The sequence below is a fragment of the Manacus vitellinus genome, unplaced genomic scaffold, assembly GCF_001715985.3.
Source record: "Manacus vitellinus isolate BGI_N305 unplaced genomic scaffold, ASM171598v3 scaffold_37_pilon, whole genome shotgun sequence".
Taxonomy (NCBI): Eukaryota; Metazoa; Chordata; class Aves; order Passeriformes; family Pipridae; genus Manacus; species Manacus vitellinus.
Window position 1 is genome coordinate 4,339,555 of NW_021940517.1, and position 125,445 is coordinate 4,464,999.

The 125,445-nt window shown below is 37.4% G+C and overlaps 1 protein-coding gene and 1 long non-coding RNA gene across 2 annotated transcripts; one reads left to right on the plus strand and one right to left on the minus strand.

Annotated features, from left to right (window-relative positions):
• The first annotated feature begins 1,797 nt into the window (after window positions 1-1,797).
• LOC108640548 lies at window positions 1,798-7,491 on the plus strand. Its single transcript, XR_001921249.1, has 3 exons — window positions 1,798-1,824; window positions 4,993-5,031; window positions 7,431-7,491. It is a non-coding gene; the product is annotated as an uncharacterized LOC108640548 (long non-coding RNA).
• A 19,440-nt stretch (window positions 7,492-26,931) lies between these two features.
• On the minus strand, window positions 26,932-121,460 carry WDR27 (WD repeat domain 27). Its single transcript, XM_018077463.2, is given in 25 exon segments — window positions 26,932-27,235; window positions 65,957-66,009; window positions 66,011-66,055; window positions 78,783-78,885; window positions 91,350-91,447; window positions 95,311-95,432; window positions 95,725-95,822; window positions 97,010-97,143; window positions 97,717-97,838; window positions 99,920-100,009; window positions 102,722-102,825; window positions 104,008-104,079; window positions 104,604-104,682; window positions 106,231-106,307; window positions 108,785-108,918; window positions 109,838-109,905; window positions 110,340-110,443; window positions 112,930-113,062; window positions 114,858-114,972; window positions 115,721-115,791; window positions 116,883-116,934; window positions 117,997-118,110; window positions 118,579-118,703; window positions 120,116-120,257; window positions 121,150-121,460. Coding segments are annotated over 25 exon segments (2,583 nt in total). The 5' UTR covers window positions 121,333-121,460; the 3' UTR covers window positions 26,932-27,090.
• Between the last annotated feature and the right edge of the window lie 3,985 nt (window positions 121,461-125,445).

Here is a 125,445-nt window from a genome sequence, read left to right on the forward strand (position 1 = left end):
TGTGCTTACAACATACTTTTTCACTTCCTGTGGTGAATCTGAAGATCTGCAGAGGCAGTAATCACGCCATAAGGACACATACATCCATCCGCCCTATATAAGTAATTCCCAAATTCAGATGCATCTCCTGACTGTAGGATCTTTGTTCTGAGTTCGGCTCTATTTCCGCGTCCACAGAACATTTTGTGGTAAAGGAAAGTCTGGAGTAAAGTTATCACCCCAGACCCACTGGATTTATTTTTATTACAGCTTATACAGAGCCACTGATCTGTCAGGCATCCCTCTTCTGAGAAGAGGAGAGAATAGGGATGGCACATGTCCACAGCTCTTACAAACATGAAAGTTGAATGATCAGTTTCCATTTTTCATGGTGTCTCTACAGCAAGAAGGAAAGCAGAAACCTTCATCGCACACATGTATGCAATGAGAGCAGAGGTCAGCTCTGGCAAACAATATATTTTTCCTGCATGAAATAAAACCAGATACAAAGATGGGACTTGTAGTTGCTGCACAAGAGAAACAGTGCTTTCATTATTTGTGGTTGATCAAGATCCACTCACCTGGAGTTCTGACTAACCTTCAGACAGGTTTTCCCCATCTTGACTAGCAAAACAAAACATCACTCCTGAAATGGTCTTCTCACAAGATTCCCAATTCATTTGTGCAAACTCTAGTAGTTTGGATGATTCAAATAAAGGTCATCTGAGCATTCAACTCAAATCAAGGAGTCTTGCCCCACCACACTGTCATCCAGCATTGACCAATCAATGATCACATCAAATTAATTACACTACAGTAGTGGTATTTGCAGGTAGAGCAGTAAAAATCAGGGTTCAAGGGGAGACAATAGGAACTTTCACTCTGAGCAACATGCACGTAAAACCTGACTATTTTGGACAAATTTTCTTGGAGGTTTTGTGACTGGTTTGAATTATTTTTTATTTTTTATTTTAGAAAATACTTTCTCAACTTACTGAAACATAAAATATTTTTAATTCATTTTTCAGTAAACTCTAGATTCAAGTGTGTTATTAAAATGGAATTAGGCAATACAAAAAAAAAATCTGTACTGTGCTCGTTTCAGAAATGTAAAGTGATAAAGATTAAAAAAGCGCAATGCTTTTTAAGTGAAGCACTTGGATGATTACCAAAAAGGAACCACTACATCACTGCAGTTGACAGAAGACACTAAACCTCTGTGCAGCTTCTAGATGTTCAGGTGCTTTCTTCAGTTGCAGAACAGTCTTCGAATATGGATTAAAAATGTTCATTCCAAATTAACTAAGAAGGGGATTATGAACAACCCATTCCTCTTCAGATTGCCTCAACCTGTTCAGCAATATGTAGCACAGAAAGAATCTCATGCAGATCTCTGAGCTTTGGCATGTTCCCTAGTAGCTGTCTGTACCAGGTTCTCTCACATCACCCAAGGCAGAAGAGGTTCAAGGGGCAGAAACTCTCAGCTTTTCTATTTTCCAGGAAAACACAAACTTCTATTTGCACTGTTACCAAAGGTGAACAGACAAAAGAAATTTCATCCCACACTGAACTGAAAACAACCCATGATTTCTGCCTGAATTTCTTTAGCTCCATCTGATTTGTGTCTTGATAATATTATGAAGTCTTTTTGGTTTTAGATGTCCATGGTATCTTTCATCCCAGAATCTGTTGTTGTGTGCTCTGAAGGATCAGCCAACAGTGATAGCCATAATGCTATAATGCATAATTCTTCAAAGAATAGCACACACATACCCCTCCAGGATTTTCCTTGAAGAAGTTGCAGCTGGACATTCCTGGTGCATATGATTCGTCAAGTAGACAGAGGTATCTAGAGAAATAAACAAAAGTGTGGATAGTTCACAAATATTTAAAAAAAAAATCTCTTTTGACATTGTTTTGACAGATTTCATTCTGTTTTTCAAATAGGAGATTTGAGGTTGGGGGAAACTTGAAATTTGCCTTTTGTTCTTCCAGCTCTTACAGAACCAAAGAAAACAAATGTAGGGAGGGCTCTGTGATCCAGGAAGGGCTAAGATGTAAACATCCACAGGTTCTGAAAGGGAAATATATTCTAGCTTGTCCATGGCCTGGAAAATAAACATATTTGACTACAGTAGTGCTCAGCAGCTGGTTGTTGGATTAGAGCTGCACAGCTGGAAGCCTACAGTTAAAAAAAGTGTTACCTAGAACACAGCGGTAAACAGAAGGGTTTGCTATTAATGTCTGAGTAGCTGAAAGGTCAAGAAGGAAATACAGGAACAATGAGAGACAACACAAATGTTAACTTGATTATTTACTTTATTAAGTCAGGTAGGAAAGTTTGAACCAGACCTTTGGGTTATTCCTTGCTATAAAGCACATCCACAGTGAATGAAGGAGTTCTCAGCCTTGGAAGCACAATGTGTATGAGAAAAATGCCTTCTGAGACGCTGAGAAAAAGCAATACTCTTCTATATAGAGTTCCTCCTGAGGAATCCTCCAGAATTGGTCCAGTGCATTTGTCTCTGCTTAGGGTTGGATTCAGCCCACCTAGCTTTCACAGAATCATAGAATCAGCCGGGTTGGAAGGGACCTCCGAGATAATCAAGTCCAACCCTTGATCCACTACCACCGTGGTTACTAGACCATGGCACTAAGTGCCACATCCAGTCTTGCCTTAAAAACCTCCACGGACGGAGAATCCACCACTTCCCTGGGCAGCCCATTCCAATGCCTGATTACCCATTCTGTAAAGAAATTCTTTCTAATATCAAACCTAAACCTCCCCTGGTAGAGCTTAAGACCATGCCCTCTTGTCTTACTGATAGTCACCTGGGAGAAGAGACCAACCTCCACCTGGCTACAACCTCCTTTCAGGAAGTTGTAGAGAGTGATGAGGTCTGCCCTGACCTCCTCTTCTCCAGGCTGAACAGCCCCAGCTCCCTCAGCCTCTCCTCATAGGACTTGTGTTCAAGTCCCTTCACCAGCCTCATTGCTCTTCTCTGGACCTGCTCCAGCACCTCAATATCCTTCCTGAACTGAGGGGCCCAGAACTGGACACAGTACTCCAGGTGTGGCCTCTCCAGCACTGAGTACAAGGGAATAATCACTTCCCTGGTCCTGTTTGCCACACTGTTCCTGATCCAGGCCAGGATGCCATTGGCCTTCTTGGCCACCTGGGCACACTGCTGGCTCATGTTCAGCTTCCTGTCAGTCCAATCTCCCAGGTCCCTTTCTGCCTGGCTGCTCTCCAGCCACTCTGTCCCCAGCCTGTAGTGCTGCAGGGGGTTGTTGTGGCCAAAGTGCAGGACCCAGCACTTGGCCTTGTTGAACCTCATCCCGTTGGAATCAGCCCAACTCTCCAACCTATCCAGGTCCCTCTGCAGAGCCCTCTTGCCTTCCATGTGATTGACTCGCCCTCCCAGCTCAGTGCCATCTGCAAATGTGAGTCTCAAAACCATAGCTAAATTATTTAGTTATCTGTACAACTACTGCAGACAATGAAGACTGCTAGACATATTCCCAGAATAGTTAATTTCACTGGTCTTAGCCATCTATCTCTGTCCAAAAAACTCACAAGATGATTTTGCGAGCCATCAGTATCATCAAGTGCTCGATATCTATTTGAGGGCATGGGAATGTTAAATATTCCCTAGGCCATGCCTGGATGCCCAGCACACTTCGTGTGAGCAGGCTGGAGGGAAACAGCAGAAGGTTTGCTGCAGAGTGAGCATGAAGTCTAAGAAAACTGCTATGACAGGTATTCAGAGCTGTGTATAAGTGTTTACAGCGATTTTTCTGTAAGCCTAAATACCATTTCTTGTACAAAGTACAAGTGGCAACCTATACAAACAGATCAGGTTGTTTGTGTTGTCTCCAAAAGAGAGTTAAAAACACTAACTACCTCTCTCTTCCAATACAAAACCAGAAAAAGCACAGATTTTTTCTTTTATTTGTTGATTTGTTTGGCTTTTTCAAATGAAAAGATCATTAAAATTTACTATAAGAAAACTATACAAGAACTAACACATCAACATTCTGGAAATATACAAAAGTGAAGGCACATTGTAGTAACTGCATCCTTTTAAAGACTCTCTGCATTTGTAAAGCCCATTCAGTTATTTTGGTAAGTAAACTGTAGAAGCATCCAGTACACTATATTCAGCTTTATTCACTTGTGGAAAAATCCTTTGGAATGTTATAAGAGTGAAGCCCAAATAGTGCAATAGAAATTTTATCCAACATCCTTCCTATACAATTATATAAATTGATTTTTGAATTCTGTAGGAATACTGTCACTCTATTAAAATCTATCATATTTTTTCCATAAGGGCTATGTTCCAAAGTGCTTATAGCAAATATTCCCGCTTTCTTCTGCAGCAAAAAACCCTCCAGTAAAATATGTGATCTTCTATACATCCATTTGCTAATAACTGATCGATACTAGAGAAGAGAGAAGTTTCCTTTTCTTTGGATTTAATGGTATTTGGAAAGACACCCCCTGCAATCCATCCAACAGTGTTCAGTGATGTGAAAAAGGAGACTAACACATCAGTATTCTGTAATATTGGAAGGGAGACCCCCTTTTGCACTGAATTAATGCCTGGAAAATCTGCTTCCCTCATGCTTTTTCCATGTGATTTGCTGGAGCTCATTCTTGCTCCATTGCTGGGAAGGCCAGGACATATCCCCTGGCAGTTTTTAAAACTTTTATAAACTGGAAAGTATTTTGCTGGCTTGAACTTAGCTTGCCTAGAACCTGTGAAAGATGCCGCTGTTATTGTTGGGGTGTTAGTTGAGTTTAGTCATGTCATTCATTCCTGTTAAATGAACTGGTTTGATTTCATTTTAAAGCTTTACTGTTTATCTCAGGATGTCAATTAATTAATTTCCCAATTACTTACTTGTGTTTCATCCCTTTGGTTCATTCCTGTATGTGGAGAAACTTACTGGGGAGGAAAGGGGAAAAATGTATTGTTCCACCTTGGTTTCCAATTTGTTATTTTTGTCTAGGTGAGAAGGCAAATCTACAGTGATTCAAATACCTTCAAGGTGAGAGAGAGAGATGAGTGTTCTGGTGCCAAGAAAGCAAGACGTTTTGCTGAGCAGAGTCTAGTGTGTGTCTTAACAGCTGAATTTTCAGCATCCTTGAAATCTGAGGAAGCCATGTATGGGGATCTTCAATGTTTCAGGTGAAAAAATACCACCCGGTTTTCTGATTGGAAATTGCACATATTAAATGTTATTCCAGTGGCACATCATGGTTATTTTTCTAAGGTGATGAGCTGGGCCTCCCTGATGTCCTATTGGCCAAAATATTTACTTGAAATCCTAGAAATGTGTGTTTGTTTGTGTGTATGTGTGTGTGTGTCTACAGAAAGTACAGTTGAAGATGAGGCATATTTAACTATCCTTCCATTTCGTGTAAAAATCATGTAAAGATATGAAAATGGGAATCAAGTTGAGATTTAAAGTCATTTACCATTCAGTGCACTGAAACATTTGCCAACAATTCATTCACTTACTTACTTGGCTCTTTGGCTACAAAATTCACTGTGGAAGGACCTAAACAAAGAATGTCACGGAAATGGGAGACCGAGTAAAGACTATATTCCTGTGCTTCTAAGGAAATATATCTTAAGTAAAGTGAACGTAATATTTAGTGTGCCTGGAATGGAGTTTTAAGCTACAGTTTTAAGCTGGTGATTTGTGTACTTTGAACTCTATACTGGAAATAATACCAATTGCTGGTTTGGGTAAGACTAAATCCTGGGATGGCTTTTGTCTCAATGGTTCACTCTTTTAATTAAGAGAAAGTTGTCACATCTGAAAACAATCACAGTGGAAAACTATTTGGGAAGTATAAGTAAGTCTCCTTAAATCAGACCTAAAGTTTACTGGAAGTCATAAAGGACTAGGACAGCATCAGTTTGGGTGTTCCTATCTATCTACCTGCTTATATGGTTACATATATGCAACATTTCACTGCAGATACACAGAACGTGCTATGAAATACCATGGCTAGTTCCTACCATCAGCATGAATAAAGACTTGAATGTAGAAAAAAGCAATCAAACATGTAACACACATTTATCTGTGCTGCAAATTAACTTAAAACTCAGCTAAGGAAGCACCCCTGGGACCTCATCAGGTCATTACACAGAAGAGCAAACAGGTCAGTGCAATCCTGATCCCAAGGCATACCTTGGTCCACGTCAGACTGGAAATACGAATCTGCTCATGAGCAACTCCAATCTGATTGTCAGCTACTCCATGGTTTTCTGCTGTCTCTTCAAAGCATGCAGCAAGTTGTTCCCAAGGCTCCATATTGATGAAGTGCTCTCCCACTGTGCTCCATCAGCTGTTGTCCAACATGAGGGTGCAATATGTGCTCGGTACCTGAGACAACAAAGTACCTCAGGAATGATACATATAAGAAGAACCTTTAGAAAGGTCATTTTAATCTGTGTCAAAACAAAATGCCTGAAAGGGCCATGGCTTGGTGAAGAGAGACTTCAACCGTATTCTTCAAATGTGGCATTTTAAAGAGTCCTGGACCTGAGTTACATGATTCTGATCTCATAAAAACATAGAAAAAGTAGAGTGAATCATGGTGAAATATTTTCAGGCCTGGCCTGAAATAGCCCAGATGAGGGCCAGTGTAGCTGGAATGCATCTCAACAGGGTTTTTTTTCCTCCTCGAAGTGAGCGTATGTGCTCAGCTCTGTATAAGCACATGGATGGCAAACCCACAATGCATGGTCAGATAGGCAAGAATACTGGGATGTCTGTGAGGAGAGAAGGGACTCATTGAATTGGCTGAATTTCTGTAGGTGTAAACAGACCTTGCTAAGCAACATAAAGTAACTAATGAGCCATAGTTCAGCGAGAATCACTGGCAAGATGGCATTAGTCTGACTTCATTTTTGTTATGAGATTATAGAAAATAAATAAACTTGTGTACTTCAATTTCAGTACCTTTGATCTGGGCAGAAATTAACCCTTTTGCTGCTTTATGGGCTTTGCTCCCACACAATGCCCACTCATTTTTTATCCTGTCTAAACAGTGCTCCTGGACAACTTTCTCATATCGTTGAAAGGAGAGCAGAAATTCAGGTGGACAGGGAGAACAGAGTTCAATATTTCCCCCAAAATATGTTGCAAAGTTAGTACCATAGTTTTTTTTACTCTTGGTTTTTGACACACAGTGAAGAATAGAGGATAAGTCTTGAACTTTTCCTTTCATTAGGAACAACCCTGTGAGTGGGAGGTACAGCATACTGTCTTAAAATGGTGCATGTGTGCTCATTGGCAGTAAAATGATCTGTGCTTCAAAATAAATCTATTTATTTCTTGCATGGAAAACTGCACAATATGCAACACTCCCTGATGTTGGCACATGGGCTCTGGCAGACCACCCACACATGTTCTCTGTGATATGTCATCCACAGGACAGAAGTAAAGCCCTGCTGAGATCTGAGGCTATTGATGCACTTCTCAGAGATCACTTTGTGGAGAACGACTAGATTGTCAGCCAGAAAAAGGGTAAATCATGTCTTCACTAGCATAATTCTGAATAACAGAACAAATTCCGCAAGGACAAGTTTCATTTTTCACAGAAATAAGTAAACCCAGCAGTATGTACCTAGTATTTAGCAATTCCTTAAAATAACCCTGTCATTAGAAGGTGGCAAATACAGTCTGGTTCTCAGTATTTTTTCCTAGTTCTGACCAAAAATGTCCCTGTGGGCACACCGCACAGAGACCAAAATCCATGAAGTCCCTGTAAATTGTTAAAACAGTAGAAAAAGTGCCAGCTAACACAGCAAAATTTTTAAAATAACAGTACTTCATGAAAATATGTTGTAAGTAGCTTTAAAAACTCTGTTCCTCTTCTGTTGTCAAGAAAGCTGTAAAAATGAAATTTACTTTTCAGATACCCAACATAAGAAAAGAGTAACACAGATGACATTAGTGTCTCGTCTGTGCTAGAAAAAAAGAGCAGACACCACGAGCAGAGGTCTGGTATCCCACCGTAACCCAATTAAATCCCAATCCGAGGGGTATTAAAAACTTACCATTCTCCTATGGAGGGCACTGCACAAAAAATGAGCCCAAAGCAGATATGATATCAGCTTATACTGTACCCATGGCATCACGGATTGCAATACCCAATTTAAATTTGCATTTCTTCGACACTAGAGGAATGTGTTCTGCAGGAACTCCAAAACACACTCTTGAATACTCAACAGTGCTTTACACTAAGGCAAAACTAACCCAGACTCAAAGCTTCATAGCAAGTCTAATGCCTCCCAGGCTCTCAGAACACTCACCTTCAAATCTGTGCACAACCTCCTCTGAAGGGCTTGAAGCACTGGCCATACCAAAATCACATCTTTTCTACCTCCCCCTGAGATTCTGCATCCCTTTCTTCTGACTTTGCCCTTACAAGTAACCACAACCTCAGGTATTAGAACGGACTCCTATTACCATTCACTTCCCAAATCCAATTAGCAAAGCTTATCCATGTGAAAAACCCAGGCCTGCAATTTCCTCATAAGTCTAAATTAGCTGTCAGGCACAACTTTGGCATCTGATTCTCTGTTTAAAAGAAACTAATAGCACTGATTCAGCAATTACCCAACACTCAATAAATACTCTACTGCTTGATGTACCTTTAAGAATAAATTGAGTCTAGTTATGAGGCAATTGACCTGCAAAATGTCTATGCTAAGGGAACCTTCTGAGTTTGAAACATTAGCTAACACTCGATTCAAGCAAAATTTTTGGATATCTCTGAACATCTAACTGACTCCCACCACTCCGTCACTTTAAGAAATTACCACCTGTATAACTGAATCAACATTTTCAGACCCACCAGCCTAGATAGGAATGTTTAATGGCGGCAAGAAAGGACCTTTGGGACTTTTTCTGCTCTCATGCAGAATTTCAGAAGATGCAATTACAAGTGGCCTTGTAACTTCTCCTGTATGACAAAAAAATTAAAATGAATACAGGTGGCTCACAACTCCATTTTCTGTCTCACCCACTGTGTTGGAATATTCTGCAGACATGGATTTAAATGTTGGTGATGAATGTCACCAGCATACAGATCCTTGTCTTCTCAAATATAACTGCATTCTGTTAATGAAAACCAACAGCTGAGGAGCCAAGGATGTGGGAGTAGACATAGGTCCTCTTGCTTGAAATTTTGTTACTAATCTACCACTTCTACTATAATTTACAGAAGAATGAAAAACAAATTTGAGATGATCGTTTAAGGTTTTTCCAGAGTTCACTCACTACCTCCTAGAAAGGATCTGTGTGAAGGGATATGGTCAAGCACCTTCCCCATCAACGTAGGATTAGGTTGGATTTAAAGGCACTCAGGTCCCGCGGCTCTGTTGAGCAGGAGGTCCTTTTCCTCCATTCTTGATACTTTATTCATTCTCAGTACTGTGAAAGGCACCTCTATTTGGGGAAATCATGAGCAGAAGAATTCACAAATTCCCTTGATATTTTTATTTGTGTAGAGCTAAACCACATAACTACAGATTCTTGTTATCTTTTCTTTTATGGATTAAATAAAAATTTAGTATTTGCTTTGCCCCAGACTTGAAGGTATTCAAATAGAGCAATCAAGAGCCATCTTCTTTTTGATAAGCTAAACAGTCAAAGCAGTTTAAATACTGCAATATGAATCATTTCTCCACCTCTTCAACTGTTTCTGGTGTTCTTTTTTACAGTCACTCTCTATTTTTTTCATCTTTCATGATGACTGGTTGACAGTAGCATTGATCTTCAGTGTCTGATGAGTTCAAAATAAAATCTGCTACTCTCCTAAGTCTCCTCAGTTGTATTCCAGTTTCATGTTGCAGATTAATCAGTAGCTATAAGTCTACTATGACTCCTTTTCCAACTGCTGTGTTCTCACTTTGGTATAGGACTTCCACTGGCAAATTTTATCTATTTTATATTTTCTCCTCCATCTTATAGATACATTGAAGATTGCCAGCACAACAATGGCTGTGAGATGATTAATTTGATAATAATTCTTCAGTGATGATTACTTGCCGCGGTCCAAAAAGGGGGGGGGAACCATGGCACTGCATGAGTCCGGGACACAGAGGTGGGATGCAGGTAGAATGCTTTATTCATGCGTGCACCCGGTCTTTTATCAGCTCGGGAGGGGAAAGGGCCAGAACATAGGGCGGAGCATGAGACAGACAAGCGGGGGGACAAACCAGGATAGGGACACGGGCAAAAGAGGGAGGAACGTGGGAGGAACCGGGGAGAGAAGGGGTGAATGGAGGCTGTCCCCTCTCTGCAGCTTCTCCAGCCAATCCGCAGGAAAGCGGACAAGCCTGAACATGCCCGGGAAATACAAATTCTGGGGAAGCATACAATGTGTATATACATAATAACTATAAAGTCTGTATCATAAAGTCCTTTCAATCACTGTATATTTTTCCACTTCTGAGATTTTCCCCATTCTGATTCCTGGTCCTTCACAATTACTCTTTCATTATGTTATGAGATTCATCTCACACAAAACCCTTAGTCCATTTAAAATGTGTTGCTACTATGCAGTGCTAATTTCAAATACCATGCCATACTAAGCAAATAGCTTTACGAAGACTAAATACACTCCATTATACAGTACATCAAAGATGTTATAACTTTTGTTTCACCATAATTTTTCATGTATTATGCTGTCAGAACTTATAGCCTTGGTTTTAAACCATCATGTGACTTCTGTATCAATTTAACTATTATTTTACCCAAGACCTAATCCATAGAAAGTACTTTTTTTATCTGAACACAGTGTAGCACTTTTCTTGAATATTGGCAGAGCATTAGCATACTCCAGTTTTCTGGCACATTCTCAGTTTTCAAGGACTTATTTAAAATTAGCATCAGAATGCCAAAGATATTCTCATCTTTAGAATTTCTGGACTTAAGTTACCTGTGTCTGATGACATTAGAATACAATAAAAATATATTGACTTCTGTCTATTTTCTCCTTTTACAGTTTCTGTTGGTTGCATTTTTCCTTTTTAATCCATTCTCTGAGTTTGCCACTGTATCATGGGTGTGGGCCAGAGACATCCTTCTTTTTCTGATGGTGCAAGTAAGTCATGTAGTCAACACAAATCCCTTCAGGGACTAGAAGCACCTCATTTCTAAAAGTACCCTCCTACTCAGCATCCCATAGGGGAGCTGCGTATAGGACACAACAGAGAGCATGTTCCATTGTTTTAATGATGTTAAGGGTACATTTACCTGTCCAAAGTTAAGGTGTGTTAGGATGGAAAAGTTCCATTTTTATTTCTTGCCCTGTTAACACTGAAGCTTTTTGTACATAACTATTAGTACAATTTTTTCAGTGTGGTCCACCTGATATACATGTATTAAATGAGTGGTGTACTCACTGCAGGTCTTATATTTGCCTGGTTGAACTGGTTTTTGTTGAGAACTTCATAGAAAGGAGGATCATTTCTTTTCAGCTCTGAAATTGTAAGTCTAATATTGAGAGGAAACAATGACTCTGAGGATCAGAGTCCCAGTCAACTTATGTTATTTATGTTTTTCTTTATTATTTTTAAATGCAACATAATATTTGAAGTAACATCTGCCTGTTTTTTGAGCCTAATTTGTTTTGATTTATGTAGTATGGCTCATCCAAGAGCATCCATTAAATAGAACTTGATTCATACTTCAGATCCTTAAAAATAATAATTTTCATCAATATTATTTTTATTATTTGATTATTCTGATTATTTTGATTATTCTGATTAAAAGATGCTGCGCCATATAGGACTCAGCTTGTGAGATCAGCATATGCCTTCAGTCACAAAAGGAAAACAGTAAAACCCAACCTCCTTGTGAAGGCAAACATGCATTTTCAAGTGACTGTCAGCATAAGGAGAAAGAGCAAGGATGCCTCAGAATGGAAAGAAACTTTCCAAAGAGAAGGGAATCATCTCAGATGTGAGTTATAGAGAAATCCACTAATGAAAACCAACTGTGTCCCTGTAAAGAAACAGCTAGCTGCTCCAAGGGAATACAACAGCACATATGCTGGGGGAGCTGAGTAACAAGGTTGTCTGGAAGCGCTTAAAAAATCCAAGAAGGAAACCAACAATGATGAAAAAGTGATAAAAGATGGGGGGAAATTGTTCACAATGTAAACTGCTGTATTTCAGAACATCATTTGCAAAGCATAATGGTGAGGGTGGTGATGACCACAGTAAAGGACACGTGTCATACTGAAGGGGTCTCTGGTGCCCTTTTCCTTGAGTATCTCCATTTGAGCCTGGAATGGTCCCTCTCAGCCACGAAGAAAATTAATGCCATCTTCTTCTAACCCCAAAACTAGTTGTCCTCGATGCATATGCATGTGTTTACAGCTAACATGGGCTTGACCAATGACCTGCAAAATTTGCCCTCTGTATTAAGTAACCAGTGGGAGCAGGTTTGCTTTGTTTAATATGTTGGCCAAACGCAGCCCAAAGCATGGCTTCAGGCACAGGGTGTGACTCTTGGGGATGGTCCTGTGCAGGGCTAAGGGTTGGACTCAATGATCCTTGTGGTTCCCTTCCAGCTCAGCATATTGTGAGATTCTGTGATTCTATGATTCCGTGATTCTGTGATTCTGTGATTCACAGATCTTATTTAGCTCTCTTGTAAATCATATGGCCTCACAAAACCTCCATGCATGGCTGCCTGCTCTATGCTTTGAAAAAGACCAATGTTACTCTTTCTCTCTTGACACTTTTGTCCCTCTTTGGAACCGTTTGGATTTGTGCTCTCAATTCCCATTCCTGTTCTTGCATCCCCCAAGCAGAATTGGCCTTTCTTCTGAGAAATCAGCACCTAGAGACCAGTGTGGCCAACACCTTCACCCTCTCTATTACCTCTGGTAGCACTGCATGCCAGTGGCCCCTTCCTTTTGCTTATGCTTGTCCTGGTTCTGAGCCTGTGCCAGAAGCGTGGTTCTGGGAAGGACCTGGTAGCCACACAGTGCCTGATAGCTTGACAGGGCAATGTCCCCTCTAGCTTTTGGCAGTAGATGCCATGCTCTGCGTGAGCAAAGACAGAGTTTCTTTGTTTCAGGAGCTAAAGACTTGGCAGACAAGATAAAATATCTCAGATAAAGAAGTCTCCATTTGGCTGTTTATGAGATTTCTGAAAGTTTTGGCAAACATAAACCCTCCTCTCAGGACCTGGAAAGCAGTTCCTTCACTTTGTAGTACAACCTGCTTTGTTTCCACAGGTTGCCAGTGACCTAATCACTGTGCAGGCTAGTATAAATCTCTGACCTGGCCTGCACATTACTGCAGCCTGCCAGTTAGTTGTCTGCACTTCATACTCAGCTTTCTGCCTTAGCAGTTGAATATTTTACACTGAAATGAGATTTTACTCGGTGAGCTGGAAAGTTCTCTGCAAATTGATCTGCTACCTTACCTGTAACCTTACTGTGAGAGCCAAAAGTCAGAGCTGGATTTCTGTCCATCTGATAGCTTTTAATTCAGATGATAGCCCAGAAGACATATTGCAATGCTCCTGTGGGTCAGCATGGCTGATTGCAACTGAAAGCAAAGCAGACCTTTCAGTATTTTTTAGACAATCAAATGTTTGCAGATACTCAGTTTGATTAACAGATTAACAGATTAACAGATGCAGCCACGTTCAGTCCAGCTCAGTTTAGAAAAATTACACAACATGTCCTGTTTACAGCTTTAGCTGAATGGAGGCAGGAAAGATAAAAGATTTGCTTTATAAACTGCTGATATGTTGCCTAAACCTGGCTCAGGAAGCAAAATATCAACTGCTGTGGAGCATAGGATTTTTAATTCCTGGACAAACCATCACGGTTGTTTTCCCAGTGACATGGCCAACTCACAGCTGAGATAGCACTGAAGTGAGGCAGCTTGTGAGTCAGCTGGAGAGAGAATAATGAATCTGAGATTCTCCCCAACCATCTACTACAGGTTTGCTGTGTAAATGAAACAGCTCTGCACCTCCACTTCCACCTCTGTGGAGGAACTAAACTGCCACAGTGAGGACAAGTAAAGGACTTTATTGATTCTCCAGGGCATTCTGAAGGCAGGTAACTGAAAGCATCAGAGCAGGCAGATTAACAGGAACATACTTAGAGAATAAGAACAAAATTTGAAAATTATAATACCTTAATCAGAAACAGTTGAGCATTTCGAAAATATTTTCATAAACTTTAGGATTTTTGTTTATAACACCCATGTTTCCTCCTGGACAGTCAGCAACAGACTAACACAAATGCAGAACTTCATCTAGTACTTATATATTCCTGCTAAAATCCATCTGTAAATTAGACAGGAAGACCCCTAAGTCAGAATAAGTATTCACTGCTTGTGCTGGAAGATGTACAATTTACTGAAATTTAATTTTTCATTCAATCTAAGGACTGAAATAGCTGCAGGTAACTCAGTTTATAAGTCACCTGTGCAATTCACATACTCAAACACACTGGTTTTTTTACACACACAAGTAATGGAAAAAAAAGAAAAAAAACTTTTACAATACCTATATTTAGATAGAAACACTTCAGAATGAATAATAATAATAGAACTGGGACAAAACTTGTGAACAAATTATTGGGTAAATCCTGCTAATCCAATTTTCATTTGAAAATATGCGGCAATGCTTCCACACTGTGCTTCAGGTGTTAAATACACCTGAAGAGGTGGAAATCTGCTGTAAGAAGGACAAAGGTGACTCCAGCTTTTGGGCATAGTGAGATGCAGAGCAGTGCTCTGCAGTCAGGACTCTGGTATAGCCATCCAGACAATAACTCCCACCTCAAAGAAGGAAGCTTGGCACACTACTCCTTCTTAGTAGGAGCTTTCAGCACCTTTTTGAACTTACTAATAGCATGTTTGTCAGACCCTGGTTGTCATTGCTCCCATCCAGGAGGGATATTTGCTCATTCTCTGCCCCCAAGGATCTCAGAGTCCTGCCTGGACCCCTGTACTGATCATATCACTCCTGCCTCTGTGCACCTCCACTCTGGTGGAAAGCAGCAGAGGTCACACATCTGCACTAGGGTCCAGATCCCAGTAAGGGCTGCCTAGGCAGAGGAAACACATAAACAGAACTGTGGAGACCACCCCCATCCTTCCATATCTCAAAAAATAAAAGGTTAGCTAGTTGTCAATCAGGGCTAATTAGAATTATAAAAAAAGATGCAAGACATGAAAAAAAGTTAGCACCAAAGAGGGGTGTCCAAGGAAAGAGAAATAAAAAAATTACTAAAGAAGAAGCCAAAATAGTAAGAGGACACAGGTTTGAAAAGACTGTGCCTAACACCAACAGTATTTCTTAGGATTTGTATGAACCAAAGCAAGCTATTCTCACCTCATTCTTTATTTATTTTCTCATGAAGGAATTAAAAGTCAGAAGAAAAGCATCATGCAAAATAGAATGAAAAAAATACATTTTCAAAGTTGCTGCAAAATGTCAATATCCTGTCCTTCAATCTGGCTTCTTAGATCATCAATGCAACCTGGAGTTCAAACTTACCAATATATTTATGTGTAATTTTCCTAGCAAAGATCCTAAAGACTGCTGGCAGTAATGCATTAAGCTGAGGGGAAAAAAAATCCCATTAGGGTCATATTTGTGTATATGTCTCACTGTTCTTGAAGAGATGTTGCCAGAGAACACAAACGGGGCATCATGAGTCAACAAGCTTTTATATTATCATAATATCCTTTGAGACTGTGTACTTTCTAGCACAAAGCCATATGTTATATGATCACGGAGAATAAGCATTTAATTGTTAGTTTTATATATGGCCATGATTTTGTTTTGATGGATCAACTGAGCATTGTTTGCATAGCAAGCACCATGGAGTCTACATTTCAAGCCAAGTGGCTAAACAAAGCAGTACTGTTTCCCATATGTTACGTGACCTTCATTATCACCCTTCACAACTGGAACTGGAAGTGACAATCTTTCTTTTGCATGCATCGCATTTTGGCATTTCATATTTAAATCTTCACAAAGAACATCATAGCAAAAAAATTCAGCCTTTGAGGACAGAGTCTGGAGAAACAGAGAGCAAAGCTCCTACAGAAGCAGTGAGAGCAGAGCCCCACTATCCCAGTAAGGAGCAACATAAGAATATCCAGATAGCAACACTGACCTATTGTGCTTTGCCTATACTTTGGGGTAAATCCTACATTACATATCAGCTCCAACTGTGCTGTGCAGAATGTTGCCTTTGAGTTTTGACACAGCATACCCAGCCAGCCTGACTACTCAGCGTTGGACTGATTTTCACTACCAAAGTAAAAACAAATCTTTGAATCATCTTGCTATCTGGAGTTCAGACACAAAAGGAATTTAAAGCAGCTAAAACTGTCTAGGAGAGAAATTTCAAACAATGGACAGTAAAACCTGAGGGTAACTCATGCCTCAGCAGGTTGAGTTCAACACACATGATAGGAACAGAACCCACAAGTGCTGGCCTCTAGTTGCCCTGGTTACCTTGAGGCCAGTGAGTTCAACAGACCCAAGAATTTTAACTCTTTGCACCTCTGCATTTGTACTAGTATGACAATTCGCATCACGTGAGTACCTCTTTGCTATGAATGTCCCTTACTTGAAAATCATTGAGAACCACAACCCTCACACTTACACGTACTCATCCTATAGATAATATTGGAAATAGAAAATCTATGTGGTAGGAAACTTAAAACACTATCAAGAATATTGTTTCATATTTCCTATTGCATTTGAAACTCATGTCAGTAGAGACCTAATGCTTTTATTTTCCTAACAAAGTAATATTGAAAGTTTTACTTCTTAATTTGGATTTCCAAAGGTTCTCCAGAGACCAAATGGAAGAGATTTAAGGCCGTAGGCTAGAGGGAGTTGAAATATGTTTTTTCTTCCTATTTAAAAAACATGGTAATGGCTATGAATAAATCACTTCTGAATTTCATTGTCAATTGCTAACAAATTTGACTTCTTTGTCCAAGAAGCACATACTAGTCACAAAAACAATTTAACCCAAAGAATTAATATTCAAACCTAACTTACTTCTTGTTTCTGGGATATAAAGAAATTCCTCTCAGCCACACACTGAGCTACCCCGAATAAGAAATGGCACTGAAATTTCTTTATTGAATTTGCAGAAACATGATATGTTTTTCTGCATACTGTATGTCTGTCAGAACTGCCACAACTCTACTCCTTAGGTGGCAGTAATTTTGCGTGTAGCTTTTCAGCTTAGCTGACAAAACCCTTAGGTAGCATTTAGGCCAGAGCAACAAAGTCAAGCTGGAGTCTGACATGCTTTCAAAAGGCTAAGGTTTCAAAAGGATAAGGTCCTCTTATCTTAGCATCACGAGTGTTTCCCAGCCTCCCTGTGACTGATTAATCATGTCAATGCAGCATATTTCATGCCTACCTAGCTCATTAGAGAACCACAGTATGACTGAGGTTGTAGATGACCTCAGGAAAGCATCTCATTCACCCCCCCATGCGCACGCAAGGTTCCCTAAAGCACATTGCCCAGTACCTTGACCCACAAGCTTTGGAATGGTTCCTGACTCCTCTCAAGGTAGAGTTCCACGCATTCCATATGCCCAGAATATTCTGAGTTGGAAGGGACCCACAAGGACCATCAAGTCTAACTCTTAAGCAAATATCCCATTCTAGGATAGAACCTGCAACCTTGGCATTATTAGCACCATGCTCTAACCAACTGAGTTAATCTCATCTGTAAAGCAGGACAATTTTCAGACCCTAATGCCTGAATTTTGTTTTCCAGCCCAAAGGAACAGCCTTTGGATTTGCATACAAGAGATTCCTGAGTTAGATCCGGGAGAATGTCCACAGGGCTAGTTCTCCTACCATATTGCCTGGAAACTATGTCTAAGTAGAACTGGGGGACTTGGGATATCTAGCAGACATCCAACAAATCTGTCATAGCCTTATCCCAACTAACACTGCAGGCAGAGACCCTGTGCTTGCACAGAGCATCAGGGCAATGTGTCAATGCTAGGACTGACTTTTCCCAAACACATGGGCTCTCCGGTGAATGAAGCATCACAATGGGCTGATCAAGCTCTGCAAATCCCCTGTGGTCTGCGACCTCCAGGTAGAAATGAGGGAGCAGATTACATAACATAAGTGACAGGTCTTGAATGGCAAGCAACTGATTTTAAAACTGCACTTTCTGCTTTGTTCAGTAAAACAAAGTTAATACAATTTGAAGCTGTGGTTCTGCTACTGAATTTAGGCCTCTTGAATGGAAAGTGATCTGCCGGGTCTAGCAGCTGTCCAGGGGGTTGCACTGAGAAAATATGTTTTTCTCATAGCCTGGAGATCCCATGTAGTTGCTGTGCATTAGGATGCATCCTCAGCTCACTACTTTCACTGGGATTTTGCCAGTTAGTCTAGTCGTAACCTCATCTTCTGATTGAAACCTTTATTAAAATGATAAATGGTTTAACAGACAATGATTTATGAGACAAAAATGTGAAAAATGTAATCTCTTGTTCTTCTGCAAATACACACTGGAAGTGAGATGAGATGAGCAGTGTAGTTTATTCCCAGACTGGAAATTCAGGATTTGAGACCATCTAAGAGAACACTAGTGGAAAGGAAAGCAATTAACTTTTTAAAACAGCATATGGACCAGCAGATTTTTTACTCTGAAAGGGCAGAGTAGCAAGACTTTTTTCTAGGCTAGATTTGCAGACATATCCTGTCAGAGCAAATGGGCACTCTAAGTCCTAGTCTTGAAAACCTGTACATTTCTGGAGTTTGCTGATACAGAACAGCTAACTAGCTGTATTGGAAATTTTTCCATGGAGAGAATTTTCCATGAGAAAAAGCAGAGGACTGGCTGCTTGTTTGTCAATTCAACCCAACTATACTTTGAACTTCTGGTTTCTCTGTACACATTCTGGTGAATGACCTGTTTGAGGTCTTCACCTCTCTGTTTTTTGCTCAGGCTCTCCAAGTGCATGCCAGGAACCTGAAGGCCTTTGGTTTATAGGTGTCAGAGGCCACTCCAAGGTGAGTAAGCAGCTCACCAGTTCTCCAAGTTTTTCTCCTTTACTGTATGGGTCAGCCCGGCAGTCAAGCAGTGAACTTCACGGCAAGCTCCCTGCCCATCCAGTAATTTTGATTCTCAGGCTTCCAGACTCTGCTGTTCCCTGCACTGCTTGGGAAAAACAGCAGTTATTCACTGTCTCCTAGAGCTCACCTAGGACTTTGGGGGTCTCCTTACCAGGTATCTGTCTTGTTGACTAACCACCTTCCCATGATCCATTCTATATTGAACAGCAAGAATGTGGAGACAGGCTGCTTACAAACAAGACAGGGGCAGCAAGGAGAGCAGAGCACTTAATTTTTTCTTTCATTAAGTAGAATTTCCTGGAAATCTCCCCGTGATGGGAAATAAACCCCAAAGTCTGCCCTTTGACATTTTGTCCTCATTTAGAACAAAGCCCTTTTAACAATACAGCAACATTTCCCAAGAAGAGGTTCTCATTTTGTCAGCACCACGGATGGGGCTATTTGTTAGTTCCATCCTTCAGATGGAAGCCAGAGACACATTCCCCCCCTCTCTGAAGTGTGCACACAAAGAAAGGGCGAGGGAAGCAAGAACTAAATGTGACTGGAGCTTTGAATTTCTGCAGAACTCTACTCCTTAAGGAAAAAATGCCAAGGATGAGTTCTGGAGTCTGAGGCATTTCATATGAGGCTTTTTTTACTCAAAATTAAGGCTAGAAGAGTCCTTTTTTAGTGAATGGCAAATTGCAAAAGCAGACGCAGAGGAGGGGTCAAGAGACCAAAGAAAGCTCAGAGTGTCTTTTTCTGACATTACTTTTGAATCCAGACTTCTACATTAAGAAGTTTTTCCAACTGAACATTAGTGAAGGGGGTAGGATTTGTCAGGAAGTGGCTGTAGCAACTAATTTCATTTTATTTATCCTTTTTAGAGAAATATCTCTTTTCTATCACACTGAAGGCCAATTTTATTGGGAAGACTCTTCACTGGGTTACCTGATGTGAGGGTCCCATGAACCTGGAGTCAGTATTATCAGCAAAAAATCCTTTCTATTTTGGCTATAGCTTTTGTTATCACATATGGCCTTGGTAACACCATAAGTCAAAATACATAAAATTAGTCAGTTAACCAGGCTCATTTTCTGGACATCACTTCTTCTGCTCCATTTAGAGAAAATACAAGGAGTATATGTTCCTAGGGAATCTCAGAGAAGGTTGGGAATTGAACACAAATTGGCAACCTACTGGAAAAGAGTTTGGAAAAAGCACTACAAGAGGAAACCTCACCCTTCTCCCAGGCTTCCCTTTGGGAGAAAGCTATTTCCCTTCCTAATTATATTTTATAGGTGTATTCTTAAGTAATGCATTAACTACACAATAAATATGAAATTCGCAGGGATAGTGCTGGGTGTTAGTTCCAGTTGTCATATGTTACTTTCAAATGTTTTTCCAGTCTGTTTGCCAAAGAACTATGAAGGATGATGATGGTGCGTGTGTATATTATGACATATATAATGGGTGTGCAACTTCATTATTCTTAGTGCATGTCTACACTTTGAAGAAAAATGCCTTAAATCTCCAGTTTCCACCACCTCAACTATGTTGCTTTTGCATCATCCTTACAGTCTTTATTTTAATCACTGGATATTAGATTATTCTGCCTTTTCTCAGCATGCAAATCATTTTAGTAGGTGCTTAAAAGTGAGATGATGAAAATGACTATTTCTATTCAGGTATCAACTGGGAATCTGGAAAGTGTAAAAGCATAAATGTTTCTAAAGAAGAATAATAAAAGCACATTGGTATGTCTTTTCAGTGGAACCCGAAATGATTTTTTTACCACTATCTTATTACACAACTTTGTTTTCTTTCAGTATATCTTGCTATCATGAAATAAAAAAATTAAGAAATATAATTTAGTGAATGAAAAAGCCTTTTGATGAGTGAACAAAAAAGGTAATTTTTTGCATTTACTGAATCCCATAGTTACACATCATGCTTCACTTGAATATATGCACTGTTATGACTTCATGGGTGGGAGCAAAGAGGAAGAATGGGTAAAATGAAACATACCAATCTGTCAGATCATCAAACAAAATGGTCTCAGCTAGAGAAGGGAAAAAAGCTCCTTCCAATTGTATTTTTCACACCCCAGGATCACACATGGTGGAAGGTATTTCATTCATTTTTTTCAAATTCTATTTCCTTTCCTCAAGATGTCTTTTTATCTATGATAGTGGAGGGTGTGTTTTATATTCATTAGGTCAAGTTCGCACCTGGTGTAACCCTAGCCAAGCCTGTGGCATTGGGCCAGGAACAATTTCAAACTCTGGTCTCCTTCTTGCTGGGATCATTACCACCTGAAACCGGCATCCTTCCCCAGGGCATGGCTTTCAGATCAGTTAGTCAGCGTGCACAGACATGAGGCAATGCTTTTTGCCCAGGGATTGGTAGCTGCCTGTGATTCCTGTCTATAAGTTGGTAAAACGAGACACCTCTGGGCATTGGTGGAAAGTAAACTATACACAGACATCTCTCTTCCAAAATGAGGGCTTAAATGGCAAATTTGGGACAGGTGCTGTCCTGAGAAAGAAAAGAGTGCCTCACACAGGCATTTTGGCAGAACCACAGCTACATTAGTATGGGCTGTTACTTTTCACAGCTCACATTAAAAGCTGGCTCTAGGGTAGGTTTGCCCTTACATACTCCACAAACGGCAAATACTCAAACAATATTCCAGTGAACCCTTAATTTGAGCCTGTATTTAAGCTATAGCTGCCATTTCTTATTTACTGTTTCATTTTTGTTTTACTGTGGCTTGAAACAATGGAATGTGTCATGAAGATCCGGCAGTGCATAAGCTTACTCCCTGTGCAGCCCAACTTCCCACATTGAAGTCCCCAAGCAAAAAGATGCTGGGTGATGCTTGTAGATGATTAGAAGTCCTCTTTCATGTAGAGACTAAAAATTTTTGAATTAATGGAGCTTCAAGTCTAATAAAGCTCAGAATTTTGAAAAACTGTCCTATTTTAAAATCAAAAAAAGTCATAGCAAAATCAGGTTAACTTTTATCCTTTGCTTTTTTTGCTATTAATTGCCACATGAAAAGCCTGAAACAATGGGGAAATTGTTTACTTCACATAGTTTTCATTTTTCCTCTGGCTTTAAAAAAATTTTATAGTTCTTTTCATCTGTTAATTGAACTGCTCAGAGAAATATTATGCAATAATATCCAAGCTCCCTGTACTTTACATAGCTAATGAGAGAAACAGCAGTCAGGAGCCTCCCGTAGGTCCAGTAGGTTCTTGAAGTGGTGCAATGTAGCCTTTACACGAAAGCTGCATAAAACATTAGAAAATGCTTTCTTGAAGATGAGAGTGGTAGCCTTTTTTTTTCCCCTGTCCCTTTCCAAAGGATGCAAATTCCCTGAGGCTGCATCAACACAGCCAAGCAGCAGCATTTAGTGCTACCTCAATACAAGGACTCTGCTGGGAAGTAAAATCAGAGATTTAACTGATCTTAATTCTATCAGTGCAAATGAGGAACAGCTCTTTGAAAATTAATGCAGAGATTAGGTGTAAAACAATCACGAAGTCATTGTGGCCAACAGAGCTGGTCCAAGTGCCAATTGCCTTTCTCATGGTAGGAACACTGGAACAGGTTACCCAGAGAGGTGGTGGATGCCCCATCCCTGGTAACATCCAAGGTCAGGCTGGATGGGACTCTGAGCGATCTGATCTATTTTAAGATGTTCCTGCTCATTGTAGGAGGGTTGGCCTAGGTTATCTTTAAAGGTCCCTTCCAACTCAAGCTATTCTATAATTCTGTGAACTTCCTTGAACAGTCAGACCCACATAGTGTTTCAAAGCCCACGCCTTCTGATAAGACTAAGATGTGTACATGACTGTTTGTTTTTTACAGCAGAGGAATAATGCACCTATGCAGAGTCCTTGTCCTTATGAAGGAAAAAGAAATCCGCACTGTGACGTAGTAAAGTAACAATAACACTTACAAAGTAACAATGACACTTACATGTTATTGACCTCAACAACATCAGCAAAAGCTGAAGTGTCCTGACTTCCATGAAAGCAGTAATTTCAGCTAATTGTCTCACTGAATGTTTTCTCACCCTGACCACATCTAGAGTAAGTGCAATAAAATGAACACCTTCTTTGGCAGTGAATATATAACCTAGGAACCAAATCAGCAGGGAATTCACTTCCACCACTCTCTCGAATTCTGTAAATTATCCAATTTACTAATAATGGAGGTACTGGAGGCACAGGATCAGAACTGGAAAAATGACCTGAAATGCAGGATCCAGTAAACACTGAGACAGAGTCCACTCCTAGCAGTACCATGTTCACAAAACCAAGCAGAATTACTCTTGCTTTACTGAAGTGCAGAATTCTGAAGAGCAGAATTTGTCTCAAGTAATCATGGGAATGCGGGTGGGTAGAAGTTCAATGTAGACAATTAGGTAAAAAGTAATATCTCCCAGAAAAATATCTTACTGTCCTTAAAAAAGATTGCACTTTTAAACCTGCAAGGATTTCAGGGAAAGCACTATTTTAGTCTTTAATTTCTGTTTGTCCGTATTTTTGAACTGCTGGTCCTGCATTGAAGAAAGGCATCCTAAATTACGTTCTAAGAGAAATTCCATACTACTTCATTTTTATTTATTAAGTATACTCCAAAATATTTTGAAATATTTTTAAGCATTTTGATTGATATTTTCTTTTTCTGCAATAAAATACCATGAGAAAAATAGATCTATCCATTGTTCAAAAGGGAAAAGAACAAGTGCCACTCACTACCTCCAGATATTCCAGGAGTATATAACTTTGCATTTAAATGCAACCATCCTTTATAATTGAAAGCAATATAGTCTTGAAGAATACATCCAAAGAGCACTTCTTTCATGGTGTAAAGCAGAGTTCATATGTGGGCTTACTCCTCCTCTCTTCTTGATAGTATAACCCAAACTCGCCCATAGCTCTCATTCTACAAAGAAAACTGAGTAGTACCTCATATTTTGCAAGCCACTTAATCCCAATGAGTTTTTAAAATCCACTTCAAAACAGTGATGGTCACCCTACTGTGCTTTCTGACCTTCAGAGCACCTGAAGGTGCAGTGTAAACTGCTGTGTAAATCCATTTTAAGAATTCTGTGGCATTTGGTAGAAGATGTTCAGCTGGGAAAATCCCTAGCATAACAGCACACAAAAAGTCACGTCAGTCCTCCTCCCAGCATATAGGACATTCAGGGACAGATGACACAGCAAATATTTAATGAAACTAGACTATTCTTCTGCCAATTGTTTTCTTCATGTATTGCTACATATTCCTTCAAAGCAAGACTTTTAATTTTCTAAAGATATTTGCGAGTTATTGTTTTTTTCAAAAGCAGTGTGAAAGCATACTCAAAATTCCTCACAATGACCTATTAAATATTTACACTTACAACTGTCTGTGTCAATTTTTTATTGCTGAGACATGCTATCCACCTTAGCTAACCAGGAACATTTCCTATCTGCTTTTGGGACTGTCTAATTTCTAATAGTCATGTATTTATGACAGAAACTGAACATATAAACAGTCAGATTTGCCTGTTAAAAAACAAAGGTATAGATAGTGCTTCTGTGGATACACTCTTCTGTTGAAGACTAATCTTTTATTACTGTACCTCTTTAGCAATTAAGTATAACCTCCTGTGTCTTTCTATCAAAGAGACCTCAGAAGAAAAACTTAGTGATGATAAAAATTCTAAATATAATATTACAAGATGGTAACACTATCCTCCTAGTTACCATTAGAAAACCTGCTTTCAAGCATTTAATTTTGCCAAACTTGAAGTGTGTCAGCTGAAGTTTTCCATCCTCAAAACCACAAGCATTCAAGCATTTATGAGGAATCCAGGGGGGAATTTTCCTTTTTTTTTTTTTGTGAATTTCCATTTGAAAAGCTTTAGTGCCTGTTTGGAAGGGCAAATTCTCTCTTTCCCCTGAGGGAAAAAGGGGTCAACAAATTCTTGGGTTGTGGAAGAGCTGCACATCTGCAAGGGCTGAACAGATGAAGGTCTCTATTCATCATGGATTGATAATGCTGTGGTCACGGTCAAAACACTTCAAAGGGCTTTTCTGTCCAGGAAAAGTCCTTGATGAAAGTAAACAGAAAGCACCATACAGCTGAGTCTCACTTAATGGAAAGATTCCATTAGATTTGGAAGAAGAGCTCCTCCTGCAGAGATCAAACTAGCCCAGGAATAAGAGGGGTTTGGGGTATATATACTGGCTGACGCGGGACTGAGAGCAGTTAGTCCTAGAAGGTAGGATCTCTAGAAAATGGAAGTCTTTCCCTTTTATTTCAGTCCCATGGAGATTGTGACAACCTCCATGCTTGCAGCAAGCAAGTTTTTCTACGTGTGTCCTCTGCCTTAAGCCTGAGAATGTTACTCTTCTGTTTAAAAAATGTGGTTCCTTAAAAAAACCAGTAATAATTACAGTTCACACCTCCTCAGCAGATGTTTCAACCTCTCTGAAGAGTCAGTCACTAGTAAGTTGCAACCCATGGCTTAGAAACACTTTACCTGCTAATACAGCTATGGACCATGCTGTTCTTCTGTATTTGAATACTGACTCTTTGATGTGGAGTCCAGAGCACACAGATGAGAAAGTAAGGTAACTGAAGGTTGAAAAAGACCATCCTGAGAATCCCTGTGGTGGAAATAAATATTTAAATCTTGCAGAAAATTTGTGAATGTAGTGTACCAGTATGAAGCTGCAGCATAGAAGGTAATGTCTTGGTTAATCTGATTTTGAACTGAACAAGTATTAGAAAGTATTGAAGTGGGTTATTCCACATTTTCTTTGATCATACCAAACCTGATTCTGATATTCAGAGTCCTGCAGGGTATGATCTGGCTGCACTACACTCCTTTAGTTATTTATGAGACCATTGTGTTCTGGAGAATATCTGGATACGATACATACTGATAGTATATGATTTTGCTCAACAAAAAACTGCTAAAGCCTTTACCAAAGAGCATTATGGAAACTAAACAACTTACAGAAATAACTTTATCTATTTATATTAAATATTTTATGCATAAATTAGAGGTGTCTATTAAATATAATATTCTTTCCAGTATTGAAAGTGATCTGACCATACTGATTGTTGTTAAAGTGGGAATGGTAATTTCAGTTTTTCCCTTTTTTTTAAAGAAAACTGATTAATAAATTCTCTTCTGGCAAATTTAACTGAAAAGGTAGCACAATTTTGTAAGCAAAAGAAAAAATCTGTGTTGTTTCACCAGTCACATACATGCTCTCTGTTTTTACCTAGAGTCAACGAACATTGAGAGTGTCTAGTTTTTTAAAAAAAAAAACAGTTGTCTAAAAAAATCTTTTCTAATATCGAGACAAATAAACTAGGAAAAATACAAGACATTAACATTTTTCCCATTATTTTATTCTCATATTACCTTAACATTTCTGAAAATATTTAACAATTATTTAAAAGACAGAAATAATTTCTTCTAAAAAGAAGATATTTGTCACATATTCCCTAATAAATTTACAGAATGTAGCGTAAATAGTAAGCCAGTAAAACTCTGCTTTCAAACAACAGCTATGCTGACTCCAGTAACCCCAAAGAAGTATAACAGAAGGACTCCCATGGCATTTCAGAAAGATATACAGTCCTTCTTTCTTTCAAATTAATTTAAAAATTTTGTCACAGACAGATCAAGCTTTAAAAATGTAACACTTGTTATTTTGCTTGCATTTTCAGTCTAAAGTAGTCTCAGTCTAGCAAAGCACTACAGAATACATCTAACTATAAACATTCAGTAAGTCCTTTGAAAGCCACTTCTGAGGTGATTTGCTAGAATGAAGTCAGAATGAGTAGACTCCTTCTTTTCTTGATCTTCTGTACTTATTATTGCAATAAAGGTAACAGACTGTACAACAGAAAAACTTTGGGAACAGCTTGAGGAACTTGCAGAAAATGAAATCAGAAGAAAATTGTAGTTTAGAGGGAACGTTATGCCACTTGCTTAAGGCCAATTAGCAGTCTTCTTTCTCTCAGCAAGTTGTTATTCTCAGAGTACCACGGCCAAAGCCCCACAGGTTGGCAAGTATCAGGGTAGAAACAACTGGAGTCTACCATCCAAGGTGGCTGTGGTGAGCTGCAGTTCAAAAGAAAAGAACATATGGCTTTAATAAAGATCTTTCCAGTGAGAACAGTTTGCTTTAGAGTAACAAACCAAATGAAGATCATTAAGATATTTCTTTTATGTTAAGATGTCCAGGATTCATTTCCAAAAAAAGGAGCAACTTAACCTATAGACTCTTCTCAACGAAGCTAATCTGAAAATTCCATTTTACTTAGATTTTTCTTTTCCAACTATTTTCAAATTTGTGTCAACATCCGCTAACACATCAACAGTCTGTAAAACTGAAGCATATGTTTAAACCACATAGAAAGTCAAACAGACTTCAATGTGTATGACTCAAGAAGAGAGTATGGAAGAAATAAGAAAGAGCTGGAATAAATGAAAATGGAAAATACTGTGAATTAAATCAGGCATACCAACAAATGCAGTTTTCTAATTTTTATTGGTGTTAAATGTAGAATAAGAATTTCCTTTGCAAGAAAGTATGTTGAAAAACTTCTGTGAAGACGCAAGTCTCGAATACATGCATAAAGAGCCTTCAACTGCATTTAGCTTTCTTTTACCAGTCTCAGATCTTGATTATAAAATAAGAGAAAATACTATTTTCTGCAATTACTTCTACCAACAAGCACTTGAAAACCTGCTGTACCTCAGAAAGGGATGATCTACAAACTGTACCACTTATTTTCCATGAAAATTTCAAGATGCTTAGTCCTTGCATATTAGAATTTACAGTTATTCATACCAGCGATAAAAGTCTGAATAGCAGGAACCAAACATGCATCTCATTCTCCAACCAGTTCATTTAGTTAACTTTGCACATCCTCATTTTTCTTGATTTGTTCTTTCTTTAATGCTTTTAATAATTTGTTTTATTCCTTTGGATGAAGAGCCTCTGTGGTCAATAAGTTATCTTCTTGGGTTTGTATTCCCTCCTTCAACATCTCCAATGATCAATTCTTCTAATCTCTCATAACTCTTATCTCCCAAGACCATGACTGTTGTTCTCTTATTTTCTTCTTTCTCACTCTCATTTATGTAACATAAAAGTATAGACTACCAAAACCTATCAGATTTAATTCCTCCAGCTCTATTTTTTACAGCTATCCAAGACTATTACATATCTCCAAAGACTTCTAGTATCTCCTTATCTACCTCTGTAACTTATTATTGTGTTGTTGTTTAACCCCAGATGGCATCTGAGCATTGTGCAGCTGCTTACCTCCTCCATCCACTCGCAGTGGGATGGGGGAATCAGAAAAGAACAAGTGAGAAAATTCATGGGTTGAGATAAAGATAGTTTAATGGGAAGGAAAAGGAAGAAAAGACATAATGATAAAATAATTATAAGATACAAGTGATTCACAATGCTCACCACTCACTGACCAATGCCTAGCTAGTTCTCAAGCAGATGCACCAGGTCAGCTTTCCCCCAGTTTATATACTGAGCATGACATCTTATGGTATGGAATATCCCTTTGGCCAGTTTGAGCCATCTGCTCTGGCTGTGTCCCCTCCCAACCTTCTCACTGGTGGGGCATGAGCAGCTGAAAAATTCTTGACTTGTTATAAACACTATTTAGCAACAACTAAAACAGTGTGCTATCAACACTATTCTCATACTAAATCTAAAGCACATCAGCTACTAGGAAGAAAAATAACTCTATCACAGCTAAAACCAGGACATATTGTAAAGATGACATATCTATAAAATATCTAAATAATGTATCCTTTCTAAATTTCTGTAGCCATTTATCTTGTGGAAGAAAAACAAAAAAATAAAATGCTTTTATTATTATTTCATGTTATCAAAAGAGAAATGATCTTACCTGAGAAATCAGAGATGAATTCTATTCTATACTGAGGATTCATTATTACAGGAGATAATACAGAAACCTTGTTTAGCTTTCAATTTAAAACAAAATAATTTTAAACAAACTGAAGTTTTACAAGACCCAAGGAGGTCATCTTGTCCATCTTCACGCTCTAGGTGCAACCACTGGAAACATTAGAAGAGTTTAGCTATGGCTTTGTTTGACTAAATGTTGAAAATTTTCAAGAAAATTTCACAACTCATTCCAGTTTTGCACTGCCCTTCCTTAATATCCAACCTGAACCTCAAAAACTGCAATGTGTGGTCAATCCTCCGATCATATTCTCTGACAGTACTGAAACACGGCTTGGCTGCCACCTGCTAAATGTATTTGCTACACTGCTATTACATTCTTCCAGAGTCCTTCTGTTTTCACTAATCAGAAAAAATTATCTTTCTACTCCATTTAACCACCTCCACAATTTTGGCAGCACCATATCAATAATTAGACTGTTAAAACAACACTCATAATCAAAAAATTGCCTAATTATTAAAGAAATATTTTATAAAAAAATAGAGTTTTCAATGGGCTTAATGAGTCATTAGCATTCTGAGTTCTTTAAATATTGGTGTGGATTTTTTTCCTTCTCAGACTCAGGTCCCCTTGGGTTACATCTAGACATTATATGGGTTAATGTAAACTAGCTCTGCTCTAGTCCAATGGATTGAAAGTCTGTGAGCACACTGAGTGCATCCCTGGAGTTCATTTTCTGGTTTGGTTTTATGAGAGACAAGCCCAAAATGCATTCTCACAAACCATACAGCAGTGAGAAGTGAAGGGGGATAAATAGGGATAACTTGTTGAATCACTTCAAAAGCACATTTCTGCTCTTGAATCTTGCATTGGTTTCACAACTAGCAACAATCAAGAGCAACAGTAAAAGGAGACACTGTGGAAATGGCTTTTATTATATTTTTCCTGTTCAGAAAGTGGTGCCTAAGGCAATGCTTTTATTTGGAGCAGAAGAATAGATAAACTGGAGCAAAGAGCTGGAGCTATGGTCTGTCTTGGTATCTTCAGAAGTGCTATAAACAAATACCTATGAAAGAGTGAGATAGTCTTTCCTAGGGAGTCTAACCTAGTGCTAGGTTAACGGTTATACTCCATGAATTTAAGGGTCTTTTCCAAACAAAATGACTCTATGGTTCTATGACTTTCTGAAACAAATACATTTTCTACATATTTACTGATGTAGTCAAGGGTTGACTCCGGTGACCACCCTCAGCATGAAACAGTCATTCCTAGCATCTAAAATCTGATCTCTTCATTCATCCTGATATGGAAGAGTAATGGACCTTCCTGCCCTCACTGATCTATCATAACACAGACAGTGTTGCCATCCTGGCCTTGTTTTTAGGGTATAAATTCACTGCTGTATTCTTCCTATACAGGACTGGAATTTCAGTCTCTACAGGACTCATTACTTGTTGAGGTTTATTAATTTGTCTCTCTTCTATGCTGTCATTAACATAAAGCATATCTCCACTGCTAGCAAGATGTGGTCTGTGTTCCCTGTACACTTTGCAATCATGTACTGGAGTGCCTCACTGATTACCCTTCTTCCATCAAATTTGTGATAAGCCTAACAGATCATCCAGGCTGCTTTTGCCCAGTGCTGACCACTCTGTTTTCCCATTTTATTTCTTATTATCTGTGCAAATGTATCAGTAGTTCTTTTTTTGGAAGCCTTTTTCTACCTGACTATTTTTAGCCTCTGACATACCTGTGATGCTACAGAAATTCTGCATCTTGATCTTTTCCAGAAGTGTCATCCCAAACTCGACCTTCAGTTTTAAAACCTTAGTTCCATTATGACTCAGATTGAATTAATCTTTTCTGGATATATGTTCCTGGAACGTCCTGGTGAGTTTCCCTAATGTATCATATTTTTAAATGCATTACCCACTTCAGCACCTGCATCTCTTTGTTGTCAGACTTCAGTAAATATTATTTATGTGCTCAATAAAAGCAAAATTCTCATCTGTATTTAACATGACGTTTTTATAGGCAACTAAAACTAGTAACTCCCAGCAACTCTTTTGATGTGTTAAAATTCCTTGACCAAAATATAATATATCAATCTTAAATCCATCTTAATGCTTCTATACTAATATTCCAAAATCTTTTTCACGTATATATGATATTGATGAAGAAAACCTGAAGGAATAAGCCACCCCAAATAAATGCAAACTCCTATAATGGATCTGATTTGTTTGACTTAGTCTTCTCAAACATAGGTAGAAATCTGTGTAAGTATATAATAATCTTCAAGCAGCAAGACAAAAAAAAAAAAACAAACAACAAATTAAAGACCCTAATCTAAAAGAATATAATCTACTTCATAGTCTTCTGCCACTAGAGCTAATGAAGAAACAAATACATGAGAGAAGGTAGTTATATCTTTATGCCACTCCCCATAGAAATGCAAATGCTTTGAGTATAAATGTGATGCAGGACAGGGTTTTAGGGAAAGCTCTGTATATTTTCCAGCTTTAAGATACAAGCCAATGCTTGTTAAGTCCAACAAATTTTGTTTTAAGTTTCCTCTAACTTCAAGGGGCTTTAAATAATATCTTAAAACTGGAACAACACACTAATTTAGCTACTCTTTACAACTCACAGCAATCCAAAGAATCTCTTTTCACTACTTGCTGCTATACTCTTAGTGACAACATAAACAGGCCCCCAAATGCTGTTTTTCTTTTAAAAGTCCATATTAAATATTTCCATTCCAGAAAGCATGCCAGTTTGGCAGTAGACTCTCATGTGTGAAGAACACTAGGACAAAGTGTTATTTGACAGGAGAACTACTGGGAAGGTGTCTCAAACAAAATTTATACCATGAACCTAAATAAATTATTTTCTCCTTTCTTTAGTGTGATCTTTGCTCACTACATATGTTGCCTTTCTCCAAACTTTTCAATTTTTAATGACATCATTATATTAGCTTGGGCTTTACAACATCATACCTGTTTTTATGTCAAAAACTATTATTAATTTTGTTGTTGATTTCACTAGAAGCAGAAAGATGAAGAGTAAAAGAATAGTCACTTTAAAACGTCCAGACACCTTTGCAGTAAAAAATGAACTTAGGAAAGGACTCAATAAACACAGTTGCATTCTTTTACCAATCTTACCTTAATTAGAGGTATCATGCTAATCACCTAACACTATTTCAATTTTATTTCTGTCACAAATAAAATACATTCTATTCCTATGCCTCATTACAATTGTTAATTCTTCTTTCAATTTTTTCTTTCAATTACATCATCAATAAGAAATTAAGAACATACCATGAACATTTCCTCTTCTATTATAACCTTGCTTTACTGCCCTATTGGTAAAATCATGCCATACATTAACAATGCATGTTTATATGGGCATTTATGTTCATATCCATACATACACAGACTTTATGTTTACTTTCTTCAAACTTTAAAAGTAGTTTTATGTACTGATTGTGTTTCAGATAAAGAATACCTCAGAGCCTTTCTTACTGAACCCACAAAGGTTCAGGAAGCTGCATTTAAACAAGAGTGCTATGTTAGTATTACCATGTCTTTATAAATACACATCAATTAACATATACAAACACACAACACAATTTAAAATACAGCTGGCTTGCCTCAGGATATTACACTGAAGAAATCTAAAATGTCTTACTTTGCTGGTTCATGTACATAAAAATAGTATAAGGAATAAACTTATCCATTGTTAGAGTAACTCAACCTAAACCTACAATTGGTTCTAAATCTACAGTATCTAAACAGCCTGTAAGATGTTTATCCCCACATTTGGGATTCCCTTGGAGAGTTCATACTCAGAGTCAGCGTTTCTTTGCTTTCTGACAAAAAAGCTGAAAAATTTCCATATTCCTGCATGAAGCCCTGCTCCCACTGGAGTTGAGAGGAAAGTCACCAGCAACTACAAAGAGCTGGAAATAACCTCTAGGAGTTTGTGGTTTATACCACCAACAATGATTACCACTTCTGCTTTAGGTATTCATATTGACTGCTACATCTGTTTTGTAGTCACAAAAAGAGACTTACAGAACTTAAAAATCCTGAGGAGATTGAGATGTGGAATAGGAATGCTACAAAAATATTTTGAATTGTAAGAACAATGAAAGTCTTAGGAACAGATTCTCTTTGCTGACCAGATTTTAAACTGGATAATTCTACTGGCTTGCATGTTTTAACTTCACTTTTCCATTGTTTTGACTGACATATTTGTCAGTTACATCTCAGTTGCAAATAGTCCTTCTACCACAAAATTTGACCATGCAACTAATTCTTTAGATGGTGTAGTGGGTTGACCCTGGCCAGATGCCAGGTACCCACTAAAGCCACTCTCTCGCTCTCCCTCTGCAGCTGGACAGAGGAGAGAAAAAAACCAGTTAAGGATTCATGAGTTGAGAGAAAACTGGGAGAGGTCACTTACTGATCACCTTCACAGGCAAAATGGACTCAAAGTGGGGATAGTACTTAAATTTATTACTAACAGGATAAGAGCAAAGGAGTGAGAAATAAAATAATCTTAAAAGCACCTTCCCACCACCCCTCCTTCCTTCCATGTTTTCCTCCTCCCTCCCAGTGGTGCAGGGGGATAGGGAATGGAAGTTATGGTCAGTTGTTGCTTCTGCTGCTGCTGCTCAGGGAGAGGAGTCCTTCCCCTGCTCTCTTGGGGTCCCTCCCACGGGAGACAGTCCTTGTTGGACCTCTCCGGCATGAGTCCATCCCTCGGATGGAAGCAGTTTTCTTCCCAAACTGCTGTCCTGTGGGTCACTCCTCCATGGGGTGCAGTCCTTCATGAATGAGCTGTACCAACATGGATCCCCCACAGCGGCCACAAGTCCCACCCAGGAAAACCTGCTCCAGCGTGGGCTCCCCTCTCCATGGGCTGCAGGTCTCCGGCAGGACCCTGCTCCATCTTGGGTTTCCCACGGGGTCACAGACTCCTTCGTGCATCCACCTGCTCCGGCATGGGCTCCTCCATGGGTTGCAGGTGGGTCTCTGCACCCCGATGGTCCTCCATGGGCTGCAGGGGCACAGCTGCTCCACCATGGTCTGCATCACAGGCTGCAGGAGCCACAGCTCTGGCGCCTGGAGCACCTCCTGCCCCTCCTTCTGCACTGACCTTGGTGCTTTGTTGTTCACATGTTCTCGCTCCGCTCTTCCCTGGCTGGAATTCTTTCTGTGCAACAACCTTCTATTCTTAAATATGTTATCACAGAGGCATTACTATCACTCCTGATTGGCTTGGTCTTGGTCAGTGGCAGGAAGCCCGTCCTGGAGCTGGCTGGCATTGGCTCCATCAGACATGGGAAGCTTCTTGCAGCTTCTAACAGAAGCCATCTGTGTAGCTGTCTCCTCATTACCAAAACCTAGCCACAGAAACCCACTACAGCTCTCCATAAAACACCACAAGGAAAGGTACACACCTCAGAATGGAATCCATAAGAGCAGCATGCTGAGTAGGGAGCTATTTGCCAACACATCCAACAAAGAAATGATGAAATCAGAGGTATGCCTTCCATCCTTTCCCAGGATTTGGCTCCTTACCATGAACTAGGCAGTGGGAAGCTACCTCCACTCAGGATTCACAGTCTAGAACACTTTCCTTAAAATGGTTGTTTATGGCCTGCATTGTTGTAACTATTGGCTGAATACTGCAATTCACAAGGGATTTTTTTTTTAGTTTCTGAATATTTTATTCAATATTCACTTCAGAGATACAGAGATATAGAGATATAGATATACAAAGGTACTCCAAACAGCAAACTCTTTTAGACAAGGACCTCCACAATTTTGGGTACTATCAAAAAATTGATACCATGTAAGAGAAACTCATGCTAGGAAGGGAAACTCCAGTATGTGTTATGGCATGTGGCTGCAGTTATGGGCAGGAGTTGGCAGAGTCGTTCATCTCCAGATGAACTAAATAATAACCTGCACTGACATTTCCCCACAAAGTGAGTATAGGACATGGAATGAAAAGAACATTCTAGATGAAGAAATGTTGATCTGTTTCATGTATCATCAAGATCCATTCTGCAATTAAAAGTTTCTCTGTCCCTGCTCTTCCAATTAGAAATTGTTCCAGGTCCCCACTCATTTGACTATTAGGCAGGAAAATAGAAAAGAGGTTTTCAGTTTTTCCATGATTGTAGTTTCTAAGGAATACTTTTTGAAAGTTTCATGGATGGAATAAGGATTCTACTAAGAATTCCACATTCTACAATATTTCACTATTTCATGATTTCAGGCAATTCTCCCTTCCGTATAGTTCCGTAGCTCAAGTTCTGTACAGCAGACACAAATTAGCACAGATCAGAGGACAGTTGCTTATCTGGTTGCTCATTTTTTCAGCCACATATCCAGACATATCTCTCACCTATTCCACTTTAAATGTGTGGCACTGTAATAAAGCAGTTGTCATAATTACAGCATATTGAAGGCCATCTTGGAGCAGTCAGGTTATTGTCAGTTTGCCCAGAGAGATTGTGGAGTCTCCATTCTTGAAGATATCCAAAAGCTGACTGGTCATGGGCCTGACCAACCTGCTGAGCAGGTCCTGCTTGAGCAAGGGTGTTGGACTGGATGACCTCCACCAATCTCTTCCAACCTCAACCATTCTGTAATTCTGTGATACTAGACTGGTGAAGCAGGGATCTGAAGATACTGCATGATGAACAACAACAAAGAGTGCAATGCAGTACAGTACATTATTTGCCTCAATCATTATTATATAAGAAAGAAGGTGCCAAGATTAGTCAAACATCAGTAGAATTAAGTGAAATCCATTTAAATTTTCAAAAATTAAAATATATAATTGGTGGTATTTTTAATACATTTTTAATGCAGAAAACACTTTTACTATATTCTTACAATAGTAATTTTTGATAGTCTGCAAAATACACTTGGAACTCACATGGCTGGACAAATGATCAGGAATGTTTTCCAGATCATTTGCTTTAATGATGGGTTTGAAACAACTTAAATGTAATCTCAGACATTCTTCAAAAGCCTGCCACAATCTCTGAGGCTACTAATGTTTGCATGACATCATTTTCCTTACAATCCTGTGTCTTCACTCAGTAACTAAAAAACTGAGGGAAACATGAAAAAGAGTTTTACTAGGGTCCTACTCAGGTGTATAATTTCAAATTCCACTTCAAAATCTGGACATTAGCTCACAGCAAAATACACTAAAAAAACAAAATTCTTTCATGCAAACCTAGCCACACAAGCATAGTTAGGCAGTCCCTTTCAAAGTAGTAGTTTTATACCCCTAATTATCCTTGAACCACCAGAGAAATGGATTTTCCTTCCTAAAACTGAAGTTCGTATCAGAATTTAACAGGCCCACGTTTCTTCTTTTATTAGTCCACACTCACATTTACTTAGAGTATAATGCTTTTTTTTCCCCAAAAAGCCAGATATTCTCATGCAATTTCCATATTTAAAATAGTCAATTCATCATGTATCACAAAAGACAGACAACTATCCAAAGAGTAAACCTTCTGTATGAAGGTACTTCTATTACTTCTTGCATTCAACATTCTCAAAGCAAAAAGCAAGAGTAAAAGGAAATTTTCAACATGTTTCATCTTGAAAACTTCATTTCTATCCCCATATGGTATTTACAAAATTTCTCCAAGTGGCATAAAGTCTGTACAAAAGCTTTAAGAAAGAGCAACATTTTTTTTTTCCAAGTAGTGTTAAGTGCTGACCACATATGCAAAAAGCAGCATTATGAAGTCATTTGTGCCTGGCAGATCTAGACCCAATAGCAAATAACTGCAAATGGATGTATTTCTTCAGGGTACCTAAATATACAGTTCAAATCGTCACAATAATTTAAAAGATCTTAAAATATAAAAAGACCTCTTATTCATAGAAAATCTCTCAGATTGGTTGTTTAAAAGAAAGGGGTATAAAAGCGGACAGATCATAAAAAAATTTAGCAATTACCACAGTGGCTGGAGAAAACCTAAATTCTGCTGCATTTTAGTTTAATTCTGGGTTAACAATTTAAATAAAGAAAAGAAACAATTATTAGTTACTGATCTTCTTATATGTTTATACCAAAAAAATTGCTGAGACATAGTAAGTCTGTTTAAATATATATTGTTTTTCTAAAAATACAATAAATGTAATTTTTAAAATACATTAAATTAATGGAAATGTTAAAAAAAATCAGTTCTGCTCTACTCTACAAAATGCAGTATGATCTTTTTATGTGAGTTAAATTTTCTAAAGCCTCTCTATATTTACTAATGACTTTTAGGCAGACTAATACCCATATATTTTGAAATTTATTAAAGTTAATGTACATAGATTAAATAAAAATAATTTCAGATGTCTGTGGATCTGGCCTAAAATGGTTGAAAATAAGGAAATTTATATTTACATCTTCCATAATATTTGTATGTAACAAAGTTTAACTTGAAATTAAAATATAACCTTATACATGAACTGCAGAATTGTACCTTCCTGACCAAGGTAATGGAAATGTGATTTCATAAAAAATCATTGCACTAGTACTATATTATCATTTTCCCAAAGAATGAAACATGTTCCACTGTGTCAAAAATACGTCTGCAAAATAATTTATTTTTTAAATCATGTTTTAATTTATTTTCTATCATATCATTGGTAAGTATGTAGATTCCTATATATATTTTTTACTATCACCATACAAATATGAAAGGACCTAAATATGCACCCTGATAAATATTCCCTCTAGCTAGCAACACAGTGAACACACAATTTCAATAATATTCTAATTTTCAGAGTACGGAATACTGACCAATTTCTGTTAACTTTTCAAAATTGGTAATATGGAGAAATATTCTCCAGGAAAAAATGCAACACCAAATTGCAATTTGGAGCAAAATCAATTACTAAAATAATATACACTCACAAAATACTCAGAACACTGAAGACTAACCAGAGTTAGTTTCCTGGAACTTCTTAGCTCACAAAAGAAAAACAGTAGAGAAATTAGATTAATAGCTTTCTTATAATGTGTTTTTCCTAAGTGTATGATTTGTACAGCCAAATGAGAAGTTTAAATGTAGCATGTCAAATAACAAGTTCATTCAGTGTGCTGTACCTCAAATATACATATAAAAACATTTGCATTAAGTAATTGGGGGGGGGAGGAGGAGGATTGGTTAGACTGAATACATTATGTTTAAACCCAAGCTTTAAAACGACTGTAAGTCTTATAAGGAGCAGTCTTCCATTTATATCATCACAGAAACAAAAACAAAGAACTTTCAAGGTATGAAATTTAGGGCATGTCTGTACTGTGAAATGGACCGTGGTGTGGTTATCCTTGAGTCAACAGGGAATCAAGGCAATATGTCCAAATGGTTTAGCACAGTGCTATGCAGTCTTACTTGTGTGAGCTCATTGCCTGTGGCTACAGGCAATGTAGCCACATTAGTTTGGTGCAACCTTGTGAGTTAGTAAGGATGGCAAGAGTCATTAGCTCATCTACAGTGCTGGAATAAAACAGTTTAACCATCCCAGGCCACAAACTGGCTTGTCAGAATTCCACTGATGAGTTTAAGTCTGGTGTGACTACAACAAGGCTGGATCCCTCATGCACACCTACATACATATCACAGAATCACGGAATCACAGCATAGGTAAGGTTTGAAGGGACCACTGTGGGTCACCTGGTCCAACCTCCCTGCTCAAGCAGGGTCATCCTAGAGCATATGGCACAGGATTGTGTACAGACAGTTCTGGAATATTTCCAGAGAGGGAGACTCCACAACCTCTCTGGGCAATCTCTTCCAGTGTTTGGTCACCCACATAGTAAAGAAGTTCTTTCTCATATTCACATGGAACTTCCTGTGCATAAGTTTCTGGCCGCTGCCTTTTGTCCTATTGATTGGTACCACTGAGAAAAGCCTGATTCCAGTCTCTTGACACCCTCCCTTCAGATACCTATAGATATTGGTGATGTCCCCTCTCAGTCATCTCTTCTCAAGACTGAACAGGCCCAGCTCCCTCAGCCTGTCTTTGTAAGAGAGATGCTCCAGTCCCTTAATTATCTTTGAAGCCCTCCATTGGAACTGCTCCAGGAGCTCCATGTCTCTTGTACTGAGGACCTCAGAACTGGACACAGCACTCCAGATGTGGCCTCACCAGGGCTAAGTAGAGGGGCAGGATCACTTCCCTTGACCTGTTGGCAATGCTTTTCCTAATGCACCCCAGGATACCATTGGCATTCTTGACCACAAGAAAACACTACTGGCTTGTGGACAGCTTGTTGTCCACCAGGACCCCCAGGGCTTTCTCCACAGAGCTGTTTTCCAGCAGGTCATCCCCAAGCCTTTACTGATGCATGGGGTTATTTCTCCCCAGGTGAAGGATCCTGCATTTGCTTTTGTTAAAGTTCAGATGGTTTCTCTGTGCCCATCTCTCCAACCTGATGAGGTCCCTCTGAAGGGCTGCACAGCTCTCTGGGGTATCGGCCACTCCTCCCAGCTTTGTGCCACATCAAACTTGCCGAGGAGGCATCTGCCTCTTCATTCAAGTCATTGATGGATGGGTTAAACAATACTGGGCCCAGTACCAAACTTGAAGGACACCACTAGTGACAGACCTTCAGCAAGAGACTGTGGCACTGATTACGACCCTCTGGCATCTTCTGTTCAGCCAGATCTCAATCTGCCGCACTGTCCACTCATCCAGTCCCCACTTCCTGAGTCTGCCTGTGAGGATGTTGTGAGATATGGTGCCAAAAGCCTTGCCGAAGTCGAGGTAGACAATATCCCTTCATCCATCCAGGCATTTGTTTCTTCACAGAAGACCATGAGGTTGGTCAAGCATGATTTATCTTTTGTGAATCCATGCTGACTACTCTTGATCATATTCTTGTTGTGTATATGGAGAGAGATGGCCTCTAGAAAAAGGCATTTCATCACCTTTCCAAGAATTGAGGTGAGGTTGCCTGGACAGTAGTTCACTGGGTCATCCTTCTTGCCATTTTTGAAAACGGTGACATTTGCTTTCTTCCAGTTGTCAGGCACCTATCCTGATTGTCGCATCTCAAACTCATGTCGCATCTCATGAGCAGCCTTGCTTATGGTGTCTGCAGTTCTCTCAGCACTCACCAATGCATCCAGTTAGGGCCCGTGGACTCAGCTGCACGTTAAGTTTGCCTAGGTGTTCTCTAACCCAATCCTCCTTGATGAAGGAAAAGTCTTCCTTCCAACATTCCTTTACCCTGGACTCCTTGGTCAAGAGGGGTGGGGCTGGGCTGCCTCTGCTCTAGTATTGAGGATAAAGGGAAGCCATGTCCACTGCACTACATATTTTCAGGTTCCCTTACATTATTAATTATGCACCAAGTAAATTTGCTTTAACCCTCAGAGTTATACAATATTCCTTGGAACATATTTATAAAGTTTGTCTGGAAGATTCATTCCAATCCATTAAACAAGTCTGTCACCAAAGTTCAAGACTGCACTGGTAAGCAGAGCAGGTCCTGAAGTCACGACTTATCTCTACCATGCGTGGGAAGCAATTTTCTTGGAAACATGCTGCCTTGCTTTCCTTTGTATTTACTAAAGGAAAACAGCTTGGAAAATTAGAAACAAAACAAAGTGTATTCAAGCCTCAAATAATGACAAAAGATAGATCCAACGGGGAGCATTAAATTGGTTCTGAAGCAGAAAAGTTGGCATCTTCCTACAGGGGGTCCTGTTAGCAGAAGATCTAGCAATATAGGAAAAATATCAAAAGGTCGATTATGCGACTTCTAGGAGAAGATAAAGAAGTCAACAGCGAAAGAAAAATTACAGAATTAAAATGTCCACTCAAGCAACATAAACCAAAACCCAGTAACTAATATAGAACATGAACATACTGAATAAAACTAAAGCACTACATCAGAAGAACTTTACCTCTGTGGAATAGTTAAGAAGAGAGGTAGTACATTCTCTAAGAGTTTCAAACAGTAAATAATGAAAAATTAGGAAAGTGTCCCAAGGTATTGCAGAGGCTATAAAAGCCTGGGATCTTGTTACTGCTGAGGTTTGTGGGTCAGTTTTTAATTTTATCCTTATACATCTAAGTCCATCAAGTTAATTAGCAGATACAGAGATGTGCATGAAAACTTAGGGAAATCAGTTGCACCCACCTGTGTGAAATACTTGCACAGAAAATAATTACAAAAATCTTTCTTCAGATTTTCAAGATGTTAACATTTTCTTGAATAAGTTCTGAAAAAAAACCCTTTCCGCAACAAGCTATGTTAGTTTCCGTATTTGGGTTCCTAATTTATTATGTTATATAACATCATGACTGTGGCTCTAAGTACTACTCCAGTAGACTTTGCTACTATTTGTTATTTCATGACAGCCTCCAGACACAGCACTGCTCCAAATGAAACAGAGGGCTGTTTCCACTAATGCCAATCAGAGAAAGGTCTATAGTTTCAATCCTGTACTTTGAGCACACAAACACAAAACAACTTGTATTTTGAAATCACTGTCAAACTAAGTACAACTACAATGACAAACCTTTAAACAAAGTTCCCTATTTAGAAAGAGATCCTGTCCCCAAATATCAAGATTTTTCACCATACTGTATAATGTCCTATTTAGGCTAATCAAACCTCAAGTTCTTGGCCTAAAAAGCAGACTCCACAGCCAAATAAAATAGCACTGTGGATCAGTCTATAAACACTTGATGAAAAATTGTCAAACCCAGAGTTTTCAATCCTGTGAGTATATTGTATATAATAAAGGATTGAAATTCCTTGTATAATTAATTAAGCTATTTTCCAGTTTTTCTATAATTTTAACAGGTATTGGAAAGTGGCTCTGGTATAAATTAATAATATGCTATATCTTTTAAAAATAAAATACTTACTAAAACAATTTAAAAATATATTTTTTAAAGTTATAAGTCTGGAAAATTGGATCTACTCAGAAAAGTATGTGTGACACTACAACTACAGTCCATCTTTATGTTCAGTGATCCAGAAAATGCTCTTCATACTACATGCAAATAATAACAAGATAATCGACTGCTGCATAACACAAATCTCCCATATTGCTATCAGAGCAAACTTTATTTGTTTAATTGTTGTTTATTATTATTATTGTTGATGATGTTAATAACAATATAAATAATTTTAATAATGTAATAATAATATAATTATTTCTTATTCTCGGTGAAGTGTATTACATTTCTAATGTCACTATCTTGCAAGTACAAGTCATATCCCTTTTTTATTCACTTCATTTTTTTTTTTTAGTATTTTTTCATTACTCTTTCTTGTTTTGAGAAATTTTTACCTTATGCAAATAAATGTCAGTTCTATCCTTTAGTGCAACTTTAAAGCTTTGCACTAAAATGGTGTGAACAAACAGTTATTCTTTTTCTGTCTTTCCTTCTGGATTTTGTTCTACTTCTGTTTCTCTTTTATTATGCTTGGTGAGTTTAATTGTATACAATTATTTTACATAATGTTTTAGCACTCTGATGTGATAAATTGATAATACTTCTTTTAAAGATTAAGTTTTACTCAAATCACTGTCAAATATATTCCAATATATTCCAAAGAACATGCTTGTGATCTAGATATATTTTTCTCTGTAGTTTTTCCTGAGTAAGACCTCTCCTTTAAGTCATACACAGATAAGAAACAGGGGTAAATCTTATTACATTTTTACCCAGTAGATGTATTTCCTTCAGGAACAAAAGAATTTGCAAATGGAAACAATCTTTTCTTCATTTTTTAAAGTGCCAGTACAAAGTCAAGAACATTAAACTGTCAAGGTCTGAAAGGCATGAACAGTGCTAATGCCTCACCTTTTAAAGCTACTTTTTGAATAAACATAAGCAATCATAATAATAATATGTTCCATATAAATGTAAGGTAGGATGGTGCAATTAGCCTTCTAAGAATCTAGTATTTCAATTCATATGGGAGAATATAAAGTTTAACTATTTTGGCATGTAAATATCTAAACATTAATGCTATAAGCTAACATGAGTAAAAATTGTATCCATAAAGCAAATCTTTTCCCTTGGTTGTTTTTACAGTTGAAAAAGTCAGAACTTAAAGGTGTTGTGAGACTGATGGATCACTTTGAAAGAGCATATCCTTGAGGTGCCATCATTCCTATGAAATTTAGTCCATAAAGAATACTATATTGCCCTACACAGCTAATAAAGAAACTTTTTTAAGAGACTCAAACTGATGTCAGTTAGAATTGAGAGGAAAGCGCTATAAAGACCTTTAAAGAAAATTCTACTCCATCCTCTTCCCCAAAAGCATGAGTTTCACAGCACTTTGCATGAAGATATGTATTACCAAAAAAGATTAAATAAAGAACCTTTGTAGAGATTTCTGCACATTCTACAAAACGTTATCTCTTCTACATTTATGAGTACAGATCTCAAAGACAAGTTCTACTGGAGATATCAGGAATTGAAATAGAAATATCCCTGCCCTAATGATAGAATAAGTTTGTTTGGTATGTATACAGATCCAGGGGCGATCTGGCTAACTGTGCTGCTTCAGCTGAGCAGATGAACTGAAAAGGTCTAACTTCAGGAACTGTCAGCAAGCATTTCAATTATGATTCTGATAATTTTCATTCTCTGTTCTTGGTGAGGTTACTACCTTGGCTAAATAATGCTTCTTTTCTAGCATGAAATTTCATGTCTGTAATTCCCACGGTTTCTTTCCTAACCGGCTTTATTTTTCCACAGTATTTTCCGACTTCTGCCTTCCTTTTCTTTTCCCCTACTGCAGCGCTTCCTTGTCAGTTGAGATATTTCTCTTCTGTTCTCCTTCCCTTTCTTCAGAGGCCCAATCTCACATATTAACTTATTTCCTTTATTCTCTCCATTAACATATCAATGTCATCTGACTCTTCCTTCTTCCAATGTAAACATTCCTTAGCTTCTGTGTCCTTAAAAGGCCTGCTGTTGTCCACATTTGTTTCCCCAGTTACAGATCATCTCTCATTTACTTAATAAAAAAGCATATGCTGTTTGCAGTCAGGTTTGGTGGGTTTTTTTCCAGTTTTCTTGCCAAATGTACCTTTTGTCTTTGATTTTCACTGAAACGATGCCTGACATTCTCTCTAATGATCTCCTCCTAGACATCTGTGACAATAAATACGTCATCCTGACTTGCTTCCATGCATCAAGCTGCCTTCAATAAAGCTGACAGTGCTTTTCCTGGATTTTAGCTCTGTCTTGGCTTCCTTGATTCTTCTCTGTTCTGATTACCTTTTATCAGTCCTTCAGAAGAGAATTCTTATTTCCCAGTCAGTTTCCAACAAAATTTCAGAAAAGTCTGCCCTTACTTTTCTCTTATCCTGCTTCCTCACATCTTAACTTCAGATAATGTCAAGCTAGTATTTCTCTAAGCATGACTCACAGTTAAACCTCTCTTCCAGACCGATCTCCATACCAGTCTAATGATTCACCATTATTTCAAGTTCAACAAGATTAGAACAAGGATCCTTATTTTTCTTTCACTGCGATTTTTTCTCAAACCTTCTCCATCATTGTAGACAGTAACTTGTTACTGGGACAGAAAAATTGAAGATTACCTACAACTTAAATTTCCTTCTACATCATCACCTCTAGGTTATGTGTTAGTCCTAAAAATTCTTCCTGCTTCAGATCTCAAGGGTATGGTCTTCCAGATTCATTTAAACAGCTAAAATATTTATCTAAGTCTGCATAAAGAATGCAACAATGTCCTTTTACCTGAGCTTGTTAATTGCTTTTATCCTTCCTTTCTTTCACTATAGTCACCCCGATTCAAAATAAAACTGTGACTATGCCACCACCTTCCCTTCTTTTTTTCACTGCAGTAGACCTAAAGCAATCATTTTCACTACCAAATTTCCAAAGTTTGTTTCTGCATCCAGCTTTGAGCATCTAAGCATTGTGTGCTTACACAGGAGCACAACTCATCTGCATTAAACAGAACTTCAGTAAGTAATTCCTTAGCCAGCTCTTCCATTTAAAAGAACCAAACAGTTGCTGTGGGATGCTGCAGTGTTTATTAGTACTTCAAAGATATATTTTTACTTGCATGGATAAAAATCCATCTAATTGTTTCAAAACTAAATTAACAGTTACAATGGGAAAATCAAAAAGATTATGTTTGTGTGACAAAGCAAATTACTTCTGAAAAGTTTATAAACATATTTGTAATAATCTTTGAGGTTTACTGTTATGGTAGTATAAAGTAAAAGAACGTAAGGTACACTGTTAATCTTCCAGAGTATTATAACTTGAAGGTTATTAATAGAAAATGTCCATGTTTGATACAGTTCTTTCACAAAACAATCAAAGATTCAGTACAGACTTACAGATGGAGAAATTCTTATATGTTTATTCTCAGCAACATAAGGAAGCCTCACAGGCAAGTGGAAAAAAATAACTGTGATTTAAAAATTCAGACAGACAGCTACTATTCTTTAGTATCACAATTCTTAAAATTTAAAAGATTTACTGTTTTCAAAATATTTCATATATAGCTATATATAACATATAATCTATATAACCTCCCAGTTAAAAAAAAGACAATATTACATCAACTAGAATAATATGACTCGCGTGTGCCCAAAAAATAGCTTCAAATGGGCATTCAATAAAAATTGCTAATGTCAAGCACAGATTAAGCTTCTTTGGAATGTGGGATGTTTAGCTTTGGGCATGCTGAATGTTGGACTGATGTGAAATTCCAATGCTCACAGTTAGCCACACATTGACTGTAGAATTCCTCTATAGCACAAGATAATCTATAATTAAGTCAGGGTATGCAATCTCTGAATGCTGTAACAAGAAACTTGCTGAATCAAGCAGACACACAATGGATGCTCATGTAGTCATTTCTTTAAAAGATATTCTTCCCTTGTTGCAAACTCTCTGGCTCATCTGTTGGAGGTTTAGAAAATTCCCTAGTGCTTATCCCAAAGAAATACATCCTTAAAAAATGTCTAGAATTCAGTCAAAACAGATAATTCTGTTCATTTTTCTTCCACGTGGTTTCCTGTGTTTTCTTCTCCTTGCACAGTTTCCTTACCTACATTTAATTCACTCTCATCAACCTACTTCCTTCCCACTTCCACTCCACTGCTGACTTGGCACCCATGCAGTTTCCAAAGGGCACAGTTTCCTTATAGATCAAATGCTATGCAGAAGACTAGATGGTGACTATATTTCTGGCAATGTCACTGCCCTGTCAATACTTTTGACAACCACCCAGTTCTTGACATATAACACTTTCTTAAGAAAATTGGCAACTTGTGAGTTTTCCCTTATCATAATTTTTACATAGAAAGTCCTAAAAAAACCCCAAACCAGCAAAGAGAGAAGTAACAGTTTGGTTTTGCTACAAATACTTTTATGACGGATCTTATTCTGTTACTTGATATAAGGCAAAGAACAAAATTACAGTGTGTTGATATCATCAGGCTACCACTCATTATTCATCCTCAGCATTCACAGTCCATTAGTATGAGGCAGAGACATATGAGCTATTCTGCAGATATTTCCCTTTCTGAAAAATCTGTTAGCATGAGATCTTTTAAAACCTGCTACTGAACTGGTAAGAGATTTCACCAGCAGTTCTTAGAGCACAATATTGCACCTTTCTATCAAAGGCAAGATTAATATTAAGCTGATTTTCAATAGGGACAGTTACCATCAGGATCTGTATTGTTAACTAAGCCAATATATACTTTCTTTCCAACTGTATTTGGGAGTATTTGCAATGACTTACAAAAGTAAGCCAAAATGGCATATCGTCATTACTGAATTTCCAAAGCAAATGCAAAGCAAAGTAATCTTCAGGCCAAGGTTATGTATTGTCAAGCACAGCCACCTACCAATAAGAGATTCCCTAAAATTACAGTGGAGCAGCTTGGATAAGGACACATGGAAATCAAAAACTGCTGTCAACAGTTCCGCAAGATTTAATTATCCTCACATGGTATCAGATCATATACGGGATCGAGCTGTGTAAAAATATTTTTTCAGCTGTACTGACAGGAAGAGATTGCTGCCTGAATTGACTCCCACTGAGAAATATTCAAACACATGTGAAAGCACAAATAGATAATTAATTTGCTTTCATTTACTGCAATCCCATGAAAGACTTCTTTGCCATTACCTATAAGAAAAAAAGATTTTTATTTTGCCCGATGAATTAATTAACTTTTTAAAAATATCTGCATTTCTTAAATAGCATGAAGGAATAAATGTCTTCAACAACAAGTAACAATGTTTATAGCATCACAGTTATAAGCAGGTTGTAATGGCAGGCACAAATGGTTTAATGTACATAAGTATGAAAGCTAAACAATTTTCCTCATGTGCTTAAATCTACAGGAATGATTTCACCATAGATCAGGCTAACACTTTCAGGATCTGAGATGGAACTGGGCCATTAATAAGGTATATAACAGGTTTTTTTCCTCCATACTACTAGTGCCCCTCCTACAAAGAACATTAGTTTACAAGACTGCATTCCCAACTCCTCTTTCACCATCTTCAGAGACACATATTTTTGCTGACTAGAGACATTTAAATGCCAGGTAAGAATTCCGAACATGGCTGACCCTCTGTAGTTTGGCAATATTAGTTAGACCTGAAGCATTCTTCAGAATAGGATGGTAAATTATAGGTTTTCTGGTGATCTCTACTAGCATTTGTACATATGGAAAGTCTTACTTATTTGTGTGCTGAAAAACAATTATGTGAATTCAAAATCTAAAAGGGACAGTTTACTCTTTTCATCAGCACTAGTATACAGAGGAGCAACCATATCATCCAATAAATCAATTGTGAGATCAAACTGTTATGAGGCAACAGTTGGTTTCAGATTCACATTATGAATTTTGGAAACAAAACCAAGAGCCAATTTTTCTGAATTCTTCACCAAGCAAAACTGCAGTATTCAAACAGGTTGTCAAATTAGAGCTTGCAAATTCCATGATCGATGTTGATCTTGAAACAAACTTTTAGTTCTGAAGCCTAAACTATTACAGATTTCTAAACAGCAAATAACAAAAAAAAAAAAAAAGGCTAATTACAGCTAAAAAAAAGATGTCATCAGTCTGTTTCTATTCTCATACTAACAGAGAAGTAGGGAAATAAAAACAAATGGAGTTGTTACTGATTTCAATAACTGAAGAGACTGGCTTATGTGCTTGCATAACTAACTATGAAATTACCAATAGCTTACTTTTAACTGATCTTAAAGCTATTTTGTGTGTCAGAATAATCAATACTAATCCAGTGTAGTTTATTGTTTCTTTGTGATCCTTTTTTTTCCCCAAAAATTAAGCAGTGTAAAGATTCATGTCAGGTTTATTGCACATATACAACATAATGCAGTAGAGAACTGCAACAGTGTTCTTCTCATAAACCAATGGAAAATACTTTGTGAAGATATGAGATCCTTCATATGATTTTAGCATCTATTTCATGTTGCTGAAGAATTTGTGTTTTTCAAGACAGACACACACAAGTGCAAATTGTCTTTTTGCTCACTTTTTACTTTAAAAATAAGAAAATACTTTTTTCTTGAGAGCTGAGAAGAAAAACATGTGTTAATAATTTGCCCAAAAAGCAGAAAACATCAGAAATTAATAACCGACATGCTAAAATGAAAACATTCGCAAAATTCTAGTATGATTCAACCCTAATAGCTGTTTATAGCAACATGCTTTTTCTGGTTTTTCTTCATTTTTTCCACTTAAAACAATTGGTTTTGCTATTACAGGATTTGCATTTTATAAAAAGAAAGACATAAGACTGCATTTAATGAAGAATAAGCGTATACTACCCAGACTGGAAAGAAAAAAAAATGGCTACTTTGCTGATTTGTCATGGCTAAATTTCAGTTTGCCATCTCTGATATAAATAGGTTAACATAAAACACTAAGAACTGATAAATGCACTGGCAGATGGAGAATACATGGAAGGCACTGAAACCATTAGTGACAGCACCACTGATTTTTAAACAAAGGGAGCTGTATTATTGGAGGTAGGGTCATTCTTAAGTAATAGTCAACAAAAAAGAAACTCTGCTGTAATAACGAGGTAATCTAAGTGATTCACATCCATACTAGGCAAACATAATTCAGATTAACATTTCCCTACAGCACTTTGGCACACAAATTCCTTTCAGCTTGGTTTGGAAAAATTCTATGGCTTGGCAAGAGAGCAGCACAAGAGTGCAACTGTATACAGTATTGTGTAGTAAAACTATATTCTCTTCAGAAGAATGCAACTATATTAATTAATGTAAAGATATTACAAGATGTGTAATCAGATATTCTGATCTTTCACTACTTTACCACAATCCAGTAGCCACACCTGCCTCTATAGTTACAAACTGAGTTGTAAACTCTGATTTTCTTCACTGAAAAATAGAAAGCCAGTTAACGAAAGTATGCCTAAAAATGAGACTGTGACCAGTGAGACTGTTTCATATGAAGTTATTATGTATGCAGAATCTTCTTTTTCTACAATGCCTCCTTCCCATAAGAGTGGCTGTCACAAGGTTAGCCATGCTTAGCAGAATTAAACAAAGAACATATCTATAAACAGAGAGCACTACTTCCATTCAAGCCACAGTGTCTTCCTGAAACTGTCCCTCCCAGGAAACTCTTGGACCACCCATGATACATGCTATTTAGGAGCTATTTGTTATTGGTGGACTCTGCCTGACTGTCAACGTATTATGACCACCCATTGTGGGCTTGCTTGAGGAATTTGACTCAGGCCATTCAACAGCAGTAAAAGCCTCCATAAGCTGAGCTAAAGGACTAAAAGCTCAAACACTGAATAAAATATCTAACAAGTTAATAAATGATAACTAAATAACTGACTTAAGAGCAGGTTCCAATTCTATCTTCAAAAAGGATCTCTAAGCTCTCAGAAGCCTAAATCACTTGAGTGTTTTTATATCCTACTATTTAGTCCATAAGCCAATATCTGTAGCAGATACCTCAGACTCTTCTGCATGAAATCCTGGAAAAGTACAAAACCAGATTCATTAATATGGACCGATGTTTTTGCAATCTACTTTTATTTCCAGTCTCCAATATCACTATTAATAAAGAGCCACTGTTGTCTTGCGAGCATCTCTGTCATGAACATTGCTATATGATCTAGCTACACTCCAAAATTCTATTTCCTACAGAGTATTGTCCCTCCCACCTACCGTATAAATCTCAGTCACTTTAACATTCTGTTTTAACTGTAGCAGTATTTATTTTTATTTTTAAATCTTTCCAATTTTTAAATCTAGAAATATAGTGGAAATGAAAATGGAAGGATGCACATTGCATATGGTTTGAATATCATCCATTAATGCCTTGTAACTTAAATTTAGCTCTTAGGAAGCCTTGCATTCTACATCTTGAGTATAACTCTGATGGACCATCTCATTTGTTCTCCTTTTGAACTGTAAGGTCATACTTAGTGTCCATCAGGCACAAAACAGCAAACATTTAATAAACCAAATAATGTCAGAAATAAAGGTATTCATAGCTAAGTTGGAAGGCTCTTTGCCATCTAATATATAATATTTTACTAAATTAAAGTAAGTGATTTTCAATACTGCTTTTTAGACTCTACTCATTGGCACCACTTCTTTGGAACCACTGCACATTTAAACTCCAAAAATAACTCAATGCAACAGGAGATGTTTACAGAAGTGGGAGCTTAGAAACTATGGCAGTTTTTCACTTCAGCTGTAAGCACTGTGACAGGCTGGCCAGCTGCAGTGATGTCAATCAAATGGATTCCAGACCTGATATAATACAGTTTATTTACAAAACCCTTTATTGAAAAAAAATAAAAATTTCTTGCTTCGTTACAGTTTCCCATGTAATGTAATAGGTTAATGAAAAGCCTCTCCCTGTTCTAGTACAAGTCTTAACTATGTAATTAAATAAATACATTAACATTTGTTTTCTTTAAATTGCTCCTGAAGAACAGCCTCTTTTCCTTCAGACTCCATCATGGTCTCCTTTGTTTGCATTCCCTTCTTGAAGAGGCCAGAAATGCTAGCTAATTTTATTACCTCTCCTTGCATGCAAACAGGAGATAATATGACTCATTTCATTGTACAAAACTCCATCACATTGGTCAATTTTAATTTATTGGTTATATGTTAGGCAGATTTTCCTGGAAGTTTAACAGAGATTTGCCTTTTAAAATAATGTAGCTGGAAGAAGTATTTCTGCCATTCTAACAAACCCCACAGTTCCATAACACACAACCTCATCATTCAATCTGAATGACCTAGGTAACAACTGGTTTTAGTAGTTCGACCTTGCTTCATTTTTGTAAAGGTTTTCTTTTCTTCTGGATAGTACTCATCCTCTGTGGCTGAGCAATTTATAATGTGTATATGTGGCTGGATGATATAGCTTGGGACTCAAAATACAATTTTTTCATGAATAATTTCACCATATATCTATATACCTACAGAAAGAAAGTTCATTTTATTGCTAGGTAATCCACCTTTTCCTCAGGAAACTATTTTTCAGATCATAGCAAATTCAAATGCCAAACCATGGTCTTAAACGACATATTGCATATTTAAATATTTTCAAGAGAAAAGGATATTCTGTTTAAAAATAATAAAGGCATATAACTCACACTTAAAGTAAGCAGAATCATATTTATTTCATACAGACCTTTGTATCTTGAAATATTGCACTTAACTTTCATGAAGGACCTTATTATTTATAAAATGTTTTAAAGTTCTGTTTTCATATCTAAAGTAAAAGTAACAGGAGCTGTTTGAGTCATGGGATAGCAGTGCTTGCATAACACTTGGTAAGTCAATGGGAAAACTAGCTAAACCTGCCAGACTAGCAGCTTCCCAATGGAGAGTGTATCATATTCTGCAGTGCAAACAAAACATTTTGAAGTTGAGTCATTCATAGACAGAATTTGTTCCAACTTTCAAATATAGAGTAAGTCTGAAATTTGGAAAGCAAAAGTATTTGAAGTGAAAAACACTTCTCTTGATAAGTATGCCAACATTTCAGGTACTAGCTGGAACCTATACGAAACTTTCAGATCACTACTAGATTACAAACAAAATAAAAGGTAGTCCATGTTCATACGTCACACTAAAACAATATTCTGCAAGGCAGAGAAGGGATTTTGGAAATCCTAATGAATTTTTTAATGAATCACACCTTGGGTGTTCCTCATTAGGTACTTTTTAAGCTTAAGATGAGAACTAATACATATTTCTCTAAAATGGCCCAATGAAAAAGTGATTTTTCCAAAACAACATTTTTTTGTAACAATTGTTACTTGGCATGGCAGGCATTTATAGTAATCTATTGTTATAATTAATGTATTCCTACAGACTTTTGGACTGCTTCTTAAGCAAAACCAAAGAAAGATATTTCTCAATTTTGTATCAGACTTCATATTAAAATAGTCCTGAAAATAAAATGGAAGGAATTCAACTTCTAGTTAGAATCGTAGGAGAAAATGTTATGGTCTCCAGATACAATAAAATGCTGCCAGACATATTATGTCGTTTAGTTTACAGTACATCTTCTTGGAAGTCCTCAAGATTCATCTGCTGGCTCTATGTGTATTATTCTTAAGAAATTCTAATAGAAATATGTACCCTTGAAAGAGCAGCATTTATGTCATACTCTGTATAAACAGTAATCTTACTTCATGCCTTTTCTTAGAATGATAGCTCTATGATTTCCGTTTCCCTTTTTATTATTACACTATTTATTATATTTGGCACTACCCATTGATCTGAAAAAATCTTTAATATAGGAAGGTTAGCTGATAACTGGAATCAGATGTTGTTTTTCACCACTGCAGGTTTCTCACTCCCAGTGTTGTGTCCAAATTCCAAAGTGGGTAATTATCTGCTTTACAAAGGCTCCTATACTACACTCATTATAACTCAAACCTAAAATTTTAATTGTAAAAAACATAATCTCATTTTGCAATGGCACATATTACATTTCAGCATAAACTATTTTAAACCAGTGAAGACCAACTGGTGACTTTTCAGGACTACTGCTGAGACAGAGCTAGTAAAGGCTAATGGACTCAAACTGCCTACAGGTGATCAGCATCTGCACCAGAATCCCTTGCCTACAATAAAATGTTTCATATTATATCCAATTTTTCACTGCCTGCAGAATGCCAGACGTTACAGAACCAAAGGGGAAAATGGTGGGGAAAGGCTGGATTTCAAAATTTTGAACTAAGTAGATACACAGGAACAATTCTCCTTGCAGAGTCCATCACTCATCCTGGGTAATAGGCTATCAGCATATCAATAATTTTTCTTTCAACATTTTTACTAGTGATAGTGGTCCTACTAATTTGCACCTTATCCATGAAGTTTCTGATGCTAAAATATCTCCAGCAAATCTCAATAGTCTGAAAGGCCCCTCTTTAATTTTTTTTCAAATGCTTAAAAGGAGAGAAAACCCAAAACGCAAACCAACAAAAAACTCAAAGGTAAGTGAAAACAGAAGTGCATGATGGAAGATAGATAACAAGAAGGTTCCTTAAATCCTTTGATGATCCACACAGTTTATGCCTGAGAAAGCCATACTTAGACTTGTGCTGCAACTCAGGAACCCTCCTATCACATAATTACAATGCAAGGTCTATATTCCTAAGAAATACTGTTGAATTTATGGCCACGAGTTCTGAGTACATACTATGAGAACATGGATGATTCTGGTTTGACTTTAAGCAAGGAAAAAAAAATCTATTTCTGCTGAATATATAAATTTATAATTTGAGATTTAAAACTATGAGCACTTTATCTGGTTTTGGATACCCTAATGCAAAGCCTTTACCTGAAATTTATGTCAGCATAGTAATAAGAAACAAGATTCATATTTCACTAGGCAGTTTTTAAGACCTGTGTTAGTAAAAGATGCACAAGAAAATAATTATATTTTCCACTTCATTTCCATTTCAAGAATTCATATTTTATTAAATTGCTAAATTCGAAAGTAAAAAAAAATAACATATTTTAAATGTATTAATAAAAGTGTTCTCTCTAATCAAGGTAAAAATTTCTTTAGAAATAAAAACACCAATCTTTTTTTAAAAAGTTTTTCTGGCTCTAACAATTCAATGTAGAATTTCACAGATTTCACACTCTAACAGAAAAGTGCTTCTTTCATTATTTTTAAATGCATTATTTATATGTCTAGTTATGATGGATATGGTACACACACATGGTAAATACATACACCCATTCAGACAAATATGGCTAGATACTTCTTTAGGATTTAGCTATCCTCGTCGTTTCTCAAAGACTCTGCATCACAGCAATTGTACTTCCCTTGAGCAAGTAATTTTCTAAATGAAAGCTTGTGTTTCAACTTGTTAATAAGCAAAAGGCTTCACTTTGTCCCAAACATTCTAAATAAAAAGTATAGCTCTTTCTTCTTCAAATGTTTTTGAGGCAAAAATAATTCCTTTACTTCAGTAAGACACAATGATGGCAAAAAGGCACAAAAAAAGAGTTAACAATGGTTCACCTGGTATACCTTGTCCTGTTCGCTCTACCTGTTTTGCTAGAAGAACATTTTAGGAGCACTGGTTAATATCATGTGCTGTTCTGCTTGCTGAACCAAAGTCCTTATTACAGAAAGAATAGGAGTAGTATACACAATGTAACAAATTAGGTAAACTAGACATTCGAATGACATATAGAAGGCCCAGAGCCAGGATTTTTCAAGCTTGAAGAATTCAGGTCACCTAACTTGAAGAGGTCAAATCGAGGAAGACATCCATGGCAGCCACCAGAGGGATGAAGGCTGGAGGAGAAGACCCCCGCAGTAGAAGACTGCACATGACTGGAAAGATTCCGCCCAGAGACTAGCCTACTTATTAAAATATATGTTAAATGATGTAACCATGTATCTAAAGTGCTTGCTTTTGCACTTTCAGGTCGAACAAGTTTGTCCGGCGCAAGCTGGGTTGCTCCCAGCGTTGAATAAACAAATACCTTAATGTTTAAAGATGCAAAAGTCCCTGAGCAGTTAATCATGTCGAGGTTTTTCGGCATCACAAGAAACAGTCTTCAGGACAGGAAAGTCTATGGGGTCATGCCAACAGAAAAATTGGCTTGTAAAATAATTTTTATCGTAAGTAGTTCATCATAATGAATAAATAGGCTTTAACACATTATTGAGATTCAGAAAAGACCACTAAATGATAAGATTTGACATGTCTACATTAGTTGTGAAAAAAATGAATAATCTGAAGATTGTGAGACAGTGTTAATTCTCATGAGCATTGGCTCTGAAACAGATTCAGAAAGACAAAAGGAAACAAATAAAAATCCTGTTTCTACTTGCAATCTTTGTGACATGTGTCCTTGAAAGTGGGTTTAGAGCTGAAAAAGCCCTTGCATTTCAGGCAAGTGGCAGTCTCATCATTATTCAATTCACAGTGAGCACAAGGAATAGAATAGAATAGAATAGAATAGAATAGAATAGAATAGAATGGAATAGAATAGAATAGAATAGAATAGGAGTTATGCCTCACAAGCTATGACCTAGCATGAGGGGTCATCCAGGAGAGCAACAATCTGCAGTGCAGGTCCCAGGCCCACCAAGGAAATAAGGTCAGAAACAGACACATCTACAACATTGCTCAGGAAGGGACTGAGGGTCCCAGCTGAGCTGAGACACATCCCCTGGGCCCTTCACAGGAGATAATGTTGGTGGAGGTCCCAGGGAATGCCAGTCCCAGCCACTGAGACCTACAAGCACTCCCTGGCACCTGCACAGCTCATATGCTCTCCTTTAGAAAATGATGGTTGACTACTTTGGAGAGAGAGTATTGGGCTAGATGGACCTTCGCTCTGGTGAGTACTACTGTTCTCAGACTCTTTTGTTTTAGCATTTTTCCCACAGAAAACAGCTCAGGCATTTCTAAAATTTATTACAAGGAGAAAAAAAATCCACAGGGAAATGAACAAGTATTGCTCAGCTCAAAAACATTTGCAACCATTTAGTTCAGGAGCACACTCTGCTTCAGATTGTGGGTTTAATCATTGAGCCTTGCTAGTGTCAGAGATGTAGGGGCTTGACATCCTGTTTTCACAGGAAAACTGGAAACCCAGCTAAACTGGAAGACTTCCAAAAAACACACTTCATATACACTTTTTGCAAATTTGTTCAGTTGGTCAAATCATTGCAAGAAGATTCACAGCTCTCCCACCCATCAGAAGGCCTTCTTTCCACAAAGGGATAGAGCCAATGCCTAGGCTGCGACATGATTAGCCATTCAGTGCCCTCTACTGATGCAGGGCTTGGAAGAAATATCAGAGATCTCTTCAGCATGTACTGCTAGGAAAAGGAGGAGATAGTAGGATGTGGAAACAAGTCGAGCCAGCAGCACCTGCATTCAGTTAATTAGGATCAAAAAGAAGCGTTTTGGCCTTGACTGGTGTTTTTGATAAAGAAAGCGCAGTGTTCTCAAAGTGAAAACCACTTTGAACAGTCTGCATGATAGTGTGTGTTTCTCTCTCCTGTTTGAACACAGCCACGTGATGCAAAGTGAATGTGTGGGATCAAGGCGCGGGTTTAGGATGATCCTGGCAATTTTGGTTAACTAAAAGACACATACCAGGTGCTGTTTATGAGGAAAACCTAATAAAAGGGACAAATCCTGAAATCTAACTCTGTGTGGTGTGCAGTCTCATTTCTTTCAGCGCCCATAATCTCCATAGCAGAAACAGAATTCAGATTTGAATTTGAAATTGAATTAGAATTAGAATTAAATAGAACAGAATTCAGCTGGAAGAGATCTATAAGGATCACCTAGTACAACTGCCTGACCATTTTAGGGCTGACCAAAAATTAAAGCATGATATTAAAGCACAGGACATTGACCGCCTCTCCAGGAAGCCTGTTTCAGTGTTTCACCACCCTCTCTGTAAAGAAATGTTTCATCACATCATGTCCAAAGCCCCCTGATGGATGCATCTTTGAGCCATTTCCACATACCCTGTCACTGGATACCAGGGAAAAGACTCTTCATGTCCCCTCCTCAAGAAGCTGTAGAGAGCAATGAGGTCGCCTCTTAGCCTCTTTTCTCCAGTCTAGACAAGCTCAAAGTCCTTAGCTGCTCCTCATGGGATTTGGGGGCCTCCTACTATGGAGTGACTGCAACAGTCAACAAGGGAAAACTGCCTGTTGTCATCTACCCAGACTTATGTAAGACCTTACACATGGTCCCACATGGCATCCTTATCTCCAAATTGGATATACACGGATTTGAAGGGTGAATTATTCATTGAATAAGGAATCATCTGAATGGGCACAGCCAGAGAATTGTGGTCAATGGCTGTATGTCTAGGTGGTGGCCAGTGATGAATGGTGTCTCTCAGGTCTCCATCTTGGGACTGGTGCTCTCTAATAACTTTATCAATTAAAAGACAGTGGGATTGAGTGCACCCTCAGCAAGTTTACAGATGACACAAAACTGAGTGGTGCTGATGACTCAGCAGAAGGAAGGGATGCCATCCATGGGGACCTGGGAAAACTTGGTAAGTGGGCCCACAAGAACCCAATGAGGTTCAATGAGTCCAACAGCAAGGTACTGGACTTGGGTCGAGGAAATCCCAGCTGTAAGTATGAACTAGAAGAAGAACTCATTGAGAGTAGCCCTGTGGAGAAGGACTTGAGGATTCCTGTAGATGAAAAGCTGGACATGAGACAACAGTGTGTGCTCATAGCCCAGAAGGCCAACTACATCCCGGGTTGCATCAAAAGAAGTGTGGCCATCAGGTCAAGGGATACGATTCTCCAGTTCTACTCTGCTCTTGTGAGACCCCACCTGGAGTACTGTACCCAACTCCGGGCTTCTCAGCACAAGAAAGATGTGGACCTGTTGAAGCATGTCCACAAAATGATCAGAGGAGTGGGCACCTCTCCTAAGACAAGCAGAGAGTTGAGGTTGTTCAACCTGGAGAAGGGAAGGCTCCAGGAAGACCTTACTGTGTTCTTTCTGCACTTGAAAGGGGTTTATAAACAAGGAGAGTGTCTTTTACACAGGAAGATAGTGACAGGACATGGGGGAAATGGTTTTAAACTAAGAGAAGAGAGATTTAGATTAGATGTTTGGAAGAAATTCTTTACTTGGAGGGTAGTTAAGCACTGAAACAATTTGCCCAGGGAGGTTGTGGTTGCCCCATCCCTGGAAAGGTTCAAGATCACATTGGATAAAGCCCCTGAGCAACCTGGTCTAGTGGGTGGTATCCCTTCCCAGGGCAGGGTCCTTGAAAATAGATGGTATTTAACGTCCCTCCCACCCCAAGACATTCTATGCTTCAGGTTAAAGAATGATGCACATACTGAGGTGACATTTTAAGATAGTCTTCATCATTGTCATTTGTCTTGCTCTAGATCTAACTTCCCTCTTTAAAGAACAATGTAGGTCACCCACTTCCTGGTCAGAGAAGAAAAACGTAGCAGCAGAATCAGAATCATTCTCTACAGACATTAGCAGAGAAGGTGAAAGGAAGGTAGCAAATGCTGGAATAAGTCCCAAATGTGGGTTTGTAGTGTGGTGTGGTATGGCACTGTATGGTATGGCATGGCATGGCATGGTATATCAGTGGGGAATCATCTATTTCTTTCTAGAAATGTTCTTACATTAGTAAGTAACTAGCTGGATAGAATACAGCTACTATTCTGTAAAAAAACATGTCACAGTGTGTCTCAGCTACTGTGATATTCCAGACAAAGTAGATACAATGTGAATGACTTATGAAAAAGCATAGATGAACCAATCCCTTCAGATGACAATGCCAACATTCTAATGCATGCATTACCATAATTTTTAAACACATCAAATACCACTCTTCAGAAGCACAGTGTCTGGGTGATTGCAGATGTTGAATGTTTCTATGAGATAAGGAAAAGGGGCACAGGATCCCTTTATCAACAGGTACTCTTGCCTGCCTACTCCAGCACACACCATAGGCCTGAAAGGAAGAAGGCAAAGCAGAAGTCCCTCTCAGCTGCCAGATCAGCTCACAGGGAAAACTTGTTAGGGAGGGCAGCATCAAGCACTTCTGAGGCTGCTGTACTTTATGCAGTGGACTGGAAGAAAAGAGGTACAAAAGGCAGCTTTAAAGAATTCTGCTTTCCACTTTCCCCTACTATGCTCTACACAGTTCAGATACAGCCAGGAGCTCAGCCAAAATGTTTGGCGTGGCTATATCATACTCCATCAGACAGCTGGAATCACTTTATGTTGCTATTTTAATTTAAGACAGAAGTTGAGTCTGTTTTTCTTTTCATATTTAATCTGTTAGCTAAGACTTAGCTTTCCCTTTTCCAAAAGCTCATTCAGAATGCACTTTATTTCACACTTCATTTTCCTTGTATTTCATCTAAATATGTTTTTAATGTCTGAATTCTGATTTGTTATACATCCACTACACGTTTGTATCATGATTGCCAATTGATTTGGCTTTAAATTTCCCAAAGATCATGTAAGAAGAGAGAATCTTCTTGGAATACAAATGCTGGATTCTTAATTGAAGTGGGAGAAGAAGCTTTGTACCTGTTTCACATGAAAAGCTCAGGAATTTTAGAACTGAATCTTCCTCCAGAATGGTTTTTAGTATCAGCAAATGTTCAACTGCATTCTGTGAATACTGTTTGTTGAGTGAGTTAAATACATGATAGCAACACTTTTTAAGATGGCAAGAAAAAGAAATAAGATACCTTGACAGCTTCCTAGAGAGCTATGTAAGATAATTAAATTCTAATTCTTATAGAATAACTTCTGTATAAAAAACGTAGCTGAACAAACTCCTAAACATTAGTCCTTTAGTTTTTCCTATTTGGCAAAGTTTCCTCATTTCAGCTTGCCTGGACAGAGGAGGAGACTGTATTTTGTGAAAGCACACTTCACAAAATATTTTTCTACATGCCCCTTCATGGAGCATGAAAAGTAGACACTCACTTGCTTATTCCTTTCAATATTGCATTATTGGCTCCTGAAGACAGTTGTGTAGTGTGTGAAGGGAGCAAGAGAGGTTGATTTCGTCTGGAAAATTCCCCTTACATTCTTTGAAAAGCAGTTTTTTTTCTTAGGCATTGAGCACACTGATTCTCAGAACTGTTAGGTCAAGAGTAACCTCTGGTTCTCAGCAACTCTGAAAACCAGTCCACGGGCATCTCCTTTTCCTATCTTTTTCAGAAAAAAACGCTTAACTAGAAGTGTAGAAACTGTAAGTCTTAACCTTGCAGCTATCATCTCTTACTTCTCTCCTCAGGGCTTTCATTCCCTCCCTCTAGGCACTCTCTTCATGTCTCCAATATCATCACTTCCTCATACATATGTTCTTTCCCTCCAGTTCTTAGAGTTGTCTCCAGCACTCCCTCTTCACTCTTGCTTTCTATCTGACAGGTTCCAAGAACCTGTCTGTTCTCCAAATTATCCCTATCCCTACAGTCAGTGTCTTTCCTTCCCACTCCCAGCCAATTCTCTCTCTTTCCAATCCACAGGGAATCCTGCCTAGATACTGGTAAACAGAATTCACACTGAACAGCTCAGTAACCAATTGTTTCGTACCACCTCTTTCAACCTAGTAGTGCCATTCAGTAAAATATCTACTTGTAAGAAATGCCATAAAGATTTTATGACAAATGTGCTATGAGTTGGGAAGCTTGCCTCTGCAAGCATATTCCTCTAAAATCATGTGGTGTACAGCTGTTGTTTGCTGGCAACACAGTTAGAATGGTTGGAGTATCCAGTGAGTAAACTGAATTGTATCATCCTCTCTAGCTTATAGAGGTTTTTTCTTTTTCTTTTAAAATCTGCCATCCTTCTTCAGAGTTGTCATACATACTTGAAAGAATTTCTTTGGTATAAACAATTTTTTTCCACAACAACATCAAACTCCTATTTTACTATATCATTACACAGCATTATTGAGGTTTGTTAGAAACTGCAAAAGAAGTTATCTTTCAGCTATAAACAGAGACCTACACGTGCAGTAATGAACTCTAAGTCTGAATTCTCAGGGATTGGAATAAACCCAGTAGGACTATCTGCTGTGTCTCCACAGGCTCAACTGCCCTTGTAGCTGGAGTGTGGTACAACCCAGAGCTCTATGTTCTTTGCCATCAAAGCAGTTTTTAAAATGACAAGGGCCAAGATTTGCAAATGTAACCAGAGAATTAAAGGCAGTAGCCAAACATGGCACTGTAGGAAATCAAGCCTACATTGAGAATCTCCCAAAGGCACCTAAAGCTGAAGTTCCTTTTTTTCCCCCAAGCCACTTAGACTAGCACTTCTGTGCTTTGGCTCCATTTCTAAATCCATTTAACTGTTGAAAGTTTGGAAGTTGAATGGTTATGCAATTCTCTACATCTGAAGACTATCTCAAAATTTTTAACAAGTTGTAGGCTTGTAAACTACACAGCTACATCAGTCAATGATGGCAAATAATTTTTTTAAAAACTTACATAAAAAACCTCAAAGATTTTCCTCACTGTCACAATGATTTGTTTGCTCAACGATACTCCAGCTGCTGTTACCTTTTGAAATGATCTTTTCACCCCAGCTTCTCCCTCTCACAAGTCTTAGAGTCTTATAAGAAAAAGAAAGGGCACATGCAGCTGCCTTGGACTACTTTACATGAATACTACTTTACTCAGTACCAATTACAAGTTGATCAAATTGGAACAGCCCATGAAAGATTAATACTAATTGCATTAACTGCCATCACTTTTTTTTCAATTAATACCATGATAATAAATCTTAAATCTCAGGATAAAAGAAGAAGGATATTGTAATAAAATATAAATAAAATTTCATCAGACTGATACTTCGATAATTTGGAAAAATTAAACTAATATGTTCATTAAATTTAAGAAATATCCACTCCAAATTCTCATTCAATTCACTGAGTGGCTGAGGTCCCTTGGTCTGTTCAGCCTGGAGAAGGGAAGACTAAGGGGAGATCTCATTGCAGTCTACAACATCCTCATGAGAGGAAGAAGAGGGGCAGGCACTGATCTCTTCTCTGTGGTGACCAGTGAAGAACCCAAGAGAATGGCCTGAAGTTGTTTCAAGGGAGGTTTAGGTTGGATATTAGAAAGAGCTCCTTCACCCAGAGAGTGGTTGGGCACTGGAACAGGCTCTCCAGGGAAGTGGTCACAGTGACAAGCCTGACAGAGTTCAAGAAGTGTTTTGGTGATACTCTCAGGCACATGGTGTGACTCTTGGGAAGGGTCCTGTGCAGGACTGAGGGCTGAACTCAATGATTCCAACTCAGCATATTCTGTGATTCTGTGAGATTACACATCTGTGAGTACACAGATTTAGCTAACAGTTCAAGAAGACAAGGAGAAAAATACATTCAAACTCAGAAATCCCATATATGAAGTCAGCAGCAGACTCTTTTTTTTTCTTTTTAATACAACTATCTTTTTTGGCTGGATGTTGGTAAAGGAAATATCTTCTTACCAGACAAAAACTGCTGAACAGTCTTTGACAGTCTTCATACAAAGACTACATTACTGCACACTACTGCTTGTAAAGAAAACTTGTGAAATTTCTTCCTCAGCAGATTAAACTAGTATAAGAAAAGAGAACAGGTTTGTGAAATGAGTAAAGAGTTGCAGAGTTGCTATTGAGGTACATGAGAACATGCTGGAAAAATATTAAATAGTCTCTCTCTTTCTTCTGATTTGTCACCCAAATTTAATCACGCTCTGCATCAGAAGGTTCTCAGCCAAGCCAGTTGACTGACTGCATATGTAGCCCCAGCACATCAAAGGGATGAGCTACCTCTCAGTATATCAGTAGGGTGGTAGCAATGCATGCTGATTTCAAAGTCATGATTCTGTCATGAAAAATAACTGCTATCACAGTATATACTAACACCCAACTTCACAAAACCCACCAAAAACCAGCAGACAACAACGGTGTCCCTGTTTGCTTTTATCCTGTTTGAAAAACATTTCAGAGATTATTTAACATTCCCATATTTGGAAGATAAGACTTCTACTGTTTTTTACTTTAGACTGGCTCAAATGTGTTATAGTTAATAACTATAGTTATTATAGTTAAACACTATAACACTCCTTAATGTATATTCCCTAAAATAAATTGAAATTCTATTAGTGGTTATAGTAAGAGAACCACTTTTCCCTACATAAGTTTTGAACAATGTCTGAAAAACAGGAAATGACAGTAAGGAGCAAAAACTGAGAAATCATCTTGAAAATTAAAATAAATGAAAAGTTTCTATCTTATTTCCCTTCTCCAGCTTTCATAGTAGTAATTTTATAAATCATTCCAGAGTACCATATGATGAAAGCAACTATGCCCCCATCAATAAAAAAAAAAACAACACTATTATACCCATTCAGGGTTTTTCTCTCTTTCCTAGAAGAACATTTATGCAAGTGAGAGTTATAAAATTGGTTGGAACAAGCTACCTCATGGACAGGTGCTGGGCAAGCAACGACAGAACAGGAGCGCTGCCAGTACGCTGCAACCTCACTTTTGGTTGCATCTTTCCACAGCAGAAAGTTTAGCCATAATGTCTGAATTTCACTCATTGGTCACTTTCTTTTTTCTCCCCTTTCTCCTTCTCCTGTCAGTGTATTCCTTTGAATGCAATGGGGCTTTGTGCAGTAGCTATTCAGGACCTAATATAACTCTTAATTGTTTTCATTCAAATATTGGATGAAACAAGAGTAGAGTCAGTTTTAAATCCCTAACTAGTGGTAGCAGTAGGTATAAAAGTCTTCCAGTATTGGAAACTCTGGATGCCTAATACAAAGTCTCTCTTTCAAGGTTCATCCTTTTCTGATTCATTTGTGGTTTTCTTCTTTTCCACTATATAAGCTTATCATTGCATTGCTTAGTTTTTTCTTCTAGTGCCTTTGAATGTAACTTCATGCTAAATTCTATATTGGAAAGCCCAGGTAACTTTATTTTTTTTTTGTTCTGTGACTCCCCCAAAAATACTTACTCAGAAAGCATTTTGAAGTGCTTACTATGCACAATGACTTGGGTAATCAAATTTATATTTTATCTGTAATACATTAAAAGAACAGGTTTTGCACGTCTTGCTTTTTAGTAAAATGTTCCTGATAATATCAGCTTCAAAATCTTCCCCCAGAACCATATTTGTGGGGAGATTCATTAGCTGGTTGAAATCCAACAGATCTTATTTCTCAGGAAAGAGCTCTTCAAGAAAAGGATTTGTGGCCTGTGAACTTCAGATTTGGCTCTTAAACTGCCCATGTGATGTTTCGTAAAGTTCAGAATTTGTGCCCCAAGGCACACTCTGAGAGCAGACTGGCTTGGAGCCACAGCCAATGTTTATTTTACACCATTTATGGATTCTTTCCCCCTTGATCAACAGCTGATTTGCCTGAACTTAGTTATTTCAAAGCCTTATTCCATAATATTGCTACAACTGAGCCACTAGACTTTTAACAGATGAACTCTAATAAGACATTTCCCACCAAGCTGCATTCCAACAGCTGCACCACAGATCAAGGTGCTGCCAGACTCCAGTCAGGTCTACTCTTTTAGTATATAACACCTTTTTGCAGAAATATGTTCAGTGCTAAACCTTTTATTAGTCTTAATCTGGGTGTAAAATTTAATAAAACATACCATTTGGTTGAATATAGTATTGCTGAATCCCAAACCAAGAAATACAAAATGTTCACCACAAGATAGCGATCAACAATTTTGCAGTTCAAACAACATATACACAACAAATAACACTTCCAGGAAGTCTGAAATCACTAAAATGCTAGAACATTTATTAAAAAATGGAAGGAGATACATAAATGTGACAATAGTCCTGAATGTAAAGAAATTTTAATTACACATAAATATTTTTTAATAGTAGCACGCATAGCCAGTGGTGAGGAGATAGTGAGTAAACAGGAGCTACTGTGTACTCTTTTATGTATATATAGTGATCATTGTTGTGTCTTTTAAGTAAGGAAAAAAGTAGAAAGTATAACATTTCAATGCAGATTCAATATATTAAAACAAAGAAGGAAAATCCATAGGATTAAAAACAGTATACACATGACAAACAAGCTGCAGGGAAGCTTGGGTGTCAAGATAAAACTTAGCAAAGTCCTTTGTATATAATGCTGCACTATAATTAAACCATTACATTGAAATATAATGCTGTTAGCATAGTATTAATGATCAGTGAAAAAATAGAACCTGTTATTGCATAATGCCTAACTTTTTTGGAGTACTTTTTATCTATAGAGATCTGAAAGGCTCAAAGCACAACATTAACAGTTTTTCAAAATATTGTGATAAAGCTATTTCAATATTTATTCTGACACAGCACACTTAAAATAATGTTGCTTTCTAAATCTTTCAGGTCTTTGAGTAATGACAGCAGGCCTGAGCCCCTTGTCGCATTCCTGTCCCTACTTATTTTTCCCTTACATACTCTAAATTAGTAGTCTATTCAGGTAATTTGATGTGGATGTACATTTTCCCAACCTTCAACATATACAGGCTCAATATAGTTCCCAGGTCAGAAGTCTTGTTTATAGGCCCTTTGTCAGAGCATTTGTCTCTGTAGAATGAGGCATTTTGCGTGAGTTTACAATAACCACACTATAGCTGGAAGTAGATGAACAGCCTTACATATGCACAGCATATTGGCAATTAAAAAAAAGAGCAGTAAAAATCAAGATTACAGTGAGGAGTTTTTTGGAAATTTTGTAACTTTAAAATTACAAAGTTACAAGATTTTACGTGTTTTAATTACAGAGGAAAAAAAAGCAATGACTTACCTGTGGAGATGAAGGACTAAAGGTGACATTGATGACAGATTCTGTGTGTCTCCCCAATTTATGTAAGAAAGTGCTTGAACGCATTTCATATATGTAAGCCTAAAAAAAATGAGACCATATTTTCACTATAAAAAGATTTATCGTGTTCTAGAAGCACTAAATTGTAGTATAGGAAGGTTAAATATTCAGCCTACAGAGAAGTTAGAAAATTTTAATCATAGCTAAAATGATATAAAAATCATCATCTTAGAATTGTTTTCTAGAATTTGGGATAATTTAGCAAATGCTTAAGTTAAATGAAAAAAAAAGTATTTAGAGAGAATATTTAGAATCTTTTCCCCACAAATAACTAAACATTAGGTATATTTCAAGTAGGAAGGTAAAACAATGACCCTCTTAAAATATATTTTTAATGGTGTTCTTTGGAATTCAAATCCCTTCTTTTAAGTAGAATCTAAGACCTTTCTAAATTTGGAAACTCCTCTGTTAAAATAAATGTTTCGTTTTCAACACAGATCTTTTCAGTTTTTAATTGAACAGTATAGAATTCAATAACAATTCAATAATATTACAAATGATGCAGGTATCATCAATGAGCAAAAATATACTGCCTGCCTTTGTTTCTCTAAATAAAAAGGGGAAAAGAACTTTCCAAGAAGAAAATTAAATTTTTACTGGTACAGCCTCAAATAATGAAACAGTGTAAATGCAACACTGCATCAAGAAACCAATCCAAAACTCAGTGAAAGTCATAAGCATACTGACACTATGAAAATGATCGCATTGTGATTCTAAATTAGCATTATCTTACTTTAAAAAAAAGGTTTGAAAATAAATCCAGGAGTATGAGTCCTCCACATAAGAAATACTTGTGAAAGTCATGTGCAGACACATAGGATTGTTTTAGACTGTTCCTTATCTAGTAAAATAACAATTGTTTGCAGGATACACTAGGCATACACAAGGCATATTAAACAGACACATAACATATGTAGATTTATTTGGTACATTATAAATAAAATATGTATCTCAAAAGATAGAATGAATTGTAAAGCGTGAAAAAATATTCAAATGATAATCCAAACTTTACAGTTTCAATAAAAAAAAATTAAAGTTTCATTGTCTTTACCAAAACTCTGCAGTTAATGAATGTGGAATTTAGAACTCAGCCTGACAAACTAAACCAAACTGTGTATAGATGCTATTACAACAGTGTATCACTTTGTGACTTAAGTTTTTTGCTGATAGTACCCTAAAATAAGTTAAATCATTCAGACTCAAGGTAGCTGAGCTTCCTCTAGCAGACAGCAAATGGCAAGGTATATGTCCAAAAAACTTACAGACTCAAATGACAGTCTTCCCAATACATGAAAGGACTCATGGACCAATGCAGGTCCTGAAAAACTTGTAATGTTCTACTCAGAAAAGAAATCTTATGATTCAACACCTAAGATTCTGTAGTCCTAACCAGCACTGAAGCAACACTGGATTGTCCTCAGTGTCAAGTATTCCATTCATAACCAAATTCACTGCTATGCAAACCAAGAAGCCAAATGTAAATCTACTTAATTGTATCCACTTTATAAACCTCACATATCCTGGATTCTGCCCAGGATATGGAATTAAAACCACCTACTGGTACAAATGGAGTACCTAAATACAGACAGAAATGTAGGTATGAATTTTTAAACTCTGGATCTTAGGTAGCATTCCACACAGATATTGCCATGCTAACTGGGAAAGTAGCATTGTCTCCAGCAATGTGGTAAAATCATTCTGTCCTTCCTAAATGGATACAGCAAATGCTTGTTAATTGCAAATCCTGCCTTAAAAAGTAAGACCTTTCTCCCTACTTTAAAACAACTCAGGAAACTAGTTATAATAATGAGTAGTATGAAAGTAGTAATTGTTTGTTTGTTTTAAAACACATGGTCATAACACAGTTACTGTGACTTCCACCACTTGGGACATGATCAGTTCACAAGGGAACAGATAGGTAAGGGGAATCCAAACAAGACAGAAGTGATATAATGACACAAAGGAAAGCATTCTGATGTGTCTGTAGACATGAAAGTATTTGCTCTAATAGGAAGTACAAGACCACGTATTAGTAAAATCAGTCTGTACACAGGACTACTCAAGTTCTTGCTGTCACCATACAGAAACTGAAGAACAGCTCTTTATAAGTACCTCCAGTTCCAGTACCTCCAGATTCATCTTTTATTGATATAAAAGAATAAAGAGGCAGTGTTGGTTATTTACATTCTCCTTCCTACATCGTGGCTTTCCATTCTTCACTCTGATGATACTATACCATGACTCAAACGGTATCAAAATTATCAGATGTTGACATGTATGTGACATCTCAGTACCTGTAACATCGTGCTCTCTTCTTCTTAGCCAAGCTTTGCCACACTTTATATCGGACAGCCCTATTGTCCAGATAGGGTTGGACACAAACAGAGTGCTAGAAATTACCTTTGTACTCCAGCAAAGAAGAGGTGTAGTAGAGACTGCAGTCAGGTTGTACTATCACCACCACAGTTCCAGAGCAGAATACAACAGCCATGCTCACAAAATTAATTGGAATATGCATGTCTCAAGAAAATGAGAGATAAGATGGTACAGAAATCCATATTCCAGGGAGATTCCAGAAAGGAAAGGAGTGCACTGAGTGAGAGGTGAGCAAGAAGTATTACAAGCTGCACTGCACTCTCCAGAACTGGATGCTCCTCCGCATTTAACTAACTAAAGAAAGAGTATTTGTGAGAACAGGGAGAAATCATTCTTAACAAACAGCCCTCCAAAATCTTGAGGATCTCTTGTCAAAATGGTTCAATGGTATCAAAATATTCAGTACTGTCATGACACTTTGAAGTGTTTGAATCATAAAAGAGTCAAATCCTATTCCTCATAGTTATTGAGCACATCTATCCCCTTTAGAACTGTGGGAATGACCAAAACAGGACAAATAAGTTGTGTTTTTTAACAAACTGCAGAACTTCATTAGATATAAGAACTTAACCGGAATAGAACTGCACTGGAGATCAAATGAAAATTCAGCTTGGTACATACTGTAAGTTATCTGGACTCTGCACAACTGACACATGGGTAGCTAGTAAAATAGGTTTACAAAACTTCTACTGCAAGCAATTATTTCCCTTCACAAGTTAATTACTCTGCAATTGCATCAGTTCTTCTCCATATACTCAGACCAGTCTTTGGCAGAAAGGTATAGGCAGCAGACAGGACTATGCTTTCTATCACTCACCATATTTTCTCTTTCTGGCTTCAAATTGCTTTACTGCTACTTTTCCTGTTCAATTCTATTCTCCTTCCCTTTATCAGAAGGCGGCACAAAGAAGAGGTAAAGTCAATGACAGCAAGAGTCAAGAGCACAAAATGCTCTGATTCACGGATCTACAATGCCTTCCAACAATTTCTAAGCTAAGAAGAAACATGCTCTATTTTTTAACCAAGAGAACCTATCACAGAGAGACATGGTTAGTGAAGCTGAAATTTTTCCATCATAATCCAGTAGCTTACAGAACTTTGCCAAAATTATCCAATAAAAATTAATTTTCCATTCCAGGTTCTCAGTTTAATTCAGGAAGGACCACATTCATTTTGGCTAAATCTTTATGTTCCCATTCCACTCTGTAAAATACATGTGATAATATTTCACTATTTTTTTGAAGACAAATCCAAAGTTTGTGAAGCCCAGGTATTCTAGTAATTTTTACTCTTCCACACAGTTTCTAAATCAACCATTTGGCTCATAGTTTTATTTCAAAAAATGCTATGAAGCATTTGTGCAGTTTCAGTAGAATGCAGCAAGCGTGTATTTGGCGGTCTAATCACACTTCTCAAACTAAAAAGCATTCAAACTCTTACCCCCCACCTTTCAAGAAATTATTCTAAGCCCTGAGCTACAGATTAGGCTGGGATGCAGCACTCTTCTAAATTGTCACATTGTATAAGAAGATTCACTGAGCCAGAGAAAAGTAGTGACAAGCAATTACAGGTAGAACCCCATCTGTAGCCAACCACCAAAGCATTTGAAGACATGGAAAAGACCTTTACTCTGACCTTTACTACAAAGACTAAGTTCATACTGAACAGCTGCTAAACAAAACACACAGAACATGGCTGGGAATGCAACCTGCCCATTGTACTTCATTCTTGCAATTCTATCCTAATGGAACTAGTGGTAAACATCTTTCTGATACTGTACTTCTAGTCCTATAAATCTTAAATATTTAGGTGTCACAGTTCAACTTCAACAGAAAAAGGGTCACAGTCTCTAGCTACATCCAAGAATAGTTCATTATGTTGTGGCAGCTATCATCTTCTCTTCTAATAACTGTGATTTAAGGGAAAGTAATAATAATTTTCAATCTGAGTAATTTTGACATGTAACACAATGAAATGTGATTAAAAGAAAAACATCATCACATAAAACTGTATAAAACCAGCTTCTGTTAAAGTAACTCTAGTCACAGATAATTAAACTAGGTAATGATAGCCTAAATTCTGAGAATAAAAGTTAGCTTGGTTCAAGAGTGAAAATAAACTTTTTGGTACATTCATTTTTAACTTCAATAGTTAAACAAAAAAAAAAAAAAAACAAACCAAAAAGAATAAAGAATTGTGTTTTAACAGAAATAACATTCATAAGAAGAGAGATAATTCCAGTATAAACATTCTTCTACCATAGTCTGCCATAATTTTAGTTTTACTGTATTTCCTGGTGTCATTCAAATTCTTTTGCTATTCTATACTTAACAGATTTTCTTCTCTACAGAAAAAAAAAAAAAAGCCCCCAAAAAATGGTTAGTAACCGAGTTATAAATGATATCATAACATTAGCCATAGAATTAAAAAACCCTTGAAAATATGAAATCAATGACAGAGAAAGAACAGATTTTCAGCAAACCAAATGTAACAAAAAAAGAAAACAAAACAGTCTAGGAAGTACTCAGCAATACACAAAATACATATGTGCATATAATCTGTTGTAGACTTTAGCCAAAGTCAATCCCTTTTTTATATATTAAGACCAATTTCTTCTAATAAAAATACTGATTCAGTAGATATTGGTATTTCCTTTCCATTTCTTGCTAAGGGTCAGCCAAAAGTAAAAATAATTTACCTGTACCCATTAGCTTCCAAACAAGTTTCCTGCACCCATAACCACATACTTACTTGTATTTCCTTTCACTTGTTGTTTGAAGAAAATTTGGAGTAGTCAGTTTTCATTAACCCAGAGTGTGACAGTGTATTTAGCACCTTACAAGAGTATATAAGCTTGTGCTTTCTTCTTCAGATTTGTACCAAGAGACAGAAAAGAAGAGTGAAGGCCCCTCCTTGAGTGGAGGAATTCATATCCAAATGGAAAACTACTTTTTTCTACTACATTGGTAGAGTGTGCTAAATAAATTGACTCTTTATCTGCAAAGTTTCACTATAAATTCTTTCCTCTGTTTTCTCACATGCTATCTTCAAAGGAAACTTGTTCCCATCTGTTCCCACTGCTCCCTAATCCAATCCATGGCCACGTGCATTTGTGTCAAACTACTTATACTCCTAGCCCCTCCTGGGATGGGAAAGAGGGGGAAGCAAATCAGAAACAGAAACACTGAAGAATAACACAAAAATTCTCCTTGTTATCAGCTTTTGGACAGGGATCAGAAAAGCAACACCAGCTTCCAGGAAAACCCTTTGTAACTGCTGTGGCCTCAAACTGGAGTACATAGTTTACAAACAGATCACAGAAAGAAACCCCACTAGCAAAAACCAAAAAGATATTGATGTCTAGGATGCCTAATTTGGCCATAAGCAAATAGAGAATTTTTTTCTTCACAGGTTTTGCATAGATTGGTCAAAGTCATCCCTCTTCTGTGACTATTTTTTCTAATCTTTCAAATGAGCTACAGAGGATAGAAGTGTTAAAGCCCCTTGATGGAAAAATAAATAAATAATCTTACTTATGATTTCATAAAAGATATCTGCATTTATTAATAAGGCTTTATTCTGCATTTGTCACCATCAGTGCCATCAAACTTGATGCATAATCTCAGAGTTTATGATATAATTGCTTGATTTGAACTCCATTGTCCCCTGTTTATACTGGGGCACATATCCCATTGAACCATGTATTTTTCCTCAATCTCAAGCTGAAAAAGCTCCTGAAATACTTATACTAAAGAAAAAAAAACAATCAGCCTGAAGCAGACACCCAACATGGAAAGTTTCAGCCCAAAATGTTCTCAGTTATAAGCAAACAAAACCAGAATTATAGTGGAAAGTGTTAGACTACCTTAACTATAGGTATCAGTGCCAAATCCACACATAATAAAAAAGATTTCACAAGTATCCTAAGCACTGATTAATGCTCTTCAGTCCCAAGATTTCTTACATATTTGCCACATGGTTACATGGAAAGTTTAATCAAGCCTGGCATCAAAATGTTGAGTACAGTATGGTCCCTCAGAGTCCCTTCCCCTTTTAATGCCACTTATGGAGGCTGTCTTTGTGCTAGTCACAGAAAATTACCCACTATAGTAAGATTCCAGTTTCCATATGAGTTCCTTTGACATAACTACAAAAAGAGTACCAGTGAACATTAAAAATGCTCTTTATTATTAATAGTCAATATTATCAAGGTCAGTCATCTTTCAGGTTGCAGAAGATACTTTTTAGATATATCAATCTGATGGCAGTTGTAGCTAACACATTTTGAATTTTCCTCACTAAAAAAAGATTACAGAAACCGTATCTCTGACTTGCCTCTGTAAGCCACCCTTCTCTGAAGCATCCAAATTGTAATTTTTGCCCATTTTAGTTTCTATTTCATTTGCCAATTTCAAGGCCTTAAATATATGATTGTTTTCATTTGTCTGCCTAAGAAATTTATGTAGTACCAAAACTATTGTATTTAGGTTGCTTTTACTTTTACAATATAGGTAGTATTGTCAGAGTGCAGAATTATTAATTGAAGATTTTGTTATAAGAAAATTTACCTCACCTCTCATTATGAAATATCATGGTTGGATCACACTCGCTTTCAAAATGGCTCTTTTCTGACTGCTGTTAAGATGCCTTCTCTATAGCAAGTCTACCAATAATCACATTCCCTGTTTATGTACTGGTGTTGACTGTTTGACAAAAGTACTGAAAGATTCAGATGGTACAGAGGATCTTTAATTAGATTTTTGTGCATAACAGGGAATTTTAGTACCTTTAGAAAGAATTACCCCATCTTAATAAATTTGCAAGCAAAATGCAATCAACTGGTAGGATTACAGTCATATGTACCAATGATACACAAAATTCAACTACTGTCAGAGTTGTAGACCAAGAGCTGCACGTATAGAAAACGTAAGCCCTGTGGGTTCAAAACTATACATATCCACTTTTAGCGCCTCACTGCTGCATACATTCCAAAATGAACCTTTGGTATTCATATCTACTTTGACTTCGTGTTTTGCCTACATTTGAACACATGTTATTTTCTATAAAGTTAGTTTTCTTTAGCAAAAAGGCTAATTTCTCATACTTCCTCTCAGCTCTCAAAAACATTACCAAACTGAAATGTTAACACAGTAACACACTACAGAGTAACGAAATTCAGTTTGACTGGAAAAAAAAAAAGGTGTTTTGTACTAGTTAAATAACAACACATATATAGCCAGCAGAAAATCATCCACTTCTCTTAAGTGCCAGTCTGATTTTGTGGTGGTCAGGTCTGAGGTGCAGCAGCCTAGACAAAGCAATAGTCCAAACTGACCAAAAAGCACACAAGAGCAATTAATCTACTCATATTCACATAATTCCACGGTTCATAAAATAACCTACCAAGACTACAATTTTCAGTCTTCTTCAAAGATACACCCAAAGAGGCAGTGAAGTAACAGCATACCCAAAATCATGGCTGTATTAATAAGAAAGCACTATTTATCTCTTGACTCCTAGGACAATCAGCCTAAGGGCCAACTACACTACCAAAGAATTCAAGAAACTCAGATTCAAGAGCAACACAAATTTTTGTTCTTCTTTGGAAGAGATAGATTTTCTCTAGCAATAGCTGACAGAGAGGCAGTCTCAGTCTCTGTCATTCATTCTCTGCTGTCATTATTCTCTGGATTTTGTTCTGCCAAACAATGTCATTCCTGCCTTTTCCACAGTAAACATCACTAATGGTATTTTCTCCAGATGTTTTCTCTTAAAGCCTATCTTAGTTAAACAGTTTGGACACATAAAATAAAACTTGAGCAATATATAATTGGGATACCAATGACACTGAAAACCAAAATACTTCAGATAGTTGCTACTACTGCCTCATAGAATACATTCTGTTCTGCAAGCCCTCTGGTATGAAGTGTAGACCACAACAATAAATACTATACAATAGCACTATCACACATTTCTAAAAGTAATTTTCCAGTAAAGCAGTAAAAAAATTTCTCTTATTGTTTTCAAGCCAAATGTTAAAGCATACTCTATTGTATCAAAAATATCTAATTGAAGCATCAGTGATGCCTCCAAGATACACTCCTAAGAGATATAGAACTAAACATTCTAAGTTGTTAACAGATCCTATCTCTTATATTTGCATTCAACCCTACCAGAATATCTTTCCTAACCCCTTGCCTTTTCCCTCATCTGTAGTCTTTCACCTTCTATTCATTCGTACCAGAAAGTTCTAGCAAACTGGAGTCTCAAAGGGAGAACAAACAACAGCATTATTTTATCATTTACATTTTGGCACTCTTGAGGTGTTTCTTCTTTGATATCTAGACCATTTTTTGCAATCCTGGAACTAATCTGATGAAATTTTAAATTTTATCACACCACAGACACACAAGGATGGAAATATTTCATATAAATGAGATCAGATCAACTAATCACAGAAATAACAAACTGAGATAGGCCACATTTAAATTCTTCTCTTAAAGCTAAAAGGAGAGAAGAAACATATCAATGCTAATCTCCATTTCATAAGTCAGAACTGCGCCACAGAAAGACCAATGTGACTAATACTATATTTATGGGAATTAAGAAATATAACATAAACGTCTATGGAAATGATTACATTAAGAAGTAGTGCAGTGCAAGATGTACAGAACAAAACAGTGTTGGCAACCCAACTTCCAAATGTATTTTTCTGGTAGCAAAACACTAGAATATATTGCTCAGTAGGACTGATATTCTATTGTGCAAGAAGACTGATATTCTATTTGGAATATCAACCTCTGTAGCTATTTAAAATCAAGGTGTCAACTGTAAACAAATTCTACAGTTGGTGTTGTGCCTGATGCAGAATCTTATATCAGAAAACAACCGAGTCTGCACACAATATCAGGTCTGGGTTTGCATTCAGACACCACTCACAGGTTTGCAGAACTCTTTGGATATGCCCCCGACCAGAATCACTTTCCAGCATCATTTGCATAATAGGAATTTACTCTAAAAACAATTTTGAAAAAAAACAATTAGCGGATCAAGTAGTGAGGTTATGTATAATCATGAAATTGCTTTATCCTGTCTTCTGTTACACCTTTGGGTATTGATGCCCCCTGGGTACGAAGAAACAATCTTCCTACTCTAACTTTGGTGCCTTCACAGTCAAAAGGCATAAATTTAAACTTGGATTTAAAATTTCAAAGACAATGCAGTAGGCAGTGGGCAAAATCCTAGACTTTGTGGAAAGTGTAAATGAAAGGGAAGACAATGTCATATATTACCCATGTATTTTTGTTATTGATTTTATTGATGTAGCAACCTGTTATGCTGAAAAACTTCTGGGTTTGTAGTATGGGTCAATCCATGTTAACTGTGAACCCAGGCTTTGAGATTTGACAGGGACAGAGAGTTTTATTTCAGAAAATTCCATTTCAGCACTACGGTCAAAATGGGCCTCTTAGAGCCTACAGTTCAAAGAGAGTTAGAAAGAATGAGTCTGAAAACAATTAAAGAGCCAAAAAATATGTTTTTCTGCATTCCCTACTTCATTTCTGGAAACTTGAAATTTATTCAGAGAGCCCTAAGGTTTTCAAAGACAAAAATTAAGAACCTAATTAGACATGAAGTAAAACACCCAACTATAACTACATGGAGCACAGAAGAAAATTAGTTATTTTTATTATAAAAAGTAGCATTTCACACTCTCCAGATATTTTTTGGTTTTTTACACTAAGATTTCTTTAGTCAACAAATGCTTAGGTAAACATTTTTGTACAGAGCCCAGCAAAATGGAAATCTAAACCCAATTTAGAGTATATTTGTCCAACATCCTTAATAGTGTTGTTTGATAGTCAGAAATTTTAAACTGTCCCCTTGTAAAATGGCTAGAAATTAAAATATTAAGTATATTCAGTTGAGGAAAAGTCAACCAATTTCACTTGTAACCCTAGACTATTTAAAATGAAGAGAAAATCTGATGTTAGAAATGTTAACTTTCTATATTTTCTAATCATGATTAATTATGTAAAGGAAAATCACCGTTCAAAACCAGGATACTGATTACCCACTTTGATCAGACTGTCAGGTCCTATACAGGTCTTGATAAAAGTTCTCTTAAAGAAGTTGGAGTAATCAGTTAGGGAAACACTTTCAACCCTCAATTTACAGTTTCTACAAATCTCACACTAACACACACGAAAGCAATTCAAATAAAACCAAGTGGCTGCTTCACCCACACAGAAGCTAAACCAAGCTCTTCTTATATAAAATAGGTTACACACTTTCTAAGCAGAGAAAAAGGCAGATAGAATTTTCATCTCTTTATCTTACAATAACGTATTTTGGTTTCCTGTTTCTATGACATGAAGGAATGTGATTTTGTTATTAATCAATGTAGACAACGTATTTCTCTCTGTCAAATACTCCTGATATTGTGAAATATAAAAGGCAGTTTAAGATTAATGTCTCTCAATTATATTCCAATTATGCCTCTTTTGGCTTTAAAATCAATCACATTTGTTAACCACAGAGTGCAAGATTTGCACTTGATAAAGTAAACTCCAAGATGATTGAAGATACAGTTACTGCTCAGTGGAAAGTTACGTAACTTATTTCCAGAATGCGCTTTGTATCCACAGTGCTGATTTTTTATGCAGCTTTTTTAATTCCAATGGACATTCATTCATACAATCTGCAAAACTATGTGACTTCTTGATTCTATCAAAACTGTCCCAGTTGCACATTAGCCCATCTGTCAGGATGTTTTTAATTGAACCATATGAATGGGTTATTCAATGCCACATTCAATTTTCTGTTTCAAAAGGAAACACAAAAGTGTATTCAGTCTCAACACTTCAAAAGGAAGCCTCCTAAAAATGCCCAAAACCTGCATTTTGTCCTAACAGTACAGTGTAAGCATGACTCCAAAACTTGACCCAGTTTTCCTAAGGGGACAAGAAGGACATAGGATGCAAATTATGCAAAAAATTCTAACCCAGGAGCCACACTAGAAAGTATTGGCTGGCACTGTGCCCACCAGGGACTGCATGCTGAGTGGAGCAGGATGCACTCTGGCTATTCAGCTTTATTTGATGACCCACTTGTGCCAAGACTTTGGAGTAAGGGTAAAATCATGCTGTCTTTCTTTTTTGTATCAGCATTAGTTCCAAACAAATACCTTAACACAAAAGAGAAGAGAACAGGTCTTGTGACTGCATCTCTTTTTATACAATTCGAAAGCAGCCTTAATTAGTAATCTCAAATAAATATATTTGTATCATGTACATTATGAGCTGAGATGAATATTAGATGTGTTTGTTTCACAGACAAAACAAAAAGCCCTTCTTTTGTATTGCAATTTGCATTTTGAAATGCAATTTACAAGAAACTTGAAAAGTATATTTTATCATGGAAATGTCAAGAACACACTACCTGTTGCCAGACATCCAGAAATCTGCCAGTAAAATCTCTAACCTTCATACATGATTTGAGCCGGTATTCCAAAACGAGCCACAACAGTAAATTCCTCTCATTCTGAATTTGACCAGAAACTGTGTCACGTTTTGATGACTCACACAGAAATACCTAGAAGAAAGTTAAAACTTCCCTACCCAGCTGTATTGAAAGGTTGTGTTTGCAACAGACCCAATTCAACTTTGGTTTCAAATGCCTATAGTACAAATTAGCAATCATCTATCTCTTAGCAAACACTGTGGAAAACATTCTGCCAACAATGTAGGCACAACCGAATTAAAATTAGGTGCATACTCAAAAAGGTAGCAATACACATTTACTCAGGATTCTTTTCTAAGTGTAATAATTTAAAGATGGTTGACATTGAAAAGAGAACCTGTCTGGGGAGAAAACACACACCAAGGGTGTGGAAAGTTCTAATTCCAGTTGAATGACTTCTCATTCATTATTCAGCTGACTGGTTCCTAAGAAACCCATGAAAAAAGATTTACCACCCTGTATTTGGGAGTTTAAGTAAATTAATATGTAGTTGCTACATGGTTCCTAGTGGTCAGATATGTATAAAACAGATAAAGCTGTGCTACAGGAATGTGCTACATTCTCCTCATCTTTGATGACACATGACAATTCAGAGTCAAGCATTATGAAAACCTGTAGAAAGAAGCTTTTAACAATTACTTGGAGCACTAAGATGTAGCTGTGCAGGGATTTTTCAGACAAAAAGATCATGAATCATATGTAACTGCTACATATGAATTAATTACATGAAAGTATAGTAGACCTCAGTTTCACACATTAAAATGAATCCTAGAAACACACTTTAAAAGACTCTTTTATATACGAGTAGTTCCTATAGTTTACGAGGAAAATAAGCAAAAACATTACTTACATATTTGTCATCAGATCCACTGGCTATAAATCGTCCACAAGGAGATACTGCAATTCCGCACGGATAGCAGCGGCTACTGTGCCCTTCAAAACGACGTTCACACCTACAGAGAAATTTCAGTGTTGTTAACACTAAGTAAAAATTACATTTTTTACTGCCATTTTCATGACACCTCACTGAAATCTCATCCATTTTCCTTAGTCTACAAATTGACTAAGGCAAATTCACAAATTAAGTTTTAAATATCTCTGCAGTAGGTCTTGAAAAAACTGAAAGACATTAAAGAACATTAATGACTAAAAATAAAAAGAACACACAAAACTACCCCAGGACAATGACCAAACACATGCTTTGGTCTTGTTTATTTTACAGAGGTAGAAACATCATCAGTAATTAGAAATTAGGAGGTGTAATGCCTATCATTAAGCTACCCTAGGTAGTCATCTCAGAAGGGAAAGCTGAACTCTTGCATTAAGAGGAAGCTGTTGTGGAAGTCTGCTCTGTAAAGATTTAGAAATCTTCCTCAAGCAATTTATATCAAATGAAGATATGGTATGTGGAATCATAACATAAATAATTATTGCTTGCTTTTCTTACAACCAGATCTGGATATTTAAACTTTGTTTTATTTTATATGGTAATTCAAGGCAATATCAAAATGACATTCCAAACTGATAAATCTAGCTATATCTAGCCTATAACTGTAAATAAATTCTTACCTATTTGCATTAATACAGTCTAAAGGAAGGAATGTATTTAAATCTAATACAAAGAATTAATTTCCTGCTTTTCATGCTAATATTGCAAGAAGCATTGTGGAATAGGTTTTTGGTAGCTGAGCACACTTGGACCATTTAATAATAAAAATGTCTTTAATGAGATGAAGATTAATATCCATCTAAAAAAATACATGGTTGTAAAGAACTGTGATAGCTTTGCAGTCAATACAAAACTAAGGGGAAAAAAAGTACTATTTAGAGTTTCTTCAATATTAAAACATATTTTAGTACAAGTTTCAACCCCATTCAGAACTGTCATTTACATATGTAGACCTCATTTCAGAGGGTTTTTTTTATACCCATGAGGTATAAAACAGACTTATAATAACCTGTGTTCTTCTTTTGCCTTTATTATGAATGCTGTCAACCTACTTTTTTGTTACAAAACAAATTCACATACTTCATTATAATGCAGCTGTCACATATTCTTTTTTTTTTAACGTATGCTAGGTCCAGGAACAAATTTGAAATACTAAAATCTCCTGCCAACATCTGTGATATACACTTTTTCCTGGCCAGTGAAAGCACAGAAGCTATGTAAATTCAATTGACTGAACCTACATGCAGAAAGCTCTATATTTTTACACCACATTGTTCTGTTGTAGACACGCATGTATGTGTAAGAATGCATTAAACGCCAAGCTGGTTTCATTCACCCAGGTGAAACAGGCATAATTAAACAAAAACATTACTTCGTGACTGATCCAACTGCTATTACTTACTAAAGCATAAAAGAGACACTTTTGAATGCGTGAAAATACAAAATTTTACAGAGCCTAACTCCAAACTCTATAGGATGTATATGGTTGAATTTCTGTATAACAAAGCTACTGATATAAAGAGACATTTTGAGCTTACAGTAACCAGACTTTTCACGTCAAACTAGTTCTACCCTAAAACTGCTGTAAATAACCCAATTTAAGAGTATACTACAGTTAAAGAAAAGCAACTTATAAAGGCAGTCAATTACTCTGACTGAGATGTAAAAACATTTTTCAACTTCAGTTTTCTCTCATGAATACTCAGAGACTTTCAATAAGCAATGGCCACATTGTGAATTTGGTCTATTGAATAACCTGCCTCTGTTCAAGCTTCCTATTGACAGTAAAGGGGAATACTAGCTACCTCAGTCTCCTTTCATATCCAGCATTCTAACACATATGACTCCAAAGGTTAGGCAATGGAGGACACATCATAGAACATATATTTGATTTATACTTTCAAAAAGCTTTACTTTTTGGGAAGTAACCTGAAAGAAAACAGGAAGGGCAGCCTATGCTTCCCATGCCGCAGCTTTCACAGAATCACATAATGACTGAGGTTGGAAGGCATCTCTGGAGGTCATCTTGTCCAGTTACTCTGCTCACCTACAGTCAGTTCCCAATGACTGTGTCTGGATGGGTTTTGAATATCTTCAAGGTGTGAAACTCCACAACCTCACTGGGAAACCTGTGCCAGAGCTCAGTCGCTGGAAATGGTTTCCAGAGTTAGTTGTTCTGTCACCTTTCCAGGGATCAAGGTCTCTCAGTTCCCTTGGATCTCCTTCATGCCATTTTTGAAGATGGGAGTGACATTTACTTTCCTTCAGTCTTCAGGCACCTCTCTTGATCATCATGATCTTTCCAAGATAACTGACAGTGGCCTGACAATGACATCAGCCATTGGAGAGCTGAAGGAAGACCTATAAAGAAGACAGAGCTAGACTCTTTCCAGTGGTGCTCAGTGATGGGAAAAGAGACAATGGGCAAAAACTGAAATACAAGAGGTTCTTTATGAACACTAGGAGACACTTGTTTACTTCCCCACTTTCTTGTGAGGGTGAATGAGCACTGGTACAGGTTGCCAGAGGAGGTTATGGTGTCTCCTTCCTTGGATATATTCAAGAGTCATTTGGACATAATGCTGGGCAACTGACTCCAGGTGACTCTGTTTGAAGCAGGGTGGATGGACAAGGTGACTTCCAAAGGTGCCTTCCAACCACAATCATGATGCAATACTGTGATTAACAGCAAAGGCACTATTGTAACTTTGAGGACATCTTTCTTTCAAATATCCTAGACAGAGAGAAATAAAACATAATCCTGATATGTCTGCTGTTCCCCTTTATGGTCAGATGTGGCATTGCAAGATTTTGCCCTCAGTTAGGCTTCTATCAAACATTATTCATAGTGTAGAGTAAATCTGTCCCAAAAATCAGCCTTAATCATGTTTTTTCTTGTCTCAGACAGAGTCCCAGTTGCACTGCTTACAAATTTCAGGGAGATTTTTCTTTTCCTTCTGAGTACCTTTTAATAGAAAATTTGAAGAAAAAGTTTATTTTTAATCTTATACTTGTAAGATACATCAGAATCCTATGAAAGAAATTTTCTCCTGAGAAAAATAAACAAAATTCATATATCCATTGTCCTTCCTGAACGTGTCTTCAGGATGAGCATTCTTCCTTAAGTAAAGTACTGGTCATCTGGACTACTTCTAAGTCTTTAACACCTCATTCTCAGGGGCTGTAAAAGATAACTTCATCAATGGGGTGTTTCTGCTTCACAGAAAAGTCTGCTAATAAAATGCTGCAAACCACTTCCTTTCAAAAGAATTTGACTCCTCTGTATTTGTGACCGATAACTCAATTGCTTCACTTATAAATGGATACATAAAACTAGCAGTATTCCAAGGTTTTCACTGATCTTTTCTCTGCTATACCACAGCAATATAAAGCAATGTCTGAGTCATAGGACAGTGCCTCTTTCCTTGTGCTAGTACAGCCAAAGTAATAACCCATACCCTGGATTCTATTCTCTTAATGGTTTTCCTGTTCAACTTTTTCTTTATATCAGGATATATGTTCTATTACAAGTTTTGCTACTTCCTCACCCCCTCAAAATCCCGTTCTAAAAAGACATTAAAAAAAATTATTCTAAACTTTCCACAGAGTTCAGTAGAATCTTTGTTATGCAATCTATTAGCTCTAGATAACTCCAAGTATCACAGCAATGGAAAAAAATGGACAAAAAAATCCTAGAATAAAGAGAGAGATGCTATGTGTATTCTTTTAGGGGGTTTCTTCTTTCAGGCTTTTTTATACTTTTTTTTTTTTAAGTAGTAACAGGTGGTGATCAAAATTATTTTGGATATTGCAGGCTTTACGTGGCCAGCTGGCATGCTGTCCAGCCTCCTAAGAATGCTTTTCTGGTCAGAGTTTTTCAGAGGTTACCATGACAAACATCTGGTAATTGCATGGGACAGTAAACAGCCAAGTTTTCCCTATGTTCTCCATTGTACATCTTTTAGTCTACATTCCAAAATATGTATCTTTTTATGTTGCAAAAAAATTTGGAGAATATTAGAAAAAAATGAAATATATTATTTGTCTTTATAAGCAAAAGATGCTGGAATGGTGTGTGTCTTTATGAATAAGGGGATACTTCCACAAATAAGTCTATTTAATTCTACTTGATTTGTTTAAAAAAAAAACAACCTGCAAACCAACATTGTCTTTTGTTTTTTCTAACCCCTTCTCCTTGTATTCTATTACTTGTTCCCAGTGCTCTGGTATTTGTTTAGAGACCCTTCAGTACCAACAGATCCACTGAGGTTCTGCAGAATCCAAGTATAACTTGACAGTAGCAGTAGCTACCTTAGATGTACTATACATATGGGTTTCATTTTAAACACAAACCAAATCCTTCAAGTGGGAGCTCAGCATATTTTCACCCTAGCCTCCAGCAGGGACTACATGTTGCCCATCCTCTATACTTTCATGCATCTCCACTCTCAAACTTGGAGGAACTCCAGCCACTGCTTTATCCCTCAGAATCCATATAACTAGACACAAAAGCTCTAAGGAAAAAAAATACGATAAATCATGAGATCCTCACATTCAGAAGAAACCAAGTAATCAAATTCTGAGTATGTGTATATATGTATTTTGTTTAGGATGATGTCAAGCAGTTAGTTCACAGTGGAGATGCAAACTAAAAAGTATCTCAAAATTGAAGTATCTCATTCAAACTGCAATTCTGACCCTAAGGCTCTCAAAGTGCAATTGTGAGAAAATGTATGAGTTCCATGTGGCTGTGGGAATTCTTCTAAAATATGTTGCACAGGATCATAAAACTAGTTGCAGATTTTACCTTAATGTCTAAAACTATCTTTTATACAATTGGCTAATCCTTTGAGAGGCTGAAAGAAGGTGAAACTGATTTTCCCTGGGATCATACATCAAAGCATTATCAGGCAGCTGAGTATTCTGCAGAAGCAATTCAGTATGTGCAAGTAGTCCAATAGTCCTCAAATTTTCACTGTGGTCCAATATGCACCCACTGCCTTTTTTTTTTTTTTTTTTTTCAGAAATTGATGAGAAATGGCTACTTCAGCAGCAAACAGCATTAGAGCAGCTGAACTTCTGTTTCTCAACTGATCAGAGCATGAGTCAGAGCAGGCTGCTCCTGTCACTTAAGATGTTAGTGTGGCAGGATTTGGGAGCTACTCCTAACACCTTGTCCCTGCTATTCTCATTACCTTCAATATTCTACAGTAATCAACAGTAATCCAGCAGCTACCACATCTACCTCCTCACACCTACCATGGCAGCATCCTAGACCTCTAAACTGGGCTGTACTAACTTTTCCCTGCTTTCTCCATTTCTGGGTAGATAACAATCACATCTGACAGCACAGCACAGCTGTCCCATTCCTGCCTTCTAAATTAATTTTCAATTTCATCTTATTCAATACTACATCAGTTCCCCCAGTAAGTTTTCCATACCTATATTTCTACGGCAAGTAAAGAACACACACTGACATCATGGCTGAGGTTGGCAGGCAGCTCTGGAGGTCATCTTATACAACCTCACTTGACCACATAGAGCCAGTGTGGCTTCACCAATGCTAAACAGAGGGGAGCCATCACCTCCCACAATCTGCTGGCAACACTCTTCCTGATGCAGCCCAGGACATCATTAGCTTTGTTGGCCACAAAGGCACATGTTCTAGTACATGTTCCCCTTGGTGGCCTTTTCTGCAAAGCTGTTTTCCATCTAGTTGCCCCCCTTAGCATATATTGGTGCCTGGGGGTTGCATTTGGTGCCAGGGGGACTTTGCACTTCCCCTTGCTGAACTTCATGAGGCTCCTGTCAGCCCAGTTCTACAGACTGTTGAGGCCATTGTAGATGGCAGCACAACACTCCACTGTATCAGACACTCCTCCTAGTTTTGTGTCACTTGATTCACTCTGCTTTATCATTCAGATAGTTAATTTAGATGTTGAACAGGACTGGAACCAGTAGTGATCCCTGGAGTATGCTGCTAATTACTGGCCTCCAACTAGACTTCATGTGACTTATCATCACCCAGTGAGGTTCCCATTTGGACAGTTTTCAACCCTTCTGTAACAGGGAAAGTTTGAAAGGATGCTGAAACTGAAACCATACACTGTTGAAAGCTCAACAAAAAACAATATTTATTACCAAGAGGTGGCCAACAAAACGAGAAACCCAAGAGAGAGGAAGGAGGAGAAAAATAAGCCCTCAGTACGATTTCCCCAGTCACCCAGGTGTTGCTTATGAAGTTATCTTACTGACCCAGAATGCCTAGAATTATCCATAGCAGAACCGGCATTCTCAGAGGGTCGGCAGGCTCACAAGATAATGGGCATCCCCACAAAAGGCAACGTTGTCCTTTGATGTGACGCTTGCATCCCCCCCCACATGAGCTCTCTGCTTTTTATACAATTAATTGGTGACATCCACCTGGGCAGTGTTGCCAGCACCGCCCAGCTAGAGGCCTTCAGTCCCACCCCCCGTTACACAAGTGGTATCTCTTCTGCACATGCATGGGTACCCTGAAATTCCTCCCACGTTTGTGCAGGGGGTCTTTTCTAAATGAGTCTGGAAGCGTACTTTATCCTCCTCCTCTTCACTTTCTTCTTCAAATGCCCTTGGAGGACAGTCAATCGTGAGGTACCAAGTGATTTCAGTTTATACACGATGCTTGCTTCAAGGATGAAGTTCTCATTTATCAGTGCTTGTTTTCTCATAACTTGGCAGGAAAAGAACAAACTTTCACAAGTGGCTGGGCCAAAGCAGCAGCATCTAATTAAGCACAAATACACCTTCTCACTGTCTGCTTCTGTAGTCCATACTTCATCAGCTTCTCTATGAGGATCTTATGGGAGACAGTGTGAAAAGCCTTACTGAAGTCACAGTAGACAATATCCACTGCTCTCCCTCATCTACCAAGCCAGTAATTTTATAACAGTTGTTTATCGAATTAGTCAATCATGACTTCTTGAATCCATGCTGTTTACTCAAGATAAATGCACTGTCATTTATGCTCCTGGAAACTGTTTCCACAATTAACTTCTCCATCATCTTCCCACGGATTGAGGTGACACTGACTAGCCTATAGTTCTGTGGGTCCTCCTTCTTGCCCTTTCTGAAGGCCCTTTTCATCAGAAATTTATAGGAACTATGTCTTCTTGGTTAGCTAGAGATAGGAATGATTACTGAATGGATACTGTAAGGCAACATATAAAACCCCCTAAGCTGCAGTCATAAAGACAACTTGTGCCTTGTTTCATCTCATATTCTGCCAAAAGCTGAATTTGTTAGATTAAAAACTCTGCTTTTGATGCAGGTGTTCGTCCTTCAAATGGAAGGCAGTAGCCGATAAGAGCAGAGTATTTTTTTGATGTCTTAGGACATGAAAAGACCTGAGCAGCTCTTCATTCACCCAAAATATTTTTCTATCTCTCTTACTATCCCTTTCAGAAGTGGAAGAAATTCAAGTTAGGAGTATTACTTAGAACATTAAGCAGCTTTTGCATTCCAATTAACTACATGGATCACATGTTTCATAATTACCAGGAACAACTTAGCAGCTTTTTTTTTCTGAGCAGAAACAAGATAAAAGCATTCATCTGTGTGCTTTTTGCAGACCCATGTACATTGTGTGAAAAATAAATATAATGGTGACTATGCCTCTCAGAGTACAGCAAGAGCAGGGCTGCTACAGGGGAAAATTGCTGCAAAGGGAAAATGAGTGAGAAGCCAGTGGTAGTCATGGCACAGTCTCATCACTGACCAGGGCACTGTCCCACTGTATTTGGATAGGGTAGGCAAAGTAGTGTGCTGGTAACACTGACAGCATCAGCAGAAGTGAGATGATGAACGAGATCCAGAGTCCCTCCCAGTAGTCCAGTCAGAAGCAGCAGGAGATGGAGTCAGATACAGGGTTGGAGGCAATGCTGCTACATGGATCTGCTGGAGACAGAACTCAAAGTGAACTACCTACAAGGTAGGTCAATATCTATGCAGGAAACAAGGCTAGAGGCAGGACTTGAGACAGGTACACTGACAACATAGAATCTTGGAACATTCTGAATTGGAAGGGACATTGAGTCCAACTCCTGGCCCTGCACAGGACCATCCCCAAGAGTCAGATCGTGTGCCTGAGAGCATTGTCCAAATGCTTCTTGCACTCTGGCAGGCTTGGTGCCATGACCACTTCCCCGGGGAACCTGTTCCAGTGCCCACCACCCTCTGAGTGAAGAACCTTTTTCCAATATCCAACCTTAACCTCCCCTGACACAACTTTAGGTCATTCCCTTGAGTCCTGTCACTGGTCACCACAGAGAAGAGATCAGTGTCTGCCCCTCCTCTTCCCTTCACAAGGAAGTTGTAGACTGCAATGAGGTCTCCCCTCAGTCTCCTCTTCTCCAGGCTGAAAAGACCGAGTGACCTCAGCCTCTCTTCATACGGCTTCCTCTCAAGGCCCTTCACCATCTTTGTTGCCCTCTTTTGGATGTTCTCTCAGAGCTTAATATCTTTCTTACATTGCAGTGCCCAAAACTGCCACAATATTCAAGGTGAGGCCACACCAGTGCAGAGCAGAGCAGGACAATCCCCTCCCTCAAACTGCTGGCGATGCTTTGCCTGATGCACCCCAGGACACGGTTGGCCCTCCTGGATGCCAAAGCACTGCTGACTCATATTCAGCTTGCCATCGACCAGGACACTCAGGTCCCTTTCCATGGCATTGCTCTCCAATTACTCATACAAAGAAAGATGAAGTTTTACTGTATTATGGCTTTAGCCATAATTTACTGATGAGCAAGGAAGAGCCACATCAGTGCCTAAAAGCTTTACAGAAGATCTGAAATCCACCTTGGGGAGGAAAAGTTTACATTACTTCACATTCTGGAACCTCTCTTTAGGAAAGTAACTCTTTGGAATGAATCATGCAAGGGAAGCTGCAGAAATCTGAACTCACTGTTTTTCTCAATATCAGCCATTCATGAAGATATGGGTATTTATGAAACTTTGCTAGTGAATGTAAGCTGGTGCTACTAAGTGTTTAGTCAATATTCTAAATGCATTTAACAAAGTGAAAAGGGCAACATTTTGAATTTATAGTTTCTTCCTAACATAACAAATGAAAGAAATTTCCTTTCTTCTGGACATTTAATGCACAGAATTGTCTAATCTTTAAGTGGGAGGAAGTGAGAAATTGAATGGATCAGATAGGTAAAGCAGAATTAAAAATCGTCATATGAAATAAGAGTCTACAATATTTCATCACAAAGAACACTTCAACTCCTTCAAAAAATGTAAGAATGCATTAACCTTTTGTACCTTCTAAACATAAAATATTTGCCTGAGTCTTTCTTGGGAATCCTGAAGCTGGTAATCAGATTCCATGCAGTCTAACCCCTGTGTTCACTGCTTTCACAAGAGAAAGCAATTTTACTTGTTCTGCAAGTAGCCATTCTTTTAGAAAGATAGGCTTAAATTGCTCTTCAAAATGTCTTGGAAGTTGGTCAAAGGTCGTTATCTTACCCTACAGCATGTATTCATAAGGCCTCATAGTTCATTATCCTAACCTGGAAGAAGAGTAGCCATAATCGGTTCTTCTTCCCAAAAAAAAACTATTCCTCTTGTTTCTTTATTCCTAAGTCTGCTTTGTAGATTGTCTGGAGCTTCTCTTCTCTTAGCTATAGTTATAAACAAGGAGCATGCAGGAGAAGTATAAAAATATTCAACAGATTCAGATGAAACTTTACAAACCCGTGCATTTCAAAGTAAATGAAGCAGGAGTTTGAGTAAATCCAAAAGCCACTGGCAGTGTCCAAGATTCCCTCATTTATTGGCAAGATGACCTGGCTGTGTGAGGTTGGCTGGCAACATCAGAAAGTTAAAATGCCTTTTCTTGTACCACCTTCAGAGGAACCCATAAGACTTTCTGGCACTCTCTGAAGCAATTTTGGAATGCCTCCAGATTATCAACAGTGAAAGAGACAGACAGATTCACAGCTTTATCCAGAAAAGATGATGAAAATTGAAGTTGCAAAATACTCTCACCAACTTTAGGAACAAAAGAAAAGATAAGTTAAATGAATTTTCAATGGGAAAAAAAGTGTAGTTTGATAACAGAGACTGAACAGAAAAATTCTTGTGGATTCAGAACAAAAATATCAATATATTCAAAACTTATTAAGCTGTAGGCCAGGTTAATATGTCTGAAGATTTAATCTAAGCAAAGATCAAAAAAGAACCTGAGCATCCTGCTACGACTCCTCAGTCAATTGTGAGAAAAGGAATGCATGTTATAAAAATAAAAAAGCAACAATACTCAAAGAAACTGAATAAAATAACCCCTACGAGTCTTAGGGAAATTGTGTAGAGTTAATCTGCAAATTATTTCCCATGCTTTCAACAGCAGTTTGAAAAGCACTGTACTGGAGGGTTTTTCTTCCCTATATTTAATGAGAAATTGGTACTTTACTGTATTATTACATAAAATAACAATGGATAGACTTCTTAAGGGGAAGAAGCAGATAAAATAAAAGCAAAATTTTCACTGTGGATGTCTAGGGCAGATATGTAGAACAAAATTAACAAACAGTAAAGGTGAGATCTTGCAGTTAGTGTTACTATCCACAAGACTGCAAATAGTATAAATGAGAAGGTGGACTTACCTTTGCTATATTTCAAGAACACTGGACAAAGATTTCACTAAAGGGACCCTATTCTGGCAAACCCAAAGCAGAAACAGAGAGGTCATTCCAGGGGGACCATTTAAAACACAGTTGCTGATGCATCAACTTTACAAGTCAACAACTTTAAGAGATTAAAGGTACTGGCCCACCATAAGATTGTTCAGGAACTAATCTCTCCTGTAAGTACTCAACAGTGCAAGGGATGGACTGGATTTGATTGGACAAGACCTATGAACCAAAAAAATAAGCAAAAGTGTTCAGTCTGAGTAACTATAGTAGACCTAACACTTGAGCAGAGACTTGTTCCAAGTTTAGATAGAGCTTTCCAAACTGAGACATTTTAAATTTATTTATGTGAAAAACACCTGGTGAACACATAGGAAAAACTGAAGAGTTTCCCTCATGAGAACTCAAGAAGAGATTTAAAAATATAGAAGACTCGGTCTCTGGTCTGAGCAATGACAGAAAATTTCATTTTAAAAAATTGTTTGTTTTTTTTTTCTTGAAAGTTGCTAGTAATGATTCATTTTCTCTATTTCTTCTCCACAACAGTTAATACCATTGATCACTGTCTAATGTGTAACAAATACACGCATATACATAACACCTAATAAACACTCTTAAAATATCTGTTGTTAAGGACTTGAATCACTTTTTTGAAGTTTGGCTAATAGAACACAGCGGACACTAGAATACACTGACTTAGCCAAATTAAATATACAGCAATAACATACATAAATTAGTCCCTTCTTCCCAAGACATACTCATTTAATTGGTTGCCCAGATTTTACACTTTAACTATTTTACCGTTCACCTACCTTACTTATACTAGTATTTAGAAACAAAGAGATAGATAAGTGATCTGTGAAAAGCTTGCTACTGTTTCATTACTCTTCAGCAACACAGTTTGAGCAGCTTATTAGAAAAACATAAGAAGGTAACAGATTCCAATCCCCAGCAGTCTCTAGTTTCATTACTTCTGGCATTCAGTGCAACTAATACAGAAATGCTCTTGGAAAGAACATACATGCCCCCTGCAGATTTAACATATTCTTACCATAGAAAGATAGAAATAAATTAAAGGCTCATTCAGCACTGCCCAGATAGAAAATTCAGTACTAGAAAAATTATATTACATCTTTCAATAAATATAGGTTTACATTCACAGAAAACAAATATGAAATTATTCTTCAGAGCTTTAACATCCTCCTGTTCAAACCCCTCTTCTTTTACACAGAATTCTTTTAGCCTGCACAAGCCCCAAGTATTTATTTTCATGAGCAATGTTCCCTCCCTGACACACTATTCCTTTGTCCCACAGCTTTCCCCAGTATAACACTGCCACGTGTTTAGAAATTCTGAGCTTATGATAATGTATTATGCAAATTTATAGCACTACATCCATGATTTGTAGTAATATTGTTACAATTGCGTTTATATTTTAAAAGACGGATCATAAATTTTACCTCTTTTAGCGGTAATGACACGCTCTTTTGGAAATACCATTAGCATTCAGTTCAGTATACTATTATAGACACACAATTAGATCTACAAAGGTAAGTTAACATGGGTGATAAATTTTAAATATTTAATGGTTTCCACATATTATAACTATAATTGAGGAATGAGCATTCTGTTTGGTCTCTTAAAATTAGTAAATTTCAATCAGCCTTTCATTCTTTTCTTAAAGGCCTGACTGTAGACCTTATTCCACATCCAGGTTTCTACTGGTATAGCACAGCAAGTATGACAAGATAAACCATGGCTTTTTATTCCAAGGTACCTAATTCATTCTTACCTCAGTGTTCTTAAATCCCACAGTTTGATGCCATCACCTGCAGCTGTGGTCATGAAAAGGTTGTAAGCTTCAGGTTGCTGAGTGCTGAAGGATGATCCCTGTAAAATAGTAAATCAGTTTCAGGTAAGTATTCTCATGGTGTTTTATAGATAGTTTTACGATTTATAGAATCATAGAAGATCTTGAGTTGGAATAGATTTATAGGGATCATGGAAGCCAGATCCCTGCTCCCTGCAGAACTACATCATATGACTAAGAGCATCGTCCAGATGCTCCTTGAACTCTTACAGGTTTTGTGCCAGGACCACTTCCCTGAGGAGTCTGGTCCAGTGACCAACCATGCTCTCGGTGAAGAATTCAGTCCACTTAAGAAATAAACAGTAAATGTTTGTTAGGTTATGTGAGAATAGTTTGTTTGCACATACACAAAGGAGTGAAGAGGAAAGGTGGCATGTGGAGGAAGTCCCATAACCCAGTCAGAGAAATGGAGCACTGCCTCAACTCCTCTCAGCACTGTCCCAGGACAGCCATAAGCCCTTTGGTCCAGGGGTGACACCCACCATAATGAAAGAAAGGGAGAGGCTCTCTGGGTCATCTGGGGATTACTAAGTATTAGGGTATGGGATCCATGATGTAACATAGGGGAAGATCTTTTTGTGATTGCACAAGACATTATGGGAAGTTTAGGGGAGGTAATAAGGGCAGTGAAAAGGGAGGGATCAAAGATTAGTTCAACAATTAACTATAAGACATGTGAGCTAAGTGGGCACACTTTCCATTGACTTCATTATCAACCGCATTTATTCATAACAGGACTAATTTTGGATTTGTACATTTAAAATAATTAAACCCAGTCTAAAACCTATGATTTTTTAACATCCATGTTGGCAAATCCCAGTCATTTTGCTGGCTACAAACATCTTTCTCCAAGGAACTAAATATAAACAGTTAAAACTTTTTCTTTCTTTTCCTTACCATTCACATTCTTGATTTGGCTGAATACATCACAGAAACCTCAAGGTAATTTCCTGCAATCACTGTTTGACTGCCAGGAATCTTCTATTTGTTATGAAAGCTGGTGTATAGCTTGCTCTAACAGATGAATTAAAATGCACTGTGCAACAGACTTCCCAACAAAGTCTACACATTCTCACATTTAGCTGTGTATAACTATAAAAAAAAAAGAGTAATGCAAAAGACAAAGACAGTAGTTGTCCAAAGGATAGCATTCATTAAAAGTTACAGAGCACCCTTTCTTCTTGTGCTTTTGGAACTTTTACTCACCACCCCTCGCTTCAGCCAGCAAAGATCACAGAGCTAAATATGAAAACTTCTACAGACACATACACATTTACTTTGGGCACTTCTCCTTTACTATAGAATACACTAAGTAATGAACTAGGTAAGAAGTGTAATACGTTTGTTCCTTCCCTGCCCTGACAACATTTTCTCAGTAATACACTTTACCAATACATAGCTATACTTGTATCTTCAAAATATATATGCTACTGAATACCGATTATAGAAGACAAGAAAATATGTACTAGTTGGGATAATATATAAGCTGAATTTCACTTATCACTTTGTGTTTTTATAGTCCTTAATTTATGATAATCTATTATTTAGGAGAATCTGATGCCAAAAGTAGCATATTCCCCCACACTCTAGAAACTATATTCTTTCATTCTGATAGACAAATCACTTGCCTCTGCCCCATCATCTTGCTTATCCACTACTGTAATCCCTTCTCAGCTTCTCTCTAGACTAACTATATGGCAACTTGCACATAAAATTTGGCCTCAAGGACATGGTTCAACAGAATCCCTACTTCTTTCACTAATTCCATATGAGCACCATTCATGTCATCCAAATAGTACAGCTGGCTCATGCTAAAGGCACCGATCAATAGATGTCTCAGAAAGCACTCCATATCTTCCAGGCAAGCACATACCTTTAGACAGCATTGTAACTATGGTTAGGAAGAAGTTAACTAACTGAAATTTCTGAGTTGCCTATTAATTTTTTCAGACTTCATATCGGGTACATTTCCTAATTAATGAACCAAAGAATTTTGAAATAAAAGGGTCTGAGCAGAAAACTGAAAACTTGCTGTTTCTGTGAAAATTACTATAAATGTGCTAGTAGAGCATAATACCATCCAAACGTTTGTGGCTTGCAACGATAGAGTCCTGTCCAGAGAATATTTTTTTGCAGCATTATAAATGTATTATTAACACTAAAGCCCTGAATCTCTGTGGCCTGATCTCAAATTGCCATCTGTTTCTGTATCTCAGATGTTCCTAAACTCTATGATGGGAACATGATTTTGATATTTCAATCAATTCCTTTTACCATGTCTCTTAAAAGTTAGTATGCAAAGCAATGGAATGATATAATAAGCTTAACCAAGTACACTGCAGGCTGAGATGAATTTTACACACTGGTAATTCTTGTAATCTCTAGAACAGATCAAAGGGACAATTTAAAATCAAAGTAATTACAATGCATATTATATGTACTTGCTTACAGCTGCCTCTGTCCAAAACCAAAAATAACAGAATGTCATGCTGAACTCCCAGGTTTCTAGGATATCCTATGTACTTAATAATTTGCTAATAGGTTTCTCCCACACTTAATTGGAACATACCTTCCCTAATGTAGAATTTATATATGTGTATTTATGTGTGTGTATCTATCTATCTGTCTATCTATCTATCTATCTATCTATCTATCTATATATATATATACTGCAATCACTAATGAGTATTCAGTCCACAGGAAGAAATTAGGAATAGTCCAAAGGAAAGCCTTCATAAATTTTGAGGTGTAGGCACTAGATCTTTAGCATCAATTGTTTCACTCCACAGATCTGCTTCTATGGCATCAACTCTTATCATTAGCTAACCTTAGATTCCAATGGGGTTCAAACTTTAAACAGGATGTAGTTTGCACACAGCATTCTGCATGTTTTTATAAGTTTATAATATATTTTAACATATCATCTTAATGAAAATGCAGAGTTATATTTACTCTAATAGCTTTAAACTATCCAATGTAATAAAATAATGGTGTGTAATTTTCCTCTTGACTTATCTAAAGTATTAATTTTATATAATTAAAAAAAAGAGAACCTTGATGTACCATTTTCCCCCAAAATTATCAATTTTCTTTGCTATACCACATACCTCTTGGTTTTTTTCCCAAGTGAATACTTGCCTGCAGCCTTAAAGTTTTTCTTGATTAAATAATCTGAAGGCATTAAGCTGACCAAGCAAAAAGAAAAGCCAGAACCTTAAGCCTATATGTGTTACAAACAGTACTGAAATAGTTAGCACAATTTTAAGTGTTTTTCCAGATCGCATCTATAAGGAAAACCCACAAAGAGTTCTACAACAGTAATAATAAGGAACTGTTTTAAATCCACGGAAGCAAGGACTTTCCAACTGGGAGAGAAGAACCACATTCAACCAGACCTAAAACAGTTGGCATTCCAGAATGTACGGTACCATAAAAACTCCAAACACTCAAATCAATCTTTAAGGAAAAAAAAGAGCAAGGATAAGAGGGTTTTAGCCATCTATTCCATTGCAGTACTGAGAATTTTTTTTGTTGCTGTTTCTGAAGTTTCAGAATAAATCAGACAATGTCAGATTGAACTTTAGAGGAGAACAGTTACATAAGGAAAAGTTTTTGCTGAACTACAGTATTACATTCTAGCAAAAGTAAGGCAAAGGGTAATAAACACTTCTCTAATAGCAAGCTTGCTCAGTCATTCTCACTGCTCTCTCCTTTATGCTAGAGAACAAATGAAATCTGTATGCCTTTATCACACAGACTCATGTCCTTGCCCACTCTCCCCAACACATAAAAAACTATTACTATCTGTTATATTTTTACCCTCTAATTTTTTAGTTCATGGTGTTGTAGTGGTACTTCAAATAAAATTCAATAAAGTATATACCTTATTTTGGTAGATCTGATGGACTGATCTAGTATGAACTTCTGGTATCACTGCTGTGCTGCAGCCTGCATTGAGGTCAAAAATTTCCAATGCTCGGTTACTGCCAGCTGTAAGTACGATATCTGTTCAGATCTCTGTGTTAAAGTTAAACTGATCTAAAGGAACAAAAGCACATAGATAAAAATAAAGATAAATATATAATATCAAAACTCTGTTGTATTTATTGCCCTATGAGCAGCACCAAAAATGTTACAGCACTAAAAATTTATATCCAAGGAGGAAGTTCAACATCACAAAAAATTACAGCTTTTCTACTGTAATAGAAAAGGAGTAGTAAATAATCAGATGCTACTTACTGATGTCCATGTCATTAAATCCAAAGAACTACAAAAAAACCCAAAATACAAAGGATACAAGAGTAAAAATCATTTACTGCTGAAAGGCTGGTAATCTCCACTGTTGAAGCCATGGGGAATTTCTGTACCAGTTTGCAAACACTCTTCTGTTTGTATCTGCAAAGAATATCAAATGAATGCTAGCGTTAATGAAATAAGTTAGGATTTGTGATCACCAGTAAACTCCCACTGGAATCCCAAAGAAAATCAAAACGCTTTCTTTCATTATTAAAAATTAAAGCCACAGATCTTTTGACTTATTGTTGAACTCTATTAAAAAACTTGGTAACCAAAATTATTTAGATGAAAAGAAACATGATATTCATATACATACGATTGATCTTCCATCAACATGAAAGACTAAAATAATCCCGTATGTATACTGAAAATGTTGAACAGAAAAAAAATCTGTGAAGTACCCATGTTCAACAAGCAGTCCACTAGCTTCAGTATAGCATTTAATGTGCTAATCACAGGGCAATCAGAAAGAAAACGAGGAGCAAACAGTGAGGAAAGAATAATTTCCACTTAGGCAGGAGCAGAACCAGGGGTTGATCACACACTACCAAAGAAATTTTGCTTCCCAAAATACACAGAACTCTTTAAGGTCATGTGGGTTATCTGCCTAGGTAGCATTTCACATAAAAAGAAAAAAAGCCAACAGTAAACTGAGATTCATAATGCATTTGCTACATGTCCTATACATGTTCAATTCAAGTCAATTAAAATTAAGCCAGGCATTGTGGACACGCTGAACTGGACACTACATAACTTCTTGTCTCTTAGAGATTAAAGTTCATATAAGCAATTTAGGTTACCTTTTTATTGCTTTAGTAATATCTCCATAAGCTAAGAATTAACAGGCAACACAGAAAATAGGTAATCAGGTTATGGAAGAAAGATATTACGTGTTTCTGTCTGACTATTTAACATTTCAGTGAAATTTCACCTACCAGGTTCATGCCTAAATCCAGGAAAGCACTCCTATTCAAAAACATATTTAAGCTTGAGCTCAGTATGCTTTTCTGTCCAGCAACAACTCTACAAGGAAATAGACCAGTTTTTCCCATCTAAGGATGCAACCCAATACTGTTCAATATCATGAACAGATAGGACATGCTGTAGCCCTAATTCTTTTTGTCCTTCCACTCAGAACAGAGATATTTTGCAATTAGCTTCTACAATCTGTTCAATTTTTTTCTTCTGTAATACTTTTGCCCCCCAGCCCACATCATCACCAAGAAAATCCCAGATCAAACAGTACAAGTACTTTCATTTGTCTGTTAAAGGGAAATTGTTCTCACCGTTTGAGGTCATCCTTGGTTGTGTCTAGATGGAAATTTAATAGATGAAATTCAGCTCCACAACACAGTAATATAAATGTATCTAAAAAATAAAACTGCGCAAAGCGTACAGTCTTATCGAAGTTTTCTTTACCCTGAAATGAAAAGGAATTTATTAAGAATGGATTCAAACACAACAAATACTTTTTGTCTGAGATTCCTGGTGTTAAGGCAGAGACTCCCTGTTATCCTGATCAAAGGCCAAGAGTTTAATGTACTGTAGTGATCCTTCCTAATTTTGACATCTATTAATCTAAAAATAGTTTTCATTCTGCATAAATTAGTTGGCAGTAAATTTAATAGAATCTGTAGTCAATTGAACCTAATAGAATCTAACTTCATACTCTAAACTTCTATTTGAATTGGGGAGTAGACTACAAAGTCAAGCAGAGCTGAGCCAGTGAAAACAGAATATACAGAGCAGACAATAAAACCAAAACTTTCAGACATGCCCACTAGTTTTTTTCTATCAAGGTTGATTTTTTTTCTTTCTGTAAATTATGAAGAGAAAAACTTAATTTGAAGTTAACAGAGATCACCCAGATATTAGTTGGAGTCACCACTCAGTAGCTCTAAAAATTAGGTTGTATGTTCCTTCTATAGAGCTCTTAAAATGAAAGTCTAAAACAGTGTCCTCTGTGTCCAAACCAGTGGAAGTTTCTAATTACCATAATTAAGGCAGGTTCCTTATTGCAGACTGACCAGACCCTTAAAGTTCTGTCTTCTGACGCAGAAACTAACCACTTCTTGTTATGACTCCAGCCAACAGAGTTAACTGCACCATCATGACCTAATAAAAATAATAATGAAAATATCATAAAGCTCATTTCTTGCGTTCACACATTTGTCCAGAGTTAACTGTATTAATATAATTATGCACAATATTATAATACATTTTAAGTATAGACTTCAAATGGTCGGATTAAAACTGCAACAGTGTGAATTTTTCTTCCACCAAAAAAACACGGGAATATGTCTTTCATTAATAATCAGACAATGATAATTCTGACTTTAATTTCTCAAAGTCATTGGAAGAGCATTTTCAAGAAAGATCCTTGAAATTAAGTTTAAGCAAAGATACAGTATTACTCAAAAGAGAATCTGAGTATTATATTATAATGAAATTTTATATTAAACATGATCTGGAAATCCCTTAAGACCTTACAAGTAGTTGAAATTCTTTATTTTGTTCGCTAGCTTTTTATTACTGAGTTAGCTGTTTTTGTAAAAACATAATGAACACACCACTTCAATAGCTTCTGCAGGACTGTCTCATTAGATTAAAAAATGTAACTACTTGTTTAAAAATTATAGTTTAAAGCATTATAATGTCCAGTCAATAGATTTTTGTTATTAACTTTTGCATTTTTGCATTTTGCATCTACTAGAAAGAGACTTTATATTTGGTGTGACATAGTTAAAAACAAGATTGTAAACTTACAAAGAAAGAACTCAAAAGCCAGAAACATTATGCGAAAGCCAAAATGATTTATTTGATCTAAAATTATATTGATGTTGATCAAAAAGGTCAAGAAAGTACATATTTCAATCAAACTTAATAAATTTTGACCCATATTATTCTAATTTGTCAGATGAAGTTTGATGCATTTCATCTAGCCTTAAAACATTCAAAGTTCTGCTGCTGCCCCCTTGCGTACATTTTCTCTTTAATCAACTGAAGTTTTACATTAAAAAATAGATTGCATTAAATTGTAGGAAGGTTATTCAATTTATCTCAGCGATTGAGATCTTCCATGATCACATATGTCTATAAAAAGCTTATAAATGAGATATTTTAATTCCCAGTTACGAAACACCTGTAGAATTTTCACCAGAGAACTGCATAGGTAGTGTATAAAAACACTACTCTTGATTGCAGATTATATAACTTGCATTATGAATTTGCTCAAATTAGAAGAAAAATTTTTTTCAAAGTTTATGAACTTGCTATTGTTGAAGAAAAAGACCTCATTACTCTGCCCATAAATCATATTATCATCAATTTCTTACACAAGAAGGAGAATATCAACGATATTGCCTCCTTAATGCCACAGTTTCTTTCACTAAATACAATGAATATTACTCAAAAAGAAAACTAGTTTTCAAAAATCAGTTTTCAGAGTTATTTATTAAAAATAATTTTCTAAAATAACTTAAAATAGTCTATTTTTAATACTTGTTAGGGTCTGCAAGTAAGAAACAGTCACCTTCCATTGTGAACTTTCACAGAAAATTAATTCAGCAGGACTAATTTAAAGTCATAGCATTCAATGTTATTAAAACTTTAACAGATAGTTCTTGTAGAAATTTAGAAAAAATTTGGTTTTTAAGACTCATTTAAAAATGCATGTGTTCACACATGCACACACTTCTGCAGATATGGATTTCTCCATAGGAATAGCCCCTCTTTTTTTAAATAATTGTTCTTTAGAAGGTTGGAGTTGCAAACCAAACACATCTTTTGCCAAGTCATCACAGTCAACTTTTTGGCTAATTACAATATACTACTCCAATATACACATGCATAATCATTGCAATACATCGCCTTTTTTGTTTCTATTTAATTATTGCACTATTCATACACAATGGACATTGCAAAATAATATATATATATATATATATATATATATATATATAATGATAGATTACTACTTACCTCCCAAAAAGCTGAGAAATGGGAGAATCTGGTAGTCAGTTTAATTCTAAACAAAATTAAGCAATCAGAGAAATAATTCTAAACCTTGAATCATCAGTACTCCCTCTCCCTTGTTCTTCTCTAGGTGATGTAAGTGGAATCTTTTAGTTAATATGCCATTCTAGATCAAACTCAATCATACACTATATCTTTAATAATATAATTCATAAATTTACCTGAAAAAACATTATATGTATCGGTGAGATTGGAATTGAATATCAGTACAGTTTTGTCAGCCAGGCCACAAGCCAGCATCTCTCCATCCCCTATGAAGAAAAGTGTCTAATTATTTACGTTTGAAAGCAACAAGGACCTAATATGCTGTTTCTTTGATTCATAAAAACTCACATATGCCACTACAACAAAACACAAACCAGATATTCATTTCATATGTTTAACACGTATTTTGTATGAACAGCACAAATTCATGTTGGAGAATTGGTTGGAATTTGTATGCAATTGATTTCTTGTCTTGACATATTCCCTAAATGGTTTTCATCACAAGGCAGAAATTCACTTTTCACCAAAAGTATGCTACAAAATTTAAATGCAGAAATTTTTAGCAGTCATTTAAATCTATTTTCTTACTCTCCTTTTTTATATCTTCCTATTGAAGTTATATCACTTTTTATATATTAGAATAAAAAAAATGCAGAATAGTCATTCTGGATCACTTCTTACAGAAGATGAACTTCCTCCATAAGGTAATCCTAAAAACTATCCAAGTGAAGTTAGATTGTTTACTTATATTGGTAATCAGCAGAGGCACACAATGAAAGGATAGACTCTCTAAGGTCTACATTACTGGCAGAGATTTGTGAAATTTACCTGTTCACTTAAAAGTTTTCATTGAAAAAAATTAAAGAGCAAATAAATGAACCAATTGGATAAAACAAGGGAAGGTGGAGCAAGAGAAGACAGCACAGGGAGAGATTAAGAAAACGAAGAACAGAATTCAAATTAATGTTACTAGGTTCACTATAAGCAGTGTTCTTAAGGAGGTGTCATCTGAGTGCCCCCTTCTTAAATCTCCAGAGCATCTTTACAAAGAGAGATGGAATAAAAGTCATGCTTGATTTCACCAACATTAGGCACTGCTATCCAGTGTCCAGGTACCATCCACATAGCAAGTTCAGAATACTATATTCCACAACACATTTTTCCCCACATTATGGCAATATAAACAGATAAGAGATCCATATTTCTAATCTCTGATAGTCACGTACTAAAAGTGAATTTTAAGTGAGAAACACAATGGGGTTGACATATTTGCTAAGAAGAGGCATATCAGAATCCTTTTTTTCTGTTACCAGTGACTATATGCACCATTATACTCAACTGACAAAGAATTAGTCTTCAGTAAACACCTCACAAACACATTGCTCTTCACAAACTTGAAGATATGAAGTCTTTGGGGTAAAATGCAGTGCTCTTCTGCAGATTTCTCCCACTTTTCTTAAAGTTTTGACAGTATGGATTTTCAGCATAAGGGTTGATTGATAAGTATATCAGGTATGCATATAAGGTAAGCCATAGGCACACACAAAGAATTAACAACATATAAACATTCTTGTGCATAAAGAATGAGAGACAATAATTTTGCATAGAATCTTGGAGGCTTGTTTATTGGAATATCATCTCAAATCCTGAATGAAAGTTTATATTAAGAGAGCAACAAGTCTTAATTTTTAAATCTTAAGTCTTACTTAATTTTGCCATTTAATTTCCTTTCTGCTATGTTTGGAGATGCTAATAAATGTTAATTATTATGACCCATAGTTTACAAAGACTACTGTAGGGATTGTTCCGAGGTGGAACTCAAAGTTGCAAATTTGCAGCCGAAAATATATTGTAAAACTAGGAACCATCTGGTCAATACAGACTACAACAGTAACAGAACCCCTCCTTACAAGGTTACAATAATACAATTTTTTTACTCCAAGAAAAAAAAAATCTTTACTATTTTTGCTAAACTATGGTTGTTTAAGCCTGTGTGTGCATGCATGTCTGGGCAAGAGACAAGAGACAAGGACAAAGACAGAGAAAGATGTTTCTTCCTCACAGTAACAGAAGATTTAGACTTAAAATGTACTATCAAAACTGTAGTGATGATTTTCTTTGCTAAAAAGGAACTTTTAATTTTAAGTGCAAAAAACTTTCCTAGAAATAAGCTCTCTGCAACCAATTTCTTTCAGGAGCCTTAAATAACAACTTCTTCCCATTCTCTAAGGAGCAGAGAGATGGCTGGAATATATTTTAGAAAAGTTACTGATTGCATCTAATTGCTTTTTTCCTTGAGGATGAAAGTTGTACTTGTCATCAAAATACTTATATAAAGATATAAATAATACTTTTATGAAGATATATATTTTTAAATACTTTGAAAATATTGTGGCTTGCATGGTGTACACTGACATAATAATATACTTGGTAAAATGCTTCAGTGCTAATATAAGGAGTAGTTTCTTCTTAATCATATTTACATTGGAACTGACTTAACCCTATTGCAAGAGTCATTTATCCAAAGCAGTTAAGAAAAATGCCCTTCTTTGGATTACCCAGAAGAATTCCTTTTTTATATTTCAACATAGAAAAACTGAATAATATTTATATAAGAAATATGAGTATTCTGAGTCTTTTGAAACTCAACTTACAATACACCCTAATGACAGTAAATGTCTCAGAAAATAAATTCTTTAGGGAAAGAACTACTCATTTTCAAGTTGTAGTGGGAAAGTCATAGAATAAATTCAAAAGGAAAAGACATAAAATCAGAAATAGAATCCTACTGCATTCATGTTAACAGCTTGAATGGTTTTTCAAGACAAAAATTATGATCAAACAGTATGTGGTACTGCCAGAAAGTTTTCTGGGAATTTATCTAGTGATTCCACAGTCTTTATAAACTATGCCACACAAATTTTGGTTTTCTTTCTGCACACTGACAGAACGGCACATTTTACAAAGCCTGTACTTACCAGAATACTGAATACAAAAAATTGGAGTTGGCTTACAAGTAACAGATATCTGTTTCTCATATTTGATTGGAGGATCCCCGTCCAATGGATATTCTTTATTTTTACTTCAAAGAAGGAAAAAAGAAAGAAAGCAGTACATTTTCATTTCAGTTATGAAATAAATGTTCTTTGGGAACTATTATAAACACCACTATATAAATATTTCCTGGAAAACTTATGTTAAATTCAAGGTAAGAGCCAAATGAATTTTAAATTGTCATACTTAAATTACCCTGATCACCGTTATGAATTCATGAGATCAAGAATTAACATAGACCTGTAAAAAAATCAAGTTTCTTAAGTTGCATAGCTATCTAACAAAAGTATTTTAAAAATGCAAACTCTACCTTCTTGTGACAAAAAGCAATACTAACTAAAAAGAAAAAGGCAATTTAACTAAGAAAAAAACTACACACACACACACAAAACTTACAGTACTTAGTAGCTTAACCTATCATAAAACAGTATAAACAAGAAAAGAAATTATCTGAAGTGCTCATGTAAAAGCTTACCTATGTGTGCAAGGATTAAAAAAACTTAATCTTGAGCTATTAAGTGGTTTTTCTTAATGCTCTAACAGCTCTTTTTAAATTCGAAAAATGATGGCATTAATCATTCTTTACTTTTATGTTTCTACTACATAGACAAAAAGACTATATAATAGTAAAGAGAAAAAATGGGTGCAATATCCTCATTTAACATTCCACAAAAATTAACATGAAAGTGCCAGCTCTAAAAAAAACATCTGTTGTTTGAGTCCACAGTGATGAAGATTCCACTTTGGAATGGTCAATTTGCACCATTATCTATATTCTGTTTAAATCCATTAAATCCTTGTATTAGCTTAAGATAACATGATTTTAGGGGTGAACAAGGCACATGATATGAAATCACTATGTCTCTCTGTGCCACATTCAGCTATTTTTCTGACTGGAACTGCAGCTTAAGAACATTCTGGGACTTTACTTCCAACCATATTTAGCATCTGTTCCCCTTTCTATTTTCTAAGAAAATAGATATGTATATTTTCTTTTATATGAAACACTCAAATTTAAGTGATAGTCTGATAATCCCAATCACTTGCTGCAGTCATTTTATATCAAATTTACAAAGCCTTTTAGTTCCAGAGATACACTTAACTAAAAAATTCAAATGAAAGTAACAGAGACAAATGATATTTTCAATAGAACTCTAATTATCCTCATTTTAATTTGTTCCTCCTCTAATGGAGTTACTAGATTACTTACCATTTACAACTGGCCTTCCACTTTGATACTTCTTTTTTATTCAGGTTAGTATTAGGAGAAAACATGGTCTTTCTATGAGAAAGAAAATAGACTCTTCTAGATGAAACATTAAACATTGCATGAGAAAAACAGCTTATTTAAAATAAAAGCAATCCTACTTCCTTCTTACTATTTATGTCTACTGGTAATGTCAGTAGGTAAGAGAATGTACTCTTTGATGACAATATAGATTTCTAACAATCTAATGCCTGAGTTTGCACTTTAATTTCTGTGAGTTGTTTGTTGAATAATGCACTCCAAAGGACAAAATCCATTCAAATAAAGTTCTCAGACAATTCTTTCTGCAAGCTGAAGAAACAAGTGTAATCAGATGAAAGAGTCAGGATGCCTAATATGGATTTCAAAAGGAAGTTGAACAATAACCAGAAGCTGTAAAAATTCTGGTTTGCAATATATTTTTCAATTCTTTTGTTTGATAACATCATGACTGTTTTTCACAGGTGATTAATTTCATAGTCATAAGACTACATGGCTCTACTATGTGAAAAAATATCACACATCAATAAAACAGGCAAAATAGTAATATATCTACTCACCGTGGTGCTGCTGTATATCCTGATGATTTAATTTTATTATGGAAAACCAATGGCTTATCTTTCACTGTGCTTTTCACTCCTATAATAATTTAATTTACATTAAAATGGGGGAGTTAACATTATATTTTTACAGTTAAGGTAGATAGGCTAGTCCAGTATAAATATTGGATGTCTCCTTATGTTACAAAACACATTTCTGACCAACCACTCTAGAATAATGATTACCGAGAAAGGAAAGAAATATGAACTGTTGCATTGTATAGCATCCCTTCTCCAAAAATATGAACGACTAAGAACTTCTTTAAACTTTGAAGTAGTAAGAATATTGTTCTGAATCACTTTTTTCATCATTCATTCACAAATGTGTTTTTTGGCTGCCTATTTTATGCTTAGACTTTGTATGCACTATCTATAATGTATTCACACCTTATATTTGGAATATAAAAATCATCTAAAGATCATTAACAAACTGACTGATGGCTATATGTAAGTATTTGTGCTTCTATGGGTCTTAGGTCATTGGTACTTGTCTGTACGCACACTGCCATACTAAGAAGCCTGAAGGGCAGCCTACAGTCCCAAACTGAATATGAGTATTTCATATCAGCAGAAACAAACAAAACAAATAAATGCTGTGAAGGGGGAAATCCTGTTGATATTCCCAGAGAAAAACTTCAGATGCATTGGGAGTGATCTCATGGATACATTTAGCTATGCTGAGGATGGAATTCCCTTCAACTCCCACTGTCCTTTCTCTTTATGTAGCAATGAGGCAGAAGAAGGTCCTTCCTGAGAAGCTCCCAATGCCACTTGCCTGAAGAGACCAAAGGATTTCCTTACAGCATTTATCTGATCATGAAATGTCAACAAAGGTAGCACAGGTGCCAGTGCTGGGTGTCCAAAGCAGCCTGGAATTCTAGCTAAAACACTGTAGATGCATTCTCAGAATATCATAAACCACTAAAGACATAACCTTTGACATTCTAACAGGTCCAAAAATAGATTATTTCTACATGTCTACAGTTACCAGCATTTTTACACCCTTCTTAAGTAAAAGCTGATGACAAAAACATTTTGTAAGTATTTTTTGGACTTTGCTTTATTGTTGCTAACTAAAGAAAAGCTATCAGTGCTTCAACAGCAATTGGAAGTCAGATCTCTTTCTTTAAACAGTAGGACATTGAGACAAAAATTAACTTCCTAAACTTGCAGATATTGACAAAAGACTATCCAGGACAACAAAATTTACCAAAACAGGTAACCAAAGTTAAGAAAGAAATGACAAATTATACAGAAAGATACATTGCATGATATTGAAAAAGAATGACTTATGAAAATATAAACATTCTACACTCTAACACTTAAAATACACAGCAAATTCTCAGAGAACTGCTTTTGAAAGAAGAAAAATGCTTATTAACATCATTTTCAACTAGAATACATACGTAGGATATGAAATAATGTTAGTAGTATAAAATTCTTCCTACTAAAGTAAAAATATAATGTAATGTATATTTAAAACAGAAATAAATATATTGATTGTATTAGGCACAAGCAAGTTGAAAGTCAGTTACTTTTATTAAAAATATAACTTTATTAATTAATTTCAAGATTGGTTTATACTTACCAAGTGTTTTACTAGAAGGTTCTTTCCTGTTTTTCTTTAAACCTTTAAGCAATGGAGAATTTGTCAATAAAGAACACCTAAGTTATAAAACCAAGAACAAAACTTGATCAATGCAATGGACAAAAGTATCAGACTAGGAAAAGCTGTCAGAATTCCCTTTTAGCTATTTTTCTGCATGTGGGCATGTATATGTGCAACAACAGCAATGACATTTTAATAAAAACAAACAAGGCATAGTGGATTAGTTATTAGCTCAGATACCCAGCAGCACAGGTAAGACTTGGCCCTGACTGGATTCACAGATGATTGCATTTACATGTTAGATCCTATTTCATGTTGACTTGATTTTATTATAAGCACTGAAATGTGCACTTCGGTGTATATTGCAGGTTTTTTGTTGTCTTTAAGATGTCAGTATTTTCTCATAAATCATTTACAGGGACTTAAAGGACAAGAAGGTGGTAGTCAGCAGGAATTCACCAAGGGTGAACTTGATAAACTTCTATGATAAAATGAGTGGCTCAGTAGATGAGGAGAGAGCAGTGGATATTGTCTACTTTGACTTCAGTAAGGCTTTTCACACTGTTCCCCATAAGGTTCTCATAGAGAAGCTGATGAAGTATGGGCTGGGTGAGCCTACACTGAGGTGGACTGAAAACCAGATAACTAGCAGAGTACATCAGGGGTCAATATTGGGCCCAATTCCATTCAACATCTGCATTAATAATCTGGATGAAGGAGCAGAGTGTACCCGCACCATGTTTTCTAATGACACAAAACTGAGAGGAGTGTCTTTAAGAGCAGAAAATTGTGCTGCCATCCAGAGAGACATTTACAGTCTGGAGAAAACGGGCTGACAGCAACCTTGTGAAGTTCATCAAGGTGAAATGCAAAGTCCTGCACCAGAGGAGGAACAACCCTATGCAGCTGTAAAGCAGAGTCCAGCACCCACTGACAAGACAAGAGGCAATGCACAAAAAATGAAACACAGGAGAGTCTGTCTGAACACCAGGAAATACTTTTGTACTGTGAGGATTACTGAGCACTGGCACAGGCTACCCAGAGAGCCTGTGGTGTCTCCCTCCTTGGAGATATCCAAAAGTTGTTTGGAAGTTGTGGTGGTTTCAGCCACCTGGCCCCACCCCCTGAGGCTGGACATGATTAATCCCAAGTAAGCTTCTGACGTAGGACCAATGGAGAGCTGGGTTTCGCCCCTGTGAAATTAACATATCACAACAACTGAGAAAGGAAGCTGTTGGCGTAGCTGGAAAATCGGGCAGCCGTGTAAGTGCCGAGGGGAGTCCCCCTCGAGTTCGGGGGAGCCCCTGGGCCCCCGCTGCCCTGGCCCAGCCAGGGCTGCGGGAGTTTTTCGCCGTTTCCCCCCACCACCACCACTGCCAGCGGGGGCGGCGGGACAGCCCTGAGCGGCCAGGCACGGCACTGGAGTGAGAGAGAAACTCCCCAGGAGTTTCCCAGCCGGCCTCACCGCCTTCCCCCACCGCGGGAGGGGGGGTGGGTGAGGAGCTGGCTGGCCCTGCGCAGCCCCGGAGTAGCCCGGGACAGGCTGGAGCGGCAGCCGTGCCGCCGGTGCGGCGGTGATGGCCCGGGGCCGTCCAACCCTGGCCCTGAGTAAGGCCCTGTGAAGAAGTGGTGACAGCAACGCACGGAATAGAGCAGAGCAGGCCTAGAATATGGCATAGAGCCAACCGAGCAGGTTTTTCTAAGAGACTCTAATGAAATTTCGGGGTATATAAAAGACTGAGCAAAACCTAGAAAAATCCTGCGACCTGGTGAGACGAGAATAGATCCAGCGTGGAGGAGTCCTTAAACCTTACCCCCCCAGGAGGAAGCCCGCGGGATAGGAAAAAAGTCTCAGAAACTTTAATTCCTTGACTGTGGCGAAGACCTGGTGAGACGAGAGCTCCCTCGAAACCCAGGAGGATCTGCTCAACAGAGGCAAAACTCCAAAACTCCATTTGAGAAAGAGAGACTTTAACTATCGCCCTGAAAACTTCTCCTGAACTGATGTGGGAGGGTCTAGGGGTGGTAGAAATTGTGTTAATGCTGTGTATCTATTTATTCTTTAGTTTAAGTTTCTTTAGTTATAGTTTTCATACTTAAGATTATATATATATATGTATATATGTATTATAATATTTATTGTGTTAGTAATTTTAATATAATTCCCTTCCCTCAGGCTGAGTTGTGTCTGTCTGAAAACTTCTCTCACTCACGAACAAATTGTGGGGAAGCTTGGAAATTAAATTTTTGGGGTGAAACCACCACAGATGTGGTGCTGGCCAACTGACTCCAAGTGGATCTGTTTGAACAAGGTAGTTGGACAAGGTGACCTGCAGAGGTGCCTTCCAAACTGAACCATTCTGTGATTCTGTGATTTCTCACACTCTATACAACTAAAGTATGACAGGAAAAGAAGTAAAATAAAACCATGTCAACAAATAGCATTGTACAATACCATGTGATGCACCTTAATTGCCAGGTAAACAAATGCCCAATCCAACACAGAGAAAAAAACCATTGAATTATTCTGTACCTGGCAATAACTGATAGACTGTTCTCATTTCCACATGGGAGAAAAACATTGTTCTGAGTTCTCACCAATGTAGCAAGGTTAACTTCCAACACAGCAATCATATCTTCAAACATTGAGGTGATCAAGCACAAAACCTGCAGCAATTATGCCATAAAATAATACTCTGTTTACAAGCTCCAACAACAAAGCATTTATAATGGAAAATCACTTTCTGTCATTTATGAAAATTAGTCAAAAATATCCATGCATTTGGTCCTGAAGAGCATTAAGCAGTAAAGAGTGGTTAATATTGTCTTTCAAAACTATGCTTATGTTGCTTAAATAAGTGTCTTAACAGTCTTACATACATAACAGAGAGAGGAATTCCAACAGCCTCTACACTGGACATATTTCTGCAGTAACAGTTGTGAGACAAGAAGTACACATGGAAGAAAGATTGGCTTCAGCAACATGAACAAAACATTCTAAGATCTGAATTTAAAACAAAATCCTTCTCTAAAGCAAGACACTGCTTTGTTAAGTATACAGAAAGGCCTAGATTAAACTCCGTTCTGTAGGAAACCTGCAACATCAGAAATGGAGTATACAGACCAGAATGCCTTCCAGTTCTTTAAATCACTTTTAATGACTTTCCACAACTCAAATAGTTTTGACAGACTTCATGGAAGGATTCAAAAGTAGTTCATCCTAACATTTGTTTGAGAAACAAGGTATAACAATGCTTATATCTTTTTTTCCCCTAAAAGATTGCCTCTCCTTCGCCAGTGGTCATTCTTAACATTCAAGATACACACCAAACACTATAAAAATTCACCTTCTCCTTATTAAACCCTATAGACTACATACAAGCTGTGAGAGCTTTAAAACTATCCAGCTATTAAAACTAGTAGATCTCATACAGTAAAACCAGTCGTCTCCAAAGAAATTACTGTGTAATTCACACCAAGTAAAACAAATGTGCACATTAATCTCTAAAAAAACCATATAATTACTAGCTATTGGAAATACTGGAAGTGTAAACATTCATTAAATCAATGTTTGCTGTATACTCACTTTTCCATTAACTGTCTTCTTTGTCAGTGCACATGATCTGGCAAACCGAATGCTGAGGTCACTGTAATCTTTACCAAAGAGAACACAGAGCTATAAAATTGTATTTGCATTTCAGAAGAAAAACCTAACATCCCCAAGACAGAAAAAAAAAATTACTCATACTAATTTGACATGAACCTAATCCACTGCCTTCAGAATATATCCTTCTAGCCTACCCTCACATTATGAAGTAGGAGTAGAATAACATTGCTCGTATTTAACACTCATGAACTGCAAAATTGAATAAAAATTAATTGCCAGCCACTACACAAATCTAGTGCCAACATGTCTTCTGAGAAAATCAGGTCCAGGAAACCATATAAAAATTAACTGGAAGAAAGCTATTTTTAAAGAAACAGTTTTAATTGTATTCTGCTATTTCACAAACTAATTCTTGTACTATTTATGTCAGATAATGAAAGCAATCACATTATAGTGTAGTCAAATATCTCACAGAACATACCTTTGTAAGACAAAAAAGCTTCTAATTCAAAGTTTGCCAAATTAATTATTAACAAGCCAGTAGAGGTTCCTATCCAAAAATAGCTAGTATTAAGGGCAGAATACCTATTAAAAAAAGGAGAAAAATATCTCTGAGTAGCATAGAAAAGCTTTTTTTATTACCACACAACACACAGCAAATAGCATTTTTAATGCTTGTTACCCAGTCCCAGGACAACAATAATAAACCCCATCAAAATAAAGATTTTTCATTTACAGCATATTTTTTTAAATCTGTAGCTCAAAGTAAAAACTTTCAAACAAAATTGGTGAAGTTTTGAAAACCAAGAACAGAACACAACCCTTGATTTTACGTAAGTGCTTATGGCAAGTCTAAAACAACAGAGGAAATACTTTTCTTCAAAAATTACTGTGGTTTGTAAGAGCTGGGAGATGTTGTAAAAGCACTGTATACACAAAGAGTAAATTCAAACCACGAGGCAAATCCACATATAGTCTTACTTTTACCACTTCCACATGAACACTCAAAAAAACAGTGAAATTCAAGGTATGTTTGTACATAATTAAAGTATAAGAGAAAAGTCAGCAGAAACTAAGAGGAAAAAAAAACCCAGCCAAGCCTGGAATGTCTGTCTCAGTCTGTGCTTAGTGGCAGCAGTACTGCAGTTAGGTAATGAAATCCAGCTTTTGGAATCACCACAGAGTAAATCAACTGGTTACAATTTCAGTCAACACCCTCACAGAAGAAAAATGTTATCAAGCATAAGATGATTGTAACAAAACAACAGTTGTCATTTTCAAAGAACTAAAAATATTTTGATGCCAGAATATATAAAAATTGACATCAACATCTTAATAAATTTTCCAGATAGGAGTGAGTAGACTTATTGGTTTTATTTGTAAAGTCAGACCACAAGAGTTAAAATAAGGGAATGAAAAAGTATAAAACTGAAACTTGGTATGAAAATACTCACCACAGTGGCTTAATACCTTTTTTAATTAAAAACAAAATAAAAGAAACAAACAAAAACACCCTCCAAACACATACAGTCAAATAGTTTAAAAAGACCTGAATAGACAGTTTATAAGCAGAACAAAACCTTCAACTGTGACGTGAGAGCTAAAAGAACAAATAATTCTTAGATGTACAATGTGAGGCAGTAACAGGTGGGTATTGGAAAGCAACGTTATTTCAATTCAGAAAATTGTTTCAAATAACCTGTTACTGTGGATTCATTTCAGGCAACCATGTTTCAAAAGGAGATTGAAAAAGAAATGTTAAAATTTTAAAAATGTTACACAAAACATGCCTTATACAATGTACAAACTATTTCATCCAGAAGTGCAGAGGTAATTTGTTCATGAGCTAGAATTTGCTATCCAAGGAGGGAACTTGATAGTGGTGGACCCTGGACTATAAGATTAAAAAACATACTTAAAGGTAATAACGGTGCACAAAAAGAGGGTAACTCAGATTAGAAGTAAAATGGAATTAGTCAGTTCCTGGAACAACTTAACTACAGACATGGTGGATTCTTTATCACCAGAAAACTAGTAATCTTGAAAGATGTGCTGTAGTTCAAAAAAAAACTATGTTTTTTATGCAGATAAAATTTTGATAATTTGAGAGTGATATTATACAAGCAATAAGACTGACTGTAATAATGCATCACATGGCCTTAAAGTGTTATCATTACATTAAAGTATGTCTGAGATGTGCATCTTAAAAATCACCACTTCCTTCCTCTCAATGGTAGTATTTCTAAAAATGTAGGCATCATGAAAATAATTGTTAATAATTACTTAATTTGGACATAAAGACAACCAAAATTATCCAGGACTTCTGGATATTTTTCTTCTTTGTTTACCAGAAGTTGTTTATATATCTAACCAGAGTTTAATCAGTTACATCTGTAAAACCCACCACAGGGCAAAGGTCAGGACAAGAGTTTCCTAAAAGGTGATATGGCTGAGAAATTTATCCAAATGACAATTACAAATAACAAAAAAACCCAAGCTGTTCTATAAGACACTTCTTGTGGCAGTGTCCTGAACAGATCCCTGGGTGCCTGATAATATGGATAAATTTCTCTTCAGGAAAGAAATGTAATGTAAGAATTCATTCATGGAAGGAGTAAAAACATCATGTTCTGAAATCTCCGTCTCTAGTACAGAAGTTTGACTGGAGCAGGTTTATGTAGTTCAAAAGTTATTAAATTTGGAATGCAAACTGACAAGCATGCAGTGGCAGCATAAGATTTATTTCTTCAGGAAAGCAAACTCAAAATAAATTTGGTTTCTTAATTACTTTTTAATTCATCTTCCCTGATCAACTGGTATCAATAGATGTTAAAATGGATATTGCCAAAGACATTTTTATAAAATTATTTTTCAGAATAACAACCAATTTTAACTTTGTGTATATTATCTTCCTAAGAGTAGGCCATCAAAACTTGCAGATCACTAAAAATATTATTTTCCTGCTGCATTTTCTAAAAAATAGTAAGTTGCAGTAAAAACAATCCAAGAACCAATAGGAACTCCTAGGAATAAATTCAAGCCAAATACTAGGTGGTTTTTAAAGGACTTACATCTTTTCTTCATTATGGAAACATACTGAAAAGTCACAATGTTCAATTAAGAGAACAGGCAATGATGTTTCCACTGATCCTTCTGGTCTCATGTTCTCTGTTTTGCAAACCTTGGACTCATTTTGCCCTTCACCTAAGAAAGACAATCAACAATACTAGCTATCAAAAACAATAAAATAAGGGAAACAGATAGGATTTAAGAGAGAATTGGAAGTAGTGAGGTAGCATGAACTAAGACCACACTCAAGAAACTTCTATTTCAAAAGATGGATACATCCTAGCCCTCTTGAAATTTCTTTCCTGATTCTTATGTGCTTTCTTCAAATGTCTTATTTCAAACACCTAGAGATAAAATCCAAAGAGCCTACTTATGGACTGAAAAGGATTTTGCAGAATTTAGGTGTTTTCATCTCAAAAAAGTGACACCGAAAGCCATATATCCTTAAATATGCTGGGGATCCACTTAGCCTGAAAATTCCCTTGACACTAAAATTACAGTGCAATCCAAAAACAAGGTGAAAATCCACTTCAGTTTCATCTTCCCAAGGAGTCTCCAACCCATCATAAATGTGCATTCACCACTAAGAACTACTAGCATTAAATTCAGCATTAGGCACAGATATTACATCGCTGTCTTCCAAACATAACAGTGACATCCATATATTTTAAACAATAACAAGAAATGTTGCAGTCTTCCTCCTTAAGTTAGGAGCTTAGAATTATGGAAGCTGGACCACTAGGCAAGTAAGTCATTGATTCAGAAAAAGAGCAAGCAAGGGAAAGCAGATGTCCCTTTCCCTAAGAAAACTCTGTCTTGCTTGCCTTTAGAAGGACCTCAACCCACTTCAGCCGGTGTGCAAGTAGTCTGAGTACCTGATCCTCAGGGATCCAAGGAGGATCCGAGAATTCTCAAGGGACCACATGCCTAAGAGGTGTAAAATGTTCCAATAGTTCTCTCGTTTTGCCTTGGAGTCAGGGACCACGAGAGGTAACCCTCTCCCTGGTGCGCCCAACCCCTGGGCACTCTGTGGCAGGCAGGCCGAGCAGGTGGGTGGCACACCACGATCACGCGCCATTCACACGCCCACCATGCGGCAACCACACGGCAAACGTGCCCATCACAGGACAATCAGGTGCTCAGCACGCCTGTTGCTACTACAGTTGCACTGCTCACAGTGCCCAGGGCAGGTAGCCCTAAAGGACTTACAGAATTCTGAGGAAGAATCAGAACTGGATAAGGGAATGCAGACACAGCCACAGCAGTGCTGAGGGGATGGGTGTCTGCACTGGCACTGCCCGTGGGAAGACGGTTACCTCTCCTGGCACCAATGATGTTACCTGCTCATGCTGACCTGAGGCAGGACAAGAGAACTATCAAATCAGTTTGATATCAGGGAATCACCCTGCTGAGGCTACCAGTGCAGCCTTTAAAGACTCAGAAGTACTCTGTGTTATACCACTAGAAATACCATAGCCAGAGAAAAATGATATCATGGAGGGCCTGGTATGGATAAAGAATAAATAAATAAATAAATAAATAAAAGTAAAAAAAAATAAAGAGATTCTTAGAAACTTCAAAGGTAACTGAGAAATGTTGTTCCATTTAGACAAGGGATTAATTCTGAGGCATTGGTTCTGTTCTCACTGAAGTCTTGGGCAATGAGTTCAGTAAAAAACAAATTACTTACTAGTGCACATCATGTAACATTTTATAAGCAAATGCATTGGCCAAGATTTTATTACAGACATACATGTGTAATTCTTTCCAGATAGGCCAATACCCAACTACATATCAGCTTCAGTAAGAATTCCATGCCATAGTCTGAGACTCATAATTCTATCACTTACATTAAAATCTTACGGGGTGTAAAAAGCACACACTCAGTAGCCACTAACAACTATAGAGCATTCTAGAAGCACTGTGCTACCTATTTCTTTTCCAGATTTCCACACTTTATTACAGAATTTCTCTTGTTCTTTCTTTAAGTTGATATGTGTTACACAACGATAATTATGATCACTGATTAAACTGAAGATCCAAAGCTGCAAGAAAAAGAAAAAGCAATTGCAATAACCCTTTGACACTAAATATAAAGCTTACATTAATACAAACTAAAGATCCAGTATTTAAAACTTTTGATGTAACTAATGAACTTCTTTGAACTGCAGATCAAATTCCCACATGTTTATGTGTTTGAAAAAAACTCCTCATAGACTATTTCCCACAACTAAAAATCACAGGTAACATGCATGTCATTGCTCACTGGGTCATGTAGGTGAATTTCGTTTATACCTTTCTCTTTTAAGACAAAGGTGTAGTTAAATCTTTAATTGTCTTAAGAATTCACTGAACAGTAATCATGAAGGAAAACAGCTGAAAAATCTCATAAAAATATATAACTAACATTAAAGAGGTGAAATGCATATTCACAGTTATTACATTTGTATTAGAATTCCAACATGCTGAAATCATAGTCCTATTTTTCACATTTTTTCTTTTAAAACAGGTATATTTATAGCCTCTCAGCATACTCTTCTTACATAATCACTGACTGTGCTCTTAAAAACTTTCCTGGTTTTCAGGAAAAGGTTTGTTTTGTAACAGAAGTCTTATATACTATATATGATTTATGGTCAAAGAATTTGACCATAAATTGAATTATGATTGCTAAAATAACCACTGCAACACTTCAAAACTTGTATGCCGTTTGTGAAGCTTTTTTATAGACAGAAACATTAATAATAGTTGACTGTTTTGACATAGAGACTGAGTTTAATGGGCAATTCTTACCTGTCCCTCAGCACATCCAGTGACAAGTTGTTTGTTTTCTTCATCAATTAGCAGACTTAGCAAAGGAAACGCTGCTTGAAAAAAAAAGTATTTGATTGAAATACATTTAATTAAAACACATGATTCAAAATTGAATACCTCCTATTCATAAAAATAGGGGAAGAAACCTTACTACACTTCTTACAGTTGCACAGTGATTTGTGTGCCTTAGTCTTTGTGCTGCTAAGGGCTTTTCACTTGAGGGTTTGCGAACTGCCTTTTACCCAAGCTGCCGTGGCATGGTTTTCAGAACCCCTGTGGTCAGTGGCTTTCCCTTGTTTCAACCATGCAGTTGGTTTCATGGTCTTGCACCTGCAAACACTGACATTGTGCTCATGGCAGGTTTTCAAGTTAAACAATTGCCACAGGCAAATGGGGGGATTCATTGCTTCTCCCTCTCCTTTCCTAATGTGTGTTTTTAGCTTTTAGTTTATATGAGGTCCTTCAACAAAACATTATGCACAAATCTTAACAACCAGCTCCATGCAACTCACACCCCCAGTGTGCGCTCCAGTCACCACTAACAGCACAAACAAGCAGGAACAACCAAAGGGAAGTTCTGAGTAGGTCCTGTTGAAACCTGTACGGTTCCTGTAGGAAAAGTGCTTTGAAGGAGGGGTCCCCGCTACACCGGAGACAATGCTTCCCCTCCTCCTCTTCTCTCCTTTTGCTCGTCTTTCCACAAAACAAGCTTTCATCTTTAAAGTCAATATATACCATCAACTGCAGACACTGTTAATAAACCTACATATGGTGTAGTATTTCTTTTTATGTCATGCACAAAACTTGAAGGAAAGCAAGCACACAGTACTCCGATAGTGGAATTCTGCCTACAAAACGAGAGAGAGCTCCATTCGTGTATCTCAGTAAGTGGCACGTTACATACACATCCTGTACAAAAAGAGTTGTTTATGAAAGTACACTAAAACTATCCACCAGGAAGTTCACTTTAAAGGAACATACAGCTACTATTGGCTTTAAAGGATAATATGTTTACCGCTCCCTAGTCTTCTAGAATTATTTTCACTAAATCAACAAAAAACTTCTACAATAATGATAGACTACTCTTTAGAGAGAAGAGGTTTTTGCTAAGAAAAAATACATATAAAAATAGAAAACTTACCTGTTATTATTCCCGACTGATATATTAATTGGCCGGTAGAATAGTCCCACACCTTTGAATAAAAAAAAGACGTAGATAGGTATCTACTTAGGTCTCTAAGGAAACACAACCTTTAACGGCCATCACGTGGTGAAAACAGAGAAATGCAACCATTGAAAGTGATGTCCTTAGATAAGGATTTTTTTCAGCACTTGTTTCCAAGTACAAAGGGCTTTGTTTAATTGATAAGCATCCATGGTGTAAAAGGTGAAACTCACATAATATGATTACATGAAGTAATTAGAAGTACTTGTTATCATCTTTGCTTAGTTTGATATCTTAGTGATTTTAGCTAAATTAATGAAAATACATACATTAATGCACCAGAAAAGAAAAAAAGAGGAAAGGAAGGGGAGAAGGGAGGGGAGAGAGGGGAGGGACCCACAACCTTTGATATTTATTTTAGCCTGTAGAAAAAATTTTGGGCTACATTTAGAGTCATACTGAGGACAATCAGTAGTAGATTAAAATGTATGCAATCATGGTACCTATCCCAATATGTCCTAGAAAATACATCTGGGTTCACTCAGGCTTCTTTTTCCCCTTACTGTCTAAGTTGTCTTACAATTGTCATCACGCACAGCAGCAGCAATCCATGGTGTCGTCATATAAAATGTCGTCTGTCAAAAATCCTACCAATATGCAATAACCCAGCCATTGCATACAATAACCCAAGCCGATATTCCCAAAAGGGAAAATTCAAATCAATGTCAGCAGACTCACAGTGAAATGTTTTGATTCAGTTTAGCATACCTAAAACACTTCAGCTACAGTGAAACTAATCAAAATATTTTATTTTCTTTCTATGTGCTAGATGATAATAATCACCAAAGTTAACAATTCATGTGGAAAGTTTTGAATATACAAAATCTGCATTGTTCTTTTAAAAAAGAGAAATTAATTTTTACAATAATTTTTACAATAATTCCTAGCATCTCTAAGAACCATGTCCTTCTCTCTATAAAGTCAAAGATGTTTTTTGCTTTATCCTCACAAAATATTTCAAGGTGAACAAAATTACTTCACATATTCACTAAATTATTCTTTTTAAAGTTTATCTATGCAATTTCCTTGCCTTAAAGGTTCTGTCTTCTGACACTGATATGAGCATGCTTTTCTCCCATGTGCAAAACTCAGTAGCAGTCACTGGAGCCAGGTGGCCATCCAACTTAGCTAGTATAGTTTCATTCTGTGATTAGTCAGTCAAAAACAACAACACATTAGATTTCAAACTAAAATTGACTATTAAGTAAATATTTTAATAATAACTGTTGCTAAACATTGTCAGACTTGTTTTCAAAGTATAACTCAATAAGATTTTTCTCATGGAAACTGCAGCCCTGTATATCATCCTGCTGACAAAGCCACTACACATTACATTTGGTTCTTCAGAATGAATGATATAGGAATATTTTTTCAGATGACCTAAGAATGTTTTCTTCTTCTAAGTTATTGAGATATTCTTTCACTTCAGCTTTTTTAATCTAGTTTTCTATTTGGTATGTGTTGCATTATCAAGCATCTGTTCACACTTATTTTATGAGAGAAAATGAACAATTTTGCTTAATTATACTAACATTTCTGTATCATGATTTTATTTGAAAGTGAATCAGTTAATGAAATACTAGCACCATGGCTACAGAGAATGGTATCTCACCTTTGCACTTAACATGTAGATCCGATTTCCAGCACATACTGCCACTTGTTGATCATCTGGGCTAAATCTTACATGAAGCACCATTCCCAAAAGAGTTCTTATAACAAGTCCATGAGGTGTAAACCCTGCAGTAATTGTATTGTTAATGATACTCAATGAAATATAAAATTCTGGTGCAGTGAGATTTTTAGAAACTTTGCATAGTAGTTATCTAACCATAGAAGCTGTCCCAGTTTCTGTCAGGAAGATGTACAGAACAACACACTGTTTAATTACACCAGGCTATTGAAAAGCACAGAACTATGCACCATCAGAATTCCTCCATCTGCCTTGTTGCATAGACATGATCTGGTACTCTTTGAGATATTAAAAATTCCCATCAAGTTATGCTTCCATTGAAGATTGCCACAGACAGGATTTTTGGAGTAGGGTGATGTGCCCATGGAACCCAGCAGAGCCACATTAATTTTGGACGTAAGAAATCCTGACTGAAGCACAGCAAGACAGGGTTTTGAAAAATACTTCTTGATACTTTTTTTCTCCTCTTTCATTATTTCTCTACTTTCCAATCTATTTAAGCTTGAAGAGGGGTTAGAACTGCTCCCTAGAATCTAACTTCGTTGGTTGAGGCTCCAAACCTATATGGTGGTCAGGATACTAAAACTCCTGCTTTCTGTGTGTTATGTCAGCATAACTCTCTTTCACTGACACACTTTCCTCACAAATCAGATACTTGCATTGCACACACACACGTGACAACGGTGTTCCAGAGACAGGAGAGGCAAGACCAGAAAAGGCAGGATGCGAAACACCAGTTCCACAGATGTTCCAGAAAAGGTAGAATTTAGTTATTTTGGCATTGCATGTTTAATTATGCAGTGCTGCTGTGATTATTTTTTTTCTGTCCATTTTGTTCCACAGCGGCAGAACGTCACTGTCTTTGCAGTGCTTCCCTGCGTTTCCCCCGAGGTTGATGGCAGGCGCTTGTTCCCGCACAGCACCTTGGTCAGCTCCCGGGGCTGCCCCGGCGGGGCCGCCGCCGCCGGGGCTGCCCCGGCGGGGCCGCCGCCGCCGCCGCCCGCCTGCAGCCCCCGGCCCCCGGCCCAGCACGGTATCACCGAGGAAGAAGGGAAACAGAGAAATAAAGCACAGATATCGCTGTTAGGGCTGCTGGATCTGAGTGGTTGAGGTGTGCTTCTCAGAAATAACAATCTTGCTACATAAGGAACAGCGGGAGAAAAGCAGATGTTGGGGATGGTCTTCGAGGTGGCCACTGCTCAATCTGGCTGGGTATTGGTCTGAGTGATTGGTGGTGAATGATTCCCTTTGTATCACTTCCTTTTATATATATGTTATATAGAGACCCCGAGATTAGCTCAGTTGGTTAGAGTGTGGTGTTGATAACCCCAAAGTTGTGAGTTTGATCCCTAGACAGGCCTTTCACTTAAGACTTGGACTCAATGATCCTTGTGGGTTCCTTCCAACTATGATTCTTCAGCCACTCCTAAGGATATATATTATATAAATAACACGCTACCTTCTTGCACCTTCTGTGTACATTCATCAAGATTCCACACTATCACACGTTCATGAGAGGCAGAGCAGACAAGAGGTGGATTGATGTTATTTCCGAATGACAATGCAGAAATCGAGTAATGATGCCCTGACAAAAATAATGACTGACAAATGTAGATAAAGAAGAGTTAAATTAATCACTTCAAACAAAGGTTATGAACAATACAAAACTACAAATGGATAATATGCATGCAGTCAACAAAACACTAACTAGTTTTTATTTATTGTTTCAAAATCACTTAATCAACTACAATGTAGCTATACTGGGCTTGTCTGGGATGGAAATAACTTTTTGCATAGCAGCACAGTGGTTTGGATTTTGTGACAAAAACAGTGATGATAATACAGCAGTGTTTTGGCTGTTGCCAAACACTGCTTGCACAGCATGAAGGCCTTCTCTTTCTCACCACTTTTTCTCAGTTTCCCCATCTCAATAATAGGTTGAAGATGCACAAGAAGCTGTAAGGGGACACAGTCAGGACAACTCTTCTGAATCAGCAAAGGCATATTCCCGACCCTATGATGTGCTCAGCAACAAAACTGGACTACTGCGTGAAGAAGGTGTTGAGGGCCTGGGGGATTGTCTTGTAAGCTGGCTTTTGCTTGAAGCCTGTACTGGGATTGGTGTGCTTATAGGGGGTGGTAAATGACTGCCTTCGTATGGCTTCTTTCTTTGTGTTCCCTTCACTCATTAAACTATCTTTAACTCAACCTGTGACTTTTTCCTCATTTTCGCCCATCCCATACTCTCCCCACCCCGCTGGGAAGGAGTGATCAGGACACTGTGTGATGGTTTAGCTGCCAGCCACATCAACACACCACAACAGCTTATATTACTCTTATCACAATAGCAAAGCTCACAACAAATGCTAATATCTTTCCAGCATTAAAGTGAAGCCTGACCCTTCTACATTACCCTCAGATATTTTATTTATATCTCCCTTACAAGCCTTAGTTTAAAGTAGAAGACTATGCAGGGATATATTGTGGCTTTACCTGAGCAGTGGCTGTGTTCCAGATGCATAACTCATTGCCATTCACAGGGAAAGCACAGTGGTGGTGACTGCACGCCAGCTGAACAAGGGGCTCGGGCAGTTTGGCTTTAAACAAGCGCTTTTCACAGACAACGTCAGGATCGCAGCTTCCTCCAGAGGAACAACGGGCCCCGGCGCTTTCCATCCTGAGGCTGGGAACGGACCGCCGGGGCCGGCTTCTCCTCTCCGGCTGCGCCCTGCCCACGGGGGCCGAGGTTCACAGGGCCCGGGGTGGAGGACCCTCCCGCGGGAGGCGGAGAGCCCCGCCCGGCCGGGCCCCCCCGCCTCCCGCCGGGCCCGGCGCGGCCGTCACCAGGGCAGGCGGCGCCCGCCGACGGGTGGCCGGGCGGGACAGCCCCTCGCTGGCCGCGGAGCGCGGCGGGCCCGCGGCGGCACCGGGGGTCCCCCCGGCCTGCGGCAACGGGCCCCCGCGGCCGGGCGACAAGCCGCCCGGGACTGCTCCTCGCTCTCCAAGACGTGGCGGTTCTCCGCAGCCGTGCCCTGGGCTGCGCAGAAAGCAGTGTGGCCGGCAGGTCCGGGGTAGAGATTGCCCCACTCGACTCCGCTCTAGCGGGACCCCAGCTGGAGCATCCAGCACGAGATAGGCAGGACGTGTTGAGCCGGTCTGTAAGGACAGATGCCAACACCTCTCCTGTCAGAAGACAGGATGAAAGAGCTGGGGTTTTCACAGAATCAGAATGGGTCAGGTTAGAAGGCACCACAGTGGGTCATCTGGTCCAACCTCCCTGCTCAAGCAAGGTCATCCTAGAGCACATGGCACAGGATTGTGTCCAGGTAGTTCTTGAATATCTCCAGTGAGGGAGACTCCACAACCTCTTTGGGCAATCTATTGCAGTGCACGGTTACTCGCGCAGCAAAGTTCTTCCTCACATTCAGGTGGAACTTTTTCAGCCTGGAAAAGAGAAGGCTCCAGGAACACATTATAGTAGTCTCCCAATATATACAGGGGGAATGTAAGAAAGACAGAGAGAAACTTTTTACCAAGGCCTGTAGTGTCAGGACAAGGGGCAATGGCGTTACACTAAGAGAGGGTGGATTTGGATTGGACATAAGGAGCAAACTTTTTACAGCACAGGTGGTGAGGCATTGGAACAGGTTTCCCAGAGAAGCTATGGATATCCTGCCACTGAAAGGGTTCAAGGCCAGGCTCAATGACGCTTTGACCAACTTGGTCTACTAGAAGGTGTCCCTGCCCACAGCATGGGGTTTGGACTAAGTGATTGTTAAAGGTCCTTTCCAACCAAATTCTTTCAGTGGTTCTGTGATGCAGAGGGCACAGCACAGACCAACCCATGACAGCACATGAAGTAGCATCACCAAGAAAAAAACCAAACCTTTTGCTCTCACCAAGTTTGTGGATGATGCCAAATGGGGAGGAGCAGTCAGAAAGCAGATGATGAGAATTTTTTGGAGTCCAACAAGAGTAAGTGAAGTCCTGCATTTGGCACAGAGTAACTCCATGCAAGAGGACAAGCTGAAGGATGGCTGTCTAGGAAGGGGCTCCACAGAAAGGATCCAAAGATTTTGCTGGAGAAGCTGAATATGAACCACCACTGTGCCCTTGCAGCAGAAGCAGGCAACAGCATCCTGGGCTGTGTTAGTAATAGAGAGTAGCCAGCAGGTCCTAGGAGTGCTTTTCCTCCTCTATTTGGCACCTGGAAGGCCACATCTGCAGTGCTGTGTCCAGTTTTGGGGTTTTTTTGGTAAAAGAAAGATATTGACATACTAGAGCAATTCTAGCAGGGGGCAAGAAAGATGGTCAGGATGTGGAGAAGGTGATGTACACAGAGAGGCTGAGAGAACTGGGCCTCTTCAGCCTGAAAAAAGGCAGCTGAGACCTTATTGTTGCCTATAACTACAAAATTGTAGGACAGGGAAGACAGAGATAGACTTTTCTCAGAGGCGCTCAGCGATAAGCTGAAACTTGTGAAAATCCAATTGGATGTCAGCAATTTTTTTTTAATACCATGATGGTGGTTGAATATGAGAACAAGTTTCTTAAGAGTCTCTATCCCTGGAGTTGTCCAGGAGTCAAATGGACATGGTTCTGAGCAACCAGATTTAATTAGAACTGTTTTGAACAGGAAGTTGGACTGGAGGACTTTGGAGACCCCTTTCAACCCCCAGGTTATGATTTTATGATCAAGTGTGTGATCTGCACCAACTTAAACCATTTTGATGTAGATCAATCTGTGGACTCAATATCTACCTCAATTGCATTTCAAACAGATACTTTCTACAGGAACATCTTATTGTGTCTATAATTAGGACTATGAGCATTTTTGCCCTATATGGGCATCTAATATATATATATATTATCATTGAGAAAACAATCTCCTTGTGTTACTTTTGCCTGGAGAAAGTACCAGTCCAAATTCTCTTTTGTGTCTGCATGTGAATTTGGGTAAAGCCACTGTATTGAGCACCAGCTGCACAGAGGTAACTCAATGCACTGCACATGACAGTGATTTTCTGAACTGTGACTCATGGCTGGAAATACTAGAGAACATTTTATTGCTGGTGACAATTTTTCATAAGTGATACAGTCATGAATGTGTTATGACAGTTTAGTCATCAGTAAAGAAAGACAAACACTGACACAGAAAAAAAGGTGTTGTTCTGCCAGGCAAACAACCCCCATGAGTATTAAAGAACTTGTTCTGAAATATGTTGTGTCTCTGTAACTGCTTCTAGGCAGTTTAGTATGTTTAGTATGCTTTTTTACAATTTTCACCATAATTCATTTGCATCTTTAATGCTTATAGATATAATACTTCCAACATCTTACTGTCCGTAACAAGTAGGGAACTAGTAGCAATCCAAGGAAGTATCAGAGACCTTGAACTGATTTCTTGACTGATCCAACAGCAGTTAGATCACCAACTGCTTTCCTGCAGCTGAACCCTGAGCCAGTAACATCAATCTGATGGAGTCCAATTCAGACCATCACTGCTTTTCACCCTTCCAGTAGGTGCTGTTGCTTCTCAGTGGCCAAGATGCCGCTCATCCAGCACCATAACAGGCAGCAGATTTCTGCCCTGTTGGAACAAGGCAACAGTTTTATGAGAACATTAATGATGTCTGAGTGTGCAAAGAGAATTTTTTACCTCACCACACCCCCATGAAACACCTCCTGGTGATGCCCTGTTTCTATGCAAAACAATGCCTAAAGGATCTTGGCTCCAGCACATTCCCACATCCTGGGTACCCACCCATGTCAATTGGAACTGACAGCCACGTGGAAAATGAGAGACTGTTGCAATTTTAGGGCATTTTAGGGAAATAGTAGTCCTTTACCATATGATGCTTTTGTGTCCAACAGCATATTTCTACTGGTCTCAGTATTCAATCATTGTAAGAAGAACTTTAAAAATTAGGTTTAGCAGCTTTAATATTTTAATGTTTTAAGCAGTAGTCTGTTTATAAGATTGAAATTGATTTTTGAAAAGATGAAATTTATGAGAATCTGCATCTGGCAGGTTTATGCAGCCCATTTGTTTGAGGTAGGAATGAACAGAACAAGTTACGTGGGTTTTATGAAATTGGAGGGCTTTGAAGACAGAACATTAACTCAGTTAATACAAGGCCCCCGGGGTACATACACAGATTCTCTTGAATCTTCCAGAAAACAAAGCACTTCACGCAGATTTTTTTTTCATTTCAATCCTTCATTCTTGCTTATGATTTTAAAAAGCTCAGCCAGGTCAAGGTATCTGTCGAAATCAACGAAATCAAGGGGTATTCAGTAGGACAATAGACAACAGGCAGAAACTGATGCACAGGAAGTTCCACCTCGATGTGAGGAAGACCATTACCGTTTGGGTAACTGCACATCAGAACAGATTGCCCAGAGAAGTTGTAGTTTACCTCACTGGAAATATTCAAGAACCGTCTGGATGCAATTCTGTGCCATGTACTCTGGGATGACCCTGCTTGAGCAGGGAGGTTGGACCAGATGACCCACTGTGGTCCCTCCCAACCTGACCCATTCTGTGATTCTGTGAGAAGTAATATTTTGTTTTAATTTTTTTTCTCTCTTCGCAGTGTTCTTCTGTTCCCTGATCTCAGACCAGGTTTAGGCCGACAGCCAAACAAATTGTCACTAACTCCTGCAGGGACACACATGCCCTGGCAAACACATTACGTCCCATTTCAGTGCAGCTAAAGTTAATTTCTCCAATTTTAGGCTTTCGTTGTGGCGCAGCACACCGCCCGCATTCGGACACCGGCGGTGCGT